Source organism: Macaca mulatta, chromosome 10, assembly GCF_049350105.2.
Source record: "Macaca mulatta isolate MMU2019108-1 chromosome 10, T2T-MMU8v2.0, whole genome shotgun sequence".
Classification (NCBI taxonomy): Eukaryota; Metazoa; Chordata; class Mammalia; order Primates; family Cercopithecidae; genus Macaca; species Macaca mulatta.
Window position 1 is genome coordinate 91,079,285 of NC_133415.1, and position 131,021 is coordinate 91,210,305.

The 131,021-nt window shown below is 48.7% G+C and overlaps 2 protein-coding genes, 1 long non-coding RNA gene and 1 other non-coding gene across 6 annotated transcripts; 3 read left to right on the forward strand and 1 right to left on the reverse strand.

The window, feature by feature from the left end:
• Nucleotides 1-627: 627 nt before the first annotated feature.
• On the reverse strand, nt 628-75,996 carry KIAA1755. 3 transcript variants are annotated; one of them, XM_077951786.1, is made up of 15 exons: nt 75,941-75,996; nt 75,634-75,661; nt 35,306-35,503; nt 29,685-31,032; nt 28,667-28,864; nt 19,290-19,413; nt 16,055-16,148; nt 15,060-15,146; nt 13,570-13,686; nt 11,414-11,512; nt 10,333-10,481; nt 7,492-7,630; nt 6,091-6,213; nt 5,092-5,313; nt 628-1,589 (listed from the first exon to the last, which is right to left on the reverse strand). In XM_077951786.1, the coding sequence occupies exons 4-15, from the start codon at nt 30,874-30,876 to the stop codon at nt 888-890; spliced, it is 3,246 nt and encodes a 1,081-aa protein (XP_077807912.1). In that variant the 5' UTR covers nt 30,877-31,032; nt 35,306-35,503; nt 75,634-75,661; nt 75,941-75,996; the 3' UTR covers nt 628-887. The 3 variants fall into 3 exon arrangements, with proteins under 3 accessions (XP_077807912.1, XP_028684243.2, XP_077807913.1); XM_028828410.2 differs by lacking the exons at nt 75,634-75,661; nt 75,941-75,996 and adding an exon at nt 48,903-49,147; XM_077951787.1 differs by lacking the exons at nt 13,570-13,686; nt 15,060-15,146; nt 75,634-75,661; nt 75,941-75,996 and adding an exon at nt 48,903-49,147 and having other exon boundaries at nt 30,528-31,032.
• LOC144332155 (uncharacterized) lies at nt 48,625-78,041 on the forward strand. The gene is made up of 3 exons (XR_013399929.1): nt 48,625-48,761; nt 66,638-66,723; nt 77,498-78,041. It is a non-coding gene; the product is annotated as an uncharacterized LOC144332155 (long non-coding RNA).
• Nucleotides 78,042-90,385: 12,344 nt separating this feature from the next.
• Nucleotides 90,386-90,492, forward strand: LOC114670722 (U6 spliceosomal RNA). Its single transcript, XR_003720412.1, has one exon. It is a non-coding gene; the product is annotated as a U6 spliceosomal RNA (small nuclear RNA).
• Nucleotides 90,493-93,140: 2,648 nt separating this feature from the next.
• Nucleotides 93,141-127,965, forward strand: BPI (bactericidal permeability increasing protein). Its single transcript, XM_015149035.3, has 15 exons — nt 93,141-93,374; nt 96,601-96,715; nt 97,965-98,093; nt 99,514-99,675; nt 100,896-100,959; nt 107,591-107,654; nt 109,398-109,489; nt 113,999-114,175; nt 114,909-114,968; nt 116,415-116,582; nt 117,759-117,826; nt 121,347-121,389; nt 124,696-124,759; nt 125,867-125,943; nt 127,418-127,965. Exons 1-15 carry the CDS (start codon nt 93,161-93,163, stop codon nt 127,454-127,456), a joined length of 1,536 nt encoding a protein of 511 aa, XP_015004521.3. The 5' UTR covers nt 93,141-93,160; the 3' UTR covers nt 127,457-127,965.
• Nucleotides 127,966-131,021: the final 3,056 nt, after the last annotated feature.

A 131,021-nucleotide genomic window follows, 5' to 3' on the forward strand; every position in this document is an offset into this window, starting at 1 on the left:
AAAAAATAAATAAATAAGCTGAGCATGGTGGTGCATGCCTGTAGTCCCAGCTACTCAGGAGGCTGAGGTGGGAGGATCGGTTGAACCCAGGAATTTGAGGCTATGATTGCACCACCGCACTCCAGCCTGGACACCAGAGTGCAACCTTGTGCCTGGGTGGGGAGGTGGAGCAGGGGGAGGCAATCCCAGCACTTTGGCAGGCCAAGGCAGGAGGATCACTTGAGCCCAGGAGTTTGAGACTAGCCTGGGCAATGTAGTGAGGCCTCATCTCTAAAAATAAAATGCAATGAATTTTTAAAAATTAAAAAAAAAGAAAATTTGCTTGACAACGTCCTCTTTATTCCCTTTGCAGACTCACCTCCTACTCCCCCAGCTGAGGTTCCCGGATCAGCACCAAACACACTGATCCTTAAATCCTCATCTCAGGGTACATTTTCCTGGAATCCAAGACAAGGAACCACTCCCGAACCTCCCCAAAGATTCTGTATGAGGGCAACGCTGGCCTTCGTGGCCGAGAGGAGAGCTGTGTATGTTCCTGAGCTACAGGTGGGTGTCTGCCTGCCTGCGAGGGAGACCTCTGGAGGGGTCTGTGCCAACAGTTCTTTCCACAATGAGAGCCTGGAGGGATGGAGCCAATTACACACTTTATTGCGCCCTGGTTCTGACGCCCACTCTCGCTACTCTGCATGGGTGAGGATCGGGTCTTCCAGGAGTTTTCTGGAGCCAGAGGCAGGTCGACAGTTCTCACCATCCCAGCAGAGGCAGAATGTAAAACCAGTGCTCCCTGGCGACGTCTCACTGGGACTGACCAGAGCTCCCAGCTACCCCTCCAGCTGGGCCCTGTCCCAGTGCTCCCGGAGGCTGGTGCCACTGAAGGGGACTCTCAGCTAGAGGGAGGCAAGGGGACTTGTCTGGGGTGAGTCCTCAAGGGATGTCTGCGAGTCTGTCCCCTCTGAGGAGAAGCTGCCCCCAGTGGGGTGAGGGACCTGGCTCTGCCTTGGGGGCTGCTGCCAGAAGAAGGTGGTGGCCAACGAATGCTCGTGGGCAGGGTCAGGGAGCTCGTGGGCGCCTTTGCCGTCTTCAGCCTCTGCAGCCCGGCCAGCTTCCTGGGGTGGAAAGCCTGCCTGGAAAGTTCTGTTCTGTTCCCCTCTGGGGGCCCCAGGAGGCCAATAGGACTTTGGCGAACGGTCCCTGCCCAGTGAGTCTAGTGGGGGCTGGTCCCACCTCCCCTTAGAAGCCACCTCTACACTCAGACCCTGGCCCTTGGCCACCACGCCTCTTCGCTCTGGTTGCACTGAGTGAGCAGTGGGAGTCTCTGGGCAAGAGCAGTGGGTCAGTGCCTTCTCCAGGAGCATCCGGATCTCCTCATGCCTGATCCGGGCCTCCTCCCAGAGCTCCTGGCCCAGGCCCGCCCGGCTCAGGGAGGCCACCTGCAGCCCCACGGCTGCGAGCTTCTCAGCAGGGAACTCAGATGCCAGTCGCTGCAGGTAGCGGTGGAGGCGGCGCCGGTCCTCAGGACTGACTCTTGAGGCCTTGTCCAGCCTGAGCTGGGCCATCAGGTCCTGACAGTCCATGTGGAACCAGGTCATCTAGGGGACAAGAAGAGAGGGAGGTGGGGACTCAAGCTGGAAGTGGGACTGTGGAGGACTGAATTAATACATGCCCCATGCCAGGGCCCCGCTCGGCTTGGCCATGATCTTCTCCACTGACCATGATGATCCTGGTTTCCCTGTCTTCCCTGGGGTTCACACACCTGCCATCTGGAAACAGCCCCCAAGCACCCTGAGGATCATCAGACACTTTTTTTTTTTTTTGAGATGGAGTCTCGTTCCATTGCCCAGGCTGGAGTGCAGTGGTGTGATCTCGGCTCACTGCAAGCTCTGCCTCCTGGGTTCAAACAATTCTCCTGTCTCAGCCTCCTGAGTAGCTGAGGCTATAGGCACCTGCTGCCATGCCCAGATAATTTTTGTATTTTTAGTAGAGACAGCGTTTCACCTTGTTGGTCAGGCTGGTCTTGAACTCCTGACTTCAGGTGATCCACCCGCCTTGGCCTCCCAAAGTGCTGGGATTATACGTATGAGCCACCGCGCCCGGCCCATCAGACACGTTCTAATAGACCTATGGGCCAGCAGGGACTTAGCTCTCTCTGGGGCTCAGTTTCTTCTTCTGTAAAATGGAAGTTGCACTAGATGAGCATGAAAAGCCTTTGGAGAGGTGAAATTCCTATCTGTGGTTGTATTAACCTCTGTGAGTGCTGTGAGGGAGAGTCTGGCTAATGTTTATTGAGCGCTGACTATGTGCCAGGTTCTGTGTGTCTCAGGCAGGATCACACTGAACTGCACCAGCAGCCCATTTCACAGAGAAGAAAACTGAGGCTCAGAGAAGTGAACTCACTTGCCCTAGGTCACACAGCAAGTCAGGAAGGAGCTAGGATTCCACTCAGATCTGTCCTCCAAGCACCTCAGTGGGCAGAAGGAGAAACGGGCCGGGCAGGGGTGTGCCCTCACCATCACACCTCGAGACCGTCAGCCACACCAGGCCCGGAGGCCCCTCCCTCCAGCCGAGCCTCTGCCCCATTTTGTGATTCTGTCTGTCCCCGCTTCCCCCACAAAATGTCTGCAGACTGCAAAGAAGCCAACACATTCCCAGCAGCTCGTGAAAAACATAATCTTTCTCTCCATTAATTTAGAACACGACAGCGAGCTGTTAGGCTGTAGGGATTGGAGAACCATTTTCTCCGAAAAGAACATCTTTCCACGGATTAAGGGAACTTGTCTTTAGATAAATGGCTTCATATTCGTGCAAGCACATGGAGCTCATGGCCGGGAAAGAGCTCCATAAATCTCCGTTAGTGGCACCATTGTGTTATTATTATTTAGGACCAAAGCTGCTGCACACACGTTCCCCACCAGGGGCTGAGCCTGGTGCTGGGCTGTCCCATCATCTGTCTGTCTGTCCAGGACTTGACCTTCCAGGCTAAGCTGGACAGAGATGGATAGCACCTCAGAAATCATCTTGCCCAACCCTTTGTGGAACGAACTGAAATTCAGCGCCAGAGAGGAAACAGGGCCAGCCCAGATCCAACAGCGAGAGCTGGACTCAAAGTCAGGGTTGCTTCCTCCGCTGCATGACTTTAGGCCTGGCACAGACACCACCTCCACACAGGCCATCCCCAGGCTTCCAGCCTATCCTGACTCCCTGCACAGCCTCCCTGAGCCCCTGTGGGCCAAGCCTGTGCCAGGAACCGTGGATAGAGCTAGGACCAACTCAGACCCAGTCCCTGCCTCAGGGAGCTCGCCTCGCGGACACCATGCAAGAGACAAGTGAGTGACAAGCACCAGGACAACTTCAGATCAAAGTGAGCACCCAGAAGTGACAAAACAGGGTGATGAGAGAGACAGGGGTGGGTGGTCAGAAAGGGCGTCTGCAAGGAGGGGATGTGTGAGCTGAGAGCAGAAGACAAGAAGCCAGCCGGTAAATGGGAAGAGCTTCCCAGGCTGAGGGAACAGCACATGCAAAGGCTTCAGAGCTGGAGCACGTTTGATTGATCCGGGAAGGCCAGTGGGGCTGAAATTGGCTGAAATCAGTGGGCAAGGCAAAGAAGCTTCCAGATGTCCTTAACCCTGGAGGCACTACTCCTCTTCTTCCTCCTCCTAATGATAATAATAATATTGATGTTAATAATAATTCTGAATTTGAACAAAGCCCTGTGCCAGGGGTTACTTCCATTGAAATCTGTCACTACCTGGTAAGGCTGGCAGTAGAGCCAGATGGTCTGGGTTTGAATCTCTGCCCACTCGGTTAGCTGTGTGACCCTGGGTAAGTTATCTGACCTGTCTCTTTCCTTATGTGGAAACGGGCATAATAGTAGTACCCGCCTCATAGGATTGGGGCGACAATAAAACAATATGTGAAATGACTAGAACAGGGCCTTGCTCATCATAAGAACCACACAACCATTAACTATGGTCTTAGCAAAGAGCTGAGGCCTAGAGCAGTGAAGACGGTGGTTGAGGTCACAGAACTCACTCAAGGACATGAAGCCCCGGACTCCAAGGCTAGGATTCTGCCTGTATCGTGCTCTTAACTGCACACAGCTGGAACTGGGGGAGCCCTTTGCTGCCACTGCCGACACCTGCCTCCCTTGCCTGCTGTCTCAAGGAGACAGAGAGTGCCCTGTCCTCCCAGGGCCCTAGGTGTGAGTTGACCAGAGCCCTTCCTGCTGCCCTCTGAAGCAGCCTGTGATTGCTGTGGCCTGCACGCTGGGCTGGCCTGACAGCTGGGAGGCTGGGGCAGGTCTTTCTCATACTCTGGCCTTGGTGGCAAGTGCAAGGGGCAGCTGAGGGCACTGGGCCTGGGCCAGCCATGGGGGTCCCTGTCCCAGCTGGACCACACTGTCCCAGCCTGCTCCTTTGTCCCCACAGACCTCACTTTTCCCATAAAAAAAAAATTTTTTTTTAAAAGAGAGATTTGGCTACATGAATTTAGGATGGGTGGCAGCTCTTAAATCAAATCCTCCTTCACCACTGCCCTCTTTGGGCAGTTTTCTCATCTGTAAAGTGGGAACAACATTGGTGCCCTGTCATCAAAGAGGTATGGTGAAAATAAAGTCGGGTAAGGTGTGTGAAGCCTACAGGAGGGTCTGGTGTGGTGTACACACTCACAAATGTGCACTACCCTCCCAACAACCCATCATCCTCATCGTCGTCAAGCCTGCTTGGAGAAGGGACTCTGTCATCATTTCTTCTCTCTTTGGGGAAGCATATAAGGCATGTCACGGGGCACCACGGACACATCTATGTTCAAATCTCAGCTCTTCTCCTTCCCACTGTTTTTTTCCTGTTACAAGACTTGGGAGTGAATCACAAAGAGCCTCAGGCTGTGTCTAGGTATCCCTGTCCCCGCTGTGCCCCCAGCCAGGGGATGGGGGTGGTGTCTGTGCAAGTGGGCGGGGGGCTGTGTCTAGGTATCCAGGGGATGGGGGGCTGTCTATGGAGGTGGGCCATGGGGCTGTGTCTAGGTATCCCTGTCCCCACCATACCCCCAGCCAGGGGATCCAGGGAATCCGTACAGGTGGGCCGCGGGGCTCACCCTCTTGCAGAAGCGGTGCAGGTGGAGCAGCGTCTCGAGGTCCGTGCGTTGCCGCTCGGCCGCCATGTAAAAGTGGGTCAGCTTAGCCTGGAAGGCCCGCTGGGTAGAGGCAAAGGCTGCCAGCTCTGGGAACTCTGCTCCTTCTGCCTCCCCAGCCCCTCCGGCTGCAGCTCCCAGCTGAGCAGCCTGCTTGGACAGCTCCAGGCCTCGGCGGTACTGGGCCTGAGAGGGGAGAGCGGGTGGGGGGGGTGCTCACTCAGCTCCCGCCTTGGCTGGGGCCTCCCTCAAAGGTCAACAACCTCCAGCTGCCCTGCCGCCAAGCCAGGAGACTTCCTGAGCTTCAGTTTCCTCATCTGTAGAATGGGGACCCTAATGGCACCCACCTTACAGGGCTTAGCTCCTAGTGAGGGGTGAACAATAGAGAGCAGTTATCATGCTTCTGGAAGTCTCCAGGCCCTCGCCATGGCAGTTCACTTTGCTTAGCCGGGCTCTGCTTAGATGTCCCTTCTGGAAAACTTCTCTGACTCCAAAGGCTCCTGCTCTGAGTCCCCACATTCTCCCTTTCTGTGCACGTTTCCCTGTTTGTCCCCACCCCCGCCCTCGCTCCTCACTGGCCTGGGAATTCCTGAGCGCTGATACGGAGCTGAATCACCCTGTGGTCCGGAGCCTTGTCACATCGCATCATGTTGATGCAGCATCCCTGCCCCCCAACCCCCGGCTCTGTGAGGCTGAGTTATCAGGTCTAGGGTGAGGCCCTGGAAACGGCATTTTAAGAAACCCTCTGGGGGATTCGGCATATTCTTTGGGCTTGGCCGTGTGGTAAGAACCCCTGAGGGAGATAACATCTCGGCTGAACTCTGCAATCCAAGCTGGTTCCCTCACTGTCTCTGGAACTTTCCTTGCTCTTTCCCCCCTCCATAGCTTTGCCCTGGCAGTGCCACCCCCTCTAATGCCCTCTCCATCTGCTCCAGTCCTGCTCCACTGTTGTCTGGAACGCACTGCAGCCTGGAGGAAGAAGTTCTCAAACTCTGCGTGGGCTTTCTCCACTGTCTCCAAACTTCCGTCCTTGGGGGTCAGCGTTTGCAGCCACCGACTTCCTTCCTGCTCCATCCAGTTGCTGACCTGGGGCAGGAGACGCAGATTTGGACGTGAGGGGCTGCTAGGCAACCTCCCTTGTCCAGCTTCCCCACTTCCTTGGAGGCTGAGGTCTTCTGTCCTCACTCATTCAGTGGCTAGGCCTGTGACCCCTGGCTCGGACTGACACTCTCCCAGTTCTAGGCATGGGAAGAAATGACTTGCGGAGGGGGAGTGCATGGTGATGTTCTTCAAAGTGGGACCCCAGAGGGCATCTGGCCTGGCCAACGCCCTTGGTGCACACTGTTATCTGAATGAAGTCACGGGGTGGTGAACTTCAGGCTACTCTAACCACTCAGTGACGCCGGATCATAAAAGGGGTGGCCTCAGGGGTGATGAGCTTCCTGTTCGTGTGTGTGTGCGTGCGCACACGTGTGCACATGCAAACAGTGCTGGAGAAGAAGCAGGCTGCAGAGGAAAGACCATGGGCCTGCTGGGAACTCACTGTGTGAACATGGTAAGCCACTCCCCCTTTCTGGGCCTCAGTTTACTCAGTGGTAAAACGGGGTAGACATGAAGATTCAATGAGGGACAGCAGGTATATAATGGCGCTCAACCCCCTGAGTGGAAGTTCCTTTCTTATTCTGGGGCATCTTAAAGAGCCTGTTCACCCACTTTATCCTCACAGATCCAACGTAGCAGGTACTATTATCACCCCCCATTCAACAAATGAAGATACTGAAGCACTGAAGGGTTAAATATCTTGTCCGGGACCACACCATGAGTAAGCGCTGGAGCCGGGAATGGACCAGCGCTGTCTGATGCAGGAGCGCACCGTGCCCCGCAGCTCCAGGCAGAAAGGAATGTGTTGGTTCTCAGCACCGGCAGTCAGATGAAGCCACACCAGGTGCAGGTTCCAGAATCAGACTCCGAGATATGCAACCACACGCAGGTGACATAATGTCTCCCAGCCTCAGTTTCCTTGTCTGTGCAGTGGGTGAAATCCTAGCACCTTCCCCAAGATGAGTTTGGAAAGCAATGATGTTCACAACGGCTTTGGCCCAGGGCTTGGCACAGAGTTGATGCTCAATAAATGCAGCTCTTGGGGCCATGTTCTCACTCATTGAGCACTTATTGAGCACCATGTTATGTGCTATGCCCAGCACATAACTATAAAGGATGCCTGCCTGGCCTTTGACGGACTGCCAGCCTGGTGTCCTTTCTCCAGAACAAAGCACCTGGCTAGGGCCGGGCCCAGAGTCGGGGCTTTCCTGTGGAATGTGGCCAGGCAGAACCCCCACACCCCAAGCCAGACTCCCCTTTCACCTGATGAATGGCAGCTTCCAGGCGGCCCAGGCGGACACGGAGCTCCAGCTTCCCCAGGAGGCTGTTGGATGCGGTGACCAGAACATGAAGCTGCTCATCCACAAGGCTGTACAAGGCAGTGGCTGCAGCCAGATGGCTCCTGGGAGGTGGGCGGAGGTGAGAAAAGGCCTGTGTTGCCCTCTTCACCCTGCTGTACTTCTGCCCCACATAGGCCTGTCCCTCCACCTCTGTGGTCCCAGCCTGGGTTTCCAGCTAACTTGCTGTGTGACTGTGGGCAGGTCCCTACACCTTTCTGGGCCTCAGCCTTGGTCTTCCATGGGACTGGGAGGACAAGAGAACACAGTAGGAAGTGAAATGACCCTCCCCCTTCCCTAGAAGGGTATGAAGCTGGCCGGACAGATCTGGGTTCAAAGCCCAGCTCTGCTACCTTCTAGTAGGAGGCTCTGTGCAAATGTCTCAACCTCTCTCTGTCTCTGCTTTCTCTTCTGTGAGGTGGAGATAATCACAGAACCCATTTCATAGCATGGTTGTAAGGATTAAATGATCTAGCGCCTGGCCCTCACCTCCAGCTATACATTATAACCTGCCCTGGGAGCTTTAACAAATCTTAGTGCCCCGCCCCAGGCCAACGAAGTCAGCAGACTGAGTGCAACCAACACACTGATGTTTTCTTTTTCTTCCCTTTTATTTTTGAGACGGAGTCTCGCTCTGTCGCCCAGGCTGGTCGCCCAGGCTAGAGTGCAGTGGCATGATCTCTGCTCACTGCAGCCTCTGCCTCCTGGGTTCCAGCGATTCTTCTGCCTCAGCCTCCCGGGTAGTTGGGATTACAGGCACACGCCACCACGCCCAGCTAATTTTTGTATTTTTAGTAGAGATGGGGTTTCACATGTTGGCCAGGCTGGTCTTGAACTCCTGACTTCAGGTGATCTGTCTGCCTCGGCCTCCAAAAGTGCTGGGATTATAGGCATGAGCCACTGCGCCCAGCTGGGACACTGATGCTTTCTAAAGCACCTCAGGCAGTTCCAGGGGCAGCCAGGGCAAAGAACCAGCGCTCAGCGTGCAAAACACTTAACACTGTGCCCAGCGCACGATGCTTGTCAGGTTCGCGCTATTTCTATTGCAATGGTGGGAAGTAGCTGCAACACGCCTGCCGGCCCTGCTTCCATTTCACAGATGGGAAAACTGAGGTCAAGGGAGGGGAAATGACTTGCAGATGGCAGCCTGAGTTGGAACCCCACCCAGGGCTGTTTCTGCACATAATTTTTTAAAATGCTCAAAGCCACAAGACACTAAGGAAGAAGTGTGGATGGGATTTCAGGCATAGTGATACTTGCGTGAAGGCAGGAATTTCAAACCCTGCTCTGCCCTCCTCTGCCTTCAGAGGCTCTGCCTTCAGAAGGAAAATGGAAGAGAGAAGGTGGAAGAAAAGCTTTTAACTTCCTGAAGGGTGCCTTGCTCTACCTCTGCCTCCCCATCTGACTGCAGCTCCCCACAGGTTGCCACCCTTGCAGGGAAGAGGTGTGGGCCCAGGGTGCGTGAGTGGGATAGAAAATATCTGCCTGCCTGGAGAGGGAGGGACGGAGGGACACGGACAGCCTGGGGCTGCAGGGACCCGCTGCAGAACAAACGCCCGCAGCAGCTCAAGTGGGACCACAGTGCCCCCTGCTGGAGCTTCTGGTAGCTGTGGGTCTGCGGGTCCTCGGGTGGACAGGAGGAGCCTGGGCCCGGCAGGCAGGTGAGGGTGGAACAGGCTGAGAAAGGCAGTGCCAGCCCCCACCAGGCACTGAGGGGCAGGGAGATGACCCCACACCCAATGCTGCCCGTGCATCCATCTGTGTGAGCCTGCTCTCAAGTCTAGTGCAGCTCTGGGTGGTTTGTTAAGATTCTGGGGCCAGACTGCCTGGATTCAAGTCCGGGCCCCACCACATCCCAGCTGTGTGACCCTGGACTAATCACTTACCCTCTCTGAGCCTCAGGTTCTTCCACTGTAAAATAGGGATGATACTTACAGCTACCTCAGGAGTGAATTAAATGAGTTGGTATTTGTAAAGCCCTGAGAAAAATGCTGGACACATACACAGTGCTATTTAGGTCTTGGTTCTGTAAATAAAATGTTCTTTAAAACTCATGCATACCAGCCCTTGACTTTGAATATAAGTAGCTGTGTTCTAAGAGGGTGAAAATACTTGCAATTACTGACCAATTTAATGACTGACTTTCCCCCACCCCCTAAATTTAAGAAAGCTGGAACTTTCCAGGAATGTCTATAATTTATTCTGGCTCTGAGACCCCCGAGACACCATGAGGTTCTCACAAGCGTGTTTGAGCAGCCTACCGGGAAAGGCAGGGCTGGGTAGGGGTTCAATGCCCAGAAGGCCTGGCTTCAAATCCCCGACCAGCTGCTGCCTAGCAGATATTTCCCTTCGCTGAGCCTCAGTTATCCATCAGCCAAATGGACAATGTGCACCTCACAGGGTTCTTGCCAGAAATAAATGAGACAGGCTCTTGCAGGGGCTTAGCCTGGTGTGTGGGTCGGAGAAAGTGCTTTGTCCAAAAGGGTGACCAGAAATGGGTAGGCGACATCCTCCGACGCCCATCCCAGGCTCGAGATGGCTGGGGCTGAAGGAGGGGAAGCAGAGAAGGGGCGAGGAAATTGCCAGGGCTCAGGGTGGGTTTCTGTGACCAGGCCTCAGCCTGGGATACAGGCCCTGCAACAACTGCAAAGCTGGGCACCCTCAGGGCTTGGCTATGTGACCCCTAGGTGGTGTGGTCCCAACTCCAAGCTCCTGGGCCAGAAACAGGATGGGGTGGAGGAGGAAAGGCCTGGATGTCTGTCTGTACCTGACATCAGGGCTGAAGTCCAGCCTGCTGGCATCGCGCTGCAGCCTGGCCAGGGTGGCTCCACCTTCCCGCTGGAGGCCCAGTAGGCCCGGGTCCCTCAGCACAGCCTCCATCAGCTCCTTGGACTTGCTCAGGCACCTGGTGGCCTCCTGCCAGCGTAGGGAGGTGCCCTGAGGCCCCATCCCCACTCTCCCTTTGCAACCTTCCAAGGCTCCCCACACCCAGATCAAGTCCAACTCCCAGTTTGGCATTCAAGGTCCTCCAGAAAGTCTGTCGTTTCTGCCTCTAAAACATCCCCTTTAGCCACGCCCCCTCTCATCACCATGGCAACCTCTCTGGTCCACCCTCCAGCATCTCTTGCTGGGACACCCATTCCAGCCTCTTCACTGATCTCCCTGCTGCCCTCTGGCTCCCCCTACAGTCTATTCTCCACATGGCAGTTGAACGGATCTCTGCAAATCTGATAACCCCTGGTTTAAAACTCTCCAGTGGCTTCCCTGCAGGCTTCAAATTGAATCCCAGACCAACTCTTCCTTGGTCCAGCTCCCGCTGCATCTAGAAGCTCCACTCGTGCTTCTCTCCCACTCATTCTGCTCCACATTGGCCTCCTTGCTACTCCTGAACACCCCAGGTATAATCCCACCTCAGGGCCTTTGCAAGGGTTTGCCCCCTGCCTGGCGCACAGCCCCCAACAAAGGCAGGCTCCTTCTCAAACTTCAAGCCTCAACTTAAACTCCAGCTCTTCAGAGAGGCCCTCCTCCCTCATTACTCCCAATCTTACTTCCACAGGACTTGACACAATTTGGAATGACATACCCATTTATGTGTTTGCTTTTTAAACTACCACTTCTGCCGCAGCACCATGAACCCCGAGAGGGCAGGGACAAGTCAGTTCGCCCCAGGCTGGTCTCCAGTGCAGGGTACAAAGTGGGTGCCCCTCAAATATGAGTCAAGTGAATGATGAAAAACAGGGATGATAATGTCCTCCCCCTTTTCCCCAGGCTGCCCCCTTCTCAAAGTCCTTGGTCCCTGGAGTCTGGGACGTAGTGTGGCTTCCCCACCCACCATGCTCCAGGCTCACCTGCATCCCGCCAGGGGGGTCGGCCTTCTCGAATTCCTCGATGGAAGCTTGTAGCAGGGAAGAGGCCTGCTGGAGGTCAGCAAGGAAAGGGTCCAGCTTCTGCAGGACAGAGGACCAGAGGGTGGGTGTCAGTCCAGGCCAACCCAGAGGATACCTCTTCCATCCCAGGAGCGCACAGGGGAGGTGGGAAGCAGTGGCTCTCCAACTCCGGGTACATCAGAAGCATCTGGAGAGCTGGTTAAAACACAGGCTCTGGGCTCTGCTCCTGAGTGTCTGCTTCAGTTCCTCTGGGGCGAGGCATGGTAGAAAGTGCATTTCTAATGAGTTCCCAGGCGTTGCTCATGCTGCTGGCCTGGGGGATCACACTTTGAGAACCACTGGTGTTGAATATGAGTGAGGGAGAAGAAAGGAGACAGGCCTGAGCGACTCCCAGGCCGGTGGGGATACTGTGGTTGGTAAGGGAAGGAAGAGGGCAGAGTTAGGGGAACATTCTCGGCTGAGTCCCACTTCAGCCCAGCTCCATCACTTACAAGCTGTGAGGCCTTGGGGGGCAAGTTACTGAACCTCTCTGTGTCTCTGCTTCCTTCTCTTTAAAATGGAGATCATAGTAGTTCCTCCTTAGAGGGTTGTGTCAGGATTAAACCCATTAATATTTGCAAGGCACTTAGAACAGAGCCCAGCCCGTACTGTGTTTATCGTCATTCTCAGATCTACGTAGTGGGTCTATAGGTAAGATTTCATGTAAAGGAAAGGGTTTAAAGCTAAAATACAGTTCAAAACCCAGTGGATTCATTGGAGGCCTCTGGAAAGGGAAGCTAGGACCCTGGGGGACCAGCAGAAAAGGGAATTGTTCAGTAGGTATCTTTCTGTACCATTTGAACTGTGAATATACTTACTGCCTATTCAAAAACACACAATTTTAAAAAAATCACCTGGGCAAAAAGTAAATAAGCCACCATGTTAGACTGCTAGTATAGACCAGTGGTTCTCAGTGAGGGGTGACTTTGCCCCCCGGGGACATTCGGCAATGTCAGGAGACATTCTTTAATTGTCATCATTTGTGGGGTGCGAACAGTGGGTAGAGCCAGGGCTGGTGCCTAGCATGTCGCAATGCACAAGACAGCTCCCCACAAAACAGAATTGCTCAACCCCAAATGTGAATAGGTTAAGGTTGAACAACCCTGGTCTAGAGAGAAGCCAGGGTCATTGATGGGCACGGGTTTCGGTGTGGTTTAAGCCCACTGAAAGGCACCCTCGCCCTATGTGTCCTCATGTACTACATTGGGTATGAAATGCCCCCTCTTGGGGTTGTGGGGAGGAGGGACTGTGATTACACAGGAAAGGAGCCCAGCACTGGCAGCTGCCTTATTTCCTCCCTCTGATCGGAGGGAACCAGATCCTGAGCTTCCTGAGTTGTGTGGGTCCATAGAGCAAGTGCTTGCAAATTTTATTTTATTTTATTTTATGATTATTTTTGAGACAGAGTCTCACTCTGCCACCTAGGGTGGAGTGCAGTGGTGTGATCTTGGCTCACTGCAATCTCCGCCTCCTGGGTTCAAGTGATTCTCATGCCTCAGCCTCCCAAGTAGCTGGGACTACAGGTGCATACCACCATGCATGGCTAACTTTTTCTTTCTTGTATTTTTAGTAGATATGAGGTTTTACCATGTTGGCCAGGCTGGTCTCAAACCCCTGACCTCATGTGATCCACCCACCTCGGCCTCTCAACGTGCTGGGATTACAGGTGTGAACCACAGTGCCCAGCCCTGTAAATTTATTTTCAGTTAACATAGACATAGCTCTTATGTACCAGACACTCTTCTAAGCTCTTTGCCCACATTAACTAAATTAATCTTCACAAAAACCCCATGAGGAGGTACTGTTATTATCCCCTATTTAACTGATGCGGAAACCAAGGCTCAGAGAAGGTAAGTAACTTATCCAAAATCACACAGCAGAGCTGGGATTGCAACGCACGCAGCCTGGCCCCAGAGCCTGAGCTCTTAATCATTCTACTCTGTACCTTCATTGTAAACATTTGTTGAGTGACTGTTCATTTTTTAGCATAGCAGGGTTGATGGATCCATGAGGCAGAAGAGTGAAGAGAAGAAGAGAAGGAGTGGAGGTCAGGGGCTAAAGGCTGTGATGGTAAACACCTGGAAGAATTGCACCCACTCGGTGTGGCAGTAGGGGAAGGGGCCTTCCAGGGCTGCGGGCAGCTGGCTGGGGTCCACATGGTGGCTGAGGGCCTTCAATGAGGTCAGCACCTCCACCTGCAGACCAAAGAATCAGGAGAACCAGGGACTCAATGTGAGGACAGTCATTTTAGAAGGTCCTGCCCAGATCCCTGCCCCAGCACCAGTTCACCTCCCAGAAGTAAGGCTGACTCCAGCTTTAAAAGTTGCTTTGTGGGCAACCAATCTTCTCTGGAAACTCTTACAAATCAAAATTCAGAACCAGACCCTAGTTAAGGAATGGCAAATAAACAGCACTCATACTGCCACTCTCCTAGCCTATGCCCAAGGCAGACATCATTAATCAATCATAGCACTCGCTCCCTCTGAGCTTGGCTCCTTCCCAGTACAGCTCTCCGGGCACTCACACAAACGGAATGAAGCTGGCCCTTGTGATGAAACTTGTTTGTAATCCTTGCATAGTTCCCTGAGGAGCCACCAAGAGCTGTTTCTTTCTTGGGGCTGGTGAGAAAAGTCACTAAATCCCAACAGTGTCCCCTAAGAGATGGAAGAAGAACTAGGTGACTGCTTCTCCCAGGCAGAGAAATTTGAGGTTTATGTTGGGAATAGCTCCAGTATCTAGGCTTGGGATTCGGTGGATTCTGTGGTTTTTTTGGACCCACCTGATATTCCTGCTACTCAAAGTGTGGTCCATGGGCCAGCAGCACCAGCATCACCTAGGGCATGTTGGAAATTCAGAGTCCCAGGACCCATCCAGAACTACTCAATCAGAACCTGCACGTTAATGTATTTCCCCAAGAGATCAGTAAGCACATTAAAGTTGGAAAAGCACATCTCCAGCCCACAATGTGCCTCGTCACTCACCAGAAGGAAGGAGAGTTTGAAAATCACATCCCCCGAAGCAGGACAGAGGAATGACTGCCCATACTCATTATTGTGGTGTATGGCACTAATTAAAGGGAGCTGCAGGGCTCTTTCCTGCAAAGTCCCACTTCAGCTCCACATTTGTATTAATTAGGGCGAGAAATACAGGAAGAGCAGGTCTGACCACAGTGTGAAAAAGGCACTGGAGTCAGGTGACTCCAGCTCTGCGTCTAGCTTGCTGTGTGGCCTTAGGCTTCAGTTTCCCTCTCTGAAAAGAAAGGGAATGGACCAGATGAAGCTTTTCAAATAGGTTTCATGCCATGTGCAATTCTCGATCATGTGGCAGCACCCACCAGGAGTTGCTAGGATAGCCAGAGAGAAATCATTCTGTGACTGATTTGACGATGCCTGCCACGGAGCTATACTGGGGAGTGGTAGCGCTCAGGCCTCGTATTTATTGCCCTACACTAGATTATTTCAAGGTCTCTTCTAGCTCATGAATTCTGCAGTTCTCCCTCCCCTTAACCCTAGCTCAGCTAAAGCCCAACAGCTCCCCTCCTCAACTGCCGACCCTGAGTCCCCCTCACCTGGATGTCAGGTAATGTCTGCAGCTGGAGAGCCGCCTCCTTCTCCCCCAGGAAGAGAATAGCGCGGATGGAGGCTGGGACCTGAGCCTGTCAAAGACAACCACTGCAGATTTGCTCTGCTCAAGACTTCCTGAAGCCTCACACACTTTGATTTCCTCCTTCATCCCCTGTAAGATGCAGGCAAATGGGCCACAAGGACAGGATGGGGCCCCCCCATGGCTGGGACCTTTGTGTGCTATGTTTGGACCATGAGTCATTGGTTGGAAGTCATGAGAGCAGGAGGTTCAAGCTGCGTTGCAAACCTTTCTAGATGACCTGCCCCTCTGGGCCTCAGTTTGCCCATCTACAAAGCGAAGGAGGTCAGACCATAAGGTAAGCAGATGCAGAACCTCCATTGACTCTGCTGCCCATAATGGCTGGATACGAATCTCTTCTCTCCTCCCTTCTCAGCTCATGGGCTTTATGTGATCTAAGTCTAAGCCAATCAGTGTGTAGCATTCACGCCCAGGCCACAGGGTTGGGTGTGGAGGGACTCCTGAACCCACTGTAACTGAGACACAAATAAATGTTTGCTGAGACCTCTGGGAAAATAATCTCTTACTCTTTCCTAGTGGATTTAAATTAGACACCATGTGAAGTCAGAGCTGCTGGGAGCCATCCAGCCACCAAGGGGCACGGGGTGCCAAGCAGGGTGGCTTGGCATCCTCCAAAGAGAACGGGGTCAGAAATGGAGAGAGAGGAACCAGATTCTAGTGACAATAGCTAAGCCCTTGGATCGAGCCATACTTGAAACTGGACTTGGCTCCTGGACTGTCCAGTGACATGAACCAATGAGCTTCAAGCTTGTTAGGGCTGCGTTTTCTGTTGTCTGCAGTAAAAGTTCCTGCTTGAGAGTCCTGGTCCCAGCACTTAGCACTCCTGGGCTCTGTGAATGTCAGGAGGCCCCTGGTGGCTTCCAGGACTTACTAGGCTAAGGCTCTCCACCTCCCACTCACCTGGGTGGCCTGCAGGGCACTGACCAGACCAGGCTGTGGGGGCTGTTTCCTGGCATCGATCAGGACCGCCAGCCCCTTGGCTTTATCTTCAGGCCTGTGGGTGGTAAACAGAATGGACGGTCTTGCTGGATGGCCTTGGACAGGGGGCAGAACCTAGTGGAAGGTGAGGGAACCTGGCTGCTAGAAACTTTCATTTACTGATGAACTCTTCATCCTGTAAGACCAGGTTCCAATGCCCCTTCCAGGAAGTCCTCCATGGTTCTTCTCCAGGCAGAGCCCTTTGCTTCCTTTTTGGTGCTCCTGCAATACCTCATACAGCCCTCGTTTATAGCCCTACTATTCCTAACTCTAGCAACTAACCCAGGTACAGTAGGTGAGTCACTTGGGACTCACCCACTTTTTTGTGTAGGCAGAATCCTTATTTTGTTCAAGAATCCAACTCCTTCCAAAAAGCCATGTTCCCCCAGAGCCTGGCTTCTGATTGGTTGAGGCCAACAGTAGTGACCTAATTCCTCTGGCCAGTGATTGGTTTAGATGGGGGAGGGTCATGTGACTTAAATGTCACATGACCCTGGCCAATGAGATGTGAGGGGAAGTTTTCTGGGGAAAGGGGCTTCTGGGAAAGACGTTCTCTCCTTTAAAAAGTTCTTACAAAGAGATATGAGGCAGAGCCATAGAATGATACATTTCCTTAACAGATAAAACATTTTAAATGGGAATTTCTGTTGATTACAGCCAAAACACTCTCCCTGGTTCAGCCACATTGCACTGAGCTTACAGTGGGCCACTTTTCAGTGACTATCTTAGGATTTTCCAAACTGGCCCAATTTTCAAGACTTGTTAAAATACAGATTCCTCACCCCTCTCCTCCCCCATCCCCACCCCTCTAGCCATCTGGCCAGTGGGTAAAGGGTAGCCAGGGAATCTGTGTGGTTCCAAGCACCCTTGACCAGTCTGATGATCAGGCAGGACTGAAAAATAGCTCCCAACTGCCTTCAAGCCTTACAACCACTCAGTGCACAGGCAAAACCTGAGGTGGCCCAGTGGGAGGGTAGAGCTGTGGTGCTGCCATTAGTACCTTGTGATCGGGCAAGTGATTTCATCTCCCTGAGTCAATTTCATAATGATAGTACTGGCCTTATAGGCTGTGGTGAGGACTGACGAATTCATTCGTGTAAAGCACTCAGTGACTGCACAGAGCAAGTAAACGGGATGTAAGTATTTGCTATGATTATCCTAGAAGGGGAAACTGAGCACAGAAAGGCCCAGTGACAGATAGTGACAGGAGGCTCTGGGAGGTGATTTCAAGTCTCTGGCTTTATGTCCTTGCCTCCCTCTGGCGATGCCCATGCTGGACAGTGATTTGTTTCCAGACCTGTCTCTGGTACCAACCTGGAGGCCCTTAAAAGTCAGGGCCCGGTGTAAGGAGCCTCTGTCCCTAGCACCATGTAGCATGAAGCCAAGCCCAGAGCAGGGGCCCAGCCAAGGTTCATTCAGAGCACAAGTGGAGAAAACCAGCCCAGCACACAAGCACCTGGTGTGCACTGCACTCCACAGTTTACATCGTCCACACCCCCTCATCCCTGCCACTTGTGCCCAGCTTGGTCCTTAGAGCCCTCTTGGTCATGCCCTTTATTCAGGCGAGCCTTGGGGAGGGGAGGTTATTTCCCTATGGTCCCATAGCCAGTGGGTGCGATCCCAGAGCTCTGTCTACCACGCTAGTCACTTTCCACCACAGAAAAGGGGGTCCCATCTCCCACTCAGTCCAGAAAAGCCACTCCACCTTGGAAAAGAAAAAAAAATGTCAGTGACCAGCAGGTGGCAGTGATGGCTCCAGTGGGGTGGGATGCATGAAGAAAGTTCCAGAGGGTTCTATCACCTTCCACCCCTTACCCCCAGCAGCAGACCTCTAGGTTGAGTTGGAGCTTATTAGCCAGTACTGAGCAGTGTCCCCTCTAACACTGCCCTGGCTAGGGGCTGGGTCCCAGAGGAAAGGAGGGTGCCTCTTCCCCAGTCAGTCCATTAAGTCTGAATGGTGGTGGGGGTAGGAGTGTTAAGAGGAGCATTAGAAATCAGCCTGAGTCCACTCATCATTCACTCACTCACTCATTCACTCACTCATTCACTCACTTATTCACTCACTCATTCATTCACTCACTCATTCACTCATTCATTCACTCATTCACTCACTCACTCATTCACTCATTCACTCACTCACTCATTCACTCATTCATTCACTCATTCATTCACTCACTCATTCACTCACTCACTCATTGACTCACTCACTCTTTCACTCTCTCATTCATTCATTTACTCATTCACCCCTTTCCTTTGTTTATTCAAATATTTATAATTCAGATGACAGTTCAATTATCACCTCCTCAGGGAAGGCTTTCCCGATTTCCCAATTGAAATTAACATCCCCTATTCTTCTCACTCGACAACAGTGGTTCTCAAAGTGTGGTCCCAGACCCAGCATCTGTTATCGCCAGGAAATTTGTTACAAATGCAGATTTTCAGGTCCCACCCACCTTCATCAACTGAATCAGAAAATCTGGGGGATGGGCCCCTGCAATCTGTTTTAACAGCCCACCAGGTGATTCTAATGCACCCTCCTGTTTGAAAACCGGCCGGGCGCAGTGGCTCACCCCTGTAATCCCAGCACTTTGGGAGACCAAGGCAGGTGGATCACCTGAGGTCAGGAGTTCGAGACCAGCCTGACCTACATGGAGAAACCCCGTCTCTACTAAAAATACAAAATTAGCCGGGTGTGGTGGCGCATGCCTGTAATCCCAGCGACTTGGGAGGCTGAGGTAGGAGAATCGCTTGAACCTGGGAGGCGGAGGTTGCAGTGAGCTGAGATTGTGCCATTACACTCCAGCCTGGGCAATAAGAGTAAAACTCTGTCTCAAAAAAAAAAAAAAAAAAAAAAAAAATTCGAAAACCACTGATCTACAAACATCGCTCTTCTCTTCATCACAATGACACTCCGGAAAGTTTCTTGGCCATGGTTTGTTTCTGACACTCTGTCCGTCTCTCCCACCAGCCTGACAACACCCCGATGGCAGGGACTGAGGCTGTTTTGCTTTCCCCCAGCATCTCTCTGGGGACTGGCTCTGTGAACAGACGACTGGATGGAAGGCTATGGTGCCTCTCCACTCAGTGTATGGTCCAGGGCTCTGGGCCCAGAAGGTTGAGGTGGGGATGAAGCAGTCAGGGTGGCCCAGACCCTTACCTGGGGATGGTGCATAGGTAGGAGAGTAGCTTGGTGACCTCTGAAGCTGTGCACCACGGCGCCTCCCAGGCACCCTCTGTAGTTGACACCAGAAGCAGGGGCCGCCCAGCCCTGTCCCGGCCACCTGGAGGACAGAGGGCACACGTGAGCAGTGAGAACTTTGGTGGGGCCCTCTAGGGAACCTCTCCTGTGGCCTTCACAACTTTGGCCATAACGGTTCCTTTGCCTGGAGCACCCTTTCTCTCCTTCTCCTTCTGTGAACTCTGACTTCTACTCATCCTTCGAGACCCAGCTCAAATGTAACTTCGTGAGAAAAGGCTTCCCTGAATCTCCTCTGCACTCCCTCTGTGTAGAGTACGCGGGCAGCCAAAGCTCATGGTGTGATCTCTGCGGTCACACAGAAAGCGGTCAAGTCTCTGCACTGACTCACTGCGCGTCTGTGGGCAAGTCAGTGCACCTCTGAGCTTCAGTTTCCTCATCAGCTAAACAGGGAGAATAATCTGCTGAGCTTATTAGGTTATTTCGAGGATGAAATCAGACAGCTCCTGACAAGCACTTAACACACAGCAAGAGCTCAGTGAATGATTGAGTGGCTCAATCATGGGTCGTTACAATGATCACCGTCTCTGTTCTCATCTCCAGTCTAAGGGGTGGTGAGTGTGCAGCCCCGTGGCCACCAGCTCACAATTTCTGCTTGCAGACTTTCAACCCTGGGTTCCCGACAGGCTATTTCCTGTTCCAGAAATCTAGGCCGTGTGCCTCACTCTCCCCACAGGGGTCATGAGGCTGAGGCTCCGGGAGCCAGTACAGCCCATCCTCATGGGAGGAAAGGGGAGGGGAAGTACAGCAGCGGGGAAAGAGGCCCAGGCTTCGGGAAACCACGCCTGTCCCGCAGCCTGGACTCAGAGCCCTGCACTTCAGTCACCTCACTCCAGGATGCCCTGCGATGGCCACCAGCCACTCCACGTGGGCACCACCCTCTGCAACGTGCAAAACCCTCCACAGCTCACGAAGCCTTGGACAAACCTAACCACCTTCACAAGTGCTGCCTCACAGGAGTCCAACCACCTGGAACATTCTTTCACATATGTCTTAAAATCTGACATAATTTTTAAAACAATAAAAAAAATTTGTGTGTATATAAATGTGTATCCATATATATCAATGTTATATCCTCTTGCTATTATGGATTTGATCTTTTTCCTAATATTCACTTACAAATTTCAGAAGTAGAGACATTTTGTTGGGGCTAAGAGGGGAGACTTGAACAGGAACTGGAAATTGATTAGTATGAGGACATTATTTTTCATTTTGTTAGGGGGCCGGGCGCAGTGGCTCATGCCTGCAATCCCAGCACTTTGGGAGACCAAGGTAGGAGATGGCTTGAGCTCAGGAGTTTGAGACCAGCCTGGGCAATGTAGCAAGACCTTGTCTTTACTAAAAATTAAAAAAATAATTAGCCAGGAGTGGTGGTGTGTGCCTGTGGTCCCAGCTGCGCAGGAGACTGAGGTGAGAGAATCGTTTGCGCTGGGGAGGTTGAGGCTGCAAGAACCCATAATTGTGCCACTGCACTCCAGCCTGGGTGACAGAGTGAGACCTTGCCTCAAAAAAACTTTTTTTTTTTTAAATCTGTTAAGTGTACTAATGGTATTGTGATTATTAGGGAATGCGCTGAAATATTTAGGGGATAGAATATGAAGATTTGTAATATTTTTATAAATTCTTCAGAAAAAAATAGATGAAGCATAACAAAATGTTAAGATTTATTAAATCTGGGTAATAGGTACATGGGTATTCATGATACTCTTCTGTCTACTCTTCTATAGGTTTGAAATTTTTCATAATATAAAAGTCAAAAAGAAGGTGAAGTCATTAAACCATGAAAAAAAATGCACAACTTGTGAAGACGGAGGTGCTAGTACAGGTCCCTCCAAAATCCTATCACAGCTGCTGGATCCCTTGGGTCAGGAAATGCTACATCACGTACCTAGGTCCATTTTGCTGATGAAGAAACTGCAGTGAGGAAGCAGCTTCCCAGTCCCCCATGGGCCTAGGTCCCCAAACTCTCTGCAAGGGTAGAGACCATGCCTGATTCACCCCTTGAATTAGGGGTGATGGTGAGCCTTTTGTCTGCTATAAACCTGAGGCCTGGAACTCAATTGCAGCTCTGATGGTGCTGCACTCCCCTGCTCTATAACCTTCTATGGCTCCTTATGGCCTTGAAGAGAAACTGCAAGCTTCTGGACCTGGCACTGAAGTGTCTCAGGCCCTGCACACTCTTCCACCCTCATTTCATATACTAGGTGTTAGGGGCAAAGCTGTGACCCCCACCCCTCCAAATTTGTATGTGGAAGTCTTAACCCCCAGTACATCAGCATGTGACTGTATTTGGAGACAGGGTGTTTAAAGAGGTAATTCAGTTAAAATGAGGTTACTGTGGGCCCTAATAGAATATGACCAGTGTCCTTATAAGAAGAAATTTGGACACAGAGGGAAGACCCCATGAAGACACAGGGAGAAGATGGGCCTTTGCAAGCCAAGGAGAGAGGCCACAGAAGGAACCAACCCTGCCAACACCTTGATCTTGGACTTCCAGCCTTCAGATCTATGAGAAAATGAATCTCTGTTGCTTAAGCCACCCATGTTATGGCAGTCCTGGGACACTAATATACTATGTCTCCCCTTGCCACCAACGACAGATGATACCACCCAGCTTTGTTCACCCTATTCCTTCTGCCAGGTATGCCCTTCTGTCCTATCTCCATCTGGTAAAATCCCCCTTATCGTTCAAAGACCAGCCAAGATGCCACCTCCTCCAGGAAGACCTCCCTACTGCCTTCCCTCTTTAGAAGCTCTTCCCCAGTCCCAGGTTCCCAAAGCAAATGTAGGCCTTTGTGAGATCCTGCAAGACTGAGAGCCCTTATGGGTGTGCACTGGGTCAAACTCAGTGTTGCATCCCTGTGCTCAGCACAAGGCTGAATAATCAACATCTGTGATTGATTCATGAAGGAATGGAGGGTTAGAGCAACACCTCTCAAACTCTGATGGGCCTGGGGATCTTGCTAGAATGCAGATGCCAGTTCAGCAGGCCTGAGATTCTGCCTCTCTCCCTAGCTCCAAGGTCATGCTGATGTAGGTAGTCCCCGGACCTCACTTTGATCTGCAAAGGGTTCAAACACTCAGGACATTCCACACCGGGACACAGTGGCCATGCGATTGGTTCACATGTCTGGTTCCCCACACTGCCTGGAACAGGGCCCTGCACCCCCACACCCAGTGCCAGCTGAGTGGATTACAGCAAGGGGCAGTTCTCCACCTGATTTGTCTTCGGCTGGGCCAAGGAGATCCTTTTGCCCCAAATGTTATCCTCACTTACCAGCTGGCGCCAGAAAACCATCATTAGCGTCTCAGAACCTTGGCTTAAGCTGTGCTGTTCACAGATATTATGAGCCTCAGGTGAAAATGAGGATTGCAAAATGAGGGTGGTGGGTAAGCTGGGTTGCCCAAAGTTGCTGAAAAATGTGCTGTATCTGCCAGCAGCAAGAAGAGGCACTCCAAGTTTGGGGAGGGAGGAATGGTAAGTAATTGAATTTGCAAGCAATTAAAAACATTTTCCATGTCAAAACAAGTGTGAATGTATTGTATTTATGGATATTTAAAATGTATAGAAATGTTAAGCATTAAAAGGATTTCAAAGATCTGTATGGAGCAACTGAGAGCTCAGGGTGAGGCCTCAGTCCCAGGGGCTCTGTTCATTCTCTTCCGCATTAGGGATTTTCCAGTGAAAAGACAGGGAAGCCCTCTCCTAAGGCTTCGTGCCTGTGGCCCCAAAGATGTCTATGCCCTAATCCCCAGAACCTTGAATATGTTACCTTACATGGCGAAAGGGACATTGCAGATGTAATGAAGGGCAGGACCTTGAGGTGGGGACATTATCCTGGATCATCCAGTCTAATCATAGGAATCCTTAAAAGCAGAGCACTTTTCCTGGCTTTGGTAGGAGCAAGTGCCAAGATGGATAGAGGGTGAGGGAGATGCAACATTGCTGGCTTTGAGGATGGAGGAAGGGGCCACAAGCCAAGGAAAGTAGTGGTCTCTAGAAGCTGGAAAAAGCAAGGAAATGGAGTCTCCCTTAGAGCTTCCAGGAAAGAATGCAGCCCTGCAGACATCTGGATTTAGCACAGAGAGATCCATGTTGGGCTTCTAACGTACAGAGCTATCAGATAATACATTTGTGTTGTTTCACATCACTGATTTGTAATAACTTGTTATGGCCACAATGGGAAACAAATACAGTGCCTATTAAACAAAACCCCATCCCCAGCATGGGAGCAGACATGCACATCTGCGTGTTGATCAGTTTCTTTCCTGAGAACAGATCTTTATGGGAATTTTACGGGGAGACCTGCTTCATGGGGCTGGCTTGGAGCAGATCTAGATCTTGAAGCACAGGCTCTGGTGACTATTTGCGCTACAAGGAAACTCCAACAGAGGCCAGTGTGGACACAGAGACACCAGCGAGAAGACCACCATAGCAGGCAAGAGACCACGCTGGGTTGGACTTGGATGGGGTGAAGTCAACAGATTCTGAATACAATTTAATGGAAGAGTTGACAGTTAACAAATTGAATGTGGGGTATAAGAGAAAGAGAGCAATCAAGGATGATGTCGTCATCTTTTACTGCCATGAGGAAAGATTGGAAAGTTGGGAAGTGTGGGGTGAGGGGATGTGAAGTCAGGAGTCCATATTTGGACATGCTAAGCCAGAGATGCCTGTGAGTCCTCCAAGCAGAGACATCAAGTAGTAAACAGCTGGATGGATAAGTCTGGTGTTCATGGCCAGGACCCAGGCTGGAAAAATCAGTGTCGGGGTTGTCAGTGTGGAGAGAGCATTTACAGAAAATATTCCACCTCCTGGATGAGATCGCCTAGGAAGTGAGTGTGGATGGAGAGGAGGAAGAGACCAAGGACTGGGCTTTGGGGGCCCTCCAGGATTTACAGGTTGTGGAGATGAGGAGGAGACAGGAAAGGAGGCTGTAAAAGTGTGGCCAGTGAGGTGAGAGGAGGACTGGGTGACTGAAGATCTAACGGCAAGTGAAGAAAGTCTTTCAACAGGAGGAAGTGGCCATCCGTGCCAAATGCTGCGGAAGGGTCAAGGGTGATGAGGACTGAGAATTGATCCCTGGATTTAGAAACATGGAATACAATGACAACCTTGGCAAGACCTGTCTGAGTGGCACAGTGGGGAAGGGATTCTGATTAGAGTGAGTGGAAGAGAGAAGGTGTGGAGACAGGGAACACAGACAACTCTTTTGTGGAGTTTTAATGTACAAGGGTGAGGGTGGGAACATGGGGGCCTAGAATGGCCGGTTTCAAACTGGGCAATATTGCAGCATGTTCTCAAGCTGATGGGAATGGCCCAGAGCCAAAGAGGGAAGATGATCCTGTAGGAAGGAGAGGAGAATCTTGCTGGAGGGATGTATTTAAGGAGGTAGAGAGGAACAGAGCACTGGTTCAGGATCAGCCTCGGGCACATGGACAATTCATCCGTACTAGAATGCTGAGCCTATGGGTACAGATGCCAGCAAGCAGGTGAATGTGGTTCACAGAGAAGGAGTTCATAGACTTCCTTCCAATTGCTTCTGCTTACTCAGTAAGACCAGAAGGAAGGTCATCAGCTGAGATTTAAGTTGGGGAAGGTGGTGTTGAAGGTCAAAGGAGAGAGAAGGTGTGAAGTCATCACACAGGACTGTGGGGGAGTCATTCAGGACTCTGGAGGTGAAGTAGGATCCACCGGCACCACTGGGACCCCTGGAGGTCAGTGGTCAGGAATCTAACACAATTATCCTGCACAAATGTGTGGATTTTTCCATCTTTGTTCAGCTTGAGGGTGCAGGTAGAGAGTTGGATCTCACGGAGGTTGGGATTTCTCCAGGTAAGTGTGAAGGTGGAAAAGAAAAGCAAGCAAGTGAGTGCTTGAAAGGAAGTGATTACAATGTGAGCCTGGAATCTAAGCTAGGAAGAAGGGATGTGAGGATGTGACAGAAGGTGGGGGAGACATAATGATGGAGAATGGATGTGATTGGGGTGGGGAGACATGATGATGGGGAACGGATGTGGTGGGGTGACATGATGATGGGGAAGGGATGTGGTGGGGGAGATATGATGATGGGGAAGGGATGTGGTGGGGGAGACATGATGATGGGAGGGATGTGATGGGGGAAACATGATAATGGGGAGGGATGTGATGGGGGAGACATGATGATGCAGAGGGATGTGGTGGGGGAGACATGATGATGGGAGGGATGTGGTGGGGGAGACATGATGATGGGGAGGGATGTGGTGGGGGACATGATGATGGGGAAGGGATGTGGTGGGGGATATGATGATGGGGAAGGGATGTGGTGGGGGACATGATGATGGGGAAGGGATGTGGTGGGGGACATGATGATGGGGAAGGGATGTGGTGGGGGACATGATGATGGGGAAGGGATGTGGTGGGGGAGACATGATGATGATGGGGAGGGATGTGGTGGGGGAGACATGATGATGGGAGGGATGTGGTGGGGGACATGATGATGGGGAACGGATGTGGTGGGGGAGACATGATGATGGGAGGGATGTGGTGGGGAACATGATGATGGGGAAGGGATGTGGTGGGGGAGACATGATGGGAGGGATGTGGTGGGGGACATGATGATGGGGAAGGGATGTGGTGGGGGAGACATGATGATGGGGAGGGATGTGGTGGGGGAGACATGATGATGGGGAGGGATGTGATGGGGGAGACATGATGATGTGGAAGGGATGTGGTAGGGGAGATATGATGATGGGGAGGGATGTGGTGGGGGAGACATGATGATGGGGAAGGGACGTGGTGGGGGAGACATGATGATGGGGAAGGGATATGATGGGGGAAACATGATGATGGGGAGGGAGGTGGTGGGGGAGACATGATAATGGGGAAGGGATGTGGTGGAGGGAGACATGATGATGGGGAAGGGATGTGGTGGAGGGAGACATGGTGATGGGGAAGGGATGTGGTGGAGAGTGGGGGAGACATGATGGGGAAGGGATGTGGTGGAGGGTGGGGGAGACATGATGATGGGGAAGGGATATGGTGGAGGGTGGGGGAGACATGATGGGGAAGGGATGTGGTGGAGGGTGGGGGAGACATGATGATGGGGAAGGGATGTGGTGGAGGGTGGGGGAGACATGATGATGGGGAAGGGATGTGGTGGAGGGAGACATGGTGATGGGGAAGGGATGTGGTGGAGGGTGGGAAGACATGATGGGGAAAGGATATGGTGGAGGGTGGGGGAGACATGATGGGGAAGGGATGTGGTGGAGGGTAGGAAGACATGATGGGGAAAGGATATGGTGGAGGGTGGGGGAGACATGATGGGGAAGGGATGTGGTGGAGGGTGGGGGAGACATGATGGGGAAGGGATATGATGGGGGGAGACGTGGTAACAGGGAAGGGATGTGGTGGAGGGTGGGGGGAGACATGCTGGGAAAGGGGAGTGAAAAGGTGGTTGAGCCAACAGGTTCAAGGTTTTGGGAGGCCTGAAGATGATGAAACTTGGGGCAGTGGGTGAGCTGGAAAGAGAAGCAGTGGTAATGAAGGAGTGGGAGCCTCAACATGAAAACCCAGCTGGAAGAAGGTGGTTACAGGGGATGCCATAGGGGCAGTCATGTGGGGAACAAGGACAAGATCACTAGAGAAGAGCAAGACAAAAAACGGACAGAAGGAGCATGCCTGTGGACATTGCTCATTGACGCAGCAAATGCTTTTTGCACATGTACTACACATCAGGCATGTGAGAGCTAACAGTGTATGTTGCAATCACCAAGAATTACAAGAGTAACTGAGGAAAGAGTGACAATGAGCCAGGTGCTATCTGCCTGTTCTCCTCCTCTTGAGGAGGCCCAGAGAGGGCAGTGACTTCTCCAAGGGCATACAGGGAGCTAATGACAGAGTTAGAACTAAAACAAAGGTCTTCTTCCTCCCACAGCAGAGCCTTCCATGGACAAAATCTGAGCCCTTGGCACATAACAGCCCTAAGAGGATCATGAGATCCTTTGTGTACAATTAATATAGGAACAAACAGCAGGAGCCTCAGCAAAGATGACCAGGAAAAGGACAGATAAGGTCTCCTGGGAGCTGCAAAAAGACAGGGCATTGCCCAAGGTCCTGGAGAGATGTAGAAGTCTGTAAAGTAAAATAGTATTTCAGGACAGTCAGTCTCCAGAAAGCACTGTGGTTCTCTTGCCTCTGGACCTTTGCACATGCTGTTCCCTTTGTCTGGAACACTGTTCCCAACTCTTCACCTGGATAATTCCTATTCATACAATAGAACTAGGCTTTCCGTTACTTCCTCCAGGAAGTCTTCCTTGACCTCTACTACTCTAAGCCTCAACGAGGGGACTCATCTGTGCTTCCACAGCCCCCTGTCCCTCCCAACTGTCACACTTTGTTTACACTGGGTTGCAATAATCTGTGGTGATAACCTGTTGGCTTTTCCCCACCACTAGAATATAGGTTTCCTGAGAGCAGAGAACACATCAGACTTGTTCTCTTATGAATCTCCAGTGCTAAACCCAGGACCCAGTAAACGTCTGTTACAACAATGAGGAAATATTAAATAGGAGGGATAAGACCTTCTGTATTGGATGCTGCTAGTACCCCAAACCCAGATCCCCTCAGCAGGCAGAGAACCTATCCCCAGAGTCTGGAAGTACCAGCTGTCAGTGGCTCACAGATGCCCCCTCTGAAGAAGCGCCCTGGACTGAACTGGATCACTGGCTCCCCCTGCCCCACCCCATTCCAGGATTAGCCCGCAGTTCCTGCAGTTCATTAATGACGAACAAACTGGGGATCAGCCCATAGTTAATGACTGACAGACAAGGATTATAAAAGGCCAGTCCCCTATGCCTTAAGCTGGAGCCAACTCTGTGGGGCGGGTCATGCCCCAGCGCTCTCCCTGGGGTCAGTCTACAGCCTGGCTTGGTTCCTTCCCCTGCCCTGACCCTCTGTCTTTCTTCTCAGAGCCCTCCTCCAATAAGTTACTTTCCCAAAAATCTATGTCTCAGGCTCTGCTTCTGGGGAACCCGACATCCACCTTGGCTGCCTCACTGATGGATAGACAAGTAGACAGACAGACAGACATATAGATGGGTGGATGGACACTAACAAATTGCTTTCATCTATTCCAATTCTCCCATGGGAAAGATGAGGAAACTGATGCCCAAGGAGGCTTTGTCTAGAACCTAGGCCTCCAGGGCTTTCCCTGCCTCCCCTCCACCCACCAGCACCTGAGGATGCTCTGGGGCCCCCAGTTCCCTCCCCACCACCTCCTGCTTGAATCCCCTGGAACCTGGCAGGCATGCTATCCTGGAGCGGAAAACCCTGACACCTAGAGCCCCAATCCTGGGCTCAGGCCCTGGGGGCTCCTCCTCCAGGGTGGGGCCTTTTTCTGGGGAGCCTGCAGAAGCTTCTGAGAAGGCAGCCTTTTCCTCAGTCAGTGGGCTGGAGGCAGTGGCTGGGCCAGATGTTTTGGTCTGAGGTGATCCAGCTGGGAAAAAGCAACAACAAAGAAAAGGATGTTAAGCAGAAGATGGGCTTTCTGAGGGGAAAATGTTTCCTCTTTCTCCTTCTGACTAATAATAGCTTACAACTATTGATCTCTCCCATGTGTCAGGCATTGCACTAAGCCCCTTACTTCTAGTGTTACCCCTCCCGACACCTCACTTTTTTTTCTTTAGAGACAGAGTCTCACTCTGTTGCCCAGGCTGGAATGCAGTGGCATGAACATAGCTCACTGTATTTGAACTCCTGGGCTTGAAAGATCCTCTCACCTCAGCCTCCCGAGTAGCTGACACTATAGGCACGCACCACCATGCCCAGCTTTTTTTTTTTCCCTCCCTCCCTCCCTCCCTCCCTTTCTTTTTTCCTTCTTTTCTTTCTTTCTTGGCCTCAAGCCACCCAAATTCTCCTGCCTCAGCCACCCAAAGCACTGGGATTATGGGATAAGCCACCACACCTGGCTTCTCGTGTCCCTTTGAACCCTTAAAATAACACCGTGAAGTAGGTGACATTTTCATTGCACTGATAGGGAGACCTGGACTCAGAGAAACTCAGTATTTGGCCAACGTCACACATCCAGTGTGTGGCAAAGGTGGGGTGTGAACTCAGGCAGTTGTAACACAGTCACAGTGCCTTGCTCAATTCCAGGCATATGAGACTTCAAGCCCCTTAACATGCCACACAGTACACTAAACCCCTGAAGCTGAGCCAGCCCAGGTGGTCTCTGTCGCTTACAACCAAAACCACCTGAAATGTGATCTCAACCAGACAATAACCTCCCTGTACAGCTGGGCGTGTGGGCATCTTACCTTTCCCCAAAGATTTGGCTCGGTTGGGTTTAGGAGAGTAGAGGGAACACAGGACTTTCCAGGGCCCATCGTGCTGGAGTGAGGCTTTCTCCGGAGTCACAGAGGGTTGCCTCTGCCCTTTCAAGAATGAGAACTTGAGCCCAGGAGTGGGGGACTCAGGGGAGGAGGTGTTTCTGCTAGGGCAGGGCATGGGCTTGGGAAGTCTCCCATTTCTCTGTTTGGTCTTCACCTCCATCTTTATTTCAGAGGCTGGAGCTGCAGGAGAAGCTGGGGACAGGCGGGGAGAGGAAGCTTGTCTTGGTCCAGGCCTGAGCTGCACCATATTCTCTAGGTTTCCTAGAGGTCCCTGCACCTTGGAGGCAGCTGGCTCTTGTGAAACACCTGCCCTGAGGCCAGAGGCACAGTCCAGTGGGTCCTCAAGGACATTCATGTAGGAGCCTTGGGGCAGCCTTTCTGAGTCATGGGTAGGTTCTTTATGATTGACCTTTCTTCTCAAGCCCAAATTGCAGGGCTCCTCCTCGGAGCTTTCTGGCTTCGTGCAAGCCCGATTTCCCAAGGAAGGTCCTTCGTTGGCCTCTGAGAGAGGCAGTATCTTTTGAGATAAGGGAGTTTCCTTAGTTCCAGATATCTCCTCTCGTGCCCCAGAAGTATACCCACTGGATGTGCCCACCTCCCTACTGGGAGACTCTCCTCTGCTCTCTTGGGGAAAGCCTAGGAGAGCCACATAGTCTCCCTCAAAGTCCTGGCTGACCACCTCACCCATCCTGAAGGCCATCTCCCCACGCCGGGCTTGCTCCACCTTGATAAGTCCTGGATACTTGTTCCCATATGTCCTGCCCTTACCCTTGGCCAAACTCTGGGCAAAAAGCACCTGGTTGTCCGGAGAGCTGGCCTGGTGCAACTCTTGAGGGCTGCTCAAATCCAGTGCCTCTAATGGAAGGGGCCCCCAGGCTGGGCAGAGGGCATTCACTACTTGGGGTTGGTCATCCACAAACTCTGGGCTGGTTATCTTGGTCCAAGGCACAGAGGCAATCCCATTTTCTGATGCTACCAAGCAGTTGTGTAGGGGACTTCCCTCAAAGTCGCTGTTGATGGCCTCCAGCCATTCTTGGGTGAAAAGTATAGGATAGGCTGGCTCAGGAACAGGCTTCTTCTCCACTGTGCAGAGGTCCAGGGAGAGGCATTTGATCATGATGCAGACGGACTGCTCCTCCTGGGGCTCCACTTGGAGGTAGAAGTCACCCTGGCGCAATAAGAGAGGGTTGAGGGGAGCCAAGTGGACCACAACTTCATCCCTCAGACAGAGTGGCCAGCCCTCATGTAGGAAGAGGCAGTGGGAGTAGGGAGCCTGTGGAGAGAAGGGGATGGCATCAGAGAACCTGGCCCTGAAAGGCTCCACCCTTGGATCTGCTCCATTCCCTCTCCCACGTGGAATCTGGAACAGTTCAGGGACTAGGATGAGGCAGCATTTAGGAGGCACTCACTGTCAAGGTTGTGCAAAGGTTGCCTCTCCTGCCCCACCCTTGTCCTGGCCCTGACTTTGGAAATTCTTGCTAGCCTACTGACCTAAGTGAGAAAGCTCAGAGCACCATGCACTAGTTAGCAATCAGCTTTCCCAAGTGGTCCCCTTGCTTGGCTCATGCTCCCTTCCTCTCCCCATCTATCCAGAACATCTCCCAACCCAGCTCAAGCCTTAGCCCTCCATGTGAAAGCCAGGGAGACATGGTTTAGACAAAGGTCTATGTCACTAATTTGTGTAAATTGCTTAACTTCTTTGAGCCCCAATTTCCCTATCTGCAAATAGGATAATAATACATGTCAGTATTACTGGGTTGGTATGAGGATTAAGTGAGATTATACAGATATGCCTCAATTTATGGTGGGGTTACATCCTGGTAAATCCATCATAAATTGAAAATATCACAAGTCAAAAATGCATTTAATGTACCTAATCTACAGAACATCATAGCTTGTTTAGACTAGCCTATCTTAAATGTGCACAGAGCACTTACATCAGCCTATAGTTGGCCAAAATCATCTAGCACAATGCCTATTTTATAATAAAGTATTGAATATCTTATTGAATTTGGATAGTGTACTGAGGGTGAAATAGAAACAGTATTGAATGAAAAGTCAGGAAATCTGACCCTGCCACTAACTTACTAGATGACTGTCCAGTTTTTCCTGACCCAAAGGTTATTCTGGGCCAGAATATTTATTATTTATTTGTTTGTTTATTTATTTCTCATTAATGGCTAACAACATGAAGGTTTGTTTTTTTTTTTTTTTTTTTTTTTGAGATGGAGTCTCGCTGTGTCGCCCGGGCTGGAGTGCAGTGGCCGGATCTCAGCTCACTGCAAGCTCCGCCTCCTGGGTTTACGCCATTCTCCTGCCTCAGCCTCCCGAGTAGCTGGGACTACAGGCGCCCGCCACCTCGCCCGGCTAGTTTTTTTTGTATTTTTAGTAGAGACGGGGTTTCACTGTGTTAGCCAGGATGGTCTCAATCTCCTGACCTTGTGATCCGCCCGTCTCGGCCTCCCAAAGTGCTGGGATTACAGGCTTGAGCCACCGCGCCCAGCCGGTTTATTTGTTTATTGTTTATTTATTTCCCATTAATGGATTACAACATGAAGGTAAAGCAAAACTGAAAAAAAAAAATTTTTTTTAACAGAAGTTGCCAGCAATTCCCTGTATAGGTGGACATAGCGGGTCATTCTGGAACAGGCTGTGACCCAAGTGATCCCTCTCAGTTGAGGCTCTCCACTGGGCTGTGCGGGACCAGTGTTCAACAGTGACACCATGTGGCAACAACGGAAACAACAGCTCCACCGGGCTGACAACAGGTCTTTCTTTAACTGGCTTTTGAAAAAAGAGTCTGAGTTCTGCGGATTGAGTAAGTCCCAGACAATCTTATATAATTTGGATGTTTGTGTGGGAGATGTACAGAGAGTGAGACTGAATTTCCTGTTAATGAAGCAGGTGTTTCCTGGAATTATTGATTGGTGAAATAGTGAGATCTGACCATAGTTATACCTTACATTGATAAACCCATTTATATCAGTTATATTGTAGATTGGGCTGCCTCAGAGAAGCTGAATATCCATAAACCTTCATGAGTCTGTAGGTTTCTCGACCCTTTTAACTTAGCCCTCTTGGATTTGCAATGTGCTTTCTCTCTCACCTTCTCATTGAATGAGAAAAAACATCCCAGCCATTTTTTTGCAAACAGCAAAGCACCATAGTGATGATAGCTTTGATTGTCTCACTTGACTTTCACAGTAACTCAGTTTGGTGTAGGCAGTTCAGGCATTATTATTCTCATTTTACAGATGATGCAACTGAGGCTCAGTGTGGTAAAACATTTGGCTCATAGCCACACAGTGGATAAACATCATGGACTTGGACCTAGGCCTTCACATTTGAAGTCAGCTGTATCTGTCCCCAAGCCCCACCAGACTCTATCTGAAGGTGGCTGCCTCTGGGTGATGGCGGCTGGAGAGGCAGACTTTGAGGCTGCCATGCTCTTATTTCAGATGGAGAAACAAGGAAGTGGGATAGTGATAGCCAATAGCTACTGGGCACTTGCTGCACGTCAGAGTCTGCCCTAAGCCATGTGTGTCATCTTCATGTGTTAGGTGCTGTGTTATTAACGTTTCTGCTTGACACATAAGGAAACTGAAACTCAGAGAGGTGACATGGATCTCCCAAGTTCACAGTGATAAGTTTGGATTTGAACCTGGGGCATCTGACCCCAGAAGCCATCCCGTTAATCCCACATGACTTCCCACTGCTCTGAGGTTGACAGATATTTGCCTATTGTTACAATTAGATTAAACTCACCTACAAGGAAAAATAAAGACGTGGAAAGGTTACCTTGAGGAAGGGGCCAGTGCAAATGAAGTTTAAATGGCCAAATAAGGGAAGTGGGCAATTGTGTAGCTTGTCAGGGAGAAGAAATAAAGATAGGAGAGCATCTGCATGAAATAGTGTCATGTGAAAGTGGTGGCAAATGTTTCCATGAGAAGCTCCCTTCTTCTCCAATACCAGTTCCCATGTATTGAGCTATTTCTATGAACCAGGCTCTGTGCTAAGCAAGTAAAATAGATTCTCTCATTTTCCTTCTGGTTCCTAACCCTGGACTTTTAGCTGCCACATTCAATTTACTTGTACCACTGAAATGATGCACACAGTCCCCACCCTTCCTTGTTGCTTCTGATGAGCTGTGTCCCTGACAGGCAGTGAGTAACTCAGGACAGGCTGATGGGACCTTAGAACCTCGTTGTGATTCTTGAGGCTGGGGTAGCAGGAGGGTGAGCATTAATAACAATAGGGCAGGGAGCAGTCGGGAAACCCATGAAAGGAATGGCAGGTTCCTGCGGTGGACATTTGAGGACTTGGTCTCCTCAGGCTTCTCTCATCCTTTCCTTTTCTTTTTTTTGAGATGGAGTCTCACTCTGCCATCCAGGCTGGAGTGCAATGGCATGATCTCGGCTCACTGCAACTTCTGCCTCCTGGGTTCAAGCGATTCTCCTGCCTCAGCCTCCCGAGTAGCTGGGACTACAGGTGCATGCCACCACACCCAGCTAATTTTTGTATTTTTAGTAGAGGTGGGGTTTCACCATCTTAGCCAGGCTGGTCTCGAACCCCTGACTTCGTGATCCGCCTGCCTTGGCCTCCCAAAGTGCTGGGATTAGAGGCATGAGCCACCACTGCCGGCCTTCTCATCCTTTTCTTAAAACAGCTCCACCCTCTGACCATAGAAGTAGACACATGACTCAAGCTTTGTCAATCCTGGTTCCCCACTCCTCTGGCCACAGTGATTGGTCCAGGAATGGGCATATGACCCAAGCCTGGCCAGTCAGGATCCTTCCTTGAGATTTTTCTATGTGCAGTGGATGGGAAAGAGTTTATTTTCCTCTCTAGGGTAGAAGATAAATCCTTGAGCTTCCCTGGGTTCCAGCCTCGTGGGAACACTTAGCCTGGAAGAATAATGCCAACAAGCAGCGCGAAGCATAGACTAGGGACAGAAAGGGTCTTCAAGGGGTTTGATCAGTGGATCAACTTGGGCCTGAGGCCTGATCCACCCTTCCCTGGTCTGAGTGAGGATTCTGTCGTTTGCAGCCAATGAGTCTGGCTAAAACAGTTTTCTCTCCACTTTGCCTTGGCAGAGGCCTCCCTGAGATCTGAGTTTGAAGAGGTCACAGGGGAAGAAAGCAAGAGTCCTGATGCCTCAGGGGCTCTGGGGAAGCTCTAGCACCTTCTCTGCTGTTTCCACTGAAGCTGTCCCACTTCACCCAAGGCACTTGGCAGTGCCCACAATGTCAGGTGCAGGGCAGGCTCCCCAGGACCAGGGAGCCCCCAAGGATGCCTTTATTCAGGCCTTCTTCTCTGCTGGTGACAGTACAATGTAATGAACTCATAGATGTCACAGGGTAAAGCCCCCTCGATCTGGGAGGCTGAAATCTCCCCTTGGGCAAGCAATGATACTTGGAAAGTCCCCACACACACTCCGTTCCCCGCGAAACAAGACACATGCCAGCCCACCTCCTTCTCTGCCCGCCTCTAGCCCCAAGACTTTCTGGGATAGCTTTGCCCCTGGCCCTGTTTCCCTCTCGACTTACACAGGCTGCTTCTCGCACTTGCTCACACAGGCGCTTGGCAGGGATCAGGAAATCCAGAAGGAAGCTCAGTCCATCCCCCTGGAAGTCAGAGTCCAGGAGACGGAACACCTGACCCAGGACAGTGGGTGCTGTGGCCTCGAAAGGAGGATAGAGGCCCGCCAGGGCATGCTGGACAGCTGTGTCGAGGGGTGGAGGGTCCTGTGGGGGACAGGAGGAAGGGGTGATAATAGCAATGATAATAAGGACAGAGGCCACTTCCCGTGACCTTCCAGGCCCCATATGCCTAAGGCCCCTGCTAACTCTCTGACTTCCTCTCCTACCCCACCCCCCTCACTCACCACTGCCAGCCACACTGGCCTTCTTTCCTGTTCCTCAAACACACTAGGCACAATCTCACCTCAGGGCCTTTGCACTGGCTGTTCCCTCTGCCTAGAATGCTCTTCCTCAAGACAGCCTTATTCCCACACCTCTTGCAGGTCTTTGCTCAAATGTCATCTGCTGATCCAAGGAGACGTGTAGGAATAGGGGTCTGGGGGTGGGCATTCAGGTCAGGGTCAAAGAGAAAGAGGATTCTGCCATTGCCCCAGTCTGACCGCCTGGCTGGCCTGCAGGCCTGTAGCCTGAAGCTGAGCCACAAGGGAAGCCCAGCCCAGATCAGACAGCCCCAGTCCACGTGCAGACGGGAGAGTGAGAATCAGTGATTGCTGTTTTGCCACTGCGCTTTGGGGTCATTTGTCACTCAGCAATAACTGATACAAGTCCACGGCTGCAGACCGTATAGCCAGCTGCCTCCATGGACCTCCTAGATGCCTCTCAACCACCAACCGCCAACACATCAGACCCAATCTGGCAACTTCCCAAACCTGCTCCTCCCCCAGTCCTATCTCAGTGATGACCCCACCGCCCAGTCAGGCTCCTAGGCCAGAAATCTGCTCACAACACTGCTTCTCCTCCTGCCTCCTGACCCACAAACAGCCCTCAGTGTGTCCCACACCACTTCCCCTCCGCCAACAGCTCTCCAGCCAGGTACTCCGCTCCGTCCCCTGCTCCCCGCCCTCATCCAGGCTTCACCGCCTCTTCCAGGAAGGGATCCAGAAGGCAGTCAGCCCATTCCCCTGGCAGTCAGAGTCCAGGAGAAGGAACACCAGGCCCAGGACCCAGGATCACCTGACTCCTCTCCTTGGCTGCCAAATTCTCGTCTTTCTCACCCCAGCCAGTTTCCACCAGGACCCCAGAGTGACCTTTCTCAAACGCAAACCTGGCCTCATCAGTCTCTGCTCCAAACCTCTCAAGGGTTCCCACTGTCTTCAGGAAGCATTAGCCTCCAGTCATCCAGCTCCCCTGAGCTCTGGCAGCTGCCCTCCGCCCGCCTCCCCTCCAGCCTTGCTGCCCCTCTCCATGCTTTGGCCACAGTGGCACATGCCTTCCCTCGTTCACCTCCAGGTCTCCGCACATGCAGTGTCCTCCTGCTAGAATGCCCTTCACTTCCACCCCTCCTCACCTGGCCAACTCCTCATTCAAGACTCAGGTCAGCCATCACCTCCTCCAGGTGATTTTCTTGGGTGCCCCCACTACCCAGTGAGATCAGGTGTCCCCTTTTCTGGGCTCCTATAGTGCCCTTATTACAGCAGTTCCCATCTAAAGGCAGGTGTAATGGGTAGAATGACCTCCAATGATGCCCACATCCTAATCTCTGGAACCTGTGAACGTGCTACCTTATAAGACAAAGGTGAGTTAAGGCTACAGATGGAATTAATTTTGCTAATCAGCTGACTTTAAAACAAGGAGACCATCCTGGATTAGACAAATGGGCCCAGTGTAATCGCCAGGTGGAAGAGGATGCAGAAGAGGGAAGGGTAAGAGGAAAAGTGATTATGGGCCAGGGGCGGTGGCTCACACCTATAATCCCAGCACTTTGGGAAGCCGAGGTGGGAGGATCACCTGAGGCTAGGAATTTGAGACCAGCCTGGGCAACATAATGAGATCCTATCTCTTCTTACATTAAAAATAATAAATAGGCTGGGTGTGGTGGCTCGTGCCTGTATCCCAGCACTTAGAGAGGCCGAGACAGGCGGATCCCTGAGGTCAGGAGTTCAAGGCCAGCCTGGCCAACATAGCAAAACCCCATCTTTACTAAAAATACAAAAAGTAGCCAGATGTGGTGATGCGTGCCTGTAATCCCAGCTACTTGGGAGGCCAAGGCATGAGAATTGCTTGAACCTGGGAGACCGAGGTTTCAATGAGCCGAGATGGCGCCACTGCACTCCGGCCTAGGTGACAGAGCAATAATAAATAAAATAAAATAATAAATAAATAGCAGAAATACGACAACAGAAGCAGGATCAGAGAGCTGTTATGTTGCTGGCTTGGAACACAGAGCAGGAGCCAAGGAATGTGGGCATCTCCTAGAAGCTGGAGAAGGCAAGCAAATGGATTCTCCCCTAGAGCCTCCAGAAGAGAAACAGCCGTGCAAGACTTTGTTTTTGGCCCAATGAGATGCATGTCAGGCCTCTGATCTTTTATTACCTGCAAGATACTACACTTGTGTAGCTTGAAACTAAAGTGCCTGATCATTTGCTGCAGTGGCAACAGGAGGCAGGTACAGCAAGCACTGGCTTCTTTTCCTCTCTCGGGCCTCGGTGTCTGCACAGGACCCAGCACAAACAGGTGCTTCATAAATTTTATGGCAGAGGGAACAAAATGTCCCTCTCTGAACCACAATTTTTCTTGTCTTTTCTTTCTTTCTTTTTTTTTTTTTTTATTGAGAAAGAGTCTTGCTCTGTTGCCCAGGCTGGAGTGCAGTGGCCCCATCTCTGCTCACTGCAACCTCTGCCTCCCTGGTTCAAGCGATTCTCCTGCCTCAGCTTGAATAGCTGGAATTACAGGCATGAGCCACCATGCTCAGCCTTTTTTTTTTTTTTTTTTTTTTTTCAAAGACAGGGTCTTGCTCTGTCGCCCAGGCTGGAGTGCAGTGGTGCTATCTCGGCTCACTGCAGCCTTGACTTCCTGGGCTCCAGCAATCCTTCCACCTCAACCTCCCAAGTAGCTGTGGCCCACAGGCACCCACCACCACGCCTGGCTGATTTTTGTATTTTTGGTAGAGATGGGGTTTCACCATGTTGCCCAGGCTGGTCTGGAACTCCTGAGCTCAAGCTATCCACCCACCTTGCCTTCCCAAAGTGCTGAGATTACAGGCATGAGCCACTGTGCCTGGTCAGAACTACCATTTTTCTGTCAAACAGACAAGTTGGACTAGGCCAGAGGCTTCCACCCAGGTATGGTCTTAGGAACCATGGGTCATGAGCCTCATGGGGGCCCTTCTAGTTGCCCCAGCCTGGTTACAAGCTCCAGGTCCACCTGCTGCCCAGGGGTGCAAAGGGAGATGAGAATAAATAAGGACCCCACTCAAAGGGAGCTTATTTAAGAAGGAAAAATCATTTTAGTAAATGAGGCCCCTGAAGAAAGAGAAATACAGTAGGAACTCTGAGGAGGAGGAGGGTGACATTTCTCAATGCCAGCAAGATTCCAATGCCAGGAGGCTTTTACGGAGGACCGAGGCTCCCTCCCACCCATAGCCCACACAGTGCTGGGCGCAGGGAGCCGCCATCACTATTTGTAGAATGAATGAGTGAATGAATGACTGTCCACAGCCCACGGTGACGGAAACAGGGTCCAGGCACTGCCACGGCCGTGAGCTCAGGATGATGGACCAACAGGCACCTGGTGCTGAAATCACACATACCCAGGAGGTTTTACACTGAGGTGGGGGGAGAGGCCTTCAACTTGGCAGAACAGGGAAAATCTCATCTGGCCTGGTATCCTCTTCTAATCCCCCCCAACCCCACCAATCACGGTCAAACCCTGACATTTCCCACCCCATGCAATCCTGGGAGCAGTCCCCTCCCCTGCCGTGTGCTGTCCCCACTCCCTCCTCTCTCCTGAGACGTGGACTCTCCTGAGACACGGCCTTTCTGTTGAGATGCTGGCTCCGGCCTCTCTGTGCAGCCTTGAGTAGGTCCTTTCCCTCTCTGGGCCTCTCTCCTTGTGTAAAGAAAGCATACTGAGCTGGGCTAAGCTTGTTTTGTTTTGGTTGTAGAAATTTAATGATTCATGATGACTTTCATGATTTTTAGCATCTCCTCATATCATGTATACTATTAGCACTTACTCTTTTTCTTCAAATCTACTCACTTTTTCAAAACTTACATAATTGTGTTTTTCAGTGAGACTTTATATCATCACAGCAGTTACGCGAGTGGAGCCAGACTGCCGGGGTTCAAACTCTGGTTCTGTCACCTACTGGTTGTGTGTACCTGGCAAGTCAGATTTAACTCGTTGTGCCTCAGTTTCCTCATCTGTAAAACGGAGACTGTAATTACACCCACCTTAAAGAGCTGATCAAGATTGGGTGAGGTAATACATGCGAATTCTCTGCACAGGACTAGCATTTAGTAGGTGCTCATTAAGTAAGAGCCATCACTACAATTTCTGTGGTCATATTATTATTGTTATTATTATTTTGTGGTCTTAAGGAGCAGAGAGCTTAATAAGCAAGAAAGAAGGAAAAAGGAAACAGCTCCCCCTTATGGAGACAGAGGGAGGGGAGATTCTAACAAAGAGAAAACCCCGTGTGCTGCGGGAAAAGTGGCTGCTTATATAAGGAGGCTGGAGGAAGTGGTGTCTGATTTGCACGGGGCTCAGGGAATTGGTTTGACCAGGCATGTCACTCATGTAGCCCACGAAAAAACTGGCCTTCCTACCCTAGCCTTTTAATATGCAAATACAGGGCGCCATGATGTTCTACACACATGGGGATATGTGGGGGCAGCTATGTTACCAGGCACATCTCAGGGCAAGGACAAAAAGAAGAAGGTAGGAATCATCATGTTTGGGTGGATCTGTGGAAATATAATAATTGTTGTTACATCATCACTGTAAATGGAAAAATAACTGTAAACTGGCATAAATAGAATGTAACTCCAAAAATAAACTGATGATGCATTGGATGGTTTTTATATTATTTCATTTATAAAAATATATTTAACTATATTACTCATTATATAAGGTATTTTTTTGTTTACTGTTTGTATTTCTATGAAAATAAACTACTTAAAAAAAATAAAAGTAAACAATGTAAAGGAATAGTGCCATTAAATTCTAGGGACATCTGGTCACCTCTTGGAGCCTAAGGGTGTCTTCTCCCTCTCTTTCTCCCAAATGCATCAGGGAGATGTTAAAGACATCACCAGAGGAAGGCTTCCTCCTTAGGACTGGAGAAGCTCAGAGAATTTGAAAGGAACTGACTGTCTCATCACTGGTTCCATGTCATTTAGTTCCAGTCTGTGACATACCTTGTGTCTAACCAGGCCCCATTCCTGGCCCCTATACTATGCTCTTGACCTTCTGGACTGACCCAGGGAATCTTGCAGGTGCAGAGGGACATAGAAAACTACCTGCTTACAGTGCTTATATCTGGGCAGTGGAGTGGGGGTGTGTGTGTGTATACTTCTATTTCAATGTCTTCGCAATGAGCCACTGCTATTATTATTATTATTATTATTTTTTTTTTTTTTTTTTTTGAGACGGAGTCTCACTTTGTTGCCCAGGCTGGAGTACAGTGGTGCAATCCTGGCTCACTGCAACCTCTGCCTCCCGGGCTCAAGCGATTCTCTTGCCTCAGCCTCCCGTGTAGCTGGGATTACAGACACCCACCACCACACCCAGCTAATTTTTGTAGTTTTAGTAGAGATGGGGTTTCACCATGTTGGCCAAGCTGGTCTTGAACTCCTGACCTCAGATGATCCACCCGCCTCGGCCTTCCAAAGTGCTGGGATTACAGGCATGAGACACCGTGCCTGACCCCATTATAATCTTAAGTATCATTTTTGTCAAGTAGAATAGACAAATATAAAGGGCACAGGCTGATGCCTTTTTAACCTATGTATGAGCCCCTGTAACCACTTACCCAGATCAAGAGACAGAAGATCTCCATACTCCAGAAAGAGGCCCCTTGCCAGTTATCTATGTCATCACTGTGATCTGCATCCTAACCTCAGGGAAACAGTGAGTTAAACTATCTTTCCCTGATGTGCCTCAGCTTCCCCTTCTGCACATAGATGGGATGCTGATTCCTATCCTACCTCATTCAGATGATCGTTCTAGAGACACAAGGAGCTAGTGGATGTAGAGGGTCTTGAGGAAAGTCAAAGGCATCGCTGCTGCTGTTACTGTTATTCATTCTTATTTACTTTTATTCATCCTGTCAGCCCAAGCTTAAGTCCCAGCCTCTGTGTGAAGCATCACCCCCTCCTCGTCTCTCCCTGTGTCCACTGCTGTCACTGCAGTTATAACAACAGTCTCCAGGTGGCTCCTGTGCCCAGGTCCCCTACTTGCATTCTCTTGCTTAGCCCACACAACGGTGCCAGGAGCCAAGTAGGAACGACCCACTTTGCAAGTCAAGAAACCGAGGCTGACCTTGCCCAAGACCACAGAGAAGACAGACAGAGCCAGGATCCAATCCAGATTGGGGCCTGCCAAGTCTGCCCAGATCCTCCATTGTCTCCTGCCACCCCCTCTGCCTGGGGACCACCAGCTGTGGGGACTGACGATCCCAGCTGCCTGTCCTTCCCAGTTTCTAGAGGAACCTGAAGAAACTGTTTACCTCTCACAGAGCAAGGCTCAGAGACTGGGACGCCCTTGGCTTTCACAAATTGGCTCAGTTTGCCACACACTGTTACCATTTCAGGGGCAGCCAGTAAAAAGGAAGAATGTTCCAAGTTAACAGGGCTTCGAGCTCTTGGCCAGCACATTACCCACTACAGGCCCGAACCCCAGGGGCTCATAAGCCGTCCAAGTATTGGAGGAAGCACACCGTGGTGGGTGTGGGGGTGCCCAGGCGGCTGCAGGAAGGAACGCTAGCCACTCTCATTCCCAATCCACCCGGCAGCCCAGCCTGGGACCACAGGAACCCAAACACCAGACGTGGGCGTCTCAACATGATTTCCATGAAACTTAATAGACGTGTTTCCATTCCTTCCCAGTGAGCACAGCCCGCAGCCTGCCTGGGCCTTTAACTGTTCCCAGGCAGGAGCCAGCGGGTGTGAGGCTGAAAAGGAAGAAGACCAGACGAGCCACAGCCCCCTCCCCTGCAGCCCAAGGCCAGAGAAGGAGTTCACCAAGGGGACAGGCAGACCTGTCTGCTGTCCCGCGCTGCTGGCCCCTACACCACGCTCATGACCTTCCGGACTAACCCAGGGAAGCTTGTAGGTTCGGAGGGACTACTTGCTCGCAGCAGTTATACCTGGGCAGGGGAGTAGGGGCGTGTGTATACTTCTATTTCAATGTCTTTGCAATGAGCTACTATTATCATAATCGTAAGTACCACTTTTATCAAGTAAAATACACACATATAAAAGTCACAGGATGATGCTTTTTTACCTACGTATGAACCCTGTAGCCACTGACCCAGATCAAGAGACAAAAGACCTCCACCACTTCAGAAACAGGCCCCTTGCCAGCCAACTCTCCCACCCCTGACTATTGGAATTTTTTTTTAAAGAAAACAGTGTCATACAGTATGATCGACAGTAGGAGTAAAACCACGTAAGCCTAGAAAAAAGTCCAAGTAGACATTAAGTGTTAACTGCAGTTACTCCTGAGGACTGTGCGGGGCAGGGGCCTCGTAAGGCAGCCTTTTAATTTTCTTCATAGTTTGCTGGATTTTCCAAACATTTCGTAACCAGCTTGTATAGCTTTTATAATCAGGAGAGGAAAAAATAAAAGTGTGAGTGTATGTGTTTTTAAGGCTGGTTCCCTTTGTAAATGCTCTCACCAGATGTTGTTAGCTGGACCTTCTGAGATGTGGACTAAGCCTTTCTTTTCTTTTTCAAGACAGAGTTTTGCTCTTACTGCCCAGGCTGGAGTGCAATGGTGCAATCTCGACTCACTGCAACCTCCGCCTCCTGGGTTTAAGCGATTCTCCTGCCTCAGCCTCCCAGGTAGCTGGGCTTATGGGCACCTGCCAACACACCCAGCTAATTTTTTGTATTTTTAGTAGAGACAGGGTTTCATCATGTTGGCCAGGCTGGTCTCAAACTCCTGACCTCAGGTGATCCACCCACCTTGGCCTCCCAAAGTGCTGGGATTACAGGCATGAGCCACCGCGCCCAGCTGGACTGAGCTTTTCTTAAAGGTACAGATTTATCCATTTACTGAAACGGGCAAAGATTTTAGTATCACTTAGCATCTGCTGCCTCCTTACTTGGGAAGAGAGGACTGATAAAAGCTAAAATGGACAGAGTCCTAGGACTACCTTCAACCTCTGCCCTGTTCCTTGGGGGGAAAAAAATGCCTAGGGAAGGTGAGATTCTGTCCCTGACTCGCTGGGTGACCCTTCCCCATCTACAAAAGGGAGGCACTGGGCATATCTATCTCCAAGGGCCCTTCCAGTAGGGGCATTCTAGAATTCAAAGTATAATCAGGGGCCAGGTGCAGTGGCTCTACAAAAAATAGAAAAACTTAGCCAGGCATGGTAGCTCATGGTAGTCCCAATTGCTTGAGGCACTGAGACAGGAGAATCACTTGAGCCCAGGAGGTGGAGACTGTAGTAAACTATGACCACACCACTGCACTCCAGCCTGGGCAGAGCGAGTTCCCAACTCCAAAAAAAAAAAAAAAAAGTATATTCGAGTTCAGGAAGGTTTAGAGCTGGGATGTGGTTTCTAAATGGGATCAGTTAATCCTCAGTTGGTGAGAAGGTTTAAAAAGATCTGTCTTGGCTAGGCATGGTGGCTCACGCCTGTCATCCCAGCACTTTGGGAGGCTGAGGCAGGCAGATCACCTGAGGTCAGGAGTTCAAGACCAGCCTGGCCAACGTAGTGAAACCCCGTCTCTACTAAAAATACAAAAACTAGCCGGGTGTGGTGGCGGGTGCCGATAATCACAGCTACTCAGAAGGCCGAGGCAGGAGAATTGCTTGAAACTGGGAGGCAGAAGCTGCAGTGAGCAGAGATCTGGGCCACTGCACTCTAGCCTGGGCGACAGAGTGAGATCTGTCCCAAAAAAAAAAAATCTGTCTCATTCATCTTCCTGCCTCAGGCCTAGGGAGAATCAGTCTAAACCAACAGCCACAGGTATAAATAAATGCTTCCAGGGGCCTGACAGGTAACATGAAGACAGACATAGGCTGAATGTGAGAAAGCCCTCACTTCCACCCTTTGGAGATAGTCAGCCTCAGCACCAGAGAACCAATAGGGAATTAGAGGGGCTTAGGGCACACACCCCTTCTCATCCGCATGAGCTGAGTGTTGCTTCGGCCCAGCACCACCTGATCTACTGATTTTTCAGTAAAACCTCCCAATTTTGAAAAAGTTGGCCAAGCCAAACACATTTGTGAGCCAGACACGGTCCAGCGGGTGTCAGGTTGTAGCTTCCAGTCTCAGTGACCTGGGACACTCCTCCTGAACTTCTCCAGGCTGGGGATTCTAGAACCAGCATTCTGTGGCTCTGGCTGCCAGGAAGTTCTTGCTCACTTCCAACTAAAACTTCTGCGTAAAGTTCTTTTTATTTTTGTGTGGGTGGAGGTATGAGTGAGTATTGGCTCGTAGAAAAAAACTTTCAGAAACTGGAAAAACAGCCCTGATGCCGTGAACTGAGAAGTGAGTGGGTGTCAGAAGACCCACGTTCAAGTCCAGCTCTGTCTGTATCATCGGCGTGACCTCGACCCCCTTCCCCTCACTGAGCCTTAGTTTTGTATTTGTTCCTTTCTCTCCCTCTCCCCTTTCCCTCTGCCCTCGCCTCACCATCTCCCACCCAAATCACAGCATGATCACAATTGTAACCAGAGCTGCTTCCTGCTGTCTTGTGTGTTAGGCCCGCGCTAAGCATTTTCCATTAACTATTTTATCTCAATAATTCTATAGGCTGGGTATTTTTATTCCCATTTTACAAGTTAAGAAACTGAGCTCAAGGCTCTACGGCTAGTAAATGGTAGAGCTGGGGTATGACCCTGGGCACATAACCACCAGCTGTCCTGTCTCTTTCCCCGGGTTCCCTGCTACCACGCCAGGCTCCTCTTAGCCATCACAGTGGGCTTCCTAACACAGAGATCCAACTGTGACCCTCCACTGCTCAACAACCTCGGGTGGCTCCCTATTGCCTTAGCAACTCACTGGCCTGGTGCTGTGGCCTGTCAGTCAGTTCCCAGCCTACCTTCCCTACTTCTTCTAAACATACGTTATGCTGTAGCCCAGGGCTTTCCAATCATCATGGGCCCCGTTCATGAGGTTCTTTCTGCCATGTTCACATATTCTAATTTGTTAATGGCTTAATATTTTTATTAATTATTATTTACTTAACGTTTGACTTTTTGTCAATTCTTTTTCAACTTAAATTTAGTTTTTGACTGGGTGTGGTGACTCACGCCTATAATCCCAGCACTTTTGGGAGGCCAAGGCAGGAGACTCGCTTGAGCCCAGGAGTTCAAGACCAGCCTAGGCAACACAGGGAGGCCCTATCTCTACAAAAAATTAAAAGTTAGCTGAGCATGGTGGCACACACCTGTAGTCCTAGCTGCTTGGGAGGCTGAGGTAGGAGGATTACTTGAGCCTGGGAGATAGAGGCTGCAGTGAGCTATGATCATACCACTGTACTCCATCCAGCCCAGGTGATGGAGCGAGACCCTGTCTCAAAAAAAAATTATTTATATTTATTATTATGTGTTTGTGCTGTTTAAATTACTTCCTAATAGTCATTAAGATGAAAAGCTGTAAACTAAAAAATGTTCGTCTAAGCGCCATCTAAAATCTCCCTTCCTGGGACCTTTGGTGGATGCCCCACCTTGAAAAGTGCTGCCTGGACACACATCTCTGTGTCTCTGCTTCCACTGCCCGCTCCCTGGACTGGGCAACCTCCTGCCCACCCTTCAGAGCCCTTCCAGACTTGCCTCTCTTCTCTTTGCTTTTCAGGACACATGTGCTTGAGGGATGGACCCCCACCACCCATCAGACACAGCCTAGAATTATGTGTGGATGAACCTGCCTTCTCCATGGACTGCCAGCCCCCAAGGCAGGAAGCAGGCTGGAGTGCAATAGCACGATCTCAACGCACTGCAACCTCTGCCTCCCGGGTTCAAGCGATTCTCCCGCCTCAGCCTCCCGAGTAGCTGGGATTACAGGTGCTTGCCACCATTCCCGGCTAATTTTTGTGTTTTCAGTAGAGACGGGGTTTCATCATGTTGGCCAGGCTGGTCTTGAACTCCTGACCTGAGGTGATCCACCCACCTCGGCCTTCCAAAGTGCTGGGATTACAGGTGTGAGCCACCACACCTGGCTTAGTTACCTCCTATTTATGACAATGGATACTGATTTTTTCATGGTTGTGATATAAAATTTTCTATTTAGATATATTTTTCAGTGTACAAAGTAAGTTGATTTAAAGAAAAATATTGAGCAAATAATAATTAGTAGGTTTTATTATTTTCTTATATATTTTATCCAGTAAATGGATGTGTAAAAGTTGTTTCAGTGATACTAAACTTTGGAAACCATGGGACAGGATCAACCCTAAGCCCCTGTGCCATAAGATTATCTGCAATGGGGGTGCCCCCAAACACTAGACAGCTGTTAATCAAATGCCCCACAAAAATTACAGCTATGATGGGTTATCATAAAGGAAAGATACATGACATGCTAGAGTAAGAGTCAGAGAAATCAGGGAAGGCTTTCCTGAAAAGGTGACATTTGGGTGAAGATTTACAGGGTGAATAAGAATTCATTAGGTGAAGGTATTCCTCCAAGCAGGAACAGCATGTACAAAGGCCCTGGGGCAGCAGGGAGCATGAACCATAAGAGGCTCTGAAGCAAGGCTGGAGCCGCTGGAGCACAGAAGCGAGGCCAGGGAGGTAGGCTGGCAACAACCTTTATTATTTAAAGACAGGCAGGGGAAGGAAATCTGCACGTTGTTCCCAATCTGGAAAGAGTTGCTCACCCTTTGACAGGGGACAGACCAGTGCCTGACCCTTGATCTGAGGATCTGGGGTTCAGTGAGGGATTTCTAATAACTAGGTTAGGTGTGAAGCCAGGAGAGGCTTGGCAAACACCAGGTGCAGGCTGTGGCCCTGGAGTGACCGTGACCGCTGACTGCAGGCTCAGAATTCAGACTGTCCTAACTTGCACTTTCTAGTTGGAGTGACCTTGGGCAGCTACTTAAGTTCCCAGAGCCTGAGGTCCCCATCTGTTGGAGATAGCAGCAGGTCTAATCTTAGAGTTGGTACGAGTCACCGACTCCTGAATGTAAATCACCTAGCATGGGGCCTTGCCAGTAGGGAGAGATGCATAACCATTGGCTTATGAGAGTATTTTCAAACAGCTCCAAGAGCCATGTGTGTGTACACCTGTCCCGCCAGTGCATGGATGTAGGTGCCTGGTTTCGCAATATGTCTGTGGTGTGTATGCCAGTGTATGTCCATAGTTTAGCAGTATGGGGGAGCAGGTGCAGAAGGCATGGGTGTATGAGAAGGCGTGAACATGTGTTCAGCCGTGTGAGTCAGTGGGAGCATTCAGGTGTGCTCTGTGCGTGCATGTGTACGTGTGCGTGCATGTGTATGTGTATGTGCGTGCATGCGTTTGTGTGTGTGTGTGTGAGAGAGTATGAACACCTCTATATGGAATTCTTCTGCTTGTGGAGATGCATTTCTGTGAGTGAAAACCCATACAAATTCAACATGGTTGGTCACAGTCACGGGGTTAAAGCCTTGGCCTGTCTTCACAGCTTTTTTCAAATCCTTACAGCCCCTGTGAATCTGCCTGAGGCTTTTGTATCTGTCTGGAGCTGGACTGAAATCCTCTGAAAACAGACTTTTCTTTCATTCCCTGTTGCCAGATACTGGCACAAACGCATCCCCGCCACCACGCGCGCGCGCGCGCACACACACACACACACACACACACACACACAAATTCTTCCAGAATGTCCCAACTTTTTTCAAGGTTCCAGCCCCAAAAGTCCCTTCCTCTTCCCTCTCCCCAGCCAGTTCCCATGGAAGCACCCTGTGTCTATCTGACTTTCCATAGCTGAGTCTAAAACAGCGAAAGCCTCCCAAGTTTTGGTAAGCGGTTCTCTCCTTTTCACTCTGGACCTTTTCACTCTGACCCTCCTCGCTCTGCACTGCCTGGCTGGCCTGGGAGGGGACTTTAACCCCCACCACCACTCTCCCCCATCCAAACTCCCTGCCGGGACAATGTGCATTATCACAGTCAGTTCCACAACTAATATGCAAAACCACCCCGTTTCAGTCCTCAGCCTGAGGGCTCAGATTCAGGCTCAGGTCTAGGGGTTGGGGAATATTAAAGTTTACAAGTCCAATCTTACTCCATCCATGCACACACATGGAGAAGCCGGGAGAGGACGCTGCCAGAGATGGGCTCCTGCCCCTGAACCCCTGCTGGGGTGGAAGCAGGTAAGCACAGCCCTGCCGAGGCACTGAGGGTCGTCTCAGCGTAAAAGGCCGGGGCCACCCGGGGTTGTTCTGTAGGGAATGGGGAGGGCTGTGCCCGCTGAAAGGGGGCAGAGCGAGGTGGTCCAGGCCTTGGCGCGTTACCATGGTGACGGGCTGCCAGCGGCGGACGGCGCGGCTCCTCTCCTGGGCGCGGGGTCTGTGGGTCCGCGGGTCCGTCTGTCTGGGGCAGCCCTCGGTCCCGCCTAGCCCTGGAGCCAGGGGAGAGGGCAGGCCCGGGGCACCGACCCTGGCGTCATCTCGGAGGAGCGGCCGAGGGGGACAGGGAGAGAAACAGAGAGAGAGAGACAGAGAAGGACTGAGGCTGAAGACGGCGAGAGACACAAGAGAGCCATGGGCGGCGCGGGTCGGGCCACCGGACCGGGGGCGGCAGCAGAGGCGGGGCGGGGCGGGGCGCGGCGCGACAGCGGCCCCTTTGTGCCTGGCCCTCGCCCCCAGCCCGCGCGCCCCGCCCCCACCGCCCCCTTCTCTCCGCCCACCCCCTCGGCCGCCAGCTGGAACCCTAGGAACCCCAGCCCGCCCCGCCTAGCTTTCCCCCTCGCTCCTCGCCCTTCCCACGGCGTGCCCGGCCCAGGCGGCCCCATTGTACAGAGGGGCAGAGCGAGGCCTCGAGCCGCAGCAGCCGGGTTAAGCGCCCGCGGACCTCGCTGGCAGGCCCGAGTTCGAGTCTCCTCCTCATCCACTTCCCAGCAAGTCACAGACTCTCTTCAGCTTCGATTTCTTCATCTGTAAAATGGGGTAGGATGATGATGATGATGATGATGATAGTGCCTGCTGCTTAGATTTGGTGATGAGGAGTAAGCATCTGTCCCAGCGCCCTTGAATTCTCCCACATTAGGCCCGATCATGACGGCCTAATTCAAGGCTTTGAGGTGATGACGGCTGCGTGCGAGTTCTGTTCTTGACTCTCAGATAATGACCTTGGTCAAGTCGGTATTTCCTCCTGAACCTCAGCTTTGGAGTGACACTAAGAAACTAGATGACTGCTAGGGTCTGTATGTGTGTGTCCCCTCCCAAATTCATAGGCCCAAACCTAATCCTCAGTATGATGGTGTTAGGAGGTGGGGCCTTTGGGAAGTGATTGGGTCATGAGGACAGAGCCCTCACGAATGGGATTAGTGCCTCTCTCTCTATATATATACACACACACACACACACATACACACACACACACACATATATGTATGTATATATATAGGGACTAATATATAGGCATATACACACACACATATATATACACACATATATATACACATATACATATACACACACACATATATATATTTGAGATGGAGTCTCACTCTGTTGCCCACCCAGGCTGAAGTGCAATGGCATGATCTCAGCTCACTGCAACCTCTACCTCCCAGGTTCAAGCAATTCTCCTGCCTCAGTCTCCTGAGCAGCTGGGATTTTAGGCACTAGCCACCACACCTGGCCAATTTTTGTATTTTTAGTAGAGACAGGATTTCGCCATGTTGGCCAGGCTGGTCTCAAACTCCTGACCTCAGGTGATCTGCCTGTCTCACCCTTCCAAAGTGCTGGGATTACAGGCGTGAGCCACCGTGCCCAGCCTAGTGCCCAAGAGGCCCCAGAGAGCTAGCTGCCTTTCTCCTTCCACCATGTGAGGACACAGCGAGAAGGGACTGTCTATGAGCCAGATAGGCCCAGAAACATAAGGTCCAGAAAGAAGGCTCTTAGCAAACACCCAACTTGCCTGTGCCTTGATCTAGGGCTTCCCAGCCTCCAGAACTGTGAGAAGATAATTTTTGTTGTGTATAAGCCCCTCAGTCTAAGGTATGTTGTTACAGCAGCCCAGACTAAAATAGTGACCAAAGTTATTCCTGGTGAGATGACTCGGGGATTTGTCCATTTATTTATCAAACTCTGTGCACCGAGTCAGCCTGTCTCCCCCACTAGACTATACATTACTTGAGAGTCCCTGCCCTCAAGTAATGTACAGTCTAGTGGGGGAGACAGGCAAGGAACAGATAAACAGGAAAAATAAAAAAATAATAACTGTAGGCCGGGCGCGGTGGCTCAAGCCTGTAATCCCAGCACTTTGGGAGGCTGAGACGGGCGGATCACGACGTCAGGAGATCGAGACCATCCTGGCTAACACGGTGAAACCCCGTCTCTACTAAAAAATACAAAAAACTAGCCGGGCTTGGTGGCGGGCGCCTGTAGTCCCAACTACTCGGGAGGCTGAGGCAGGAGAATGGCGTGAACCCGGGAGGCGGAGCTTGCAGTGAGCTGAGATCCGGCCACTGCACTCCAGCCTGGGCGGCAGAGCGAGACTCCGTCTCAAAAAAAAATAAAAATAAAAATAAAAAAAAAATAATAATAATAATAATAACTGTAGTAACTGCTAAGAAGGAAGCAAACAAATGTTGACATTGGGAACTGTAGAGGGATCAACTTATAGCTGGTGGTCTAGGAAGCCTAGGTCTGAAAACCTAGATCTGAAAGGGGGAAAAGCCTAGATCTGAAAGGGGAGGAATTAGAAGAGTGGAGACGGGGAGATGCCGAGAAACCAAGTTCTAAGCAGAGAGAACAGCATGTGCAAAAGCTCTGAGGCAATATTCAGCTTAAAGGAACTGGGGAGTAAGTGAAGAACTGAAAAAGATGAGTGTAGTTGTAAGGGTTAGAGTTCAGACCCAAGCCTTACCCACAGTCAATCTCCCTCCCCACACAGGTTAATCAGTCTTTTAGCAGAGAAAACCTGACCTAGGAGCCATCCTATCCCAACTTCTGATAAGTTTCTTCACATCCCTGACCTTCACTTGCTCATCACTAATTTGGGACTACTAATCCCCCCGCGATAGTTCCATTACGCTACACAACCCAGCAATCAAGTAAACCCTCTTTACAGGAGACGGTCTAGATAGTTTTAGTATCATGACTCCAGGTGTGAATTAAGGAGAGAATAGACTTGATGTCCAGTACTGAATTCCACTGAGAGTTGGGAGATCACAGCTTGAAGGTTTTAGAGTCCCAGGTTGCCATGAGACAGAATTGACATGACAGCCAGCATTCTGGGGTTGCAGGCAACAGAAACGGGTTCTGAGTTAATTAAGCAGAAAAGAATGGATTGGCACTCAGAGAATCAATGAGGAGGCTGGGGTCTATCCTCTGGAAAGCACTGGAGTAAGTAGGATGCTCCAGGGGTCTCGTTATCAGGAAAGAGTTGGAAATGTTTGAACACATGGAATTACATTAAGACAAACAAACACACCAAAGTAGAACTTTATATGTGTCAGGTACTTTTCTAAGTATATAACAGTTATGAAGAAGATTCTATTGTTGTCCTCACTTTACAGATGAAGAAAAACTGAGGCACCAAGAGGGTATGTAGCCTGCCCAATGTCAGACAGCTAGTAAACTGTGGATTTCTGAATTGGACACAGCTATCCAATTCCGTAAGTTATGTTATTAACCTCTTTGCTACGCTACCTGAATAAATCCCAACCATTCTCTCTGCCCTTGTGTTCCTCACTGATGGACTCAGAACCTTAAAAGAGCCAGGCATGGTGGCACGCTCCTGTAATCCGAGTTACTTAGGAGACCAAGGTGGGAGGATCACTTGAGCCCAGGAGTTCGAGGCTGCAATGAGCTATGATTCACCATTGCACTCCAACCTGGGAGACAGAGTGAGACCCCGTCTCTAAAAAACAAACAAATAAAATAAAGCCTTTATAGAGAAATTCTAACTGGGTCATGTGCCCAGGGCCTCACTAAGACTGCACCTGCACATATCAGGAATAGTTGGTCACCCAAAAGGAAATTAAATTGCATAAAAAGGAGAAGAAATGAATATGAAATTGTCCATAAACAAGTACAATTATAGACTGGGCACAGTGGCTCATGCCTGTAATCCCAGCACTTTGGGAGGCCGAGGTGGGCAGATTGCCTGAGCTCAGGAGTTTGAGACTAGCCTGGGCAACATGGCAAAACCTTGTCTCTACTAAAAATACAAAAAATTAACCAGGCATGATGGCACATACTTGTAATCCCAGCTACTGGGAGGTTGAGGCAGGAGATTCACTTGAACTTGGGAGGTGGAGGTTGCAGTGAGCTGAGATTCACACCACTACACTCCAGCCTGGGTGACAGAGTGAGACTCTGTCTCAAAACAACAACAACAACAACAAAAAAGGTGCAATTACAGTCTACCCCTTGGGCCTCTCAACATACTTTATATCCTTGTTCACAGGCATGTTCTTCCAAAATTTTTCTCTACTGACGCGGTATAGCAATTCCATATGCAACCAACAATGTGCGCGCACACACACACCCCTATGGTTTGTAGTCATACTGTGTATTACCTCAGGGAGGTTCACTTTTCTGAGCTTCAGATTCATCTTTTGTAAAACAGAGAGAATCATACTTCCTCATTGGACTGTGGTGGAGAATAAGTTAATGACTGTAAAGTGCTTTGCACTGTGTCTGGTACATAGAATTAACATGCATCTTATAAGATAGTGCTGTTATTCCAAAAAATAGGGAGGAGGGAATACTTCCGAACTCATTCTATGAGGCCAGTATTACCAAAACCAGACAAAGACATATCTAAAAAAGAAAACTACAGGCCAATATCTCTTATGAATATGGATGCAAAAATTCTCAACAAAATACTAGCAAACTGAAATCAGCAATACATTAAAAAGATCATTCATCATGACTAAGTGGGATTTATCTCTGTGATGCAAGGATGGTTCAACATATGCAAATCAATCCATTTTGTTGATGTAATACATCATAGCAACAGAATGAAGGACAAAAACCATAGGGTCATTTCAATTGATACTGAAAATGCATGTGATAAAAGTCAACTTCCGTTCATGATTAAAAACCCTCAAAAAACCAGGTATAGAAGGAAAATACCTCAACATAATAAAAGCCGTATATGACAGACCCGTAGCTAGTATCATACAGAATGGGGAAAAACTGAAAGCCTTTCCTCTAAGATCTGGAACACAACAAGGATGACCACTTTCGTCACTGTTTTTCAACATAGGACTGGAAGTCCTAGATAGAACATTCAGGCAACAGGAAGAAATAAAGGGCATCCAAATTGGAAAGGTAGAAGTCAAAATATACTTGTTTGCAGATGACATAATCTTATATTTGAGAAAGCCTAAAGACTCCACCACAAAACTACTAGAACTGATAAACAAATTCAGTAAGATTGCAGGATACAAAATCAACATATGAAAATCAGCAGCATTTCTATATGCCAACAGTGAACAATCTGAAAAAGATATTTAAAAAGTAATCCCATTTAAAATAGCTAAAAATAAAATTAAATACCTAGGAACTAATTTAACCAAAGACATACAAGATCTCTATAATTAAAACTACAAAATATAAAATGAAAGAAATTGAAGAGGACACCAAACAATGGAAAGATACTCCCAAAGCAATATACAGATTCAATGCAATCCCTATCAAAATACCATTGACATTCTTCACAGGAATAGAAAAAACAATCCTAAAATTTATGTGGAACCACAAAAGACCCAGAATAGTCAAAACTATTCTAAACCAAAAGAAGAGTGGAGTAATCACATTAGCTGACTTCAAATTATACTTCAAATTATACTTCAGAGCTATAGTAACTAAAACAGCATGTTACTGACATAAAAACAAATACATAGAACAATGGAACAGAATAGAGAACCCAGAAAGAATTCTGCTTACCTACAATGAACTCATTTTTGACAAAGGTGCCAAGAACATACATGGGGGAAAAGATAGTCCAATAAATGGTGCTGGGAAAACTGGATATCCATATGCAGAAGAATGAAACTAGACTCCTATCTCTTGCCATATACAAAAATCAAATCAAAATGAATTAAAGACTTGAATCTAAGACTTTAAACTGTGAAACCACAACAATAAAACATTGGGGAAACTCTCCAGGACTTTGGTCTGGGCAAAAATTTCTTGAGGAATACCCAACAAGCACAGGCAGCCAAAGCAAAGGTAGACAAATGAGATCACATCAAGTTAAAAAGCTCTTGCACAGCAAAGGAAACAATCAACAAAGTGAAAAGACAACACACAGAATGGGAGAAAATATTTGCAAACTATCCATCTGACAAGGGATTAACAGCCAGAACATACAAGAAGCTAAGACAACTATAAAGGACAAAATCTAATAATTTGATTTTAAAACATGCAAAAAAAATTTGAATAGACATTTCTCAAAAGAAGATGGCATACAAATGGCAAACAGGTATATGAAAAGGTGCTCAACATCACTGATCATCAGAGAAATGCAAATCAAAACTACAATGAGGTATCATCTCACCCTAGTGAGCATGGCTTTTATCCAAAGACAGGCATTAACAAATGCCAGCAAGGATGTGGAGAAAAAGGAACCCTCTTACACTGTTGGTGGGAATGTAAAGTAGTACAACTACTATGGAGAACAGTTGGAAGGTTCCTCAAAAAACCAAATATAGATCTACTATATGACCCAGCAATCCCGCTACTAGGTCTATACCCAAAAGAAAGGAAGTCAGTATATGGAAGAGATAATCTGCACTCCCATGTTTGTTGCGGCACTCTTCACAATAGCCAAAGTTTGGAAGCAGCCTAAGTGTCCATCAACAGATGAGTGGATAAAGAAAATGTGGTACTTAACACACAATGGAGTACTGCTCAGCCATAAAAAAAGGATGAGATGTTGTTATTTGCAACAACATAGATGGAACTGGGGGTCAGTATGCAAAGGGAAATAAGCCAGACACAGAAAGACAAACATCACATGCTACACTTATGTGTGGGATCTAAAAATCAAAACAATTGAATGAATGGAGACAGAGAGTAGAAGGATGTTTACCAGAGGCTAGGAAGGGTAGTGGTGGGGGGTTGGGGGTGGGGGTGGGGTGGGGTTGGTTAATAGGTACAAAAAAAAAAATAGTAAGAATGAATAAGACCTAGTATTTGGTAGCACAACAGGATAACTATAGCAAATAATAATTTAACTGCATTTAAAAATATCTAACTGTATAATTGGATTGTTTGCAACACACAGGACAAATGCTTGAGGGGATGGATACCCCATTTTTCATTATGTGATTATTATACATCGAATGCCTGTATCAAAACATCTGATGTGCTCCGTAAATATATACACCTACTATGTACCCACAAAAATAAAAATAAAAATAAAATAGTGTTATGTTAGGGGCTAGGGGTTGTGAATTCACCCTTCAAATACACAGGCTTAACTGCTGGACTGGACTTGGTTCATCTCTCTGGGAATTTCCAGTGGATCTTCCAAGGACTTCAAGTATTCACTTCCTCCCTTTCTCTCTCTGGCAAACAAATAACTGAATCATGTGCCAATTGCTACACTAAATTTTGAGAAATAACAAAATCCATCACTGGTCTTACATATATGGTGGAGTGAGAAAATGGGGAAGGGTTGTGGAAATGGGCTCTGCTACTGGTTCACTGTGCAGCTCTCCGCATGGGGCCACGGTTTCCTCAGCATAAAATGATGATTATATAATCTCTCTTCATAAGGCTCTTGTAAGAATCCAGTGAAAGAATGCACTGAAAGCATTTAACACAGTGCTTGGCATATAACAGGTTCTCAGCAAATGGAAGTTCTGCCTGTGGTTTTGAGATTCCCAGGCCCAAGTGCCAGGACGCCTCACCAGGGGACAGGCTTACTTGGGGGAAGGGAGTTGCCTAATTTAAGCAGGATGTCACGGGATTCAGAATGCATTCATTCAATCGTTTATTAAAAATTTATTTGCTCCTACTATGAGGATGCTAAATACTTGGCATGTGTGCATATACTCACCCCTCCCATACCCATGACAGACATCACTAATCCATATTGGAACTTTCTGCTAAACCTAGAAACTGCCCCAGAGTCCTCCTCAACAGAGAGTGCAGGCAGCTGCTACCAATCAATATATATTGACATGAAGACGATGCTTATTCACCATCTGAAGTTCACAATGTGTAAGGAAACGGCCTCCAGAGGCAGAAGGCTCCAGAGACAGAAGTCTTGGGTTTGCATTTTGCCGTAGGCCCTTATGATAATGTATAGAGAGTGTATCAACCATAGAGTCCACTGAGATCTCCCTTCAAGATAGATTGTGTGAGCTGCAGATATCTTCAGGATCTGCTTCAGGTTTTGAGCTGAGGCCACCTGCTTCCTGGGCAGCTTGCAGCTAAGCACACTGTGAATGAGGGTTCATTATTTCTGCCTAATACTGGATTTCTCTATGAATAATCTTTGTGCCAGAGTCCCCTGTTGGGCTGTCTAAGACTGTCTAAGAGATGCACCACAGTCTGAAGCTCTTTCTACCCAAATCCTTCTTCCTTCCCCTTCTCCTTTCATAGACCTGCATCAATGTCCAAAGGCTCCCATTTTTTCTCCTGCTCCCTCTCCCCATTATCCTTTGCAGGCATTACCCCCAGGCCTCTCTTGGCATTCTTAACGCTGTCTTTGGCCTCTGTTTCTCAGAGGACACAGGTGACATTAGCAGTAAGCTGCAGAAGACTGGGCTGGAAAGGAGTGATCCTCATCTTCTCTAATGGGGAGAATAGGGGCGGCACAGAGATCATTGTGAGTGCTAGGGGCAAAGAATGATCCAGGACAGGAGGCTGCAGGGCACCTCCCTCAGCATGAAATTGGTCTTCCCCATCAAGGACTCTTATTTTTATTTTTGAGACAGAGTTTTTGCTCTTGTTGCCCAAGCTAGAGTGCAATGGTGCGGTCTCGGCTCACTGCAACCTCTGCCTCCCAGGTTCAAGTGATTCTCCTGCCTCAGCCTCCCAAGTAGCTGGGATTACAGGTGCCCACCACCACGCCCAGCTAATTTTTGTATTTTTAGTAGAGATGGCGTTTCACCATGTTGGCCAGGCTGGTCTCGAACTCCTGACCTCAGGTGATCCACTCACCTTGGTCTCAAAGTGCTGGGATGACAGGCATGAGCCACTGTGCCTGGTCAAGGACTCTTGATTGCAAATGACAGAAACTCAATTCAATCTCAAAGTAAAAAGGGACTTTAAGCGCCTTATAACAGAGAAGTGGTGCCAGAGCTCTGTCATCATTCTAATAGCTTCTTCCTTATGACTAGAGAAGTTGACCTCCAGGCCTATAAGGTCTCAAGCTGGCAATCCTAATATAAAGACATCATCAAAATAGTAATCTCAGGGAAGACTCTGATTGGCTTTGCTTGGGTCACGTGTCAATTCTTGAACCAATCACTGTGACCAAGGTAATGAAGATATTCTGATTGGCTGGAATAGATTCTATGCCCACCCTTGGGTGGGAGTACATGATGATGGCTCTACCAGGGCTGCATGGAGAGAGGAGAAGCTCTCCAAAACAAACAGAATGAGGGTGATGGGAACACAAGGTAAACAACAAAACCTTTGGTGATCATTACCCACTTCAGAAACACTGAGGAGGAAAAAGACAAAAAAAGACAGCTTCTTCTCTCAATGACCTCCTCTCTTCACGGGGGAGAATCTGATGTTTAAATGTTTCCTGATCAGGTCCTAGGACGGGCTTTGGGGAGTGACCTGTGGGTACATTAGGGACCTCAAACACTGTCTCACCCTTTCCTAGGGTGCCCACAGTCTTCGTGGCAAGGATGAGATGGAAATAACCTATGGGAAGAAAACCTCTTAGAGCTCCTAAAAAAGACTGAAAACTTACCTTGTTTAGCTGTCCTGATTTATGCCAGGGAGCTTCACGTAGGGAGGCGTGACACATTGTCACACTGTCCAGCCAGGACAACAATCTGTTATACTTCATCTGCCCCTAAAATGGCCTCCTGATGGAGACGCCTGTGATATATAAGCAGAGACCTTGGAATTCAGGTCCCTCCGTGCCCACTAACTCCTTGAGACATCTTGGGGGTTTGCCTGAATTCTCAGAACCTCAGTTTTCTAACCTGTAAAATGGAACCCATAACCTCTGCTTTGCCTCTTGCCCCTGTCTGCTGTGAGGCAACAACACATGCATATGTCACGTCTCACTAGGGATGGAGGTCACGAGATGCATTTATTGAGTGTCCAGTCTGTGCCAGAGACAGCGTGCTGGATGCTGGCCATATCAGGGTGAATATGACAGACAGCCCCTGCCTTCATGTAGCTCACGGTCTAGAAGAGAGTCAGATCTTAATAATGAATACCTCATACAAATGGTGGTAAGGTCTTAAAGGGGAAAAAAGAGCACAAATCAATGGAACCCAGTGGAGGTCCAGGAGGGTGGCCCAGAGGGCTTAAGCTGAGATTCAAAGAGAAAACATAAGAAGTCAGGGAAGGCGGAACTCGGTGGCTCACGCCTGCAATTCCAGCACTTTGGGAGGCTGAGGCAGGTAGATCACGAGGTCAGGAGATAGAGACCATCCTGGCCAACATGATGAAACCCTGTCTCCACTAAAAATACAAAAATTAGCTGGGTGTGGTGGCGCATGCCTGTAATTCCAGCTACTCGGGAAGCTGAGGCAGGAAAATCGCCTGAACCAGAGAGTCAGAGGTTGCAGTGAGCCGAGATCGCGCCCCTGCACTCCAGCCTGGTGACAGAGCGAGACTCTGTCTCAAAACAAACAAGCAAAAAAAGAAGTCAGAGAAAAGCATTACAGTCAGAGGGAGCAGCACATGCAAAAGGCCTGTAGCAGGAGAGCGTGCTGGAGGCAGAACAAAGCCAGAGAGTGATGGGACAGGGACACAAGAGGAGGTGGGAGGCATGGGCAAGGCTCCGTATACCAGAGAGTTTGAATTTTCTCCTTACAGTCATGAAAACCCATGGGAAGGAATTCAGGAGGGAGTAATGTGATCAGATAAGGTTTTTCTTGCCCTCACCTCCCTTCAAAAAGTTCCTCCAGTGCTGGGTGGAGGAGACCATGGGAGGGGCAGGGGCTGCAGGGAGACCCACTAGCAAGGGGGCTGACATGGGGGGCTGGAGAAAAGTTGGGCTCCAAGGGTGGTGGAAGCCAAAAGTCAGGGCTCTGGGGGGACTTGGGGCTGCAGACTCCGAGGCAGGGGGCACAGAGGGCTGTGCAGCTCCCCCCAGCACATCCCGGAGCCTCTGGAGAAGTCCTGCACCTCTGGAGTTTCTCTTTCCCTCCCAGTCCAGCCCTTTCTTGTTATTGTAGGACAGACTCCATCGATGACTCATTCAGGACTTGGGTTTCTTGTTCCAGCAGTCTCCCTTCCCCTGATTACTTTGGGCTCCTCTGTGGGGGCCTGCAGGCCTCGCCCCTCATCATCTGGGGAGGCAGCCAAGAACCTTGGTGGCTGGGTGAGCTCTGTGGAGGAAGGAGCCGGGACCCTCCCAGCTTCAGGCCCCACCCATGCTTTCCTGCCTCTGGTTTTGCTCTCCTCTTTCCCCCACCAGGGGACCCCTGTTCTGCAAGTCCTGCTCCTCCTTCCAGGACCGCCTCCCCTGGGAAGCCCTGCCAGGTGGCCAGAGACAATCTTCTCCACCCTGTCTTTTTATTCAACCCCCAGGAGCCCACCTTCTGGTGAGTGAGGCAGGGGTGCATTGATGGAACTGTGGGCACAAATATGGTAGGAACCTAGAGGAGGGAACCAATAAAGCCCCTAGAGATTGGGTCAGACGAGGTTTCCCAGAGGAAGGGACATTTACACCTAGGTTTTGAAGGAGAAATAGAAGTTCATCGTGGGGAGAAAAATAAGAAGGCGTTCCAAGCCAAAGAAACAGCGTGTGCAGGGGGTGATTGCAAGTTATTTCTGTAATGTGTGAAAGGGGCCCAGTGCATGTAAATGTTTATTGAATGAATCAATGTTTCGGGGAACACTGAGAAATTTGGTGTGGCTGCATCAGAGCTTGCAAACTGCCAGTGGATAGGCCAAATCAGGAAAAGAGAAGGTAAAAAAACAAAAAAAGAAAAGAAAAACCATGAAAATGGAATTAATTGTCAACATCTAAAAGCTGGGAGGCTTCACAGACACTCCGGAACTGGGCAGCAGCCTCTGCCTTTATCTAGGCACACGCTATCCAGCTCACCAGAGTCCCCACCTGGCTCAGTTTACTCATTCATACTACTTCCTGAGCCCTGTGGACATTTGAATTTGCACTCCTACCTAGATGTTATACTCCTCAAGGTTCCGGACTGTGAGCTATTCACAGGGCCAGGCACACAGCAGGTGCCCAATAAATCTTTGTTGGCTAAGTGGATAGATGGTGTGATGATTTTAAAATATGTCCCCAAATTTCTTAACACTCCAGAGCCCCCTTCAGTGTGGGCTGAACTCAGAGAATCCCCTGTAAACAGCCAAATGTAGAAGAAGTAATAACTTGTGATTTCAGAGACTAGGTCACAAAAGACACTGTGGCTTCTGCCTGGCTGTTTCTTGGATTGCTTGCTATGGGGAAAGCCGGCTGCCATGTTGTTAGGATACTCAAACAGCCCTGTGGAAACACCCAGCTGGCGAGGAACTGAGGCTTCTTGCCAATGGCCGGCACCAACTTGCCAACCACGTGAGTGAGTCACCTTGGAAGCGGCTCCTCCAGCCCCGTCTGGCCTTAGATGATCTCAGCCCCAGCTGACAGCTTGACTGCAACCTCATGAGAGACCCCGAGTTACAACCACCCAGTGAGGCTGCTTCCAAACACCTGATCCACAGAAACTGTGTGAAACAATAAATGTTTATTGTTGTCTCAGATGCTGAGTTGTGAAATAATTTGTTATGTTAAGCATCAATAGATAACTAATATGGGTGGATGACTAGATAGCTGGATGACTGGATGGATTTACACAGAGTGCACTAGGTAACGGGGGAAGTCCCACTGGAAAAGTGAGGGTCAGAGCCTGGAGAGCCAGAAGAAGTTTGTAATCCCTGGCATCTCTAAGCTCTAGGGAGGTTATTCAGGCAGCCAGAGGAGGAGAGAGTTAGTAAGTTTTGAAGCCAAGAGGTCATCAGAGGCTGGACCACTCATCCTGGGGAGACAGGCTGCCCTGTGTCTCCAAATCCAGCTTCCTCAAGCAGCAGTCCATACTAGTCCTTCCTACCCTGAGGTCCTGGCTCCATCACTCCTTGGCCCCAGCTGGCCCTCGGAATTGTGGAGGAGGTCAAGACTTCAGCATTTTTCAGAAGCCAAGTCATCCTCCTCACTCAGAGTCTTCTTTGTGTGGAGGAAGCAGTTTCTCAGCTGGTGGGGGACTCAGGGCAGGGTCAGTAGCCTTCAGGAACCAGAGGAGGGTATTGAGAAGCTGGGACCCTTTGTGGAGACCCTCCTGGCCCCAAAGGCATGGTGGAGAGCCACAGCCACCAAACATCCATAGGATTAGGTCAGCCCTAAGATCCAGTGTATTGGTTTGTTTGAAATGACCCAACACACGTCCTCGGGAAACGTATGTACAATGGACCTGGCACATACGAGAATTTTTTAAGTAAATCAAAACTGCACTGAAATGCCATTTTTCATCTATCACATTGGCAAAATTTCAAAAGCTTGACAATACCTGTTGGTGTGGCTTTGAGCAAATAGTTACTCTTATAAATTGTCAGTAATGCCTGTTGGCAGTAAACCTTCTAGGAAGGAATTTGTAATATAGAACAAAACAGCATATGCATTTACTCTTTGACCCAGGATATTTACTTCTAGGATTTATCCTAAAGATATAATTCCACAAATATGAAAAATGTATATGCAAGGTTATTTATTGAGGAATTATTTATAATACAAAATGTTGAAAATACCCAAATGCCCATCTGTAGAAAATTGGATGAACAAACTATGGTACCACACGAGAGAATGTTATGCAGCCGTGAAGGCAAGAAGGAAGATCTCTATAAACCTACAGGGAGTGATTTCCAGCATATATTGTTAAACAACAAAATAAGATAAAAGCAAAATAAAGGACTACCTATACTATGCAAACTTTTAAGAAAATAAAAAAGAAACATTTATGTATTTACATACATATTTAAATAATTATGCAAAAGAAACCCAAGAAGGATAAATCAGAAACTTATTGCAAATGGTTACTCTTAAGGAGTTACTGGGAATATCAATGGAGAAGAAAGAGATGGGAGCGAAATTCCTCTGAATATATTTGTACAGGATTTTTGACTTTTTAACTATGCAAATATTTTACATTCTCAAAAATAAAATTAAATAAAAAGATAAAAATGTAAACTGTAAACTTGTAAACAAAGAGAAAAGAGATGAGCTTAACTGAATGTCAAATAATAATATAGCCACACAAGGAAAATAAATAAGTTTAACCACAGGTGTCTAGGTATTTAGTGTTATAATTCTAAAACCACTATCTCTGTGTTGTATGATGGAAGAAATGAGTAAATGTGCTGATTTTTGGGGACTCAGCGTTCTCACTATGCGAAAAGGAAGTCAAAAACATGGAGTGGAGGAAGGATCTGTGGCTATGGCTGTGAGTGTTAATTGGAGACATTGTTATGAGCAGACCAGGGAAAAGCAACATAACTATAGCAATTAGCACGCTCAGGGCCCAGATCTTGTCTCCTAAATGCCTTCCCCACTAAACAGAACTAGTGTCCTTAGAGAAATGGCTGATTCCAGGATTGGGCAGGGAAAGTGCACCTGAAGCATCTCATGTCAAAATGCAAGGAAACACTCAATGAATGATGAGGCCAAGAATAAAGGAGCCAACTTAAAGGGGCTCCCACTAGCCAAAGTCCAGACAATTGGATTCTCAAGAGAAGAACGATGAGGTTTCTCACCGTTGGAGTGAGAGATTACCAACAAGCAAGGGGCTGGAATGTTCCATATGGCAATAGATTTGAGTTGGAGACAGTAGCTTCCCAATGCAGACAGGTAAGTTGATAGTTGCATACAGAAATGTTTATAGGTATGTGTATATACAGAAGTTCATATATACATATATTTCCTTGTTCTATCAGCTGAGAGTACTTAGAAGCATCGATATTGTGGTAGTAATTAGCACACTTAACATCCAGATTTTGGTGTCTAATTACATTCTCCAGTAAAAGAAAACAGGGATCCCCGGAGAAATGGCTGATTCAGGCTGGACATGGTGATTTATGCCTGTAATCCCAACACATTAAGAGTCTGAGGCAGGTGGATTGCTTGAGCCCAGGAGTTCAGGCCAGCCTGATCAACATGACGAAACCCCGTCTCTACAAAAAATACAAAAATCAGCTGGGCATGGTGGCATGTGCCTGTAGTCCCAGCTGCTCAGGAAGATGACATGGGAGGATGGCTTGAGCCTGGGAGGCAGAGGTTGCAGTGAGCTGAGATCACACCACTACACTCCAGCCTGGGCAACAGAGCAAGATCTGTCTTAGAGAGAGAAAGAGAGAGAGAGAGAAATTTAGAGAGAAATGGCTGATTCAAGCAAGGACTGGGGTAGAAAATGTACAATGTACAAGATGAGCCTGGAACATCATACAATGACAGAAGGTAAGAAAATGCCTAAAAAATCAAAGAAATCCACAATGATGGAAGGATGTGAAAGGGACACAGAAAACAACTGAAAGAGCTTCTGATGACCAAAGCTGGATGGAACAACTTGAACAAGAAAATAAAGCATACACTGATATAAATAAATAAGTGTATAAATAAACAGTCACATGTCCCTTATTGACAGGGATACATTCCGATAAATGCATTGTTATGAGGATATGTTCTGATAAATGCACTGTTAGGCAGTTTCGTCATAGTGTGAACGTCAGTGTACTTACACAAACCTAGGTGGTATAGCCAGCTACACATCTAGGCTATATGGTATAGCCTACTACTCCTAGGCTACAGACCTGTACACTGTGTTATTGTACTGAATACTGTAGGCAGTTGTAACATAACGGTAAGTATTTGTGTATCTAAACATACAAAAGGAACCGTAAAAATACACTTACCATGAATGAAGCTTGCAAGACTGGAAGTTGCTCTGGGCGAGTCAGTGAGTGAGTTGTGAGTGAATGTGAAGACCTAGCACATTACTGTACCCTACTGTAAACTTTATAAGTATTGTACATTTAGACTACATGGAATTTATAAAAATATTTTTCTTTTTCTTTCTTTCTTTTTTTTTTTTTTTTTTGAAACAGAGTTTTGCTCTTGTCACCCATGCTGGAGTGCAATGGCACAATCTTGGCTCAACTGCAACCTCTGCCTCCCGGGTTCAAGAGATTCTCCTGCCTCAGCTTCCCGAGTAGCTGGAATTACAAGTGCCAGCCACCACACCTGGCTAATTTTTGTATTTTTAGTAGAGGCGGGGAGTCACCATGTTGGCCAGGCTGGTCTTGAACTCCTGACCTCAGATGATCCACCTGCCTTGGCCTCCCAAAGTGCTGGGATTACAGGAGTGAGCCACCGCACCCAGCCCTAAAAATATTTTTCTTTCTTCAATAATAAATTAACCTTAGCTGTAATTTTTTACTTTCTAAACTTTTTAATTTTTAAAACTTTTGACTCTTTTGTAGTAACAACTTAAAACACAAACACATTAAGCAAGTGTACGAAAAAAGATTTAAAGAAAGATTTATATATATAAGCTTTATATATAATTATATAGATTTATATATAAAGCTTTATATCTTTATTCCATAAGCTTTTTTTCTATTTTTAAATTTGTTTTAATTTTTAAACTTTTTTTGTTAAAAACTAAAATGGAAGGCCAGATGCAGTGGCTCATGCCTATAATCTCAGCACTTTGGAAGGCAGAGGCAGGAGGATAGTTTGAGGGCAAGAGGATAGTTTGAGGCCAGGAGTTCAAGGCAAGCCTGGGCAACATAGCAAGACTTATCTATTAAAAGAAAAATTAGCCGGGCATGGTGATGCATGCCTGTAGTCTCAGCTACTCGGGAGGCTGATACAGGAGGATGGCTTCAACCCAGGAAGTGAAGACTGCAGTGAGCTAGGATCCCTCCACTGCCCTCCAGACTGGGCCACAGAATGAGACCTTGTTGCTAAAAATTAAAACAAAAAATAAAAATAACTAAACTGCAAACATGGGCCGGGTGTGGTGGCTCACACCTGTAATCCCAGGACTTTGGGAGGCCAAGGCTGGTGGATCACCTGAGGTCAGGAGTTCGAGACCAACCTGGCCAACATGGGGAAACCCCATCTCTACTAAAAATACAAAAATTAGCCGGGTGTGGTGGCACATGCCTGTAATCCCAGCTATTTGGGAGGCTGAGGCAGGGAAGTTGCTTGAACCCAGGAGGTGAAGGTTGCAGTGAGTCAAGATTGTACCACTGCACTCCAGCCTGGGCAACAAGAGCAAAACTCCATCTCAAAAAAAAAAAAAAAAAAAGCGAACACACGTATTAGCTTAGGCCTACACTGGATCAGGATCATCAGTATCACTGCCTATCACGTCCACATCTCGTCCTACTGGAAGGTCTAGGCAATGGGAATTTCTCAACTCCATTATAATCTTACGGGACCACCATCGTTGTTGACGGAAATGTTATTATGCGGCACATGACTGTAAGTGGGAGAGATTAGGCAAATTTCCCGGGCAGAAGAATTCCAAATAGTTTATGTAGATACTTCACCCCCACGGCGATAGAGCATAAATAAACAACTTCCACTCCTAAAGTGTGGACTGCACATAGTGACTTCCTTCCAAAAGTTACAGTATGGAAAAGAGAAGAAGAAGTAACTTTACCGTGGAGAAATCTGACAAATACGACCTCGGCCAGATGATCAAGGCCAACATCAACAGTAATAAATTGTGTTAATACTACATATTCTTGATATGCTGTGTAAGGATAGGGCGCTTCAGATACAGGCTCCCTTAGGCATCTCTATTCTGCCCCCACCTGCCTTGCAAAGATGTCCTCAGAGAGAGTGTAACTGTCTTCTCCAGGGCCACACAGCATGCTGGGAGTGGCAAACACCTGACTGGCCTCTTCACAGCATCATCAGAGTTGCTGCACCTGTTTCACAGAGAAGGTAAGGGGGACCCTGAGGGCTTGTGCAATTTGCCCACATCCCCTTAGAGTAGTCCAGTTGCAAAAAAAAAGAAAAATAGTAGAGGAGCTCCACAAGCCACACACACCCCAAACAGCCACAGCTTAGCTCAGCTTCCTCCCATCCCTGGATTCTCAGCACTGAGATATCTCCCTCCCCAACATTCTAGCTTCCTCTCCCTCCTTTCCCACGGGGACGGCCCCTTTCCCTCTATGGCCCCACTTCAGAGCTCTGGGGCCACCCAAGGACACCCCAGGCCTCTTCCTTACAGTATGAAAAAAAATGGGCAGATGCTATGGCGGTGGCGCCGTGGAGGGGGCCAAGGTCATGCTGCGGCCTCACCCAACAGGCGGCTGGGAACTTAACTCACGGTGAAAGAGCTAAATTGTCCTGTGCAGCTGTGCTTGTTTTTCTTCCCCCTTACAGTCCGCAGCCCTGATAGGGAAGGGGGTAAGCTGGAGGCGTCGCTTTTTCTCCTGCCTGTGTTCCCCCATCCCAGGGAGTCCTCCAAGACTGTCCTCCAGGAGCCCACATGTGTTCCTTTCACCTGGTTTCTTATAAAGCAGAGTCGCAGGTCTGCAGGTTGGGAACAGGTCTTCATGGATCCAGCTGTTGCCACATCAGAATGACCCATGGGGATGCAATCCAGGCAGACATCTGCCTCCCCCAATAGGATTAGAACCCCAGGGGCTAGGAGACCAGAATTGCAGTGTTAATAAACACAGATGGTTAGTTAGACCCAGCTTGACTATACAGATTGAGAAAAACTGGGGCCCAGAAAGGGACAGAGATTATTCAGGGTCACTGAATAAGACCTATGGCCAAACCCAAGCTAACCCCATTCATTCATTCATTCATTCATAAAAAATTCACTCAGCATTGACTACTTCAGGCCCTTTGCCAAGGGTTTACCAGGGCGGGAGTTTGCCCACAAGATGCTCACAACAAGCAAGCATGTAAACAACAAACATCCTTCAAAAATGCAATGATGAGTACTGCAATTGAGATGTCTGAGATACTGCAGGAGTCCAGGAAGGGTACTTGACCAGGCAGAGGGGAAACAGTCAGGGAGGGATGCCTAGGGGAGGTGATAACACAAGTAGCATCCTAAAGGAACCATAGAATATGCAAATGACCAGGCACTATGGCTCATGCCTATAATCTCAGTACTTTGGGAGGCTGAGGCTGAAGGTTGTTTGGGAGGCCAGAAGTTTGAAACCAGCCTGAGCAAGGAGTTGGTTGAACTTGTTTGTTTGAGACCAGAGGAGCAAGACCTCATCTCTACAGAAAATACAAAATTAGCTGGGCGTGGTGGTGTGCACCTAGCTACTTGGAAGGCTGAGGTGGGAGGATGGCTTGAGTCTAGGTGGTTGAGGCTCCAGTGAGCTATGATTGTGCCACTGCACTTCAGCCTGGGCAACAGAGTGAGACCCCATCTCTGGAAAATATATATACAAATATTTTTTTTAATTAAATGAAAATTTGAAAAACAAAGGAGGAAGGCCCCTCCAGGCAGGAGGATGAGCGTGGGCAGAGACTTGGAGGTAAGAGTGGTGTGGGTCGGTAGCAAAAAGCAGTTCAGTGTTGCAGGAGCCCAGATTTGTGTGGCAGGAAGAGGCGAGAAGTTTATCGCACCTGCTGAGTGTTTACTGTATGCAGGGATCTATTCAGGCACTGGGTTTAGGCACCATGAGCAAATGTACACAAAGCCCCTGCCCTCATAGCTCTTCCATTCTAGGGGAAAGAGGAGAAAAAACCCAAACCAATAAGCAAACCAAGGCATAATATTCATGAGGAGGTAAGTGCTGAGGGGGGAAATAACACGGAGTAAGGGGCTCCTATTTCATGACATGTAGCCAGAAAAAGCCTCTTGATGAACATAGCCTTAGTGGAGACCTGAAGGAGACAGGGCAGTGAGTGGCAAAGCATCTGGGTAAAGTATGATCAAGGAGGAGGGAGCAGCGAGCACAAAGGTCCTAAGGCCTGAGCAAGGTGAGGCTGGAGACAGGTTGGCAGAGGCCAGTTCAGAAAAGGACCTTACATGACATGCTAAGAGTTATCTTTCCTCTTCTTTTTGTAAAGTGTAAGAAGCCAGTGTTGGGGCTTTGTTAGTCCATTCTCACACTGCTATAAAAAATGTCCCCAGCTGGGTGCAGTGACTCGTGCCTGTAATCCCAGCACTTCAGGAGGCCAAGGCAGGCAGATCACTTGAGGTCAGGAGTTCAAGACCAGCCTGGCCAACATGGCAAAACCCCATCTCTACTAAAAATACAAAAATTAGCCAGGCGTCATGTCACAGGCCTGTAATCCCAGCTACTTGAGAGGCTAAGGCAGAAGAATCGCTTGAACCTGGGAGAAGGAGGTTACAGTGAGCCTAGATCATGCCACTGCACTCCAGCCTGGTGATAGAGTGAGACTCTGTCTCAAAAAAAAAAAGAGAAAAGAAAAAGAAAGAAAGAAAGAAAGAAAGAAAGAAAGAAAGAGAAAAGAAAAGAAAGACTTGAGACTGATAATTTATACAAGAAAGAGGTTTAATTAACTCACAGTTTTACATTGCTGGTGAGGACTCAGGAAACTTACAAACATGGCAGAAGGCAAAGGAGAAGCAGGCACCTTCTTTACAGGGTGACAGGATGAAGTGAGTACCAAGTGAAGGGGGAAGGGCCCCTTATAAAACCATCAGATATCATGAGACACACTCACTATCATGAGAACAGCATGGGGGAAACTGCCCACATGATCCAATTACCTCCACCTGGTCCTGCTCTTGACATGTGGGGATTATAATTCAAGATGAGATTTTGGGTGGGGACACAGCCGAACCATATCATTCTGCCTCTGGCCCCTTCCAAATTTTATATCCTCACATTTCAAAACACAATCATGCCTTTCCAACAGTCCCCCAAAGTCTTAATTCATTCCACCATTAACCCAAAAGTCCAAGTCCAAAGTCTCATCTGCAACAAGGCAAGTCCCTTCTGCCTATGAGCCTGTAAAATCAAAACCAAGTTAGTTACTTCCTAGATACAATGGGGGTCCAGGCATTGGGTAAATACACCCACTCCAAATGGGAGAAATTGGCCAAAACAAAGGGGCTACAGGTCCCATACAAGTCTGAAATCCAATAGGGTAGTCATTAAACCTTTAAGTTTACCATGTAAACTTTAAGTAAACCAAAATGATCTCCTTTGACTCCATGTCTCACATCTAGGTCACACTGATGCAAGGGGTGGGCTTCCAAAGCCTTGGGAAGCTCTGCCTCTGTGGCTTTGGAGGGTACAGCCCCCCTCTCAGCTGCTTTAGTTGGCTGGCATTGAGTGCCTGTGGCTTTTCCAGGTGCATGGTGCAAGCTGTCAGTGGATCTACCATTCTGGGATCCGGAAGACAGTGGCCCTCTTCTCACAGCTCCACTAGGCAGTGGCCCAGTGGGAACTCTATGTAGGGGCTCCAACTCCACATTTCCCTTCCACACTGTCCTAGCACAGGCTCTCCATGAGGGTTCCACCCCTGCAGCAGACTTCTGTCTGGACATCCAGGCATTTCCATACATCCTCTGAAGTCTAGGCACAGGCTCCCAAACCTCAATTCTTGACTTCTGTGCACCCTCAGGCTGAACACTAAGTGGAAGCCACCAAAGCCTGGGGCTTTCACCCTCTGAAGCAATGACGTGAGTGGTACCTTAGGTCCTTTTAGCCATGACTGGAACTGAAGCAGCTGGGACACAGAACACCATGTCTCAAGGCTTCACAGAGCAGGTGGGGGGCCTGGGCCCAGCCCACAAAACTGTTTCACCACCTAGGCCTCAGGACCTGTGATGGGAGTGGCTGCCATGAAGGTCTCTGACATGCCCTGGAGACATTTTTCCCTTTGTCTTGGTGATTAACATTTGGCTCCAGGTTACTTAAGCAAATTTCTGCAGCAGGCTTAAATTTCTCCCAGAAAATGGGTTTTTCTTTTTCTATTGCCTCCTCAGTCTGCAAATTTTCCAAACTTTTATTCTCTACTTCCTTTTGAATGCTTTGCCACTTAGAAATTTCTTCTGTCAGATACCCTAAATCATCTCTTTGAAGTTCAAAGTTCCACAGATCTCTAGGGCAGGGGCAAAATGCCACCAGTCTCTTTGCTAAAGCATAGCAAGAGTGACCTTTACTCCAGTTCCCAAAAAGTTCCTCATCTCCATCTGAGACCACCTCAGCCTGGACTTCATTGTCCATATCACTATCAGCATTTTGGTCAAAGTCACTCAACAAGTCTCTAGGTAGTTCCAAACTTTCTCATATCTTCTTGTCTTCTTCTGAGCCCTTCAGACTGTTCCAGCCTCTGCCCATTACCCAGTTCCAAAGTCAATTCCACATTTTTTAGCATCTTTACAGCAGCACCCTACTCCTGGTACCAATTTACTGTATTAGTCTGTTCTCACACTGCTGTGAAGAAATATCTAAGACTGGGTAATTTATAAAGGAATGAGATTTAATTGGCTCACAGTTCCACATTGCTGGGGAGGCCTCAGGAAACTTACAATCATGGTGGAAGGCAAAAGAGAAGCAGGCACTTTCTTCACAGGGTGGCAGGATGGCGTGACTGCCAAGCAAAGGGGGAAGAGCCCCTTATAAAACCATCAGATCTCATAAGACTCACTCACTGTCATGAGAACAGCATGGGGGAAACCTCCACCTGGTCCCACCTTTGACACTTGGTGATTGTGGGGATTATAATTCAAAAAGAGATTTTGGGTGGGGACACAGCCAAACCATATCAGACTTAGAAAACAATACCCAGAAATGAAGGCCTCAGAAGCGAGTTTCTTCTCTGACCCCCTCCTGCCCTCCTAGCTCTCAGTCCTATTCCTGAAGGCTAGCCATAGAAACTAGAGTCCTTCTTCCACAACATGGGCTGTAGAAACCAGAACCTCTTCTCCCCAAAGCTAGTCATAAAACCTAAAAATACTATTCTAACTTTCCCTCCAACTTTCTGTATAAAAACTGGCCGTAAAGAAATGATCTTTCCTTTGACTGTAGGTCATAAGACCCCCATTCCAGAAAAGGTCCTGCCCCATCCCCAGAAGGAAGGAGCACTGCTCAGAGAGACCAAGAAGAATCTAGACAGGCAGGCCGTGCTGGGTTTTCCCACTCAGTCTATCAGCTTTAGATCAGACCCTTTTTGTCCAGTCGCATTTCTACATGGCTGTTTATACTTCATTGAACGTAAGCAAAAAAATGAACAATTTCCTCTGTATCTTTGGGTCTTCATTCTAAAGACTCACATGAACACATGTTAAATAAATGTGTGTACCTTTTCTCCAGTTAACGTGTCTTTTGCGAAGTGATTTTTCAGAGAACCTTTAGGGGGCCAAGGAGAAGGCTCTCCCTTGGCCCCTGTGTCAGCAAAAGGTTTAAGTAGAGAGGAGGGGGCACGCCCCAGGTTAGATTTTGAAGTTCCTCTGACTTCCATGTGGAGAACGGACCAGGTGGCAGCAGGAGGGCCAGTGAGGCATCTGTTACATGGTCCGGGCTGGAAGTGATGGTGGCCTGGGTGGTGGATGGAGGGCATGGGGGGCTGAGGAGGAGAAATGGGGGTGCTGAACTAACTATCAAGGAGGCAAACCCGTAGGGCTAGGTTGGTTGCTGTTGCTGGGTTGGTCAGGATGATGGCAGGTCATGGGAGGGAGGCAGGCCCATCTCTTAGACAGAGGCAAGCAGGGATGAGCAGGGCTGGGGAAAAGACACATTTAGTTTTGAACGCCTGAACCTGAGGCTCCTTTGGGACATCCCTGTCTTGGGGATGACGATCTGGGGCTCCAGAGAGATCTGAGCTGGAAAGGAGGGTGAGGAGTTGTCATCATGATGGGGGTTGGGAGTAGTGCCTGACCCACTCGTCATCTGCCATGGCTCGTGACTATTGAACTGGGAGATAAGGGGGCCCAGGACAAAACCTCAGAACCCAGGAAACCCCCAGGGTTTAAAGGGTAGAATTGAAGCTCACAAGGGAACCAGGGAGTTGTCTAGGCCCCAGGGAGAATGAGGAGAGAGTTTCAAAGGATGCTTCAATGGGAAAGAGACAGGCAATGTTAAGGTTTTCCCCAGACCTACTAAATCAAGGATGAAAATATGTTCCTGGAATGTTGGCAGGCAGTAAACAGAATGACACTTCTCTTAACAGACTAATGTGGATCTATCTGCAAGGTTGGCATGTGTCTGTAGTCCTGGTTACTCGGGAGGCTGAGGTTGGAGGATCGCTTGAACCCAGGGGTTTGAGGTTACAGTAAGCTATGATTGCACCACTGCACTCCAGCCTGAGTGACAGAATGAGACCCCATCTCTAGAAGTAAACGTTTAAAAGGGCCAGGCACGGTGGCTCATACCTGTAATCCCAACACTTTGGGAGGCCAAGGCAGGCAGATCACAAGCCCAGGTGTTCGACACCAGCCTGGGTGACGTGACAAAACCCCATCTCTACAAAAAATACAAAAATTTGATAGGTGTGGTGGCACATGCCTGTAGCCCCAGCTACTCAGGAGGCTGAGGAGGGAAGACCACCTGGGCCTGGGAGGTGGAGGCTGCAGTGAGCCAAGATCGCACCACTGCATTCCAGACTGGGTGATGAAACAAGATCCCCCCATCTCTAAAACTAAAAATTAAAAGAGGCCAGGTGCAGTGGTTCATGCCTGTAATCCCAGTACTTTGGGAGGCCAAGGTAGGCAGATCACTTGAGCCCAAGAGTTCAAGACCAGCCTGGGTAACATGATGAAACCCCATCTCTATAAAAACTACAAAAATTAGCCAGGCATGGTGGTGCATGCCTGTAGTCCCAGCTACTGGGGAGTCTGAGGTGGGACGATCACCTGAGCCTGGGAGGTCGAAGATGCAGTGCACAGAGATCACACCACTGCATTCCAGGCTGGGTGACAGAACAAGACCCTGTCTCAAAAAACACAATTAAATTAAAAGAAAGGTTGTATTTGTTCCCTACTGCTAGGTACCAAATGACTCCCCAGCCTAGGGGCTTAAAGTGGCAATGAACAGTTTCCGTGGTCCAGGAATTCAGGAATGACTTAGCTGGGTGGCTCTGGCTCAGAGCCTCTCATGAGGTTGCAGTCACAATGCTACTGGCCAGGGCTACAGTCATCTGAAGGCTCAACAGGGGCTGATGGATCTGCTTCCAAGATGGCTCACTCACATGGCTGATGAGCTGGTGCTGGTGCTGGCAGGAGGCCTCAGTTCCTCATCCTGCAGACCTCTCCCCAGGGCTGCCTGAGTGTCCTCACAGCATGGTGACTGGCCTCCCCCAGAGTGAGTGATCCTAGAGGGAGCCCCATGGGCCACTGTATCTCATGACCTAACCTCAGAAGTCACACACTGTTACTATTTCCACAATGTCCTAGTGCAGTGAGCCCTATCCAGTGTGGGAGGGGATATTCATGAAGGCAGGGATTCCTGGGAACCATCTGAGGCTGGCATCCCCAAGACAAAGAAAGTATAAACATGAAGTTCTCAGCAGTATGTTTCATTCACAAAGATTTGTGGAAGCTTTTTAAAGGCTCCCCAATTTCATAACACACGATAGCTGATATGGTTTGGATCTGTGTCCCCACCAAATCTCATGTCGAATTGTAATCCCCAGGGTTGGAGGTGGGGCCTGATGGGAGGTGATCGGATCATGGGGGCAGAGTTTTCATGAATGATTTAGCACCATCCCCCGGGTACTGTATAATGAGTGAGTTCTCACAAGATCTGGTTAAGGGTGTGGCACCTCCCTGCTCTCTCTCTTCCTCCTGCTCCAGCCGCGTGAAATGCTGGCTTCCCCTTCACCTTCCACCACGATTTTAAGTTTCCTGAGGCCGCCCCAGAAGCCAAGCAGATGCCAGCATCCTGCTTCCTGTCCACCCTGTGGAATCGTGAGCCAAATGTCTCTTCTTTATCAATTATGCAGTCTCAGGTATTCCTTTATAGCAGTGCAAGAATGGACTAATACAAAATCTATGTGCTTATACTTTCGTAGAACAACTCTGGAAGAATGTACTTTTCACGAACTTTTTGAATCTCACATTTTTCTCCTCTTCTAATAAATATACATTTTAAAAATAATTATCAGATAATCAAAAGGAGTGTCCATGGAGTTTGGAAAGAAGTTTTTTCATATATCCAAACCACAAATATTTGTGAAGCTCCTGCTGTGCCCCAAGCTTTGTTCTTGGCACTGGAAATGGTGAAGGGAACAGAGCTTCACCACCCTCATGGGCTGGGTTCTTTTCCTAGGGCTGCCATAACGAAATGCCACTGATGGAGTCACATAAGCAAGAGAAATGTATTGTCTCACCATTCTGGGGGCTAGAAGTTTGAAATCAAGGTGTCAGCTGGGCCAGTTATGTTGAGGGCTGTGAGGGGAGGGCTTGTTGCAGGCTGGCTTCTTAACTTGCGGACGGCCGTCTTCACATTCAAGTGGCATCCTTGCCATATGTACGAGTGCCCACATTTCCCCTTTTTATAAGGACACCAGTCTATTGGATTAGGCCCTACCCTAATGACCTCATTTTAACGTGGGTTCCTTTGTAAAGACCATTTCTTCAAATAAGGTCACATTCTGTGATATTGAGGGGGTTGGGAATTCAACACAGGAATTTTCAGAGAGGGGACACAATTTAACTCGTAACCTGAGTGAGGGAGATGATAAGCAAAGGGGTCTGTAATACCCGAGGAGCCCAGGGAGATGGAGAGGGAGAAAGCAGCCCGGGGGAGGTCCACGATGGGCAAAGAAAGGGGTGGCCTGTAGGTAGAAAGTGGGGGGGCGGGGAGCAGAAGAAGCAGACAGAGGGTTGAGAGTCACCAGGAGACACTGAGCAGGGAATCCGGGGTGGTGGCTGGAGGGAAACCTGGGATCAAGAGGGAGTCTTACCTGCTTTTATGATGAAATATCTTGTAAGCTGAAAAGACAAAAACAAAAATCAGAAAAGGAGGGCAAGGCCGCAGGTGGAGGGACGGGCCTCTTCTGGGTGCGGAGAGGAAGAGAGAGAGGGCGGAGAGGCAGGTGTGTGCTCATGGTGTGGGGTAGGAGACCTGCTGAGTGAGGAGGTGCCAGGCTGCAAGGGCCCTGAGGAGGGAGAAGGCTCAGGGTTTGGCTGAGGGACACAGGAAGCTTGCAGGAAGTGGGGGCTCCCAGCCCTCTCTCAGCCCCCAGACCTCCCTCCCAATCCCCAACCCACCCTGGCAGCTTCTGTCCTTCCGTTTCCTTCCCATCTCTCCCAGGGCCCCTCCTACCGCCTGTGGGTCTGTCCCTCCCCACAGCTGTCCTGCTGATCAATGGATGCTGTGTTCTCTCTGGCTCCCTTCCACGTGTCCCCGCCTCGCAGGGGCCACGGCCTCACCCCGGGGGTGCACAGGCCTGTGGTCAAAGCAATCTCCATCTGGCCACAGGGAAGTTCCGCCTCCACATCTATGACAATATTTGAAATTCTTCAGAAGTTGCATTTTATGTTATCACACCCATTGGGTCCTGCTCACCTTTTGAAAACCCTCCAGGGACCCCCGACTGCTCAGAGAACAAAACCCAGACACTTTAAAGTGACCTCCAAGGCTCTGCATGCTTCAGCTTCTGCATTGCTTTGTAGCAACTTTTTATCTTGAAATAATTTTAGATTGACATAAGAGTTGCAAAGACAGTATGAAAAATTCCAGTATACCTTTTCTCCGGTTCCCCTCATGTTAACATCTTACAACACCATTAGCACATTTATCAAAACTAAGACATTAACATTGGTACAATGACGTGTTACTTTTGTAGGAAATGAAAGTAATTATGGATTTTTTTCGTTTTGATTGTGGAACATGCCATAGAGACAAAGGCACATATGTACAGTCTGAAGAAAAACAATAAATACCCTTGAACTCACTAATACATTTAAGAAATAGAATATTACTGTTACCCCTGACACTCTGCATGCTCCTTCCTGATCAAACCCCCCTGCCTCAGTGATTGAAGTAGGAATGTTAATTTATGGGGGTGATTGATGACATAGAGAGAAAGAAGAATTCATTACTTACAATTCCAAGACAAAGCATCACACAGTGCCACAGAGGGCCACGGGGGCAGCACCAGGAGGCCGTGCAGATGCCTGCGTCATGCTTCCTGTGCACCCTGTAGAGTGTACACCCTTGGGTGAGGAGGTAGAAGCAGGGGCAAAGACAGCACCAGGTCAGAGGCTTTATTGGAGTTTCCAGGAGAAAGGCAAGGCAAGGCAGACTAAACATCGTGCTCTCAGAACGGTGCACAATTTAAAACTTATGAATTGTTTATTTCTGGAACTTTTCATTTATTTTCAGACCGAGGTTGACCGCGGGTAACTGAAACCACAGAAAGTGGAACTGCAGATAAGCAGGGCTGCTGTATAGTATATGATCGTCTTCATGTTACAATGTTTCTATTTTCTTTTTTGAGACAGAGTCTTGCTCTGTCGCCTAGGCTGGAGTGCAGTGGTGCAATCTCAGCTCACCTTAACCTCCGCCTCCTGGGTTCATGCGATTCTCCTGCCTCAGTCTCCTGAGTAGCTGGGATTACAGGTGTGAGCCACCAAACCCAGCTAATTTTTGTATTTTTAGTAGAGATGGGATTTCATCATGTTGGCCAGGCTGGTCTTGAACTACTGACTTCAAATGATCCGCCGGCCTCGGCTTCCCAAAGTACTGGGATTACAGGCGTGAGCCACTGCGCCCAGCCAATGTTTCTATGTTCGATTGTTAATGGCTATCTGATTTCTCTCCAGGTGCACAATGCTTCTTTGAGTATCTCTGTATCTGTGGCTGATATCCAGATGCAAGGCTTCTTCTGGGCATCCCTGGGATTGGGAGTGCATAGACATGCATGGTCAAATTACAGCACAGCCTGTACACTTTTACTGAAGATGGTGAAGATGGAAACCTGTTTTCCAAAGTTTACATGTTCACCAGCTCCCTCCAGACCCTCATCTGCCTTTGGTGCTGTCTGGCTTTGTTTGTTTGTTTATTTATTTATAGAGATGGGACCTCCCTATGTTGCCCAGGCTGGTCTCAAACTCCTGGACCCAAGCCATCCTCCAAAAGTGCTGGGATTACAAGTGTGAGCCAACATGCCTAGCCTGACTTTAAAATTTTTGCCAATCCAGTGGGTATGTAATGATATCTCAGTGAGTCTTAATCTGCACTTCTTTGATTGATAATGAGATTGAGCATTTTTTTCATGTTTTTAAATCATTTATGCTTCTTTTGTGAAATTCCTGTTCTTTTGTTGCCCAATTTCTATTGTGTTATTTATTAATCTTTTTCTTATTGTTCATAGGCGTTTTTCTATATTATGGATGCTGCTCTTCGGTTAGTCACATGTGTTGCAAATCTTGCAAATTGTGACTCATCTTTTCATTCTCTGAATGGGGTCTTTTCATAACAGGGTCCTCTAAATTTTAATGTAGTCAAATTTGTCAACTATTTTCTTTATGGGTTAAACTTTTTAATCTCATGTTTTTTAAGTTTCATTAAAGAATCTTTTCATAAAGATGCTCTCCTATATTTTATTATAAAGTTGTGAAGTTTTACCATTTATATTTAAATCCTTAATCCATCTGGAATGGATTTTTAATGTGTGGGATGACATAAGGAATCATTTTCATTTTCTTCCATATGAATAGTGAGTTATTCTGGCACCATTTCCTGGGAAGACCATCCTTTTCTCCTGGATTTGTGATGCAGTCTGTGTTACCACCTTTTCGTATATGCATGAAAAAAAATGTTAAGGAAAAAGCCAAGCGAAATAAAATGGTAGAGGCAACACTTTGGCCCAGCAAGTCTATGTCTAAGTGCTTATCCTAAAGAAATAACTGTAAATGCAAAAAAAAAAAAAAAAATTATCTCAAAGATGTGGTTTATAAGAGCCAAAAATTAGCAAACAATTTCATTGCATATGGAACAAAATAAATTGTTTAGATAAATTTTCTTACATCTATACAATGGAACATTATGCAGTAATCTAAAAAGATATGGTAGATTTTAAGGTGATGACATGGAAAGAAAAATTGAAAAGCACAGACTATGGAACCACATCCAGATACAGTATAATCCTCACTATGTAATCTAGAGGTATGTTCTTAGACAAATTACAAAAGAGGGAGGATATATACCAAACTGCAAGCGGTTTATCTGTATTATCTGGCTTTTAAAAAAGTTTGTCTTCTTAGCATCCCAGTATACTATATGAATTTTTATAGTGCTATCAGGCAATTATAAATAAAACATAGTTCACTTTCTCCATGTTAAAAAAACATGATGTTGCATATGCTTAGGTTAATACCATAGGACCCAGCAACCCATTCCTAGGTATTTTCTTAAGAATCTAAGAACATTTATGTTGACACCAAAGCCAGTATGTGAAAATTCATCATAGCTCCATTCACCCAAAACTGGAGGCAACCCAGATGTCCTTCAACCAGTGTGTGATAAACAAGCTATGGTTCACCCACACAATGGAATGTTACTCAGCAACAAAAAGAAACACTATTGATGGATGCAATACCATGGATAAACTTCAGAGCACTGTGCTAAGTGAAAGGAGCCAGACCCAAAAGGCTACATACACTATAATTCCATTTGTTATATGGATATTCTGGAAGAGGCACACTTATAGGAAAACAAAACATCAGTGTTTGCCAGGGGCGGGGATGGTGGGAGAGATTTACTATAAAGGGGCACGGGGACGTTTTGGGGGTGAAGGAACTGTTCTGTATCTTGATTATGGTGATGATTACATGACTATGGGTTTGTCAAAACTCATAAACCTACTAACTAGAAACTACCCACTAGAAAGGATAAATTTTACAATATGTAAGTTACACCTCAATAAAGAATCGCAAGCTATAAAAGGTGCTGCAGGTAATACCTTTGTAAATTAAAATACAGCAACAATGTGAAAGCTAAAGAAAACATACGTGATGTAAGAACGTTTAATGATATGGAAAAACTTTCACAGTATCGTCAAATGAATATCCCTGTTGCATAACGCTGTAATACACAAGTCTATGTACACAAAGGCACGCATACATGCACACACCGGTAGAAAGAAAAAAAACTGCTGGATAAACACCGCAAATGGTGTCCACAGGTCTCTCTGAGTGGAGGCGTCACTGCTGGTCTTTATTTTCTTTTGCTCCCTGGGTTTGCTGTTTTCCCACGACGTTTCCCACATTGTGTTCCCGCTGGTGTCCATGGCTGGCTCGGGGAGGCTGGGAGGAGGTGGCCACTCCACAGCTGGGAAAACCGCAGCCTCCCGATGAACCCTGGCTGACAACCTGTCTATGTTTACTTTTCCTCCCTGGGCAGACAAGGCGGGAGACTGGAAGAAGGGGCCAGAAATTCAGACTCAGAAGCCCCCTCCAGAGGCCACAAGGCAGCCTGGCCCTCCCTGAACCAGTGGCTCCCACTCACTGGCCCCTTGTCTCTGCCTGGACTCCTGTGGGTGAGTGGAAGGCCAAGAGGGCGCCCTCTGGTGCCCACCAGATAGAGTTAATCACTTAACTGTGTGACCCTGGGCCAACTATTCAACTTCTCTGTGCCTCGGGTCCTCCTCCAAACGTGGGGATAAAGACAGTGCTTGCCTCGTGGAGATGTTGTGTGTGTATACATGCATACACACATGTGCAAAGAGCTTAGAGCCCCACCTGGTACCATTTACACGCTCAGTAAATGCTTAGGAGGATTGTTGTGGCAACCCAGCAGCCTGATGTGTAAGCCTATGGTCCCATCTCAGGGCATGTGGGTGTCACAGGATCGTAGTCCTGGCGGCCCAAAAATAATGTTAAAATGACTCAGGGACTTCACTTGTGCTTCTGAGCTTCCTGAAGGAAATAGGCACAGTCTATAGAACTACTTCCTAACACTCCCCTTAGTTCAACTGTCCACTTCTTCAGCACAGTCCCTGCCATGTCTTTGGAGGTCCCCCTGCTCCAGACTTCCTTCATTCAGCCAACAGTGTTTACTGGTCACGTGCTATGTGCCAGCTTCTGTTTTAGGCTCTTAGAATAAATCAGAAAACAAAATAGATGAAAAATGCCCATTGTCCACATGTAGATTCTAGAGGTCTCCCCAGAGTAAAGCCCAGACCCTTGGCCTTCCTCTGACCTGCCCCTTTCTTCCTCGTTCTGCACCCAGAACGCAAGAAAACCCTGCAGCCCTTCCTGGGAGGGCGGTGGAGAGGAAAGATCTGAGTTGGCCAAGCCAGGCTCTCCAGTAGGCAGGGCTCCAGCAGAGGCTGGGCACGTTCGGTCGTCAGCAACTGTGTCCCATTACCTGTGGAAAGCGCCAGCCCTGGCCTGGCAAACAGTACGAGTTCATCAAGGGTGCCTTCGTTGTACAGTGGTTGCCTTGTACCCAGTTGGATTGGCAGCAGCTTCGGGGCACGAGGAGTGACTGTTCACTCCTTGGGGAACTTGCAGCACAGGGCAAGGTGCACAGTAGGCACTTGGTGGCCGGCAGGGCCCTCTGGGGCACCCTATAGGGGAATCTCTTGCTGAGTCCACGGAAGGCCCATGTCAGAATCCAGTAATGTGCTGGGGAGGCGAGCTGGGATTGGGTTGGAAGTGGCGCTCACCGGCCCAGTCAGGGTTCCTCTTAAAAAGCCAGCACAGTGCCTCACCTGTTTGTATGCCCTCTCCTGGCTCATCTCCCATCCATTAGTCCTCAAGGTACATCTGTGAGTCCCATGGGTCAGGTAGTGGGTACAATGGGAGGAGACGAGGGTGTGGACTTGTCTTCAGATCCACCTCTTAGTACCTGTGAGACGTCAGCAACCACCCTGACCCTCTGTGTCTTCATCTGTAAAATGCACGTATTAGTCTCTTCCTTGGTGGAAAGGATTAAATGAGATGCTGCATATGGAGACATGTTGGGGTTTTGTAAGTGCTCATGCTCCCTTTTCCCTCAGGAAGAAAGCCTCCACCTTCAGACTATCAGGCACTTGGGGACAGACCCCAGGATACTGCCTTTTGTGGCTCTTACCACCTATGGTCACCTCAGTTACCCAAGCCACACATGGATGTTTGTGTATCCCCCACGTATACACAGAAACTCACAGGCATTATATCAACCAGGGTTCCTAGTTGCAAGCAACAGAAAGAAACCATGACTGACTTAAGCAGAAAAGGAATTTCTCAAAAGGATATTATTTGATTTATGGAATCACAGGAAATTTTCCAGGTCTCCACCTGGAAGGCAGAATGAACCTTATTAAAATTAGTTGAGATGCACACTTAGCATTGTGCCTTGCACAGAGTAAGTGCTCAGTAACTCTTATCCAATAATAATGAAAGCACATCTTACGGTGTGACACCTCTGCTCAAAATCCTTTCATAGATCCAATTGTCTAACATGGAAACCCTGGCCTCTGGGCTGTGGATACTTGTGATGGGGGAGGTGGTGCAGGCTCCAAATTCTTTCCAAGAGCGTGCAAACCCGCAGACCCATGAAGCATTGTCTGTAGGCCAGCACTCATCCTCCACCCCTCTGCCTGCTTCTCCGCTCTCCTAGTTCCTTCTCCCTCCTGTAGGAATTCAGCATTGCCACTCTGATTGGCTGGATTTTGGGGCATTGATTGAGCCTTGTTTTCTAGTGGGCAGGAGGCTCTGTGGCTTAAAGGCCACGGGCCCAGCTGCCAATGAATCAGTACTTTGTTTCCCCAGGTAGAGTGGGGAAGAGGGGGCAGGGAACTGGCAGGGCAAGTTTGGGGCCTTCTGCTCCAAGGTCCCTCTAGCCAAACTTTATCAATGTCATCCAACATGCCCCTGGCTCTCCATTTCAGATGTCTGTAAACTGGGGACTAAAAAATGCAAATGTGTTTAAAAGAGTTGCTAAAATTTCAGCGGCTTTTTCTCAGTGTTTTGCAAATCTAACTACTATCATGGGAGGACCTTTGTACTTGAAAAACTTGGAGTGTCACCCACCACCCAGAACAAGACCAAAGCATGGCTCTCAGTGCCTTTGCTTAAACAGTTCCCTCCACCTGGCCTGCCCTTCCCCCATGCCCCTCCTACGCCATCACAGATGCCAGCTCAGAGAGGCAGTTCCTGCTGGCTGCATGGTGTCCCACCTGGACTGTGCCACCAGCCTCTTCACAGCCTCTAGCCTTCGGTGCTACCTACCTGATCCCACCCATACATCTAGCAGGCAGAGGGACTGGTCCAGAAATGCACACCTGGTCACCTTGATTGCACTGAGCCCTGCCCTGCAGCCAGTTACCTGGGTTTTCCACCAGGCATCCATTTAGCTTAGTCATCTTCCCCTGGGACACTGGCCGTTTGATGGTGACAGATTAGGCCCAGGTTTCTGAGAATCAGGAAGATGAAGCAACAGGCAAAGCAGGTTGAGCCTCACTTCCTTCCCCTTCCACGGGAGGCTCCTGCCCTGGCTGGCAGAGGAGGTGTGAGTCCTGCCATTTCCTGGCCTATAAGATGCCCCTCAAGGCTGGGCGCGATGGCTCACACCTGCAATCCCAGCACTTTGGGAGGCCAAGGTGGGCGGATCACCTGAGGTCAGAAGTTTGAGACCAGCCTAACCAATATGGTAAAATCCCATCTCTACCAAAAAAAAAAAAAAAAAAAAATTAGCCGGGTGTGGTGGTATGTGCCTGTAATCCTCCTCAGGAGGCTAAGGTGGTAGAATAGCTTGAACCCGGGAGGCGGAGGTTGCAGTGAGCCAAGACTGCACCACTGCACTGCAGCCTGGGCAACAGAGGGAGACCCAGCCAAAAAAAAAAAAAATGCCCCTTAAGTTTCCCAGCCTGAATATATGCTGTCACCTGAGCCACTGAGAGGCTCCCCCATGGCTCCAGTTAGTGGGAGGAACTGGAGTCTCAAGAGAGAAGGAAAACGGAACCCAAACCTTTGCAGACACTCAGACCGGCTGCTAAGTGCCACGCACACATTTGATCACACTGACTCCTCTGGCAAGTCCTATAAGGCTGGTGTTACTATTCCATTTTACAGAGGAAGAAACTGAGGGTGGCTGAGGTAGCGACCCTTCCTAATGGGTGGAAGTGGGATTGAACTGAGCTGCACAGTCAGCATTTATCCCCTCGACAACGAGTAATAACTGCCCCCATGGTCCAGGCCTGGCTTGCCAAAGGCTGTACATTTTGTGTGGAATAAACCTAAACTGCCGTGGGAGGGAGGGAGTTCAGGGAAGGCTTCCTGGAGGACGCAGTGTTGCATGCCAGGCGGTGAGAAATGCATCTTCGAAGGCGTGGAGGTGTGACAAAGGTTCACATGTTCAAGGTTATTTCTCTGTTAGTGTTTCTTGAGGGGTGGCATCAACTGGGAGCTTCCCAAGCCTTGTCGCCTAACCTGTACTTAGGATCAGGGTGTGGGACTTGCTTTTGAAAATCGGCATGGTCACAAGCTCCTGGGAGGTTGTACTTCAATGTGGCAGTGCGAGAACCCGTGGGGTGGGATCTGGAGGGCCCTGTGGGCCTGTTAGGGAAGTGGGCCTTGCCCCGTGGTGACGCAGAGGGGGGCGGTGCTGGTGTCGGCTTCAGAGAGATCTCTTTGGCAGGTGTAGGTGACCAGCTTGGAGCCTGAGCACCTGAGACAAGGCCGGAGCGGCCATCTGGAGGCCAGACAGCAGGAATCAAGGTCTGGACTTCAGAGTGGTCAAGAGGATAGAAAGAATAGAGAAAGAGAGAAGGAGGGCTTGAAGAGGGCTTCCACGTTCCGGCTTTACGGAGGAGGTGACAGGGAGCTGGGTTTGGAGAACTGGTGGAGCCGAGCCAGCACTGCAGCCCTTACACCAGGGCAGGTCAGGAACCCACAGGCCCTATGCCTCAGGGTGCCCCACACCTTAGAGTGCCTTCCTCAGAACTTTCTAGGTCCCACCTGGCACCTAGAACCAGCAAGGGACAGCAGTGTCATCGGCGTGGGCACCCCAGGCCCGGAGTCAGGCCCCGATCTGCTGTCTCATTCCTCATTTAATCTCTATGGAGCACTTTCCAGCCCTGGACCCTGAGGATGGACCTGCCAGGTGCCCTGAGAGCTCTGGGACTCATCCTACAAGGTGTCCTGGGGCCCTGGGGCCAGGTCCCAGTTTCAGGAGGGTGCCTGGAGAGCTGATCATCGCTGCTGGCCAGCGCGATGTTACTTTGGTGGAGTCATGTGAAATTGGGCTGCCAGAATGGTCCTCACATGCTGATTTGAGATGACCCCAAACATTTGCCTGCCCAGGGCTCTGCCTAAGGACAGTCGTGGCTGCAGCCACACTTGCTGCTGGTTGGTACCTAGACACTGCCCTGAGATCCCTGGGTGCCTTCCTGCTACACCAGACGGGATGACTCAGGCGAGGTCCTTGGGGAGGCCACCCTGGCACCCACTGGCCAGTGACTCCCACCTGCTGGTCCCTCCTCATGTATTACACCTCCACCTTAATCAGAGAGTCAACGTCAATATCCCCAGCAACAGGACCGTTGAATGTCACATGACCTGAGGCACTGAGAAGAACGCAGCATCCCTTCTGTGGTTTCCTTGCTCAAAGGGCATGACCTGAGTCCAGTCCCGAGGAAACACAGCCAAACCCAAACTGACAGACATTCTGCAAAGTAGCTGGGTTGCCCTCTCCAAAAATGTAAGTCATGAAAACACCGAGAAACGGTTCCAGCTTAAAAGAGACCAAAAGCTGGGCGCGGTGGCTCACGCCTGTAATCCCAACACTTTGGGAGGCAGAGGCAGGCAGATCATGAGGTCACGAGTTCCAGACCAGCCTGACCAACATGGTGAAACCCCATCTCTACCAAAAAGTACAAAAATTAGCCAGGCGTGGTGGCACATGCCTATAATCTCAGTTACTTGGGAGGCTAAGGCAGGAGAATCGCTTGAACCCAGGAGGTGGGGGTTGCAGTGAGCCAAGATCACACCACTGTACTCCAGCCTGGGCAGTAAGAGTAAAACTCCATCTGAAAAAAAAGAAAAAAAAAGAGACCAAGAGACATGAGAAGAAACTGCAACAGGAGGTCCTGGATTGGAACCTAGACCCACTCACATCATTATTGGTACCACTGGTGAAATGGGAATGGTGTCTGTGGATTAGCTGGTAATACTGTATTAATGTTTGTGCTGTGATAGGCCAGGCATGGTGGCTCACACCTGTAATCCCAGCACTTTGGAGGCTGAGGCAGGCAGATCACAAGGTCAAGAAATCGAGACCATCCTGGCTAACGTGGTGAAACGCTGTTTTTACTAAAAATACAAAAAGTAGCTGGGTGTGGTGGCACGTGCCTGTAATCCCAACTACTTGAGAGGCTGAGGCAGGAGAATCGCTTAAACCTGGGAGACAGAAATTGCAGTGAGCCGAGATTGTGCCACTACACTCCAGCCTGGTGACAGAGCGAGATTCTGTCTAAAAAAAAAAAAGAATGTGCTGTTTGTGCTGTGATTATGCAGGAAAGTGTCCTTGTTTTTAGGAAATACAAACTAAAATATTATGCACGCATTTACACCCAAATAATTCTGAAAAGATATTTACATATATACATCTATACACATATATATTCATATATAGATACACCTGTAAAGATAAGTTTAGTAAAACTTTACTAACTTGGACAATCTGTGTGAGGTAAATATAGGAATTTTTACTATTTTTGAAACTGTTCTGTAAGTTTGGTATTATTTCAAAATAAAAAATTGAAAGCAATTTTAGAGTCTTAACAACCACAAATGATAATAGACACGGCATAATTGAGCATCTCGTATGGACTCCAATGCGTTCGCTCGTTTAATCTAACATTAACAACACAAGGTAGATATTATTAATCCTGTTTTACAGAAAAGGAAAGAGTCTCAGAGTGGTTAGTGACTTTGCCGAGGTCACACAGCTTGAAAGCAACAGAGGCCAGAATTGAACCTAGGCCAAACTGGCCTAAGAACCCGTGCTCTCAATTTCTGAGAGGTGGAGAAATGGGCAAGTAAACAGATGACAATTACACAGGGTGGCAATTATGGAGACAGACTCTGAAGGGAGCCCAGAGAACCTGGAAGGCTCCATGTAGGAGGCGATATTTGAACTGGGCCTTGAAGCATGTATAGGAGTTTTCCAGTTATGGATAGAAAGTCTCCAGGTAGAAGAAATGGCATAGTCAATGGTGCAGAAGCTTGAAAGGATAGGTCCCTGGAGGTTGTTTTTCTGGGCCTCACCAATCTGTGGGTAAAAATGTGGTCACATTAAGTGTCACTGGATTTTGTCATTGCCTACAAAATACCCCTCATGCTTCTCCAGGAGTCCACAATCCACAGTCACCTCCATCACATAACGCAACAGGAGGCGCCCCCTCCCCTCATTTTGAAGTCTTCAACATCTCTTTCCCATTTTTCTGCTTGTGTGGCCTTAGGCAAGTTGCATAACTTCTCTGAGCCTCAGTGTTTTCATCTGTGAAACGGAGCCAATGATACCTACTTTCAGGGTTAGATAAGGATTAAAAGAGAATGTCAGCCAAGGGCTTGGCTTGGTTTCTGATATGGATTAAGCCCTTCAAAGATGGTGGCTGTTCTTATGAATAAGGACCCTAGGTCCCAGAAAGGGGCAAAGACTGGTCCAGGTTCACACAGCCAAGCAGAGGCAAAACCAAGGCTCCACCCCAGGCCCTGGTCCTCACTAACCTCCCCCTAACCCCAGCCCACCAGTATTCCCAGCTCGTGCTCTCCCCAGGATAAGGCAGAGCCAGGCAGCGAGCAGCTCTCTACCAGCTGCCGCCAGCAGCTCTCTCAGGGCTCAGCCGGTTGGGGCTTGGCTAATTTCCTCATGTGGCTGAGGGGAAACAGCCCCAAGTATCAGAGGCCGTTGCATATTTGGCAACAGCCAACTGCCCCTATTGCTTTTCTTCCCGTGATCCTCCCTCGGGCTGGAGGAGGCCAGGCCTGCCATGAGCCAACATTGTGACACAGGTGAAACACTCCAGTTTCCTGTGCAAAAGAAGCCGGAGAGGCACCCTCCCTTCCACCCACCCATGGAGAGCTGCTCCATCTTGTCTTCCTTTCCCTCAGCCTTCAGCTCGTCCCAGAAACTGCCCTTGGCTCAGGGCTCAGGCCTTTAGTCTGAAAAACCACCCTCCTTCCATCAGCCCCCCGGCACCGAGGCAGACGCCCCCCACTGGAAGCCTTGGGGGTTTGCCAGGCCAGACTGAGCTTGTCCTTAGTCTCCAAGCACTTAGAGTCTGGAACTATGCTCTGACTCTTCTTTCAATGGATTCACTATTGAGAATATCTTGTGTCTCACTCTGGGATTGCTGTAATAATAATAATTAATGTTAGTATTAATAATAATGAAGAAGATCAGCCCCCACCCAGTGCCCCTTGGAGGCTCATATCCTTCTGACCAGATTACTCAAAGGAGCCCGTTTATGAGAAGTGAAGCTGGGAAGGAGACAGTGTTTTTTTCAGCATAACAAAGCAGGAGACACCCTCTTAAGAGTTTACGCCGTAATACAAAATGTACACAATGTTTGATTGTCTTTCTTTCTTTTTTTTTTTTTTTTTTTTTTTTGAGATGGAGTCTCGCTCTGTCACCCAGGCTGGAGCGCAGATCACAGCTCACTGCAACCTCTGCCTCCCAGGCTCAAATGATCCTCCCACCTCAACCTCCCAAGCAGCTGGGACTACAGGCGTGGGCCACCCTGCTGGCTAATTTTTGTATTTTTTGTAGTGACGGGATTTTGCCATGTTGCCCAGTCTGGTCTCAAACTCCTGGACTCAAGAGATCTGCCCACCTAGGCTTCCCACCATGCTGGCCTGATTGTCTTTTCCATACTGCACCTTGAGGCTGGATCTCCAGGAGGGCCTGCTCCTCTCCTCCCCTTCACCCTCCAGCATCTACCACAAGCTCCTCCTTCACCTGCAACCCCCACTCAGGATCAAAGAATGGCTGGCAGCAGAGCCTGGAAGCCAGACACACAGAGGAAGGGGGGACCCTGGTGGGTGAGGGAGGGAAAGGGCTAGAGAATCAGAGCTGAGGGGAGGGAGAGTACAGGGCCTCAGGTGACCACAGAGGTGACCTCTTGTTAAACCCGAGCAAGACCTGTGCCTGAGGATGGAGTGTGGGGACAAACGAGGAAACAGGTTCAGCAAGTTTAAGCAGCAAGCTCACAGTCACAGAGTGAGGAAGTGGCAGAGCTGGGATCTGGGCCCAGATTTGTCAGGTTCCAAACCACCCCTTAACAGCCTTGCTGTGCTGCAGGGGCTCACCTAAGGCAGGCAATGGCTGCTGCTCCTCGCAGCCCCTGGCAGAGTGGAAGGCTCACAGAGGCAATGTCAGCCACAGATTCCTCTATCTTTGCACCTATCCAGTCCAAACCCAGAGGCCAGAGGGCCAAGAGCTCAGTTTCCAGTGCCCCCGGTGTGTTTTCCCGGGGAGTCTGAGGCTCTCCAGTCAGCTAGTGATGAAGGTTGATGTATGATTATTTACTGAGCACCTTCTCTGTGTAAATCAGTTCACACCTATTAATCTCATTTCATCCTCAGGAACGACTTCCATGGGGAGCACTGTTTCCTCATCTTTAAACGAGGAACCCCAATTTCAGAAAGGTGGAGGAACTTGGCCAGGCTCACAGAGTAGGGTAGACTGGCTGGGACTATGAACCCAGGTCTGCCTGGCTCTAAACCCAATTCACTTTCTTCTGGAAAAAGTCGACAACCCAAGGACAGAAGAGCAGGAAAATAGACAGATCCAGCCCTTGAATTGACCAACTCTTGATCCACCCCATCTGTGAATTTCTACTGAGAAGAATATATTTTCCCTATGATTTAAGCTGCGTCAAATTGAAAGAGCAGGAGAGAGTTTTGGGGGACGACAGGATTCTTCTATATCCTGACTGTGGACCTGGTTACAACACATAGCTATAGATGTATCAAAATTCCTAGAACTAAAAGGAACTCTAGGAAGCAAATATGGCAGAAAGTTAAGGTATTATAAACCCAGGTGGTCTATTCTTGTCCACAGGTTTGAAATATTTTATAATAATTTTAACAAAAAGAAAAAACAAAAAGCAGGAGGAGGAGGAAGAGGAAAAGGATATTTGGGGGAAAGTCTGTTTAGATGGGACGGCTGGAGCTGCTGCAGCCATCTTGCAACCATGAAAGGAGCCAGTGTAACAGCAAATCTGACACAGGGGGATGGGAGAACAGAGAGATGGAAAGATGATCCTGTAGATGTCTGTCAGTTGCTGAATCAATCAGAATCTCAAGCCTGTCCTCCCTCTGGACTTCCTCTCTGCGGTCATAAATTTGTTTATTGTTGAAGCAATGTGAGTTGGTGGTTTCTGATACTTGGGTTGAAGACACTGTCACTGATACAGGATACGGGGTCAGATCTGAAGCAGTGGGGCAGCTCCATGGCCAGCAGCAGTGCCGACAAGGAGGCGGTGGAAAGTCACTGATGGGCTCATCTAGATCTGCTGGGCATGAGACATCGGGAAAGCCAGTGGGTTGCTTGTTCAGAAACTTGCCAGCTGGTTTTTTTTGTTGTTGTTGTTGTTTTTGTTTTGGGGGTGGTGGTAGGGTGGGGAGCACAGGGTCTTGCTCTATCGCCCGGGCTGGAGTGCAATGGCATGATCTTGACTCACTGCAACCTCTGCCTCCTGGGTTCAAGAGATTCTCGTGGTGCTCGCTTTGGCAGCATATATACTAAAACTGGAACGATACAGAGAAGATTAGCATGGCCCCTGTGCAAGGATGACACACAAATTTGTGAAGCTTTCCATATTAAAAAAAAAAAAAAGAGAGAGATTCTCGTGCCTCAGCCCCCTGAACAGCTGGGATTACAGATGCACACCACCACGCCTGGCTAATTTTTGTATTTTTAGTAGAGACGGGGTTTCACCATGTTGGTCAGACTGGTCTCGAACTCATGGCAATAAGTGATCCACCTGCCTTGGCTCCCCAAAGTGCTGAGATTACAGGTGTGAACCACCCCCCCCAGCCGTCAGCTGGTTTTAAGATTCTAATTTTATAGCAATGTAGGTTGTTGTCCTGTGATTTCATCTTAACATTCCTTTCCTCCATCCTGGATAACACGGTGAAACCCCGTCTCTACTAAGAAATACAAAAAACTAGCCGGGCGAGGTGGCGGTCGCCTGTAGTCCCAGCTACTCGGGAGGCTGAGGCCGGAGAATGGCGTGAACCCGGGAGGCGGAGCTTGCAGTGAGCTGAGATCCGGCCACTGCACTCCAGCCTGGGCTACAGAGCGAGACTCCGTCTCAAAACAAAAAACAAAAAACAAAAAAAACAAAAAAACCATTCCTTTCCTAGCTGACACCCTCACTGATACCACATCTACCTGGGCCTTGGGGAACTCAGGAACTTCGAGCAACTAAGAACCGAAGGTGTTCAAAAATGTGCAAGATAATTTTTCAAAAATCTAATTTTTGTGACAAGTCATCAATCTATGTGTTCTCGCTGCTAATCTTCCCGGTACAGATGCAGACATCTGAGTCTGGGGGCTCAAATCACTTGGAAAAAGGGAGAGCCGGGGTGAGGGCCTACAGTCATAACTCCTCCTGGCACCTGCCTCAGGTAAGGGAAAATCTTCTCTCCATGAAAGGAGGAATGACCATGACAGTGATGTGATCGCTGCATCTCAGTTTCCTTGTCTCCAAAATGGGGAAGAGATCAGGCTCGGCCTTAATCCCAACACTTGGAGAGGCTGAGGCAGGTGGATTGCTTGAGCCCAGGAGTTCAAGACCAGTCAGGACACATAGTGAGACCCCCATCTCTACAATAATAATAATAATATTAAAACAAAGTGAGGAAGAATCATCCCTCTCTCAGGGTTGTTTTTTGGCTTGGAGATGATGCGTATGAAGCATCTGGCACACAGTGGATGCTTCACACACGGCCACTGCTTTTATTCTGAAGCAAGCCAGAAGAATTCTAGCTGCTGCAGATGGAAGCAGGAGGGGAGACTCTTTTAGAACCAAACAAAGAGAGGAAGAAAAAAACTTTTAAGAAAAAGAGAAGAAAACTTCAGAAGGTCTCACGTCCTCCAGGCTCAGCGGACTTCATTAGACTTTCATAAAATCCAAAGTCGGGGAGACAGGGCACCAGGGGGCTGATGAGGACCCAGCGGGAGAGAAGCCGTCTGCCCCCTCTGCAGCCCCGCCCCTCCTCTCATCACCATGGAGACAGAGCAGGCTGCCCGGTGGGGTTCCTGCCCACCCAAGGCCTGAGGCTGCTGCAGAGGGAGGGGCAGGGGCTGAGCAGACAGGGACCTGTCTAGAAAGCTGGGTTGGCGGTGGGGAGTGTCTACATCCCCCCAACTCCCAAGGTGCTGAGCAATTCGGGCTGGTGTGGGATGCATCTGGAGGGCTGTGTTTTGATCCTCGCTCTGCTAGCAGCTTGCTGAGTGACTGTGGGAAGAACATTTCCCCTGGTGAAGCCTCAGGTTCTACATCTGCCAAAGGAATGAGTAAAAATGTACGAAAACAGAAGCTTGGATAAGAAAGCTGTGGGATGAGGAAGCAATGAAATATTTAATGCTGGAGAAGAACATTCGCTACATATTGTTTATCAAAAAAAGGCAACTTTACCAAACTGACCAGGTGATCCCATATTCATTAACAAACATGGACCCTCTACCTATGCTTACCAACAAAAGAGGGAGAAAAGAAATGCCCTAAAATACACTTTGGCTTGTCTCTGGAAGAGGGAGTTACATGTAATTTGTATTCTCTTGTTTCTTTCTCAAATTTTGGCTGATAAATATGGATTACTTTTGAAATCAGGGTAACATTAACATTAAGTATTTGGATATTTATTTTGCACGGGCACTGTGCTAAATGCTTTACGTGGTTTTAAGCTCATTTTACCTTCTCCACAATCCAGAGAGGGAGCAGTACTATATATTTCTCTTCTACAGAAGAGAAAACTAAGGTTCAGAGAGGTTAAAGGGCTTGCCTGAGGTCAGACCACTAGAGAAATAGACAGGGCTAAGATGTAAAACCACAGCCAAGATACTAGACTCTAAAATGTGAGCATTTAAATCATTACCACTACTGCCTTTCAGGACAAGAAAACACTAAAGCATCTGTTTTCTTAAATGTTTTACTATCCAAAATACAAAAGAAATCAAAAGTAGAAAGAAAAATATGAATCCTTACGTCTGTGCCACCCAGCTTCAAGGGAGTCGGTAGGTGGGGGCATTTGGGTGGTGGCACAGAGCGGGGGATGGGGTGCTTAGGGAGGGGAACCAATCTGCACACACACATACACACGTGCACACCCGTGTACACACAGGCATGCATACATGCACATGCGAGTCTCCCAGGCTGCACTTCTCCCTGCCTGTGGGGCCCTAACCACAAAGGAAAACCACAGCTGCCCTCCCTCTCTCCCACTCTTGCCAGGTTCCTTCCTCCTTTCCGCATTCTACTGACTTGCATGTCCCCAGTGGACTCCTTTATAGCTCTGTGGTCCCACCTCAAAGCCTTGAGGTCTTGGCAGCTCTGGAGGATGAGAGAGGACGTGGCCAGGGGCCTTCACGATGCGCCAAGATGGGCATCCCTGCTGGTGCTGGTTGCTGTGGGCACCACCGTGACAGCGGCCGCCAACCCTGGCGTCATGGTCAGGATCTCCCAGAAGGGCCTGGACTATGGTAATTAGATGCCTTCCTTCCCTCCTCTCCACCCCTGAGGAGCAATTATTGAGCATCTACTGTGTACAGCCCTTTAGACCCATCACCTGGCATACTCATAGCTCCTCAGGGCAGGTCCCCTTGCCCCCATTTTATATATGAAGAAACTGAGGCAGAGCAAGTTGCCTAAGATCACAGGGCTGGGATGGTAGAGCTGGGATTGGGGAACTGGTCTAGAGGACTCCAAGTCCAGTGCTCAGACCCCTGAGGGTCCTCATGGTCCCCTCCTTCCCTCTTTGCAACCTCCATCTTGGACTTCTAAGCCCTTCTCTTCTTTCTAAAGCCAGTTCTCAGCCTTGCCATTTGCTTCTCAATGCTGAGGAGGCTGAGCAGTCAGAGGGAGAGTGTGGGAGGACCTCCCCACCCCGTGCTCTCCCCAGTGCAGGGACTGGTGGCCATACTGTGCACAGTGCTCCGCTGGGTGACACAAAGAGGGTCCCCCCAGACCACTCACCCAGGCCCAGGCAGAGGAGAGAAAGGCATGAAACAGCCCGTGCTGACCTGCTCTAACCTGTGCCAGGCATTGAGCTAGGAACTTTACACGCACCATCTCATTTACCCTCGCTTCAGCCTGTGTAAGACAAACTGCTGCTGTCAACACTTGCACGCCAGAAGCTGGCAGCCTGGATTTGAGCTCTGGTCTTGCCTGATGCCCCAGCGTGGGGTTGCTCGATGCTGCCTCCCGGTGGCAGAGAGATGACCTGCAGAGCAGTGGGTGATAGCCAGCCCCAGGGAAATCAGACCAAGGGGAAGGCAGAGCCTCTCCAGTTGGGGTGCCCTCGGGAAACAGACAGGACTCAGGAGGAGCTGGTATCCCATCCCTGAATTCCCACCCTAGCCCAGCAGGACGTCTCTGAATCCTAGAGCCGCAGACAGAAGGCCACACAAGACAGAAGAGCTAGGAGGAAGGAGTATGGCCCTGAAGCCTGTCAAAGCAGAGGCTCAGTCATGGTCTTTAAGTTCGGTGGTCTTCATGCTCCGTCATAGCAGCCTCAGTTTCCCCTTCTACCCAATCCCCTTGTGCCAATCAGAGTGAGTTTTCTGAAATGCAGCAAATCTGTTCACGTCCTCCCCTGGCTCACATTCTCCGTGGCTGCCTACTGCCTTCAGAAGCTATCCTGACCCTTTGGCATGGCATTTGAGACCCTTCGAGGCCTGGTCTCTGTCAACTTACAGATCTTGGACACCACACATTTTTTTTCCCTCCACACGGTGACCAGTTATGTGTCATTTACTTTTGAACCCCCAGAAAGCCTTCTCTAGGGCATGGGCTCTGGGACCAGAAGGCCTGGGTTCAAATTCTGCTCCTTGTCAGCTGTGTGGCCCCTAGCAAGTCACGTCAGCTTTCTGAACCTCAGCTTCCTTATCTGTGAAATGAGGGTAGTGACAGGACCTACTTCCTAGGATTGTACAAATTCATACATGCCCAGAGCCTAGAACAGCGCTTGGCACAGAGTAAAGCTCAATACATTTCATTGATATTATTATTTCCTAACTGGCTCCGAGAAAACCCAAAGTCTGGGCTCCCTCATCTTACTATTTACTCCTTTTCAGGTAATGTGTTTGCCTTTTAATTGGTTCTTTGATGCTGTTAGCCACATCATAACTGGTGGTAGAATTTCTGCCATTAGGACATTATTTATTCATCTAATAAATCTTTTTTTGTTTTGTTTTGAGACCGAGTCTCGCTCTGTCACCCAGGCTGGAGTGCAATGGCGCCATCTCAGCTCACTGCAACCTCCACCTCCGGGGTTCAAGTGATTCTCCTGCCTCAACCTCCCAACTAGCTGGGATTACAGGCGCGCACCATCACACCCAACTAATTTTTTGTATTTTTAGTAGAGATGGGGTTTCACCATGTTGAACAGGCTGAACTCTTGAACTCTTGACCTAAAGTGATCCACTAGCCTTGGCCTTCCAAAGTGTTGGGATTACAGGCGTGAGCCACCGCACCCAGCCTCATCTAACAAATCTTAAGTGCCTTCAAAGTGTCAGGCACAATGGGAATGTGGGGGACACATTAGTAAATAGAACAGATTGCTGCTGACCTAAGGGGCTTACATGTAATAGGGGAGGGACATTAGTCAGAGTAATGTGAATAAATGCATGATTACAAATGGTAACGGGGGCTCTGGAGGAGCCATCCACAGCATCATGAGAATAACACAGGGTGTTGCTCTGATCTACTGGGCCAGGGAGGGTTCCCAGAGGAAGTGATAAATGAGCTGACTAGAGGCTGACCGGGTGAATATGGGAGGGAAGAATTTCTTAGGGAAAAGGAATAGCTTGTGCAAAGGCCCTGGGGAGACAGCCCAAAACTCAGAGAGGTGGGGGATGTGGGGGGGTGTAGCATAGAGCAAATAACAAATTAAGTACCCAACAAATACTAGTAGGATGCATAACTGGGTGTTTCAGGGGTGATATTTTAGACCACGGGTCAGCAAACTATAGCCCTCAGTTTTTGCATGGCCTATAAGCCAAAAATAGTCTTAATATCTTTAAATGATGGGGAAAAATCAAAAGGGTCCGGCATAGTGGCTCAGGCCTGTAACTCCAGCACTTTGGGAGGCTGAGGCAAGAGGATCACTCGAGCCCGGGAGTTCGAAACCAGCTGGGCAACGTGGTGAAACCCCAGATCTCTGCAAAAATGTTAAACACATTTTTTTAAAGTTAGCCTGGTGTGGTGGCAAACACCTGTGATCCCAGCTGCTAGGGAGGCTGAGGTGGGAGAATCACCTGAGTCCAGCAGGTCGAGGTTGCAGTGAGCCGTGATCATGCCTCCGCACTCCAGCCTGGGTGACGCAGAGAGACCCTGTCTCAAAACAACAACAAAAGAAGAAAAATACTATCTCACAACATGTGAAAATTATATGAAATTCTCATTTCAATGCCAACAAATAAAGTGTTATTGGAATACAGGCACACAGAAGACCATGATATTGTCTATGGCTGTTTTGTGCAGTAACGGCAGAGCTGAGTATTTGTGACAGAGGCAGTTTGGTTTCCTATAAAGGGTCAGTTTACTATTTGGCCTTTTCTAGGAAACCTTAACTGGTCCCTGTTTTTGACCCTTCCAGTGCCACTGTTCATGCTATGAACAGGCGCCCAGGGTCCAGAGCCTGCCCTGCCCCTCTGTCCCCTGCTCCAGGCCGTGCCTCTGACTGTCACCCCTGCCTTCTCCCTTCAGCCAGCCAGCAGGGGACGGCCGCGCTGCAGAAGGAGCTGAAGAGGATCAAGATTCCTGACTACTCAGGAAGCTTTAAGATCAAGCATCTTGGGAAGGGGCGTTATAGCTTCTACAGGTGAGGCCCGCCAGAGCTCAGTCCTTGATTTGCAGGACTTGCGGTGTTCTGGGACCACCAAGAGCTAGAACCCAGAGCCACAAACTCCTCAACTCACAGAGTTTCATATCCCAAAGCCTGTGTTTACATCATCCCAAGGAGAGGCAACCTCCCAGCTGAGCGTGGAGAAAGCCACACAAACCACAACTCCCAGGAAATGTCATGAAACCCCAAACTCTGTGCCGTTTATCAATTAGAATGTGCCATGTTTCAAGGTCAGAAAATCTTTTCCAAAATGGCTTAAGGCAGAATGCATTGGCTCACATGACTGAAAAGTCACTGGAAGAGCCTGGCTTCAGGTTCAGCTTGAGGCAGGCTTACATGCCACTGGGCCCTGTTTCCTCTCTTGCCACCTCTCAGCATCACTTCCTTGGACAGGCCCAATTGGCAGGCAGTGTATCCCCTCCACAGGCAAGACAGTCACCGGTAAGTCTCGCTAGATCTCCTGCTCAGCACTCTGAATGGAGAGCCCTAAGACTCACTCTGACTGGCCCACCTTAGGTTACGTACACAGCCCTGAGCCAATCACTGTAGCCAGGGAATGAAATACACTACCTGGCCGAGCCTAAGTTGCAAGCTCCACCCCCTGAAGATGGACATAAGATCAACTTTCTTTGGAGTGGCATGGAACAGATGTGGGGAGGGGCTTCCCCTAAATAATCTAGTAGTTCTGTTATCACAAGAAGGGGGTTGTGCACTGGGCAGAAAACCCATGAAAGTCCTCTACAGAGTTTTGTACACCCATTCATTCACAGATATTTTGAGCACCCACTGTATGTCTGACACAGCAGGCTCTGGGGCTGCAATAGCGAAACAAGACAGAGCTATACAGACTTCTCCTATGCAGAGTTTCCAGTTAAAGGGCCTCCTATTTTATCTTCATTGATTGTCATGCACCCTGCAAAATAGAGATCATTGTGCCCGTTTTACAGATGAGGAAACTGAGGCTCATGGTAATTATGCCCAGGGTAACCCAAGAGTATATTAAAGAGCAGGATTTAAATGCAGGTTTTTTCTGACTTCAAAACCTAAGCCACTCCAGTTGCCTACATGTTTGTCAAGGCTGCTGTCTTAGCTTTGGAACTCCTGGAATGGACGGAGTGAAGGACCAGGTGGTGGGGGATGAGTCTGCATTAACCATTAACCAAGTCCTCATGTGGGCACCTAGGATTATATGAAATTATATGAAATTCACATTTCTCCTTTGCAGCATGGACATCCGTGAATTCCAGCTTCCCAGTTCCCAGATAAGCATGGTGCCCAATGTGGGCCTTAAGTTCTCCATCAGCAACGCCAACATCAAGATCAGCGGGAAATGGAAGGCACGAAAACGTTTCATGTGCGTTTCTGCGCTTGCGGTTTGTTGGGTGCGCTCTTGGTGATATTTGGACGGGATTAGAGAGTCAGGGCCTCTGGAATGCCCAATGTTTGCCTTGCCTGTGACCACCTATTGCCACAGGGTTCCTCAGGAAATTCTACACATGAGAAGATTTTACATGACCCTTGGTTAATAACTGAGCATTTATCCACATCTCAGTGCAGGATACTGGCAAGGCTGAGTTGGTGCATGTGGCTTCCGGTGGAAAGCTAAGTGGAACTTTCAATTTCTTCTGTTTATCAGTTAGCTATTGCTGTGTAACAAACTATCCCAAACTCTGTGGCTTAAAACAACAATCAGCTGTCATCACTTATACATCTGTGTGTTGGCTGGGGCTCAGCTGACCTGGGTTGGGCTTAGCAAAGGAGGCTTGGCTCCACCTGTGTCTCCTTCTCCTTGGACCAGTGGGTTATGCAGAGCATACTCTTGGTGATAGCAGAGGTGCAAAAAGGGAAAGCAGGAACACACAGGTCCTCTTAAGGCCCAGGCTCAGAACTTATATAACACTGGCCAAATCATTTCACATGGCCAAGCCCAAAGTCAAGGACAAGCAAAGGCACCCTCCTCAACCCCGCCATGATAGGCAATGGTAAGGGTATGAATGCAGGGGAGGGTGAAAAATAGGGGCAAATAACCCAAACTACAACTCCGAATCTAAATCCTGGGCTCTCCCCACAGCTACCCTGCCCACTAACAGTGGTTCAGAGTGACCGTCGCTTTAGGAAGGTCTCCTTTCTGGGGAATCTAGGGAGGAAAATGGAGGAGAAACCGCCCTGGCAAATGAAAGGGGCGTGAGTCTGCCTGCCCTTACAAGAACTACTCGGTGTGTCTCCTCCCTACAACAATGATCACTTAACTCTCTCCCTGGGGCCTTTTGCATCTATCTTTTCCCTTGCTGATCACACACAAAAACAAAAGAATGTCCACTGTCTTATCCAAAACCCATTGCATCCCTGAGGGAGGAGTTATTAACCTCATTACTGAATTAATGGTGCCATTAATTAATGCAAGTCATTGGCCCCAAACACCCAGCTTTTTAGTAGCAAAGCTGGGACACACACTCTGGTGTCTGACTGCTGAACCAGGGTCTGAGGGAGGAAATGGAAGCTCAGAGAGGTAAGAAACATGCCCAAGGCCACACAGCTGGGGCGGCAGCTGAGGCAGTGGTTAAGAGCAGGTTCCTGCCAGTCAGACATGAATTCAGAGTTCAGGTTGGAATCCTAACTGTCCCACTCAGCTGCTGTGTGCCTCTTCTCTCTGAACTGCATCTCCTCGCCTGGAGTGGGGATAATAACAAAACCCGCCCTCCCGCACTGGGGTAAAGTTTGAACGGCAGTGGGAAGAAAGGATTTGTTCCACGTTCCTCTTTGTTTTTCTCCAGAAAAACAAGCGGCAATTTTGACCTGAGCGTAGAAGGCGTGTCCATTTCGGCTGATCTGAAGCTGGGCAGTGACTCCACATCAGGCAAGCCCACCGTCAGCTGCTCCAGCTGCAGCAGCCACATCAACAGTGTCCACGTGCGCATCTCAAACAGCAGAGTGGGGTATGGACTCCAAAGGGCTGTGGCTGGGAGGAGGGACCTAAAGAACAACTCTCTCAATCATCCCTGTATTCCGAAAACACACCCAGAGTGCCACCTGCATGCCAGGCCTTGCTCAGAGGCCTCAGGCATGGCACGGGAGGCAGGGGTCCACAGATGAAGCAGACACTCTCTTTCTCAAGGCATCGTTTGTTTATTCCATATTCATTCAGCAGACTTAACTGAGCACTTACTATGTCCCAGGCTCATACTAAGCACGTTACATATGCACTAAATTATATCATCATCACAAATCTGTAGGCATTCATCTATCCATCCATTCAACAAATATCTAGTGAGACTCAGATCTGCACCAGGCTTGTGCAATGTGGTCAGGAAATGAGTGACCAATGAAAACTTAGTAAGAGTTAATATTTGTCAGAGGCTGACTGTGCCCAACACTGATTTGAGCACACTCATTATCTCATTCAAGCCACACCATGACTCTGTGAGATCAGTCTATTATTACCCCGTTTTCTGGGGAGAAAACCAAGGCATGGAGAGATAGGCAATAGCTTAAGTTGCTACAGCTGGTGAGTGTTCAAGTCCAGGTTTATTTCACCCCAGACTCAGCCACACAGTCCTGTTCTCTTAAAGTTTTCAGCCCAGTGGGGAAGAAAATCATTAACCAAAGCATTGCATGAATGAATGGTTCACACAGAATTACAAAAGGAGATAAGAATTAAGAAAAAAGAGGTACAAACTTGTATAAACACAGAGAACCGGAGGCTCTGACCCCATCTGGGGGCAGGCCAATTCTTCCTTGGCAAAATGACATTTGAACTGAGATGAAAGGATAAGTAGGCATTAGTTAGGGAGGTGTTAGGGACGGGGGTGTTTTAAGCAGAGGGAACAGCATGTGCAAAGGCACGGTGGTGGGAGGACACACAGGAGAGAGGACATGGCAGGCCAGTGTGGCTGGTGTGCAGTGAGGGAGGGGCTGGTGAGGAATGAGACTGGGGCAGGGGCCCAACCACGCAGGGATTCAGGAAATAGCCTCATGAACAGGTCACTAAATCGGGGACAAGCGTCTGATGGGGTGTGTGTGCAGTTAGAGCTCAGGGGCGAGGGTGCCAAGGCCTGTTTCCAGGAGGGAAGAAAGCTTTTGAGACGATGCAGCCTCCTGAATCCAGCCCAGGGACAACCGAAAAGCCTCATCTATCTCCCTACTTGTCCATCTCTAGGTGGCTGATCCGACTCTTCCGCAAAAAAATTGAGTCTACGCTTCAAAACAGGTTGAACAGCCAGGTAGGAGGGGCTTGGAGCCCCATCAGCGAACAGAGGGGAAGGGCCCTCAGTGACCACACACTTCCCCCTTCTCCGGACACTCTGCTGTCACTCCAGACCCCTTGGTAGTGCTTATAGCCCTTTGAAACCACAACCCCAGCTCTAAAAGCCGGTCGTGTATGTTTTGCTGAAGAATCCACCAAGAGACCAAGAGATGATCACTTCCCACACTCCCAACAAACTTTCCCTCATGCCTGCTTGGGCCACCTCTGCTTTTCCCCAGCCTTCCTCCCTGCTGAGAAAATGCCATTCCCTTCCTGCCTCCCTCTCTTCCCATACCCCTGGTAGACTCCTTCCTCCACCCCACCCCGAGTTCCTTCCTTGATGCTCCCCATTCAGACAAATGCCATTGATGAAGCTACATTTCTGGGCTTTGGCCAAACCCCAGTAGTAGCCCATTCCCTGAGGCTGGAACTAATATAAGGGACAGGTGTCGGCCAGCACTCCTCCAACCATGCCCACAGCCTCAACCCGCAACCCAGATACTTCAGATAAGAGACGAGGCCATTCATTCAGCTGGTTTTCCATTAACAAATTATAAATTTTTAAGAATCATCTGAGCCTGTCTCAAAAAGCAATGAGTTTTGGCTCTCTCCAGAGGGCAATGGAAGTCGTTGAAGGTTTAGGCAAGGGGGTGACCTGGCCAGATCTGTGCTTTAGAACAATTTCCCTGTCCGCTGTGGGAATGACTGGAGGGGCCAAGAGTAGGGGCAAGGAGACCACTGAGGAGGCTCGTGCAGTCTTCTAGGTGGAAGACGTTGGTTTCCTTGTTAAAGACACTAAACAGGTAGGGGGGCATCAATCATGTGAGAACATCTATCTGAAGATACTGTGTCAAAAGCTTAAAAAGCAAGAAATCAATGCATGTTTGTCAAAATGCATAACACAGTGGACTATAGAATGGGTTTTAGAGTCACATGGCAAGAGTGGAGCCAGTGGCTCGGTTGGGATTAGATGGGACAGTTCCAATGAGCAGGACAATCCCCAGCCAAAGTCTCAGGATAGCGTCTCGGGGTAAGTTTTGGCCCTGGCTCCAGGGCTTAACTAGCTGTGTAACCTTGAGGAAATGACTTGACCTTCTTGAACCACAATTTTACCATCTGTAAAATGGGGACATTAGGCCGGGCGTGGGGCTCACGCCTGTAATCCCAGCACTTTGGGAGGCCAAGGTGGGTGGATCACCTGAGGTTAGGAGTTCAAGACCAACTGGAGAAATCCTGTCTCTACTAAAAATGCCTGACCAACATGGAGAAATCCTGTCTCTACTAAAAATGCAAAATTAGCCGGGAGTGGTGGCACATGCCTGTAATCCCAGCTACTTGGGAGGCTGAGGCAGGAGAATTGCTTGAACCCAGAGGTGGAGGTTGCACTGAGCCAAGATCATGCCATTGCACTCCAGCCTGGGTAACAGGAGCGAAACTCTGTCTCAAAAAAAAAAAAAAAAAAAGAAGAGGACATTAATACTTTCTTCACCAAGGCACTATAAGGATTCATGAGATAATGCAGAAAATGTGCTCACTTACTAGGCTAGCTCACCCACAGTTCAGCTGTCTGTATAATCAAGTAATAGTCTGAGAAGAGTGTTGAGATATATTTAACATTTGGAACAATTACGATTATTTCTTAGTACCATTTAAAAGTGGCCCCTATAGCAGCCAAGCTAATAAGTAGTAAAGCTGCTGCTACTGTTGATGGTGATGATGATGGTGAGGTTGACGATAGTGATGGTAATGGTGGGGATGATGATGATGATGGTGATGGTGAGGATGATGATGGTTATGGTGAGGATGATAATGGTGATGGTGATGATGGTGATGGTGAGGTTGATGATGGTGATTATGAGGTTGATGATAGTGATAGTAATGGTGGAGGTGATGAGGATGGTGATGGTGATGGTGATGATGATGGTGATGGTGAGGTTGATGATGATGATGGTGATGATGGTGATGGTGAGGTTGAGGAGGATGATGATGATGGTGATGATGGTGATGGTGAGGTTGATGATGATAATGGTAATGGTGGGAATGATGATGATGATGGTGATGATGAGGATGGTGATGGTGATGATGATAATGGCGATGGTGAGGTTGATGATGGTGATGGTGATGGGATGATGATGGTGGTGATGGTGATGGTGAGGATGATGGTGATGGTGATGGTGGGGATGATGATGGTGATGGTGAGGTTGATGATGGTAATGGTAATGGTGGGGATGATGATGATGGTGATATTGAGGATGATAATGGTGGTGGTGATGATGGTGATGGTGAGGTTGATGATGGTGATAGTAATGGTGGAGATGATGAGGTTGGTGATGTTGATGATGATGATGATGGTGATGGTGAGGCTGACGATGGTGATGGTGGGGATGATGATAATGGTGATGATGATGGTGGAGATTATAATGATGATGATGGTGATGGTGAGGTTGATGATGGTGATGGTGATGGGATTATTATGGTGGTGATGGTGATGGTGGGGATGATGGTGATGGTGATGGTGGGGATGATGATGGTGATGGTGAGATTGATGATGATGATGCTGGGAATGATTATAATGGTGATGGTGATGGTGAGGATGATAATGGTGATGGTGATGATGGTGATGGTGAGGTTGATGACGGTGATGGTGGTGATGATGATGGTGATGGTGAGGTTGATGGTGATTATGAGGTTAATGATGGCGATAGTAATGGTGATGATGATGAGGATGGTGATGATGATGATGATGGTGATGGTGATGGTGATGGGATGATGATGGTGGTGATGGTGATGATGGGGATGATGGGGATGGTGATGGTGAGGTTGATGATGGTGATGGTGGGGATGATGATAATGGTGACGGTGATGGTAGAGATTATAATGAGGATGATGGTGATGGTAGGGATGATGATGGTGAGGGTGGGGATGATGATAATGGTGATGGTGATGGTGGAGATGATGATGATGGTGATGGTGATGGTGAGGTTGATGATGGTGATTGTGGGGATGATGATGATGATGATGGTGATGGTGAGACTGATGATGGTGATGGTGATGGTGGTAAGCATATGCCCATTTAATAGACATTTTCTTCCTCCAAGGCAGGAGCTCATCCTGGGCAGTTTCAATGGTGATAGTGAAGTTGATGATGGTGATGGTGATGGTGATGGTGATGGTGATGGTGATGGTGATGGTGATGGTGATGGTGATGGTGGGGATGGTGATGATGTTGGCCCATATAATATATGGAGTGTTTACAGTGATCTGACACTATGCTAAGAACTCTTTCCATGGATTCCAGCATTTAATCCACACATTCTGGCACTTAATCCCCTGTGAGAGAGATTCCATGATTATCCCTATTTTACAGGTGAGTAAACTGAGATACAGAAAGAGGAAGTAATAGTGCTTGGATTCAAATCCAGGCTACCCTGCCTCAGAGATGAACCTTGCTCTTAATCATAAGATCCGATTTAGAAGCAAGTACTGGCCTGAATGAATGAATGAAGGAATGAGATGTCATGATACCAGGTGGGGCTGGAAATGGTGAGGAGTGAGCCAGGGAGTCTGCCCCCAGGGAATACAGTGTGTAGGATGGGTGTCTGAGAGAAGGAAGAGCCTGTGTCAGTACAAACTGTGCATGAAGGGAAGAGCAGGGAGGGAGCTGGGATCCCATCAGGATTTGCTGTGATCTGGAGCCATCTGTTGGCCCTGATAGGTGAGCAACACTGGTGACAATGCCTGAGGTGCAGCTCAGGAGTCCAGCAGGGCCCCAGCTGCCAGCTGTGCGGCCCTCTGTTCCTGGGTCATTTGGAGAAGAGGCGCAGGTTCCTCGGAGAATGCCAGTCCAGGTCCTCTTAAGACTTCAAGAGCCTTATGTGGTAGAAACACACTTCAGGGAAACCAAATTTTCTCCTTCCCTCCTTCCCACTGCTGTCTTCCCTCCTTCCTTCCTTCCTTCCTTTCCTTCTTCCCTCCTTCCTTCCTTCCTTTCCTTCTTCCCACTCTTCTTCCTTTCTTTTGTTTTGTTTTGTTTTGTTTTGGTGATGAAGTCTCGCTCTGTTGCCTAGGCTGAAGTACAGTAGCACAATCTCAGCTCACTGCAACCTCCGCCTCCCAGGTTCAAGAGATTCTCCTGCCTCAGCCTCCTGAGTAGCTGGGATTACAGGCATCTGCAACCATGCCTGCCTCATTTTTGTATCTTTTGATAGAGACAGGATTTCACCATGTTGGCCAGACTGGTCTCGAACTCCTGATCTCAAGTGATCCACCCACCTCAGTCTCTCATAGTTCTGGGATTATAAGCATGAGTCACCGCGCCCAGCTCTTCCTTTCTTTTCTTTCTTTACTGTTTTTCTACCTTCCTTCCCTTTCTCCTTTTCTCCCTTTCTTCCTTCTTTATCTTCCCCTCTTCACTCCTTCCCCTTCCTCCCTCCATCCCCCAGGAAAAATAACTTGATTGACAGTGTAGAAGGAGGGATAGGGGGAGGATAGAGGTGACCTCTAGGCAGATGGTGCAGCCAACCCTAAGGAGTAGTAGGAACCTGAGGAGTTTGGTTTGGGATGTGCCAGCCTTGGGGACCAGTAGGACACCCAGGGACAGTTGTCTATGAGGCATCTGGGTCCCCAGACTGGAGCTCAGATAAGCCTGGGCTGCAAAGTAGGGCCTGGGTACTGGCCACATGTTGGGAGCAGTGGGGGTGACTTCACCTGGGCTCCCAAAGACAGATGCTGAGACAGGGTTTGAGTGCAAGTCATTTATTGGGAGGGGTTCCCAGGCAGCGCAGTGAGGAGGTCGGGAGGCAGGGAAGGGGCTTTACTGAGTGGGTTGCTGCTATGGGCAACTGGGACTCAGTCCTGCTGGCAATTCTCAGAGGAAGGGTGGGGAGCACACCTCAGAATTGTTCCAGAAGCGGGAAGAAGGCTGGGGTATTTGTCTGCCACCTCCTAGCCTTCTTTCGTTGAAGGCTGTTCTTAGAGACCTAACTTCTTGGCACTTCTGAGCACAGTCCAGAGAGTGTGGGCGGGGCGCTGCAGCACCTGCCACAGGGGCCATGGGGATGCCTGAAACAGCTCAAGAAGAGGGCCTAAGTGGAAGGGACAGGGAGCCAGGAAGAGAGCCCAGAGAAGCTCCCACGTCTTCAGTGAAAGAGGAAGAGCTTGCAAAGGAGTCTGGGGAAAAGCCTGTAGGGGATAGGAAGAGAGCAGAAGGTCTTGGTCACAGGTCTCTAGAAGGAGTGTTTCTAGAAGGGAATGGGCAACCACACCAGGAGCTACCCAGTAGTGGAGAAAGGCAAGGACTGAAGAGACTCTGCTGGATTACTGAGGGGAAGGTCATTCAAGAACAACATCGGGACAGGGAGGGAAGGAGCTTGTCTGACCACCAGCCCCAGCCCCAGTCTCTTAGTGAGGGGAAGGCTGTGGTTTCAATCCTATATTCCAGCTATCTATTGCTTGAAAACAAACAACTGAAAATTTGGTATCATAAAACAACCAGCATTGTTAATGTTCATGGATTCTGTGCATCAGGAAATCAGATGGGCATGACGGGGATGGCTGAGCTCTCTGCTCCATGAGGTCTGGGGCCTCACCTCAGAAGACTCAAAAGTTCCATGTTAGAATTACCTGGAGGGTTCCTCGCTCCCATCTCTGGTGACTGGGCTAGGAAGACTTGAAGTCTCAGCTCTGCTGGGACTATTGACCCAAGCCACTACCATGGCCCCTCCACGGGGCTTGGGCTTCTCTATCATTGAGTGGGTTCTGCATAGCCTTTTACGACCTCACCTCTGAAGTTACACAAAGGTGAGGTGTATTGTTGTGTACTGTTGCTTAGAAGCAAGTCACCAAGCCCAGATTCTAGTGGCAAGTTCACAGACTCCATCTCTTCGTGGGGGTGTGGCAAGGCCACATTACAGAAGAGCAAATGGAATGAAAAATATGATTTGCCACATTCCATTTTACAGATGAAGAAAGAGAGGTCTGGATAAATGGAACAACTTTCTCAGTGTCAAAGTCAGTGTGTGACCCAACACAAATCTTCTCAGGCTAGTGTTTGTTCCATTGCGAGTCACGGGCTAGGGGACAGGGGGATAGGGGTGGGGTGGCAAAGGCAGGTAGGGAATGGCTTCTCTGGCCACACATATCAAACGTGAGGGTGCCCACCTAGTTAAGTAGAAAGCCTGCCCATGCTCCCAGAAGCCCAGATAAGGGAAGGCTGGCCATTGACTACCTCGTATTTGTTTACTACCTCATTCCACAAAGGATCTGAGACAGCAAAATCAAACAGAAACAAAAGAAAAAACAAAACAGCAACAACAACAACAAATCACCTTATAAAATAGAAAACATAAACACCCATCAGGAAAGTTCCACACACAGGGCAGGAAGTAGAATGCAGTTATGTAGGCCATACAGTCATATACAGTTATTATTGCTAAGCTACATGTTCAACTCTGAGCTTCCTGGTGGCCACAAAGAAAAAGGAAAGTTGATTGGCTACATAATTTTCAAGAAAACATTCAAGGAAAGCAAGGCATATCTGGCCCATTATTGCCAAGGGACATTTTTCACTATGGGAAGACCTTACTGATTACTTGTTTGGTTCTCCCCAGGTCTGTGAGAAAGTGACCAGTTCTGTATCCTCCAAGCTGCAACCTTATTTCCAGACTCTGCCAGGTGAGGGCTGGATGAGGATCAAGGATAGAAAGGAACAGAAGGGGGAGGGTGTGAGGACGTCATGGTGGATGTGATGGGGCCGGCAAGTTTCCCAGACAGCCCTGGGCCTGGGTGGGAATGAGAAGAGTAGTAGGTTATGTTCAAGTGGCAGCTAGCATCGGATCAAGTCCTTGTGCTAGGTCCAGAAGTGAGGAGGACAAACAGCCCATACCGCCTCATTCCCTTAGCTCTGCAAGGGCCAAACAGCCAAATACTCCCAGCTCTCTAAGGCTAGAGACACATGACTGCCCTGAGATCTGATATTGGTCACTTCTTTTTGGATCTCAGTTTCCATGTCCTTAAAATGGGGACAATAATCTTCACCCCCAAGTACTTGGCAAGCTGCAAAGAACTGTGGCAGGCACTCAGGAAATTGTCCCCTCTCAGTCTCCCAACACTTCCCTGAGAGAAGCATTATTCTCCTCGTTTTTCACCCCATCCCCCTGTTCCCTAGCCCGTAACTCACAATGGAACAAGAGTAACCTGGCTGGGCTCACGCCTGTAATCCCAGCACTTTGGGAGGCCATGGCAGGCGGACCACCTGAGGTCAGAAGTTCAAGACCAGCTTGGCCAACATGGGAAAATCCTGTCCCTACTAAAATTACAAAAATTAGTCAGGCCTCATGGCAGACACCTGTAATCCCAGCTACTTTGGAGGCTGAGGCAGGAAAATCACTTGAACCCAGGAGGCAGAGGTTGCAGTGAGCCAAGATCATGCCACTGCACTCCAGCCTGGGTGACAGAGCGAGACTCTGTCTCAAAAAAAAAAAAAAAAAAAAAAAAATGAGGAACCTGAGGCTCAGAGAGTAGGTGAGACTTGTCCAGAGTCATGAAGCCATCAAGAGGCAGAAGCAAGATCCAAATCTGCAGCTAAGGTTTCCTTCACTCCAGAGCCGGGGCTTTCAGCTGCTCTCAGGACTACCTCGCTGTGAAACCTTGCATGGTTGGCACATAGTATATGCCCATTTAAGAGGCATTTTCTTCCTGCAGTACAGGAGCCCATCCTGGGCAGGTTCGATGCAGCTGCACTGCCCAAGGTTTGGCCTCACGAGGCAGGAAAAAGATTTTGGTCTGAATCCCAGCTTCATCCCTCACCAATCATTGGACAACTTGGATTTCTGAGCCTTGGTTTCTTCTCTGCTAACTGAGAAAAGGGATAAAGGAAGGGCTGATGTTTATTTAACTCTCATTGATTACTACTGGGAAACAGAGAAACTCTTCAGACTTGAGCCAGCCAGGGCTCAGCCTGGGCTATTATCAATGATCCGGACAATGATCCTCCCTGGCTTTTGCATGGAAAGGGCATTGGGCATCCACCTTCTCTCAAAACCCTCCCAGCATCTTTGAGGTCACTAGGATTCTCTCATTCTACAAATGACAAAAAAATGACTCAGAGAAGTGCAAAGACTTGTCCAAGGTCATCCAGAGTTTGGTTCAAGCCTAAGTCTCTCTGTGCCCTTGACCGTGTGTCTTAGCCACTCATCTCAGGGCTGTTGGAAGAAGAGAGTAAGGGGGTGTCTGTGAATGTGGGGTGTGGGTTCATTTTCCCTTAAGGTGAGCTCCCTTAAGGAGGGCTCCCTGGAGGAGGTGGGAATGGAACTTGCACTGTAGTTCTTGATCCAATTTTAGGGGATTCTTATCCTGCATTTCAGTTTCCAGGGATGATGCCATGGAAGCTAACTCATGGTCCATCTTTCTCTCTAGTAATGACCAAAATAGATGCTGTGGCTGGAATCAACTATGGGCTGGTGGCACCTCCAATAACCACGGCTGAGACCCTGGATGTACAGATGAAGGTGAGGCTGACACTGAGAATCACACACCCTCACACTTCTGTCTCAGACACTCCAGGGCTCCCCAGTCCTTGGAAACAAATTTTATAATGTCCCCCACTTCCTATCTGACTCACCACCACCCTCTCTACTCTCCCAGCCTCTCCCTGCTCCAGTCACACTGGCCTCCCCGCCATTCCTCAAACACACCATGCCTGCCCGTCCCCAAGGCCTTTGCCCTTGCTTTTTCTCTGCCTGGGTGCCCTTCCCCAGGTTTCCACACAGCTCTCCCTTGCTTCCTTCAAGTCTTTACTCAAATATTCCCTTCCTAGAGAGGCCTTCCCAGATCACTATCACTGAAATAGCTCTCTCCTCTTCCCCTACATCCTGCTTTATTACCAATACACACACACACACAGTCTCAAGTCTGTCTCCCTCACTATGATGGGAGAGAAGGAGCTTCAACTGCTTTGTTCACTACAATATGTGCAGCACCTAGACCAATGGTTGGCACATAGTAGGTGCTCAATAAATTATTTGTTGGATGGATGAATGGGTGGATGGATATATGGATGGAGGGGTAGTTTGATGGGTGGGTGGGTGAATGGATGGGTGGGTGGGTAGACAGGTGGATGGGTAAGTGGATGGGGGGGTGGGTGTGTTGGTGGATGAATGAATGGATGGATAGATGGATGGATGGATGGATGGATGGGTAAGTGGGTGGATGTATGGGTGGATGAAAGAATGAGTGGGTGGGTAGATGGGTGGGTGGGTAGGTGGATGGTTGAGTGTGTGGGTGTATTGGTGGATGGATGGGTAGGTGGATGGGTGGGTGGATGAATGGATGGGTGGGTGGGTAGATGGATGGGTGGGTGGGTGTATTGGTGGGTGGGTGGATGGATGGATGGATGGATGGATGGATGGATGGATGGATGGATACATGGATAGTTGGGTAGGTTGATGGGTGGGTGGATGAATGGATGGGTGGGTCGGTAGTGGGTGGGTGGGTAGGCGAATGGGTTGGTGGATGTATTGGTGGGTGGATGGATGGATGGATGGATAAGTGGTTGGATGGGTGGGTGGATGAATGAATGGGTGAGTGGGTAGATGGGTGGATGGGTAGGTGGATGGGTGAGTGGGTGGGTGTGTTGGTGGATGGATGGGTAGGTGGCTGGGTGGGTGGATGAATGGATCAGCGGGTGGATGGGTTGATGGGTGGGTGGGTAGGTGAATGGGTGGGTGGGTGTATTGGTGGGTGGATGGATGGATGGATGCATGGATAGATGGGTAGGTGGATAGGTGGGCAGATGAATGGATGGGTGGGTGGGTAGATGGGTGGGTAGGTAGGTGGATGGGTGGGCAGATGAATGGATGGGTGGGTGGGTAGATGGGTGGGTGGGTAGGTGGATGGGTGGGTGAGTGTATTGGTGGATGGATGGATGGAAGGATGGATGGATGGATGGATGAATGGATGGATGGATGGATGAATGGATGGATGGATAGATAAGTGGGTAAGTGGGTGGGTGGGTGGATAGAAGGAAGGATGTATGTTTGTATGTACGGATGGATGGACGGATGAATGGATGGATGGAGTTTTATTGCATGCTGCTCCCTCCCTTACTCACCACCCTCCAACCAGGCACACTGGCCTTACACTTCCTCAAATAGGTTAATCTTCCTCTCACCTCAGGGCCTTTGTCCTAGCTGTTCCCTCTGCCTGGTACTCCCTTCCTTCCCAATGCCCATCTGTACCCTGCTGGCTTCTTACAGTACTCTGCATGGATCTTCGCTCAGCTGTCACTCCCAGAGCAGCCTTCCACACCACCCCAGCAAGGCTGGGTCCCACTCTGAAATTCATCCTGGATTGTGCCTCCTTCAGTCCTTCCACATTGGTGATTTCCCTCTTTGTTTACAGTTTGTTTGTTTCAAAACACATTCAATGTGAAAAAGAAAATTTAGAAACTGCAGAGGAATTCAGAAATAAATATAGGAAAGAAGGAAAAGATAGAAAAAGAGAGAGAAGAAGTACCTGAGTCTACAACCTACAGATAAGCACCATCAATAAACAAGTGTAGATCCCTCCAACCCTTGTCTTTGCAGAAACAGAGGAAGATACACACACACACACACACACACACACACAGAGAGAGAGAGAGAGAGAGAGAGAGAAACAAATGTACATAAAAACAAATACACACAAAAAACAAATACACACAAATACACACAAATACACACAAATACACACAAAACCCACAATATAGAAACAGGAAAAAATGCACACACATGTACTCACATACAGACAACAAAATACACGCAGACATATATTTTGCATGTGTCATATTATATATTCTGCTTTACAACTTTAAAAAATCGATATGTGTAATAGGAACATCTTTGCCATCCACAAAATATCCTCTTGCAGCCCTTTACTGGCTGCTTGGTTTTTCAGCGGACAGCTTGGGATAAGGTACGAGTACAGTGCTCCCTCCTGGGACACTTGGGCTCTCCATTTTTTTCTACAAACGTAACCAAAGCTGCAGTGATCATCCTTGCAATTGTGTCTCTGTCCATCCTTGAGCATTCCCTAAAAGAGGAATTGCTAGACCAAATGGCATACTAAGAAAAAAAAAATGAATACCCACATATATCTAAGTGATACAACAGAGGAAAAGATTAAAACAATAGGTAATTATCTTCAGTGAATAAGAAAGGTCCTGTTTATCTCCTGGGCTCCTGCCCAGAGTTGATCACTGACAACCATGGAGTGTGTTAACTTCCCAGGTCCCTGGTTCTAAGCACTCACATAAATGCATAAGAAAATCCATCTAGGGGGGCCGGGCGCGGTGGCTCAAGCCTGTAATCCCAGCACTTTGGGAGGCCGAGATGGGTGGATCACGAGGTCAGGAGATCGAGACCATCCTGGCTAACACGGTGAAACCCCGTCTCTACTAAAAAATGCAAAAAACTAGCCCGCCGAGGTGGCGGGCACCTGTAGTCCCAGCTACTCGGGAGGCTGAGGCAGGAGAATGGCGTGAACCCGGGAGGCGGAGCTTGCAGTGAGCCGAGATCCGGCCACTGCACTCCAGCCTGGGCGACAGAGCAAGACCCGTCTCCAAAAAAAAAAAAAGAAAATCCATCTAGATTTTGCTGATGATCTACATGAATGGTTACACACTGTTCTTCCACTTGCTTTTCTCACTTAACAAGATGATTTCTAGTCAGTACATAGGTCCATCTTTATTATTATTATTTGAGATAGAGTTTTGTCTTGTTGCCCAGGCTGGAGTGCGATGGCGTGACCTCCACTCACTCCAACCTCTGCTTTCCAGGTTCAGGCGATTCTCCTGCCTCAACCTGCAGCAGCTGGGATTACAGGCTCCCGCCACCACGCCTGGCTAATTTTTTGTATTTTAGTAGAGATGGGGTTTCACCACGTTGACCAGGCTAGTCTCAATTTCCTGACCTCTGGTGACCCACCTGCCTTGGCCTCCCAAAGTGCTGGGATTACAGGTGTGAGCCACTGCGCCCAGTCCATCTTATTATTATTAAGAGTTGCATGTATTCCATAATATGGAGGTTATGTTTGTTAATTTTAAGTAATAAAATAATTATAAGGTACAGAGAATGCTATACACTTCCAAGTACCCAACACACAGATTTAAGAAATCTTACCATTTTGTCATATTTGCTTCTGATTTTTTAAAAAATAAAAAACATTGTAGAAATAACTAAGGAGGCCCCCTTGAGTGCCTCTCCCCACACCCCAGAACCGTGCTGATGATGTTGGTGTGTGTCCTTCTTGCCTGTGTTTTTATACTTTTTATGGGCCTTTAAATTTTACATAAGTGGTATCCTACCATATGTATCCATCTATAATTTGGTTTTTTAAGCTCAACATTTATTTGCTTAAAAATGATCTGCTTTTGCAACATATTGCCAAATTGCTTTTCAGAAACATAAAGAGCAACCCTAGAAACTTATGAAAGCTCTCACCAAACACTAGATAGCATCAGTTTAAAGCACACACAACACTCAAAACAATTGACCTCTTTTCCCATTTTGCTAACTTCACAGATGAAACAAACAAGATTTCACTGTTCTTTTCGTAGGGCTTCTGTGCTTACTAGCAAGGTTGAGGTTGAGACAATGGAGTGGTTAGGAGAATGTTCACTGGACATTGGAGGCCTGGGTTCAATTTCTGGCTCTGCCACTTACTAGCTGTGTGACCTTGGGCAAGTCACTTCACCTCCGTGTGCCTCAGTGTCCTCTCCTATACGATGAGCAAAATTATACCTGCCTTCCCAGGACTGGCATGAAACGCACTTAGAAACTAATGCCCAGGAGGCATTTGATGCTACTGTTAACTTCTGATCATTGCTTTTTCTTTTTCTTTTTTTTTTTTTTTTATTTGGTCATTCCTTTTTCCTTTGCGAGTGTACAAATGGTGTCTTCAGCCCATTTTTCCCTGGGTGGAGATGCTGACTTATAATTCCTGAAGAACACCTGGGCTCACTCTGTTGCCTCTACCTCCAGGGGGAGTTTTACAGTCAGAACCACCACAATCCACCTCCCTTTGCTCCAGCAGTGATGGAGTTTCCTGCTGCCCATGACCACATGGTATACCTGGGCCTCTCAGACTACTTCTTCAACACAGCCGGGCTTGTATACCAACAGGCTGGGGTCTTGAAGATGACCCTTAGAGATGACATGGTAAGGCTGGGCTGTGGGTGGGTGTGGGAAGAACACTGGACCCAGAGTCCTGCAGCCCTTCCAGACAAATCTGGAAAAAGCTTTTCTCACATTGAGGGAGGTTAAGGTGTTGACTCTAGAGTCAGCTAGAGCTGAGTTCCAATATCGGCACCCCCCGTCTCCAGCTGGGTGGCCCAGGTCAATTACTCTACCTGTCAGAACTTGTTATGTCTTCTGTAAAACACCAATAACTGGTTTTCTCCAAAGGGTGTCATGAAGATTCAATGAGATAGTAATGCCTGATTAAACGAGATATTAGTCTATGAGAGGACCGAACACAGAGCTTTGAACGTAGAAAGTAATGAATAAGAAACGTAAGGGCTACATTGACGAGTACTTGTCAGACTCTGTTATCCAGTCCTAGCATCACACTAAGGCAGAGGCAGACTCTGCCTTAGCCTTAATGTGGCATCCTATGAGATTGGTTTGAGGGCAGATTGGGCTTTCTCAGGAGCAAAAAGCAAGCAGGCGGTCACTGACTAGCTCCTAACCATTCTGGGCCAACTGCTGCAGAAGGTGTGGCTTGGCTTCCGGGCTGGTTGCTGCAGAATTTGTGGGTCAGTGCTCTGTTGTCACATAGGGGCTGGCCACTGTCGGTGTGTGCAGTCAGCCTCTCGCCCCCATATAGGACTTACCCCCTCCACTCCGTCTATAACAGCATCCTCCGAGATCCTTTTCTCATCTCTTGCTACAGATTCCAAAGGAGTCCAAATTTCGACTGACAACCAAATTCTTTGGAACCTTCCTACCTGAGGTATGGAAGACCTTGCTTTCCTTTAGTGAGCCCGGGGGTTCTGGGAGGACAGGGCTTTGCTGAGTGGATAAGGAGACCCTCCCCTCCACCCAACATACACACACAAGATCCAGAAGCAACCCAGCATGAAAGGGTGGAAACAGCTTCATCCCCAGAACAGAGAAAGGCTGCAAGTGCCCAGTTGATCAGGTGTGGGAGTAGATGCTGGCTGGAGGTGGAGGGAGGATCTTTCATGCAATAAATTTCTATTGAATGCCCACCATGTGCCTGGGGCCCTGTGCTGGGAACCCAACAAAACAGGCCACCTCCCTACCCTCCTGAAGCTCCCAGACCAGTAGAGAGAGAAAAATATCATCCAGACACCCAAAACAATAACAAAAATAATGTGGACTGTTACCAGTGAAGCCAACAGGTGGATGAGGTTACTTTAGACAAGGTGGTCAAGGAGGGCCTCTGTCTTTTTCTGCTCAGGCTGCCATAACAAAATGCCACAAACCAGGTGGCATAAATAACAGAATTTATTTCTCATAGCTCTCGAGACTGGAAGTTCAAGGTTAAGGTGTCAGCAGATTTGGTTTCTAGTGAGGGCTCTCTTTCTGGCTTGTAGACTGCCTCCTTCTTGCTGTGTCCTCACAGGGCCTTTTCTCAATGCATGCATGGCAGTGGGTGGGAGAGAGCTCTCTGGTGTCTCTTCTTATAAGGACACTAATTCTATCGGATCAGGGCCTGACCTACCATTATGAACTCACTTAACCTCAGTTACTTCCTTAGAGGCCCTTCTCCAAATGAAGCCACACTGGGAATTAGGGTTTCGACATATGAATTTGGGGGAACACAAACATTCTGTTCATAGCAGCATCTCTGGTGGTAAAACCCCATAAATTTCTACACAGAGAAGCTCTGGTTGGGGGGAGAGGTGCGGCCGGCAGGGGTATCCAGGAGTGTTGTCTTGAACCTTCTTTGCATAACAATCACTTTATTTTTACTCAGACTGTGGGTTTAACTGGGGGAAGATCAGAGACTAAGAGAGACGGGAAGAAGGTCACCAATGCCCTCCTTAGTTCCCCCTTGAAGCCGCTACTGCTGTCTGAGAAAGTAACATCTGCAGAGACCTGAAGGAAGGGAAAGAGCCGAGAGAGAAGAATGCAAGGAAAAGCATCTAACAAGGGGGAACAGAGAGGGCAAAGGGTTTTAGATGGCAAGAGAGTTTGTTGAGTTTGAGGCACAGAAAGAGTTCCGTGTGGCTGAAGATGGAAGACAAGAGGCAGAGGCACATGTGGTAAGGCTGGCAGGGTGCCAGCTGGCAGACTGTGCAATCTTAGGATTTATTCTAAGAGCAATGGGAAGACAGTGAAGGTATTTAAGCAGGGGCAGGCCAAGATAGGATTCATAAACATTTTAACAGAAACTCCTTCTTTCGTTGGTTGTCTCCACTGGGGGCTGCAGGTGGCCAAGATGTTTCCCAACATGAAGATAGAGATCCACGTCTCAGCCTCTGCCCCACCACACCTGTCCGTGCAGCCCACCGGCCTTACCTTCTACCCTGCCGTGGACGTCCAGACCTTTGCTGTCCTCCCCAACTCCTCCCTGGCTTCCCTCTTCCTGATTGGCGTGGTAAGCTGTTCCTGGGTGTGGACAGATGAGGAGCCCCAGACAGTCCCAAGAGCACTGTCTTTGGAGTCAGGAGATCATGTGAATCCTGTCTGGATTCAGACCTGGACTGTGTCACTCCAGAGCCTGAGACTTGAGTCACTGTACTCAACGGTGCCGGCTCCTGAAGGTATTCATCCCCCCAGCCATTCACTAGTGCATTTGTTTACTTATTCATTCTATTATTCATTCGGTCAATTTCTCATTCATTCAATTATTCATTCCATGTTGGCGTGAAATATGTGTACTGTTTCCAATTCATTCACTTATATCTTTAGTCATTCAATTATGCATTTGTGTATTTGTTCATTCATTCAATTATTAATTCATTCAGTTATTTATTAGATTGTTGACTTGAAATATGCCTTTTCTGATTCCCACACACATTCATTTATTCAATTATTCATTTACTTATGCCTTTGTTCAATTGATCATTCATTTGTATATTTGTTCATTTATTCATCCATCATGTATTCATTCATGCATATCTTTGTTATTCTTTCATTCACATATTTTTTAATCCTTCATTTGCCTCAGTTTTCACTCCATTGTTGATTTATCCATTCATCCCTTTGATCACTCCATCACTCCACAAAGATTTGATGGCACCCGTACGGCCACTGAGGGTGTGGTTCAGACACTCTCTGCACCAGGAAGCACTTAGAGGCCTTAGGCAAGTCCACGTGGTCTCCCAAGCTGAGACCTGTTATTCCCACTTTGCGCACAGAATAGGTCCTGCGGGGTCATCCAAGGCCACACAGACTGCACAGAACAGCTGAGGTGGGAACCCGGGACTTCCTCCTCCTATTTTTTGAATGAATTAATGAATGAGGGATTGTGAGAACAGGGCTGGCCTGGACTGCAGCCCTGAAGTCTGCCTTATGTAGCCCCTCCAAGAGTGGCCCAAGAACTCTGAAATGGTCCTGGAAGTAGAGAGAGAAAATGGAATTTGGCTGAGAGTTTAGGACTCAACAGCCACAAAGCCAAGGGAAGGGTCCCCACTCCTCCGGCTCTGCGGGCCTGACCCCACGGTGTGCGCTGCCCTGCGGAGCCGCTGTGAAGCTGGCCCTTCTCGGTTTGGAGGCCTTGCAGCCAGGCGCCTGGGTCGGGGCACTTCACCCTGGGTTGTTGTTTTGGCAGAGCACGACTGGTTCCATGGAGGTTGGCGCCAAGTCCGACAGGCTTGTTGGAAAGCTCAAGGTGGATAGGTAAGTGGGCCTGTGAGGGGAGGAGGGGGCTCCCCCTCTGTCTTTGGTGTCCATGGGATGGCAGTGGCCCTGTGATGTACAGAAGCACTGCATTGTTGCTTTCCTGTTGGTTCATCACATTAAAACCTCAAAGAGTGTGCAATGGCCACAGTATCCCCATTTGGCACACCATGAAACTGATGCTCAGAGAAAAAGTGATTTGCTCGAGGTCACACATTGTAGGTGACCAACCATCTCAGCTTACCTACAAATGTCCCAGTTCTAGCAGTGACAGTCCTGTGTTCTGGGACATGGCCAGTCCTCATGTCTGGGAGGCATCAGCTGATGATCCCCACTGAACCACAACAGCATCCAGCTGCCCCATGTCCCTGGCTTTCCTTGAAACTAGAAAATCCCACTTCAACTTCTTCTCACCCCATCCTCGGGACTTTAACCACCATCCTCTGCTGGGAAACTCTAGAATCCACATGGCCCTGATTCGAGTCCCGGCAGGGGAGTTTGTGGTTAAGAGTGTGGCCCTGACATGAGGCTGCCTGCGTTTGAAGTGCAGCTCACCTTGGCAAGCTCCAAAATGCTGCCAACTTCAGTTCTCTGGCTGTGAAATAAGCCCAGTAAGGCCGGGCGCAGTGGCTCACGCCTGTAATCCCACCTCTTTGGGAGGGAGGATCACCTGAGGTCAGGAGTTTGAGACCAATCTGGCCAGCATGGTGAAACCCCGTCTCTACTAAAAATACAAAAATTAGCTGGGCATGGTGGTGGGCGCCTGTAATCCCAGCTACTGGAGAGGCTGAGGCAGGAGAATGGCTTGTACCTGGGAGGCGGAGGTTGCAGTGAGCCAAGATCATGCCACTACACTCCAGCCTAGGAGATAGCATGAGACTCTGTCTCAAAAAATAAAATAAAATAAAATAAGCCCAGTAATTACTTTGCCGACAGCATCATTGTGAGCTGAAATGAGGTATTAATATGTGTTGAAGTGTTTAGAACACTTCTAGGGACAGAATAAACACTCAATATGCAAGAGGGAAAGAGAAACAGAAACTCAGAGAGAAATACAGGCCAGGCAAGGTGGCTCACGCCTCTCTCCCAGCACTTTGGGAGGCCATGGTGGGAGGATCACCTGAGCCCAAGAGTTCAAGACTAGCCGGGGCAACATAGTGAGACCTCGCCTCTACCAAAAAAAATTTTTTTAATTAGCCAGGTGTGGTGGTGCATGCCTGGGGTCCCAGCTACTCGAGAGGCTGAGGTGGGAGGATCAGTTGAGACTGGGAGGTCGAGGCTGCAGTGAGCCATGTTCGAGCCACTGTACTCTAGCCTGGGCAACAGAGCAAGTCCCTGTCCCAAAATAAATAAATGAATTTTTTAAAGTAAAGAAATACAGAAAGGGAGGTTGAGACATAGAGAAAGAGACAGAGATACAGAGAGTGACACTCAGAGGAGACAGACACGAAGGAAGGGAGGGGAGAGATGTAGAAAAGGAAAGGCAGAGACAGAGGGAGACACTCAGAGAGACAGAGGAAGGGAGTAGGGGGCAGAGAGAAGGAAACACCGTATGCAAGCAGATGTGATGGCCCCCCGCAGTGAGACCTGACACCTGCCTCTTCACGTTTGCGCTGTTTTCACGCAGCCTTGACCCACATCCCTGCCCGGTCCCGCCTTCTCCCTGGCACCGAGCCGTCCTTCTTCACCTTGAGACAGGCCCCAGAGGTTTATGCGCAGCTCATTTCTCCTGGCATCGTGTTGACAAGCGTTACTGCTTCAGAAACGTATAGATCTAATTTCTCCTGAAACACCCATGGGCCTCTCGAGTAAAGGAGCTGGAGAGGATACAGCTGGGTGTGGGCTGAGCACAGGCTTTCTGGAATATGCAGGGGATGGGGATAGGGTGTGAGAGTCCATGGAGCAGAAATCCTGGGGCGACTGACTCTTGAGGAGCAAGGGCAAGTTTTCAAGCTTTGTACAGTGTTGGAGACAACCCGGGCTTTGCCTTCGAGGAGCCCTGTTTGAAACCCTGCTGTCTTTCTTTCTTGCTTACTTGCTTGCTTTCTTGCTTTCTCTTTCTTTCTTTCTTTTCTTTCTTTTTTCTTTTCTTTCTTTCTTTTCTTTCTTTTTTCTTTTCTTTCTTTCTTTCTCTCTTTCTTTTCTTTCTCTCTGTCTTCCTTCCTTCCTTCCTTTCTTTCTTCCTTTTGTCTTTCTTTCTTTCTTTCAGAGTTTTGCTCTGTCACCCAGACTGGTGGGCAGTGTGACATGATCTCAGCTCACTGCAACCCCCACCTCCCGGGTTCAAGCGATTCTCCTGCCTCAGCCTCCTGAGCAGCTGGGACTAGAGGCACACACCACCACACCTGGCTAATTTTTGTATTTTTGGTAGAGACAGCGTTTCCCATGTTGGCCAGGCTGGTCTTGAACTCCTCACCTCAAGTGATCTGCCTGTCTCAGCTTCCCAAAGTGGTGGGATTACAGGAATGATTCACTGTGCCTGGCCAAAACTCTGCTTTATTACAGCCTGGGCAACATAGTGAGACCCCGTCTCTACAAAAAAATTTTTTTTAATTAGCTGGATGTGGTGGCATACACCTGTAATCCCAGCTAGTTGGGAGGCTGAGGTGGGAGGATCACCTGAGCCCGGGGGGGGTCGAGGCTGCAGTGAGCTGTGATTTTGCTGTGCAGTGCAGCCGTGACTACACTCTAGCCTGAGCTAGTGAGACCCCATCTTAAAGAAGAAAACAAAAAAGAAACCCTGCTTTGCTGATTGTTAGCTGTGTGACCTGGGACCATTGCTTGACCTCTGAGTGTCAGTTTCATCATATGTAAAAATGGATGTAATGGCCCTTGCCTCTTGTAATATTACTGGGATTCAGTGGGATAAAGCACCCAACACAGCTAATGAAAGGTTGGGTTTCAATAAACAGCCATATGTTCCCCGCTTCCTCTGAGATCACTGTTAAAAATGTCATAAAGGCCATAAAGGAAAAATACTATATTGGCTCAGATAACTGAAAAATCCAAGGTTTTCAGGCAAGGAAAAACCCAGTGCTCAAATGATATCCTTAGGAATCTGTCTCCCTCTCTTGGCTTTGCTATCCTCTGTGCTGGCTTCACTGCCCAGCAGGCTGTCACCAAGTGGCAGCAAAATAGTCACCAGGAGTTTCCTTATTTTCCCAGAGAAAAGAGATTACCTCATTCCCAGTATTCCCAGCAGAAGTCCTGGGACTGACTTGCACTGGGCCAGCATAGGTCAGAGGTACATTCTTGCAGCAATGACTGTGGCAGGAGAGGTGGACTATGCCCTTTGGCCAGCATGGCCCAGAGCTCAGTGTGGGGTCAACAGCACTAACAATGCAGGGACTGTGTGAATTCTCCGAAGGAAACATTGGGGGGCTGTGACGGTGGAAGGGGAGTGGATACTGGATGGGAAAACCGGGCAGTGTCCACCAGAGTGGGTCTCTCCTCTCTAGAAACTGGGTTCTCACGCTAGTCGGGCATCTGGTGGTCTCAGTCCCCCCTCCCCCTCTCACAGGCTGGTCCTGGAACTGAAGCACTCAAATATTGGCCCGTTCCCGGTGAGTCTGAGGCCCTTGGTGGCTTCTTCCTCCTCCTGACCTGGTGGTGGGGAGAGGGACATGCCATAGGCTCGTAGCATTATTTAAGAAGCTACTGGCTCATTTGCATTTAATTTGGTTGTGAATTAATGATTCGAGAAGCTTGGTGGGCAGAGGGATCTGAGCCAGAATCCCTGCTCCGTGCCTACTAACTGTGAGGCCTTGGGCAAGTCACTTCCCTTTTCTGAACGCCAGACCTTCCCACCTAGGTAAGTGTAGAATGGTTTAAATGGGATTAAACATGCACAATCTGGTAGAGAAAATCTGCTCAACAAATATTTGTTGGATAAACAAATGAATTACTTTATCGAGCACCTATTATGTGCCAAGTACTGCTCCAAGTGCGGAGTAGGCTGATGCACAAGACGGGGAAGTGATGCCTTCTCAGAGCCTTACATGGCAGCAGGAACACAGCACAATAAGAAATGAAAGGCCAGGCACAGTGGCTCACGTCCATAATTCCAGCACTTTGGGAGGCCAAAGCAGGAGGATTGCTTGAGGCTAGGACTTCAAGACCAGCCTGGACAACATAGCAAGACCCCATCTCTTATAGAAAATAAAAATTAAGTGGGTGTGGTGCCATGCACCTGTAGTCCCAGATACCTGGGAGTCTGAGGCAGGAGGATGGCTTCAGCCTGGGATTTCCAGGTTACACAAGCTAAGATCATGCTACACTGCACCCCAGCCTGGGGGACAGAGTAAGATCCTGTCAAAAAAAAGAGAGAGAGAGAGAAATCATTTCAGTCCCAATCAAAGCTATAAAAACCAAAGCAGGGATGGGTGGAAAGTGGTGGTGGAGAATGAAGTCAGAGGATGTGATCAGGGAGGGCCTCTCCGAGGAGGTGATGTTTGGACTGAAGGAGGAGAAGGAACCCTGTGGTGGGGACAAGCTTGGCATGTTTGGGGAATGAAGGGAGCCTGTGTGTCTGCAGCAGAGCAAGTAGGGGGCATTGGAAGAGATGTGGCCAGAGGGGCAGGCATAGGCTGGCTCATTCAGGGCTTTCCGGGCTGGATGAGGGGAGGGGAGATTGTTGTATTGCACAGGCAGTGAGGAGCCAGTGCACTGTTCACCACAGGGAGTGCTGTGGGTGGAGTTATACCTTTGTAAGAGCTTCCCCTGGCTGGGGTGGGGGGATGGATTACAGACAAGGGAGTCAGTGGGAGGCTGGTGTGTTTGTCTACGTGAGATGCTGGGGGTGGGGACTCAACCAGGAAGAAGAGAAAGATGGTGGATTGGAGACATATTTTGGAAGTAGATTTAGACAGAACTTAGCGAGAGATGTGAGCCTCTTTTATAAGGTGTATTTAAATATTTAACGCATATCAGTCGCACACCTTCTTCTGCACCCAGCATCATACTAGGCACAGTGGGGTATAACATGTGGTCCATGTCTGGCAGATTTAGACACAGCACAGAAGCCTCCCTCATGGCTGTGTGGTGAGGGAAAGGATTGTCCAGGTGACTTCCAGGGTTTTGGGTGGAGCAGCTGGATAAATGGCAGAGCTACGTAGTGACATGGAGAAAGGGCTGGTAGGAGAGGGAGGAGCAGGGAGAAACCCAGCTCACGTCGGTGGTTCCCCTGCCCAGGAATCACTGCTCGTCATTAGGTAGATTTGCCCCTGCTGCCCTCACGAGGGGCATTGATGACGAGTTGCCCCTGTTAGCAGTAAGTAGTCGCCCACATTGTTCAACACCAGCCACACAGAGTGCCTGCCCTGTGTCTAACATCAGAAGCTGCAGTCTGCTGATCCTGTCCAGGGTCTTGCTACATTGACCTGAATCTCCTGCTGGCCTCTGGTTGAATCCCAGTTTCTGCTGCTCTGGAGAACATTTCCTTAAATTCCCGAGATGCCCCCAAGTTCCCCACCAAGTGAGTGCCTTGTAAGCCCCCCAACCCCAAAGTCATACCATCCCAGTGTCCCCTTTAAATCCGATAAAAATCCAGCCAGCCATTTCCACCGAATGAGATTCCAAAATGGAAGGACCAAATGCAACCTCACTGTATTTTCATGGACTTAGTGGTTCCAAGGCTCTCTTGGTGGCTTGACTAAGTCCATAAATAATTTCTACTTCTGTAGAAAATAGAAATTTAAAGTTCCCAGGATTCATAGGAAGGAGGGCACGGCATTTGGTGAGGCCAGGGAATAACAGACCAGGAAAGGAGACTCGATTGTTCCAGAAACAAAAATGTGTATATTTAGAAGTTGTAAATGTCACAACTACAGGCAAGCCTCTTGAGGGTTTTACAGTATTTTTAAATTTTTTTATTATTGCCAAAGCAAAACATAGGCACTATAGGGCAATCAGAACCTACAGATTTGGAAAAGAAAGAAAATAAAAACCACGCATATTTTCATCACTTAGTTAATAATTTGGAGTATATGCTTCCTGACCTTTTGCTATGCCTATTTAATTAAAAAATGAAATGATGTGATTTCTATAGCCTGGTTTTCCTCACTCAAAAACATATCATGGTTATCTCTGTGTTGATACTTACATTTCTGCAATATCATTCTTAACAGTTGCATAATATTTCCTTCTATTAAAGTATTACCATTTTCCACCAAGTGATTCCCCTATTGTTGGACATGGAGGTTGCTTTTAATGTATTGTTTTGGATACATTTGTTGCTTTGGTCAACATTCTTGCATCCACATTTTTTCCTACACCCTACGTTATTTCCTTAGGATAAATCCCTTGGAGGAATCTTTGCTAGCCCAAAAGGCACACAGGGGTCTTGTTATGTTGCCCAGGTTGGTCTTGAACTCCTCCTGGTCTCAAGTGATCTACTCGCCTCAGCCTCGCAAAGCACTGGGGTTACAGACATGAACCACCGAGCCCAACCAGGCACACATAGGCTTTTGATGAACATTGCGCCAAATAGCCCTCGAAGAGGTTGATTCGATTTGCCCTCTTACTGCAGTGTCTGAGAGGACACATTTTTTAAGCCGAGCTTTTCCCATTTGAATACTCTCTGATGACCTTCCTCATCATTGTCGTGAGTTGTAAGGCCTTGCACCTTACAGTTGAGAACATGCTTTACATCTGGAACCATCGGAGCAAAAGAAAGCACTTCCATGACCTTGACTGGGCTGCCAAGTGTTCACATATCACTTGCGTCCACCTCTCAGCAGTTTTCCCAGCTGTGCGGTTGCTGAGCAGCGCTAGGGGAAAGGAGGGTGACAGAGGTGGGGAGATGAGGACTGCTGGTCCCGCAGGGTCCTGGCGATGCAGGACCATCCTCCCATCCTTCCTCTGATTTCCAGGTTGAATTGCTGCAGGCTATCATGAACTACATTGTACCCACTTTTGTGCTGCCCAGGGTTAACGGTAAGGAACCTTGAAGAAACCATTCATTTTTAGTCATGGGGGAAGAGGGTGGGGTTGATTACCTACAGCCACCTAATACCTGGCCCCAGGTGTGAGGGCTGGGCAGTGGTGATGTCCAGTGAACCTCAAATGGCATCTGACCCAGAAACGGATGGAACAAAAAGGGAACTCACATGGGTTGACTTACTACACATGGGTTGATTCATTATTGCATGAATTTGTCCTTCCAAAACCCCCATGAGATGAAGGATTATTAACATCTCCAACTTTTATGGGAGGAAGTGGAAGAACAGAATGATTTAGTGACTTAGGTCACAGAGCAGACAAGGGGTGGGGCATGAGTTTGATCCCAGCTGTAAAGACAAAGCCCAGGGTCTTTTTCCAACTCTGGAAGAAGGATGAGGGGGTGCCCTGATAACCCCTCCCAGAGCTTAGATCACCACGCTGGTAAAAACTTCAGGCAGGCCTGCCCCTGATCTTTGAGAGCAAGGGGCAAAAGTACAAATAGAGGCCCATATAACCTGTAACTAGGATATTTAGAACTTACCGATTAATCCAACAAATTATCATATGAAATACGATACATCAGTCCTGGGATCTGTCCTCCTACCTTGACAAATGTAGCTTTGTAATGACCTGGGAGGCCACGTTCTAATTTAGATTTCTCCAGAGTTCCATGTCAGAATGTGGCGGTATGTGGGGCACAAGCCCTGGCCACTGTCCGCCTCTGGCTTTATCCTTAACGTTGAGGAGTTTCATGCACACATGCATTAAATACCCCTAATTACACACCACGCTCTGTCCACACCATTGCAAGCAGCAGATTTTTGGTTTAGTGTACACCAGTGGTGCTGCACCCTCAGGAGGGCCGTCGTGGGGACAGAGTCCACTCAGGTCCTAGAGGTAGACTTGGGGCTGATGGACAACGGGTGAGAAGTACAGACTCCGGGGCAGCCTTCCTTTCAGGCATGTACGCCCATGCCAGTCCCTACCTAGGGCCAAGCGTGCCAGTTCAGGGAGGCTTTCTACCCAGGCTCTCTGGCCTTCCCTCCTCCTCTGCCCTTCTCTTTCTTTTCTGCTGGTCCTCACCATTGGTCTCTGTCACAGAGAAACTACAGAAAGGCTTCCCTCTCCCGACGCCCGCCAGAGTCCAGCTCTACAACATGGTGCTTCAGCCTCACCAGGTGAGTCCCAGGGTCTTTTCCACACATCTCCCCTAATGATAGTGACCAACAGCAGCCCATGGCCGCAATGCTTCCTGCATGCCAAGCCCTGTGTCAAGTGCCTTCTACCCTTACAACAACCCTGGGAGGTGGGTGCTGTTAAAAAACAGAGAAGACAGACCAAGTTTCAGAAGAGCCACACAGTGTTAAATGAAGTCCAGATTCAAAGCCAGGTTCCTAGCTTTGAACCATTGCTGCATCGTTCCCACGCTACACTCGGCAAAAATGAAATACATTTATTGGCCAAAGAACCTCTTTTATAAGGTGCATTTAAATATTTAACAAATACATGTTGCATGCCTTTTGCACCCAGCATCATACTAGGCACTGTGGGGTGTAACATGTGGTCAATGTCTGGCAGATTTAGACACAGCACAGAAGGTTCCCTCGTGGCTTTCACCCAGGCCTATCTCCATCTGCATTTGACACGATGCCTTTCCTGGGCATGCTTTCTTCTCTTAGTCGCCAGCACTCCCCTAGCTCCTGGTTGTCCACCTGCCACCTCCTCTGCTTGTTCTCCCACCCCTTCTCTGCAAGCTGGAGATCTCCAGGACCCCTCCCCAGGCCTCTTCTCTTCCCCCACCAGTGGCTGGCCTTCATCACTCTCGTCAACCTCTTCAGGCTTAGCTGCCATGTGTGTGCCACCCAGCGTCCCAGACATGCTTCCAGTCTTTATTTTTTCCAAACTCTCAGCTTGTGCATTTGCAGGCTCCCTCAATGTCTCCACCCTGAGGCCTCTTAAACCCAGCATGTCCCCACAAAGCTGTCACCTCTGTAGCGAAACCATCACCCAGTGTTGCATTTGTTACCTTGGTCAAAGGCTTTCCTGATAACTTGTGGCCCTCTTGGGTAGCCTTGCATCACCCAGATCCCGCCCTCTCCCTTTCCCCCAATGTCCAGTCCATCAATCCTCAATTCTTCAGACCAGGGAGCTAATTAATGGGGCTGAGAGACTGTAGAAAAATAGCCAAGAGTGCAGAGGAAACACATACCGCATGTTCCCCACCTTATACCAAGTTCATGCTTTTTTAAAAAAATGACCCATGGCACAATTTAATTTCTTCATTTCTAAAAATCCTGAGTGAAGGGCACAAAGGAGCAGAGAGAAGTGGTTTTGCAGCCTTGATTGTAACAAGCACTCCCTTGAGCTGCCATGAGGCAGGGCTGACAAATGAAGGCCTCTAAAACAGCCTGGGGGGGTCTCCGTGTCTGAGAAGGAGGCAGCTTCCAGGGAAGCTGCTGACAGATTCGCAGGTGTTGGCAGCTGTTGATGTGTAGATCCAGGTGGCGAGACACTGAGTGACCCCCACTGGCCCTACCTTTCTCCTTCCCAATAGGCAGGCTCCCAAAATGTCCTTCTTAAAACTCCAGCAGCTGCACACTCACAAACAAGGGGTGCATCTTAACTGGTGACGACATTCTCATCTCTCCCTAGAACTTCCTGCTGTTCGGTGCAGATGTTGTCTATAAATGAAGGCGCCAGGGGTACCAGGGGCTGTCAGCCGCACCTGTTCCTGATGGGCTGTGGGGCACTGGCTGCCTTTCCCTAGGGAATCCTCTCCAGATCTTAACCAAGAGCCCCTTGCAAACTTCTTCGACTCAGATTCAGAGATGATCTAAACACGAGGAAACTTTATTCGTTGGAAAAGTGCATGGTGTGTATTTTAGGGATTATGAGCTTCTTTCAAGGGCTAAGGCTGCAGAGATATTTCCTCCAGGAATCGTGTTTCGATTGTAACCAAGAAATTTCCATTTGTGCTTCATGAAAAAAACCTTCTGGTTTTTTTTTTTTTTTTTTTCCTGTGAATTCTGTGTGCTGGTATTGTTTCTTGTTTTATGTTCATTTATTTATTATTCATTGGCTGTAACCAATGTGGCCGGCAGTGCCAGTTTACAGCACAGATACAATCATCTCTTTTTATTTCTGTAATTAATCTATTGAGTCCCCACAGCCTCCATTAACAGAAAGTCTCATTGTTCCAACTGTCCTTGGGATTTTCTTAGTCCAAATTCCTAATGTCACACAGAGAGGGTCTGGAGAATGGATCAGTCCACTATGCTGTTGTTCTTTCCATTACCACATGGTGTCGCTGTTGACCGGTCATTCTGCACAGCCCATTGTCCTGTGTAGTCACCCGTCCACTAGGACTGTTGCTCCCGTCACCACCACACAGTGTCGCTGTTGAACAGCTAACCTGCACAGCCCGCGTTCCCTGCCCCACTCTTGGGCTCCATGGTGATGACCCCCACTTCATCCATGTTCTCCTGCCCAGCCATTGTCCCCAAAAGCAGAACACTAGGCCAGGTGACAGAGGCCATTAGGGTTTTCTGCTTCAGTCACATATTTGGGTGCAATTAGCACTTCCCCGTGACTCTCCCAGCCCTGGTGTGGAAGCCAGATCACCAGTCCAGACTGTCTTTGGAATTCTGGGGAGTTTCCTTGGGGGCTTTGGGCCATTTCCTGCCATGGGACATCAGAGGGGGCTATCTCAGCCCATTAGATGGGGTTTTATGGATTGTACTTCAAATTGATTGAGGAGTCCTGGAAGTCCTTTCTATGCTGCTGACATTTGCTCTGAGACCAGAAGGATGAGTGACAACACACTGGAGGAGTTTGATGCAGATGGTGGAGTGGGGGACCACATGACCAGATTTAGTTTTTAAAATGTTTTATTGTGACTTCTGAAAGCATCAGAAGGACAAGAGTGCAAGGAATGGGCACAAATTAGGAATATGTTGTTATTCAAGCTTCAACCAGGTTGGTGATGGTAAAACTGAAGAGAAGCATTCATAGCGAGCAAAAGCAGATAAAGGGTATTTATTTTATTTATAAAGAAAAATGTACACAATTCTGCTGACATCACTGATTCTCTGTTAAATGGAGGTAAAGGCTCTAGGGCCACAGAAGAAGAGGGGACCATTGATCAAACACTCTCAGGAGTCAAGCAAAAGGCATAAATGATCTAATTGAATCCTGATAGCATTCTTCATCCCCCAAGATGGGAATTGCTCAAACCTTTTTGGCTGCTGTTTTTGAGACAGAGTCTTGCTCTGTTGCCCAGGCTCGAGTGCAGTGGTGCGATCTCAACTCACTGCAACCTCTGTCTCCCAGGTTCAAGTGATTCTCCTGCCTCAGACTCCTGAGTAGCTGGGACTACAGGCATGTGCCATCATGCCTGGCTAATTTTTGTATTTTTAGTAGAGATGGGGTTTCATCATGTTGGCTGGGCAGGTCTCGAACTCCTGGCCTCAACTGATCTACCTGCCTTGGTCTCCCAAAGTGCTGGGATTACAGGGGTGAGCCACCGAGCCCAACTGTTCAAATGTTTTAAATTGAGTTACCCTTCCCTGATCACACAGCCAGCAGGTGGCAGAACTGGAATTCCCACCTAATCTATACCCACACGTCAGAGCCCACGCTCTTTTCGCTCCTCCCAGATGTCAAAATCTTGTCTGTTCTGGGGGAGTTGGCATGTTTAAAGCAGAACTTCTTTGCTCCGTGGCATAGGTTGTACACTGTAAAAAGGTACCAGGTTGAGGAAACAAAAGTCTTTCTCTAATTTGTCCACCAGGAGGATGCATCTTTTTCCACTCCCCTGGCTAGTGGAGGCCCTGAATAGAAAGAGAAGAGCAGCTAGCAAGGGCGGAAGGAAGAGAGAGAAGGGAAGCACAGTGTGGGATAGACTGGGAGGCTATGAGGACTGTTAAGGACTCTAGGTTTTGTTCCAAAAGATAAGGCAAGGCATTGGAGAGTTTTGAGCAGAAGAATGTCACAATCCAATTTGCATTTGAGCCCTCTGGCTGCTGGGGAGACTTGCTGGTAAGTATGGAGACACACCTGCCATCCCCACGCTCATTCTCTTTGGAGTTAGCCCCCTTCTACACCTGCCCTCTACTTTCTGTAACATACAGGCACCCCTGCTCCATGCTCTATAGGGGGAAAAAAAAAAGCAATTATTAGGTTGGTGCAAAAGTAATTGCGGTTTTTGCCATTACTTTTAATGCAAAAACCGCAATTACTTTTTTTTTTTTTTGAGACAGAGTCTCACTCTGTCACCCAGGCTGGAGTGCAGTGGTGTGATCTTGGCTCACTGCAACCTTCACCTCCCAGATTCAAGCCATTCTCCTGCCTCAGACTCCCAAGTATCTGGGATTACAGGCACACGCCACTCTGCTCAGCTAATTTTTTTGTATATATATATTTTTAAATATAGACAGGGTTTCTCCATGTTGGCCAGGCTGGTCTCAAACTCCTGACCTCAAGTGATCCACCCACCTTGGCCTCCCAAAGTGCTGAGATTACAGGTGTGAGTCATGGAATCCAGTCTTGGCCATTACTTTTAATGGTAAAAAAAACATAATTACTTTTCCATCAACCTAAATATTTCTTGGACCTGAAGACTGGTGCATTGTGCCTGGGAACTTCTCTCTAATGGTTGAGAAAAGGCAGTTGCTTGGGGGTTAGGGTTTGAGCAGCATTCGCCAACACACTCCAAAGGTTCTGCCAAGTTGGTTACAGAACCACTATTTGAGCAGCTTCTCCCTTCAGGCTAAGCATTGTCTGCTGCAAATGACTGCAAATGTGTATTCAGGGTTTCTTTGGGTGGTGTTGAAAATGTTCTAAAATTAAATTCTGGATTGTACACTTTAAATGGGTTAATTTTATGGTATATTAAATGTATGTCAAAGTGGCAAAAAACAATTGAAGGAAAAAAAAGGAATTGCTCACTCCAAACCGCCTAAAAGCTCACCATCAGAGCAGCTTCCCTTCTGGGATAAGCATTGCCTTCTTGGGGTCCTTTTGGAAATGCTGACTTATTAAATAAACATGAGGGAGGAGTACCCTATGCAAGGAGAGAAGGTGGGAAGGGGCACAGGAAGACTAAGCACTGTCTTCATCATTTTGCCATATCCCGCTAGCGGCCATAAGCAGCCCTGGCCCTGGGTCTGTCTCTTCAGGCTTATTATCCTATTTAATCCTCATGACAACTGCTAAAGGTAGACACATTGCCCTCCTTTTTCAGATGAGGAGTCTCTAG

Bases quoted from the DNA above. Each gene is read 5' to 3' on its own strand.
- KIAA1755 (XM_028828410.2), bottom strand. The intron at 16,149-19,289 runs GTAAGGGTCTGG...TACCACCCACAG, and splicing joins TACCTATGCACCATCCCCAG to GCCTGAAGATAAAGCCAAGG. The intron at 6,214-7,491 runs GTGAAAGGGGAG...CTCCTGCCCCAG, and splicing joins TGGAAGCTGCCATTCATCAG to GTCAGCAACTGGATGGAGCA.
- BPI (XM_015149035.3), top strand. From the start codon at position 93,161: ATGTCCCCAGTGGACTCCTTTATAGCTCTGTGGTCCCACCTCAAAGCC. The intron at 114,176-114,908 runs GTAAGGCTGGGC...CTCTTGCTACAG, and splicing joins TGACCCTTAGAGATGACATG to ATTCCAAAGGAGTCCAAATT. The intron at 116,583-117,758 runs GTAAGCTGTTCC...TTGTTTTGGCAG, and splicing joins CCCTCTTCCTGATTGGCGTG to AGCACGACTGGTTCCATGGA.